This window comes from Cervus canadensis, chromosome 1 (assembly GCF_019320065.1).
Source record: "Cervus canadensis isolate Bull #8, Minnesota chromosome 1, ASM1932006v1, whole genome shotgun sequence".
In the NCBI taxonomy this organism is placed as follows: domain Eukaryota; kingdom Metazoa; phylum Chordata; class Mammalia; order Artiodactyla; family Cervidae; genus Cervus; species Cervus canadensis.
The window spans coordinates 26316325-26426747 of NC_057386.1; the positions used below are offsets into that span (position 1 = coordinate 26316325).

General features: G+C 57.8%; 4 protein-coding genes across 4 annotated transcripts; all 4 read left to right on the forward strand.

Moving 5' to 3' along the window:
* Positions 1–4331: 4331 nt before the first annotated feature.
* LOC122443943 (glucose-induced degradation protein 4 homolog) lies at positions 4332–18784 on the forward strand. The gene is made up of 6 exons (XM_043472747.1): positions 4332–4825; positions 9178–9237; positions 12919–13026; positions 13102–13203; positions 14017–14147; positions 16069–18784. The coding sequence occupies exons 1-6, from the start codon at positions 4637–4639 to the stop codon at positions 16130–16132; spliced, it is 654 nt and encodes a 217-aa protein (XP_043328682.1). The 5' UTR covers positions 4332–4636; the 3' UTR covers positions 16133–18784.
* Positions 18785–22481: 3697 nt separating this feature from the next.
* Positions 22482–31233, forward strand: DRG2 (developmentally regulated GTP binding protein 2). The gene is made up of 13 exons (XM_043472762.1): positions 22482–22661; positions 23362–23522; positions 25060–25149; positions 25656–25716; positions 25988–26078; positions 26589–26661; positions 26775–26865; positions 26993–27090; positions 27342–27418; positions 28343–28431; positions 29019–29077; positions 30134–30187; positions 30491–31233. Exons 1-13 carry the CDS (start codon positions 22598–22600, stop codon positions 30575–30577), a joined length of 1095 nt encoding a protein of 364 aa, XP_043328697.1. The 5' UTR covers positions 22482–22597; the 3' UTR covers positions 30578–31233.
* Positions 31234–37129: 5896 nt separating this feature from the next.
* Positions 37130–83972, forward strand: MYO15A (myosin XVA). The gene is made up of 65 exons (XM_043474179.1): positions 37130–40684; positions 42601–42683; positions 43222–43285; positions 43880–43989; positions 44310–44384; positions 44511–44601; positions 46765–46770; positions 46941–47044; positions 47131–47194; positions 48117–48230; positions 48726–48887; positions 49867–49980; positions 50478–50536; positions 50611–50734; positions 51639–51734; positions 52159–52290; positions 52802–52927; positions 53619–53696; positions 54173–54321; positions 54421–54466; positions 54634–54758; positions 55234–55351; positions 55654–55829; positions 56286–56370; positions 57183–57236; positions 57334–57415; positions 57492–57622; positions 58044–58139; positions 59245–59480; positions 60748–60911; positions 61152–61224; positions 61414–61602; positions 61768–61955; positions 62036–62124; positions 62309–62429; positions 62620–62687; positions 62774–62851; positions 63007–63187; positions 63272–63404; positions 63718–63823; positions 63925–63997; positions 65042–65163; positions 65275–65334; positions 65758–65833; positions 66114–66229; positions 66330–66448; positions 67798–67939; positions 68402–68513; positions 68602–68676; positions 69078–69256; positions 69778–69893; positions 70129–70201; positions 70484–70556; positions 70777–70850; positions 71054–71136; positions 72822–72952; positions 73942–74036; positions 74178–74255; positions 74566–74662; positions 76253–76413; positions 77407–77540; positions 79547–79680; positions 79965–80098; positions 81243–81383; positions 83421–83972. The coding sequence occupies exons 1-65, from the start codon at positions 37130–37132 to the stop codon at positions 83520–83522; spliced, it is 10545 nt and encodes a 3514-aa protein (XP_043330114.1). The 3' UTR covers positions 83523–83972.
* Positions 83973–89879: 5907 nt separating this feature from the next.
* On the forward strand, positions 89880–107228 carry ALKBH5 (alkB homolog 5, RNA demethylase). The gene is made up of 4 exons (XM_043472772.1): positions 89880–90653; positions 97985–98065; positions 104683–104838; positions 105583–107228. Exons 1-4 carry the CDS (start codon positions 89884–89886, stop codon positions 105758–105760), a joined length of 1185 nt encoding a protein of 394 aa, XP_043328707.1. The 5' UTR covers positions 89880–89883; the 3' UTR covers positions 105761–107228.
* Positions 107229–110423: the final 3195 nt, after the last annotated feature.

Consider the following 110423-nt stretch of genomic DNA (forward strand, 5'->3'; position numbering starts at 1 on the left):
CCCATCAGCAGGAAGTGCCAGCAGTGTTCTACACATGCCAAGGGCTGGAGATAGGTCAAGATACCTGGGGGCTGAGGGGCAGCCGGGAGCAGGGGGGGAGGTTAGAGGCAGAGACGGACAACAGAGCCTGAACTTCACAAAGCTGCCAGGATAGCAAGGTCTCCCTCGAGAGGGTGTTCATCCTCTGCCCACCTCCTCTGCTCTGGCCAGGCCACTTCTGCACCTGATCAGAGATGCCAGCCAGTGGGCTCAGGGCTCTGCTGGGGGGAGGAACAAACTTGCTGAGGACCAGCCCCCTCCCAGCGCAGAACTCAAAAGCCACCCTGCTCGTGAGGTGCATCCTGTCTCATGGGAAGACAGACACTAATCAAGCCGAACAATAAAGCAACCGTGGATGCCAGAGGACCAGACAAACTGCAAATGCGCACTGGGAAGGCTCGTCTCATCTAGGCTAGAGGAAGACCTCTTCACAGCCAGATGGCACCTAAGATCCGCAGGAGAGTGGGCAGGCCCACCTGAACTGGTGGCTTTCCAGGGCGTGGGGGTGGGGAGTTTCCAGGAGAAGGAACAGCTCACAGAAAGGTGCTGGGCCTCAGAGAGCAGTTTCGGAGCTAAAAAGGTGGTGTGCAGGGCAAGCCTGCAGTCACGGGGCAGAGGATGGCTGGAGAGGCCCAGATCTGGGGAGGAGCCTGGCAGCTCACCTCAAGGAGGGCTGGCGGAGTAGGGAGTCACATTGGGGGTTCACACAGGTGCTGAGAACAGGATCCGGAAAACTCAACTGGTGGAATCCACACTCCCCAACTTCAGAAGATGGAGGTTTTCTTCCTGGACCCTCCCAGGTCCTGGGTCTCACGAGACAACTCATAAGACCAGGAACCCGTGAAGCACCCACATGTTCAGTGATGAGAGGGTGAGCTGACAGCAATGGAAACCCTATCCTTGGAGATGGGAGAGACAGGCTAATCACCTTGAACCCTTATTTTGAGCACAAATCACTCCCTTTACAGAATATCTGTTTCTATGATAAAACCACACTCGGTGCCTTTTAAATGGCAATTTTAAGGACTATGTAGATACAAAGAAATGCGAATGTGGAGAAGCACTGAATTTTAAAAGCCGGGCAACAGAAAACTGGCTGTATAGGCAGAGAACGCTAACAAGCAGCTCTTGTGAAGAGAGCGTAAGTGGAAATTGATGTCCACGCGGCCCCTTTTTCCTGTGAGGTTGCTCCAATCCATATAAAGAAACAGGCGATTTTCTGTGTCACCTCCCCCGACACTCCTCGTCCTGTCCCAGGCTCCCCGGGCCAGCTAATGCTCTTTCCATCAGCCTCAATTTCCGGGCAGGCCTTTACTCTGGACAGAACTGCAACCCCCACAATGCACCGCGAGTGGAGGCCGCGCCTCCTCCGAGCGGCGTGACAGTGGTCTCTTTCTAAACAGCGCCACCTGGCGGGCCTTACGCCTCACAGCTACATTTTGACTGCCCACAATCCTGGGGCGGCTCTGGGCGAACTGGGGGGACCAAGTATATAAAAAAACCTCTCAACTCAATAATAAACAGACAAGTAACCCAATTCAGAAATGGTCAAAGCATCTGAATGGATACTTCTCCAAAGAAAATGCACAAGTGTCCAAAAAGATGCACCTAAAAAGATGTTCTTCGACATCATTCATCCTCAGGGAAATTCAAATCACAGTCCTTCACACCAGCTAGGAAGGCTATAGTCAGACGGACAGATGTCGGTAAGGGGTCAGAGAAACTGGGACCCTCACACACTGCTGGAGAAATGTAAAATGGCACGACCACCTTGGAAAGTGGGGTGGCCAATCCTCAGAAAGTTAGTTAGCTACCGGTTGATCCAGCAAGTCTACCCTTGCGTGTGTGCTAAGTTGCTTTAGTTGTGTCCAACTCTTTGTGACCCTATGGACTGCAGTCCACCAGGCTCTTCTGTCCATGGGATTCTCTAGCCAAGAATACTGGAGCGGGTTGCCATTCCCTTCTCCAGGGGATCTTCCTGACCCACAGATCAAAGCCGGGTCTCCTGCCTTGCAGGTGAATTCTTTAACACTGAGCCACTGGGGACGTCCTGTCTGTTAGGTACCTCCTATGAGAAATGAAAACACATTCTCACACAAAAACCTGTATTCAAGTGTTTACAAAGGCATTCAGAACAGTCAAATGATGGAAACCACTCAAATGTTCATCAATGAATGACTGGGTAAATAAGACCTGGTGTGTCCCCAAACTGAATATTACCAGTTATGAAAAAGAATGAAGTACTGACACGTGCTAACCGTAGGATGAACCTTGAAAATACGCTAAATGGAGAAAAGCCAGTCAAAAAAGACCACATTTCATTTATATGAAATGTCCAAAATAGGGAAATCTATAGACAGAGAGTGAAGTAGTGGTTGTCTAGGGATGGAGGAATGGGGCACGGGGGTACTCAGAGTGTGGCAGCTAAAGGGTACAGGGGTCCTTTGGGGTCATAAGAAGGTTCTAGAACTGATGGCTGCAGAACTCTGAGTATACTGTGCTTAGTCGCTCAGTATGTCCGACTCTGCAACCCCATGGACTGTAATCCACCAGGCTCCTCTGCCCACGGGGATTCTCCAGGCAAGAATACTGGAGTGGGTAGCCATGCCTTCCTCCAGGGGATCTTCCCAACCCAGGGATTGAACCCAGGTCTTCCGCAAGGCAGGGGGATTCTTTACCATCTGAGCCAACAGGAACCATTAAACTGTACACTCTAAGTGAGTGAATTCTAAGTGCATCATCTCAGTAAAGCTTTTTATAAATTCTTCAGGGCAAATGTATCTACTACAGCATTACTATAAACGGGCTAGATGACTAAATACTTTCCCCCCAAACCGCTCTAGCATCCACAGCACGGTTGGCAAACATTTTCTGTAAAAAGCCAAAGTGTTTTAAGCGTTGCAGGCCATCCAGTGTCTGGCACAACCAGCCAACTCTGCACCATAGTGAAAACAGCCTTAGGTGTGTGTCAATGAATGAGGGGGGGATGAGTTCCAGGAAAACTATTTACAAAAACAGGTGGCAGGCTGGCCTCCCTATCTACAGCATCTCCCTCCACCCAGCAGAAGCAGTCTCTGAAGACGAGGCAGACACTGAGAAGCTAAACCACTTGTGCAGACGACAGATAACTTGTAAGCAGAGACCCCCAGCTTTGACTTCACCGGTGTACCCCTCAGCTGGACAGGCACGCTCTCTGAAGACCTTTCTTCTTTATGCAGCTGATGGCTGGGACAGTTGGTAGGGAGCTGGAGGCCACACCGGCTTCCTCGGAACAGCTCCAACACCACAGTGACCTTCTTCTTACCCTCGCCTTCAGCACAGTACTAACTGGCTGGCAGGAAAGCGTTACTGTCTTCACTCACAGTCCCACTCTTACCCCAAAATCTCTCCCTGGAAGTAACGAAAGATCCGCTACATAAAGTCTCATCCGAGTCGGAAGTGCAGGAAGAAGGCACGGGGTGTCAACTCCTTAGAAGAGGTGGAAGGTGTTCTGGGAGAGCAGAGGAGGCAGGGACAGGACAGCTGCGGAGCAAGCGGCCAGGATGGAAGACTTAAAGCCCGAGCTTCAGGCCCCTTCAGTACCGGTCGCGGGGACACAAAGCAGCCTAGCAGACTGGCCTTTGCCCCGCAAACCTCTCAGAGTCTGCTTTGCGCCCCTGGCGCAATCCCGACCCAGAAGTCGAATTTCCCCGCCTGAAAACAAGGATGACCTCTGCTTCCCCAGTGAAAGAGAGAAAAATCGCACCTGCCAAAAGGAAACGACGCGCGTGTGCCCTGGAGCGATCCCTGCCCTCGCGGGGAACTTCCCTCCCGACGTGTGACCCTGCAAGGCCGATCCCTCAGCCTGCTCCGCCCTGGCCTCCCTCACCTGCCGGGGGCACGTAGGCTCGGATGGGGGTAGGGGGCTTTGGCCCCAGCCCCTCGGAGGCGGTGAGGCCACCTCGGGGCCGGTTCAGGAGGCGACGCCCCCCGTCCCGCAGCCGAAGGCAGCTCCTCCACATCGCGCGGGGGCCTCAGAGAACGACCGCTCGAGACCAGAGCGCGGGGAACACGGAGCGGAGGGACCACACGCTGCGTCCTCTGACTCCACAAACCTTCTCACCGGTCGCCGGTACCCTCACCCTCTCTGGGCGCCGCCATGTTGCGCACGACACTCGCAGAGCGCCGTCGCCGCGCGCCTCAGCGCACGCCGCAGCCAATCAGCATCACAAACGCCCCGACCCCGCCCCCGCGCCGAGCCTCGGGAAAAAGACTACAAGTCCCAGAGGGCATCGGCGCCCGCCACGTGCTGTCCCCGCCCGCCAATGGGCGGAAGCGCCGAGCCAGCCTGCTCCCGCCCCCCGGCGCGCCCGAGCCAATCGGAAGGGGCGTGTGTGCGAGCGCAGGCGGGGAGGGGGTTCGCTCAGGACCCGGAGGCCCTGCTCGCAGGTCCCGGGGTCCCGGTGGTGGCCGGAGCGCTCGGTCCGCTTGTGGCCGGCGGGTGGACCCCTCCCTCCCTACGCGCGCGCCGGCCTCCCCTCCGTCTGCCCTCCTCGGCTTCCGCGCGGCGGCGGCGGTTCCTCTCCCTCCCCCAGCCCTGGCTCCGGGGGACCCCGCGATGCCGGTCCGCACAGAGTGTCCCCCGCCGGCCGGTGCCTCGGCCGCCTCCGCCGCCTCGCTCATCCCGCCGCCGCCTATCAACACGCAGCAGCCCGGCGTGGCCACCAGCCTGCTCTACAGCGGCTCCAAGTTCCGCGGCCACCAGAAGAGCAAGGGGAACTCGTACGACGTGGAGGTAGTGCTGCAGGTGAGCCGGCGGCCCGACCTCTCGAGACGTCCACGGACCGGGCCGCGCCGCCGCCCCCTCGGGCCCGCGGCCACGGACGGGCCTGCTGCCCGGGCCTGCCGGGGGCCCTCCGGCGCACCCCAACCCTGCGGGCCCGAGCTGGGGACCGGCCGCCTTTGATCCGGCCCTGCCTCCCCGTGGCTTGTCGCCCCAGCAACAGTCCTTCTTCCAGTCCGTCTCGGACCCCGTCCGGGAAACTCTCCAGGGATTCCCTCTGACTCTGGACGCTCCCAGGCCCGAGACGTGCCTGCTGCCTCCCACGTTTTCCTCGGTCCCATGAAGCACAGGCCGTGGGGCCCGCCTCCTCCTCCTGGGGTTTCCTCCTCGGCAGACTTCATCCGCCCTCTCCCTCCATCAGCCTGGGGACCTGAGGGCCCCTATCCCCCCCCCCGACTCCTGCCCCACTCCCTAGCCTGGGCTCTCACATCCTAGGTGGGCTCCTCACAATCTGTTATAAGCTGGTCTCCTAGCCCCCCAACCCATAGTCTTTTCCTGGCCCAGCCTCCTGACACTCCCTACTCCCCACCCTCTAGCCACTTCCAGTCCACTCCTGTTCTCCCCATCTGTCTGCCCAGACCTCCCCATCACCCTGTTCTCCTCCTTCCTGGCTCTAGGGGACCCCCTTACTGTATTTTTAACTTTGATCCACATGTGAGGACTTCCTCCTTAGTCTCTGATACTCGTGCTGGGAAATGTAACTCATCCACTTTTATTTCTCATATGGTATTTCCTCCCCGTGTCCTCCCACCTCCCCCTATTTGACCTGGATTTCTGAGAACCTGCTGCCAGCTCCTAATGGCTTTGGAACTTTAGCTTTACCTGTCCCGGCCCCTTCCTGCACTTCACTCCTGTCATGAGGATGGGAGCACACTTGACATTTCCTCCCAGCCCAAGGAGATCGGCAGTGGTTAATCCTCTTTCTTCTCTGCCTTGCTGGAAAACTGTTCCTCCTGTCTAGCTGCCCAGGCCTGCAGCAGGACCCACTTCCTCCTCCCTTTGCCCCTTTGTCTTCAGTCTGATACCTCACCTCCTAAGCTGTGCCCAAAAACCCCTCCAAACATTGTCCCCTCAAAGGTCTTCCAGAAGCTTTGATATTCTGTGTGAGGACAGAATGTAAGATGTAGATGTAAAATGTAGGGTCCTGTGTGAGGACAGAATTTTTCTTCTGCCCTTTGCTCTTTACTGATTTTAAATCTCAAACAGCCTCTCTTCTCAGCCTCTCTTTCTCCGACCTTAAAGACAACAGGGATATGTTTTGTCTCCACCAACTGCTGATCATTCATCTCCCTTTTTTTTATCTTACTGCTTTGTGGGAGTAAATCGTTTACTTTAGATCAAGAGAACTCCATCTCTGTTAATTGTGTCTCTGGTCTACAAACTGAAATTTCTAATATGAGCTATGATATTTATCGTAATTGAAAAGATGGGCATTACCTGGTGGTCTCATGGTTAGGATTTGGCGCTTTCACTACCGTGGCCCAGGTCCAGTCCTTACTTGGGGAACTGAGATCCTGTGAGCTGTGAGACAAGGCCAGGAAAAGAAAAGGGTCATGACTGAGTTATTTCAGGTCTCACCATTAGACGACCACTGTGGCAATCTTCCTTCTCTTCTGCTCCAAATGTGAGAATTTGAGTAGGAAGATACAGACTCTTTTACATTTTGCAGCTTATCATAAAATTCTAGAAGTGAGATGCCTGGTGTGGGTCATGTTTGGGATGATCTTGAGTTGGGCCCCTTGTTGAGTTTGATGGTGTCTAATGGGGTTGGGAACCAGTGGCGGGGCCGCCTGGTGTCACAGACAAGTCTTGGTTCCTGCAGCAGCTCCCCTCCCTGTCCTCAGTGTGTTGTTTCTGAATTCCTGCTGGTGCCAATTCCCTTGTGAACCGGTGGGAGTAGGGATCGAGTTGGTGCACAACTGGCAGGTCCCAGGGTGGCCAGAGCGACCTGGCCAGTGGCTGGAGGCCACTTGGAGTCAGCCATCTGCTGGCGGGGGTGGTGGTCACACCCAGGAACGCCGCCCTGCACCTGGATGGGTGAGCGTCTCACTGTCGTGGAGATAGTCTGGCCTGTGAGTTGCCCCATCAGCTGGTTTTTCAGCCACAGCTGGGTTCTTGGGCTCTGTCGTCTTAGAAACTTTTGACTTTTGTAACTCCATCTCTTTCCTGCTTTCTGTCTATTTTTCATAGGGGCTTTATTGAGGTATGATTCACCTGTCACACAAGTCACACATGTAAGGTATACAATTCAATTGTTTTTAGTGTGGTTCCAAAGCTGTGTGACTGCCACTGTAGTCTAATTTTAGAACATCTTCATTATCCCCAGAAAGAATCCTTAACTGCCACACCCCTCCAACACTTCTGTTGTTATTCAGTTGCTAAGTCATATTCGACTCTCTGTGACCTCATGGACTGCAGCACGCCAGGCTCCTCTGTCCTTCACTATCTTTCGGAGGTTGCTCAAACTCATGTCCGTTGAGTCAGTGATGTTATCTAACCATCTCATCCTCTGCCGCCCCTTTCTCCTCCTGCCCTCAATCTTTCACAGCATCGGGGTCTTTTCCAAGGAGTCGGCTCTTCGCATCAGGTGGCCAAAGTATTGGAGCTTCATGCAGAATCTAGCTTGTCCCACTGAGCACAGTATTTTGAGGTTCATCCACATCACAGCAGGTGCCAGTGCTCCCTCCCTTTGTATTGTTGTGTCATAGTCCTAGTGACTCTGCAGCATTCTGTTCCTCTGTTGATGCATAGATGGGTGTTTGTGGGTGTTTCCCCTCTGGGGCTGTCATGAACATGCCACTGTGCGCATTCATGTGCAAGTTGTTATGTGGACATTGTCCGCATTTCTCCTGGGTGTCTCCCTACCAGTGGAATACTGGGTTGTATGGTGATTGTCTAACATTTAAGGAGCTGCCAGGCTGATTTCCAAAGTGGCTGCACCATTTTCCATCTCAACCAGCAGTGTCAGAGGCTCCAGTTTCTCCACGTCCCTGTCACACTTGTCACGGTCCCTCTTTTTGATTGTAGCCATCCCACTGGGGGTGAGGTGGCATTTCTTGTGGTTCTGATTGAACTTCTCTGATGACTAACGATGGGCCTCTCTTCATGTACTTCTGGAGTGCTTTCGTTTCCCCTAAAATTCCAATTTAAAGAGTTCCTCAAATCTTTGTAAGGTTCTGACCTGGCGTTTTTTTTTTTTTTTAATGTTACTGTGACTACTCTCTTTCTCCTCTGCCATCCATGAAGCCAAGAGTGAAGTGAGGGCCGGGTCACTGTAGGAGGAATATTAGGAAGAGCAGCTGTTGGACACAGCTGTGCTTAGAGCATCTTCTTGCCGAGCCTTTACCTTGTTCTCTCTCACTGAGATGCTGGCTGATGGCTAGGTTGACCCTCTCTTGGTTCAAAAAGATCAATTTGGGCAGAGAGGGAGAGACACATGGTTGGATGGAGGCCAAACTGAAATTCTGATTCTCAAGCACGTGATAATCCATGCAAAATGTTAGCCAATTTAATTGAGTTTTTAATCTTATTAGCAAGTATCCTTGCCACCTGATACCCTTTCCGGCAGCTGTGAAACCCAAACTGTATTGAATTTGGTGAGAATCGCATGCTTGAAACGGCTTCGGGGTCAAGCCGTGAGTCTTTGAACACAGCTCCCTTGCTGACCCCTGTAAGTTGAGGTTGGCTGCTCCATTTCGTCGGACACCCACGTCAGCAGGTGAGGACGTTTGCAGGGCTGCCATGGTTTTCAGGTGCGGACCTTTGTCCGTTGCACCAGACGATGGGGCCGCTCCAGCTTTGTGAAGCCGAGTGCTTTGCTGCTGACCTCGTCGGGCTGGCCAAGCTCACTGCAGCTTTGAAGCACCACTTTGGTGTTTGACTCATAGTGCATTGGAAGTTATCCGGTCCTCAGATCTGAGGAATGCAACAAACGTTCCTAGTTTTTTTCTTTTTTTAATATGTATCTATTTATGTGGCTACACCTGGTCTTCCTTGCTGGCATGCAGATCTTTAGTTGCAGCATGTGGGATCTAGTTCCCCTAGGAGGGATCAGAGGGATCGAACCTGGGCCCCCTGCATGGGGAGTGTGGCCCCTTGGTCACTGGACCACCAGGGGAGTCCCCCTAGTTTCTTAACATGAGGTCTCACTCAGCATTAAACATTCAGCTTGCTGCAGGACTGGGGAGACCCAGCTGTACCAGCCTCCAGGCTCCCTCACTCCCTGGCCTCCAAGGGGCCTCTGCGTGCCAGACATGCTTCCACTGTCCCCGGTGGACCCTGCATTTGTAACAAGGCTGTGTGTCCTGTCTTTTCAGCACGTGGACACGGGGAACTCTTACCTTTGCGGGTATCTGAAGATCAAAGGCCTTACTGAGGTAAGTGCTCTTCCCACAGGTGGGGGCCTGGTGGGGACAAAACGCTGGGACCCCGGGTGTGAAGGGCCAGTGAGCTCGACTCCTCAGGCCTGACTCAGGAGCCCCATATCTTGAGTGCAGTTATTATAAGGGAGCAGGAGCAGGCAGTGTGGACGTGTGCATTCACAGACATTAAAGTTTATAAACAGGTCACCATGTGACCAGCACTACTGATTTTACTTTAATCCTTTTTGAGGAAAACAAAAATATAATCAGAGTGTCGCTGCCGCCATCGTGGTCAGTTTCAGCTTCTGGAATGAGCAGCACCCCTCCGAGACCGTGGTCCTGGAGGTTCCTCCGGCAGAAGGAGCTGCTCCCTCCCTCAAGGCCAGCTTTTCAACCTTCAGAACTCAGGAATGTTACAGGCGAGAGAGAGCACCCTCTGTGTTCCCACTGGCGAGCAGGAGGGCCTGGCCACGCTGCTCATAGTGAGGGGCTGGTGGATGCCCTCGCCTCCTCCTGCCCCACAACCTTCACCTGTTTGTGTCAGCTGGCTTACCTGAGAGGTGAGGGCTCCAGGTGCCCGCTTCAGGTCCCAAGGGAACGCAGCATCAGTGATCGGGCAGCTCTGGGAGCTGCTGACCCCCAGGCTGGGCCCCCCCGCAGTCGGGAAGCACTGCTTTCCGTCTCCCTGTCCCCCTGGTTCTCCCACTTTCCTGTCAGCTGTCTGAGAGTCTCCTGAGAATTCGGTTGTTGAGACAGACCTCTGGAAACATGTCACGTCAAGTCGAGGCAGCAAATGACAGCATGAAGAAGGACTCTCACCTGGGTCTGTGCTGTAGAAGACCCAGCAACAGAACACGCTCAACTCGCAGGCGGCCATACGTGTGTGTTGAGTGCAGAACAAAAACGTTGAACTTCGTAAGGAAACCAGCAGTCTGTGGTGTGGAATGGGGACCTGATTCCAAATGGTCACAGCGAGCTGCACACAGATGGTGGGCAGGACTAAAATCCCACAGACGGAAAGGCTGCGGATGGCCCCGTGGGGGCAGGTGGCCTGAATGCAGGGTAGCGCCCCAAGCCACCCAACAGCCGTGTTCCCAAGGTGGGGGGGCGGGTCGCTGCCAGCTCTTCCCCACCAGAGCCACCTTCGTCAGAGAGGGCTGTGCTTCCTGAGGGTCTGTCATCCTGCCCGAGTCTTCCAAGTCTTTGAATTCACCTTTTTTAAAACTTTTTAACTGAAATATAGTTCCCATAGCACAGAATTCACCCATTTAAGATGTACAACCTGAGACTTCGCTGGCAGTCCAGTAGTTAGGACACCACGCTTCCACTGCTGGGGCTTGGGTTCCGACCCTGATCAGGGAACTTAGATTCCATGTGCTGCGTGGTGTGGCAAAAAAAAGCAAACAGCTGTTTTTGTTTGCTTTTCCATTTATAGTTGTGGAAATAGCAGATATCTGACTCATTTTAATGTGATTGATCAGTCATGGTCTTCCTCATGTGTATGGAAATAGGGAAAACTAACTTTATGATTGGAAATGACTGGCCTCCTACCTGCCTTGAGTCACAAACATACAGTTTGGGAAGTTTGTTTGCCTTGTGGAAACTGAATCCCAGAATTGTGAAGAATGGGTGTCAAGTGATACTCTCTTTGCAGTCCCAGTCAGCCACCCACAGGGAGAGGGGTGTCTTTGGGGAGCCCAATGTAGGTGTCTGGGAGCCCAGCTGGGGGGTGTCAGAGCCACCACACGCTCCCCAGACAGTGCTGGGCACTCCTGAGGCTGTGCTGGGTTTACTTGGAACACAGGTGGTCACTCCACCAGACCCACAGACTCCTTACTGGTCAATCAAACGTTGATCTTCCAGAAGGTGGGTCTTCACGGAAAGCTGGACTCACCTCCAGGCAGGTGAGCCTAGAGCCATTGAGGGGAGGGGGTCCCAGCACAGTGGGCCCACACCTGGAGATGCTAGCCATGCCTGCCCTCCCTTTGTGACCCCCTTCCTCCTGGCTGTAGTCAGAGCTTGAATGTCCTTGCCCTGCCAGGGGTTTTATCTTTTGGGTTCCTTCTGTTCCTTCCTTCCTTCCTTCATTAGATATTTATTTTATTTAATTCTTAGAGTTTGTGTGTACCTAGTGGTCACCCTGGTAGGCTGCCTGGAACATTTTAGAGAGAGGTCAGTGCAGAATCAGTTGTTTAGGAAAACTCGTGACTTGAACATAAGCTTGTTCTTTATTACATAGTAGGACCACTTGATCATTCATCCTTCTCTCTCTTTGTGGACATCTTGATAAAATACAAAGATTCAAAACTCAGGAAGTCAGTATACTGTATAGCCGTTAATTTAACGTCTCAAGTCAGCTGCCAGCTTACAAAGCATTTTTTCCCTTAGCAGGCCTTTCTCAAATGGATTGCTGTAATTTGGTTTATACCTTTAAAAATCAGGTTTCCACTTAGGCAGTTTTGTCCTCTTTAATTTTTCTGCTCTGTCTGTGTCAGTATGTGTTTGAGGAACGCAGCACCAGCATTGGGGTGAAGGTTTCGGTTTTAGGGGGATGGCAGATCTGTAGTATTTCAAGTTCAGTGCTACGAGGGCAGCCTACCTCGGCGTGTGCAGTAAAGTGGTCGTGGCCTTCCTGGAAGCCTCAGGCCAGTGAGGCTGCGGTACCTGGTGGGGGCGCCCAGCCACCTGGCAGGCAAGCCGGGAGAAGTGGCAAAGCCTTGGGAATGGATTTAAACAGGTAGATGTTTAATGCTGAGCGAGAGGGGCCGATGGGTGTGAGGAAGAGAGCAGGTCTTCTGTGGTCCCAGGACATCAGGATGGTGACCTGTGCTCTGCCAGGTGGGGGTCGTCACCGCACCCCCTGGGAATGACCCAGGCTGGTGGGCAGCGCTGAGGGGCTGCCTGGTGACATTGAGGGGTTGCCTGGTGGGTGGGTGGGAGAGATGGTAAACTTTTTACAGTGGTTACTTGTTCTTCCATTAACTTTTTCTGAGTCTTCTGTGCCTTTGTATGAGCAGAGGGACAAACAGCAGGGTTATTGCGAGTGTTAACATTTCAGGCACCCGGTCAGGATGACCACTCATTTGCTTTTCTGGTGGTTATGGTTTCCCAGGGCAGACATGGTCATCAGTGTTTCCCATCATGTAAGTTGTCTTAGCTCACGTGATAGAATTACACAGGTGCCTCACACATCAGGGTATTCTCCAGCCCCTTCCCTGCCCCTCGAACCTGAAGAGCTGGCACCCCGGGGACAGACTGAGCCAGTCTGAGAAGCGATGACCAGGCTGAGGCATGAAGATGGGGCTGTGATTTCATAGTCTCTCTGGGTGTTTTACTTGGAAAGTAAAACCTACCAAGTTACCATCTGCTCTGTATGCTAGAATATTCAGAAGTAACTTGTCCAAGTTCTTTTCTGAGCCATCAACACATCACAAGCGTGCCAAAGAAGGGTTCTCTGCTTCTGGCAAAGTCCCCAGAATCCAGGAGACACCCCACTCCCACCCCCGGCCCCTCAAGTCAGGCCCCCTCCTCGGCCGTGGGTGCTGCCGCACCTGGTTCTGGTCTGGGTGGTCGCCCATCAGTGTGGTCCTCTTTTCAAAGTTCTGGGGAGAAATTAAAACGAAGTTGGTTCGTTTCTTTGTGAAAAGTTAGAACGCCTGTTGGACATCTTGTTTGATATTTGCATTTTTGCCACAGGAGTACCCGACCCTCACGACCTTCTTCGAAGGAGAGATAATCAGCAGGAAGCACCCTTTCTTAACCCGCAAGTGGGACGCTGACGAGGACGTGGACCGGAAGCACTGGGTGAGTGCCTCGGCCCCGCCCCCGGGCCCGCGGCCCCGCCCAGCCCTCATCCTATGCTCTGCTTTCGGCTTTCAGGGCAAGTTTCTGGCTTTTTATCAGTATGCAAAATCGTTTAACTCAGACGACTTTGATTATGAAGAGCTGAAGAGTGGGGACTATGTCTTCATGAGGTGGAAGGTAAGGGGGCCCGGCCTCACCCTGTCTGGTCTGTGACCCCTCCCCTCACTCTGTGACCCCTCCCCCCGCTCTGTGATCCCCCTCCCCGTGATCCCTCCCCCTGCTCTGTGATCCCTCCCCCTGTTCTGTGACCCCTCCCCCTGTTGTGACCCCCCCCCTCTGATTCCCCCCCCCCGCACCGTGATCCCTCCCCCTGCTCTGTGACCCCGCCTCCCTCTGGCTTCACCTTCCACCCTGCAGGCTGGGTCTTCCTGAGGGTCCCATGGACTTGGGAGACCCCTCTTCTCAGCCCCTAAGTGAAGTGGCCTGCCCGGCCACCCTCTCGCCCGGACTGCGGGCCATCACAGTGCCCCTGGTCCCTCCAGCTCGGGATGGGGTGGGTTTCCATTCCGCCCCTGAGGAGTCTGTCGGATGGGCTCCCTCTGATTCTTCCTGAGCTAGGGCCGCAGGTACCAAGCTCAGGAGGTGAGTTTGTGAGCCTCCACCCACTTCCAAACCCAGGCCCACAGCCTGTGGGAAAAAGCTGTTTATTGTGAAATCTCGCCACTGTTTCTACAGATGAAGCCTGTAGCATCCTCTTTCCCAGGCTCTGTGCTGAAAACCGGGGCCGGGGCTTGGCCCAGACATGAGTCCCACCCCGGAGCCTGCTCCCGGCTCCGACCCTAGCAACCTTGAGATGTGGGGGCCGTGCTTGGTCTAGAACACACAGGTGGCACGCAGTTCACTGTCGCCTAGTGAGCCTGAGAGCCAGCTGCAAGGGGCAGGGAGGCCTGGGGGCCAGAGCCGCGATACTGACCCTCTGTGCACATGCAGGAGCAGTTCCTGGTCCCAGACCACACGATCAAGGACATCAGTGGTGCTTCCTTTGCCGGCTTCTATTACATCTGCTTCCAGAAGTCAGCGGCCTCCATAGAGGGCTACTACTACCACAGGAGCTCAGAGTGGTAAGGACTGAGAGCTTGGCCACACTTCCTGAAGTGCTCACACCGGGGCTCCTTTGCCTCCCCAGAGCGGCGTAAATGGGTGCAAAGGTGAAGTTCTGGGTACAGGGGTTCACTGCTGAATGCTTTCAAGCAGCCCTATTTTCAGCTACGTTTATCTCAGTCTTAGGGGTCCTGTCTTCATTCCTCCCAGACTTAAGAGTGTGAGATCCCATGTGAACTCTGCTGTCAGCGGCCTTTCTGATTTTGTGCTCACCTTCCTGCTCGAAGTCGGTTGGTAACCAGGGCCCGTGGGCCTTATGGGCCTGCCTTCTGCCAAGGTGGTGGCCACGTGCTCCCGGGTGTGGCCTTTGCTGCTGTTGTGGGGCCTCTCATGGCTTTTTGAGCTTCTGTAGGTGCCCTGTCCACCTGAAGGGTGGCTGTGTCCTCAAATACCTGATTTCTTCTGCATGTTGAAGCTCTTTATTTCCTGTCAACTCTTGTATATTTTGAAGGTTCATGAAGGATGCTGCCCAGGGCTGACCAGCAGTGGCCAAGGGCCCAGGAGCTCCGTGCTACCCTGGCTTCTCTGAGAACAGACATTGTTGGGATTTCAACACCTGTTCAGTTTTCAAATGAGTTTTTAAAACTTTTCGTCTTCTCTTAAAATCGCCAGCTTTATTGAGAAGCAGCTCATGTGCCATCTAATCCCCTCATTAAAAGTGTAGAGTCCAGGGGGCCTTCATGTCAGCACGGTTTTGTCACTCGATTTCAGAATGTTTCCATTAGCAGAGAGGAAGCCTAGGAGCCCTAGGAGCTGTCACCCAGCTCCCCGCCCCCACCAGCTGCAGGCACCCCTAATCTGCTCTGAGTATAGGTTTGCCTGTTCTGAGCGCTTTACGAATGTGGGCTCGTGCACTGTTTGCCCTCTGGGTCTAGTCATTGTGTTTTGAAGACCCTGTATTGCCTGTTGAGTACATATCAGTCCTTCGTCTTTATTGTTGAGTGATTTTCCTGTCACGTGAATGGGCCACGTTATCTTCATCTGTTCATCGGTGGATGGACCTATGGCTCAACCCCACCTTCTGGTGCTGTGGATGTGGGTGTGCCCAAACCTGTCTGGGTCCTGCTTTCAGTTCCTTGGGGCACACGGCTGGGGCAGGTTGCTGGGTCATGGGTGAGTCTGCGGTCACTTCTTAGGGAACCGGATCCCACGGCATTTGCAGCTTCCCGCTCCTGCCAGGGATACACACGGTTCTGCTTCTCCTGTGTCCCCACATGCCCCCAGCACTCAGATGTCTTTGTGATGCTGGCTGGCCCGCCAGGAGAGGAGGGCTCTGCTCTGACGGCTAACACGACGTCCTTCCTTCAGGTGTTTGGGGGAGGGATGAGCCACTTTTCCTGTGCTGCACCTCACTCCTCTGTGGACAATTGAGGGAGCTGACAACCACACCATCCATGCTGGGTGTCCCCAAGTGGGGGCTGTCCCTGCCTGTTTCTCCTTCCCCTGTTTGGCTCCTGAGAGCACTCGTTACGGGGTTGTACTCCCCGCAGAGCCCCTGATGCTCTGGAGTCTCACAGCCATGTCCGGGGAGGAGGAAGATGGAGTTGTTGAGGTTGGGGGTGTGGCTGTGATGTCATCATTCCAAGCCCTCCAGATTCCGGGCAGATCAGGACGTGCCTGGGTCCCCTGGGAGCTCTGAGGGTCACACGACTTCGGAGGGAAGCAGGGTGGTGGAGCAGGCAGAGGGCCTGGTCTGCATCCTCCCCCAGAGGACCAGCCTTTCCTTGCCGGAGATAGGCTGTCGCTGGTTCAGTTCCCCTGAGGAAGCTGAGATGAGCTTGCATTTCATCTGGGCATGAGGTCTGCTGGCACCCGCGGGGTGGGTTCCACACTCTGTGTGGTTTTTAGGATGCTCTAACGCCTCCACCTCTCCTCCCGCAGGTATCAGTCCCTAAATCTCACTCACGTTCCAGAACACAGTGCCCCCATCTACGAATTCCGGTGACAGCGGCTCGGAACAATAACCAAACAAACTGAACTTGGCAAAAAAGAACTTTGCCGGGAAAACCGTGTACCTGCCAGAATCGGGAGAACGTGTGTTCCTGTTTCTTCACGAGCAGATTCGCATCGAAAGCATGAATGTCAGCCCGCAGCATCCGAGGAGCGGCCAGCCCGCAGGTGGAGGGCGACCTCGGCTCCTCCTCCCTCCTTGTGAGGTTTGGTCGTGAGCTGTTTCTAGGCTGTCGTCAATGCACTTTTCCTTCCTGCACAGCTAACTTCTGTATCCCTGAGATGCACAGCCCTTGCTCCACCCCTGCCTCCAGCTGCGTAGGTCAACCCCAGCCCCTCTGGGCCTCGGTGCTCAGTGGTCCCCACCCAGGCCCCCTGCCCCCGGCTGCTTAGTCTGGTAAGTCAAGAGAAGGCAGAGCGCAGCTCCCACGTGCCCCTGGAGTTCCGTGCGGGGTGCAGGCCAAGTGGTCAGCGAGGGCGATCGAGCCAAGCTAGCCTATGGCCAGTGGGTCCCCTGGGCCTGCCGTTGGGACCACAGGGTTTGAGGCTTCCGGGTCCCTGGCAGGAACAGACTCCAGTCCTGCTCACTCAGCACGTTTGCTCCAAACTTTTGAACTTGAGGGCAATACTAAACTTTAAAAAAAAGAAAAGTTTTTTTATTACAAAATTATTTTTATGGTTCCTTTAGCAAGGACCCTATGGCAAATGCACAATTATTCAGATTACATTTTATCGTTTTCACATTGAAAACAGCAAATGTTGACTTAGTAATTTTTATATCTATATGTAAATGTATATTTAATCAGCCAGCAGTTTGAAACTGGTCACCTGGTGAGACGTTCTACAGCATTGCATCCATTCTAGTGCTAAACGTGAGGACCATTCTGGGGGCCAGTTTAGCACTTGTTCCTCCTCCTTTCTCTACTCAGAACAGCAGCGCTTCCCAGCAACCTCTCCCATCAGGCAGAAGGGACCGCTGCAGCTCAGCGGTGTTGGGGCACAGGAGAGGCTGAGCTTGAACACCCTCAAGTAACCCGAGGCTCACGTGCCAAAGTATGTGTGTGTGCGTGCACAGGCGTGCGCGGCTGTTTTGTTTTGTTTAAATGTTTAGAGAGCTTCATGTGGCATCTGCTACAGCCCCCATACGCGGCAAGGCCTGGGGGCGCGGTTGGTGACTTCTGGTGATCTATAGACTCACTCGAAACCCGGGGAGGGAAAGCTTTAACTGAGAGGTAGTGTTGTCATAACCCACAGGAGCGGAAGTGGTGCGAGGGACAGGTCCAGGGCGGAGGGAGAAGGCACCAAGCCCTCTGGTCTAGGTGAGCAGGAGGCGGGTCTCTTAGTCTCAGAAACCTTTATCGAAGTACGTGCTGTATGTTGCTGAGATTGCATGTCAGAAGCCTTAAGGAGAAGTGTTGGGAAGGTGGCTGCAGCAGAAGGATGGCTCACGTCCATCTCTAGAGATGAGTCAGAAACATCTTGATTTTAGAGCTGGCTGGCAGCACGGGGGCCGGGTGGCGCAGGCTCCCTTTACCCGCCCCCAAGTTCTCAGCGAGTAACCAGCGCCTGCATTTTGCCAGCTCCTTGAAGGGTTCAGGTACCCCTGAGGGAGAGGTGCCCCATCCCCGCCTCCCGGAGCTGGTCGGGGCCCATGTGTGTGGCTGTGAGTGGGCAGCCGATGGGCTAGACAGGGTGTCGGCATGTTGCTGCTGCTCGGCGGCCTGAGTGGGCCGGGCTCTGCTGTGGGCTGACTTCCTTGCTGAACCAGGGGTCAAATGCAGTGGTGTTTGGGGATGAAGATGTGGTACGTTTGCCAGCTCTTTGGGACACACCTGTGATGAAGGTTGGTTCTCGTAAAATCCCGACTGTCAGGGGTGCAGAACCAGGGGTTTCCATATCCCCCGAGGAACCCCCAGACCCTCCACCCTTAGTTCCCGGGGGAGCTTGGATCGTCACCCCAGCTGTGGTCACTCTTTCCCGAGCCTCCTCAGTAATCCACGCACCTCTGGTTTTACGTGCAATGCTTCTGGTGGACACTTGTTCCATCACAGAGAAACCAGTGCGGGTGCAGGCTCCCCGCCGCCTCCCCTCCCCACTCAGGACCCAGTTCCTGCTCCTCTGCTCTGCTCTGCACGCCCAGCCCGCCTCTGCCCAGAGCCACCCCTCCCACCCATCGCCCTCTCCAGCTCCACGTGTCTCACCTGTGGACGACTGGACTGAGCGGCGCCTCCTGTGCAGTGCTGGTTCCGTGGGTGACGTGCACAGCAGACTCCAGGGGGCAGAGGGGCTTTTCAATGTCTTTTGCTTTCAGAAACAGGGAGTTTATATTCTAAGGCCTTGAAATGATTTTGTTTTTCCTCATAAAATAGTCAGATAAGCTAATTTTTAAAAAATGCCATTGAGTATGTGCATTGTGGTTTAAAATTACTAACGAGTTCTGGGAAAGAAAAGTAATATTTGATTTTGAATCTTAAATGTTTTTAAAAATTAGATTTGAATGGGCAAAAGGATGAGTATTTTGTTTCTCTGGGGAGGATATGTGGAAAGGGTGTGAGGGTTTGGGATGGGAGAAGTATTTTGCAGAGCTATCAATGTCCAAATAATTTTTAAAAAGTAATAAAGGTATTTAAGCTTCGAGTCTGCCCTATTTCTAAATCAAGACAATTCTGGTGGATTTTCTACCTTCCAGTTCAGGAAAGTGCAGGTTCCATCTCTGGTCAGGAACCAAGATCCCCACATGCCTCGGGGCAACTAAGCCTGGGTGCCACAACTGCTGAGCCACAGCAAGGAGCCTGGGCGCTGAAACTAAGACTCAACACAGCCAAAAATAAAATTTTAAAAATAAAAATGGTCCACATCAAAAAATCCTTTAAAAATTTACCATTTTAGCCAATTTGAAGTGTACGATTCAGTGATGTTAAGCACATTCATAGTGTACAAGCTTCACCACCGTCATCTCCAGAACCTTCCCTGCTTCCCAGAGTAGAGCTCAGTCCCCTTTAAACACCAGCTCCTCACCCCCAGCCATTGACACTCACCACTCTACTTTCTGTCTGTATGGATCTGACCACTCCAGGGACTTTGTGTAAGTGGAATCACCAGTATTTGCCCTTTTGTGACTGGCTTGTTTCACTTAACGTGTCTGAGAACTTCCTTTTTAAGGCTGAAAAACAGACCACTGTATAGACCACTTTCGTTTATCTATTCATCCATGAACGAACACTTGCGTTACTCCCACTTCGGGGGCATTGCAAATAATGAACATGGGTGTACAAATTCCTCTTCAAGTCTCTGCTTTCACTTTTGGATATATACTCAGAAGTGGAATTGCTAGATCAGATGGTAGGTCTATTTTTAATTTTTGAGGAACCTCCATACTGTTTTCCACAGTTGGCTGCACCATTTTACATTCCTACCAACAGTGCTGGAGAAGGAAATGGCAACCCGCTCTGGTATTCCTGCCTGGAGAATCCCATGCACGGAAGAGCCTGGTGGGCTACAATCCGTGGGGTTGCAAACAGTCGGACATGACTGAGCGACTAACACACACAGTGCACGAGAGTTCCAATTTCTCCACGGTCTCATCAGCACTTGTTACATGTACGTACATTACACACACATTACACACATCCTAATGGATGTGCGGTGTTATCTCACTGGTTTTGACTTGCATTTCTCTAATGTCTAGTGGTGTGGGCTTCCCTGGTGGCTCAGACGGAAAAAGCCCCTGTTTGCAAGACAGGAGACCCAGGTTTGATCCGTGGGTTGGGAAGATCCCCTGGAGAAGGAAATGGCAACCCACTCCAGTACTCTTGCATGGAAAATTCCATGGATGGAGGAACCTCATAGGCTACAGTCCATGGGGTCGCAAAGAGTCGGACACGACTGAGAGACTTCACTTTCACTTTCACAGTGGTGTGGAGCACCTTTTAACATGTTGGCCATATTAATATGTCTTCTTTGGAGAAATGTCTACTCAAGTCTTTTCTACGTTTTAAAAATCAGGTTGTTGTGTTGCTGTTGGTCAGTGACTTCTTTATATATTCTGGATATTAACCCCTTATCAGGTACCTGGCTGACAGGTATTTTCCCCCACTTCTTGGGTTTACTTTTCACTCTGTTGATATGGTATCCTTTGATGCACAAGTTGAATATTCTCAGAGATCCAGCAGCAGCCTCTCTAGAAGTTTGTCAACTCTCAAAGATTACTCAGGCGAGGGATTTCCCCTGGTGGTTCAGTGGTTAAGAACTCACTGCAATGCAGAGGATGCAGGTTTGATCCCTGGTTGGGGATCTAAGATCCCACATGCTGCACAGCAACTAAGTCCAAGAGGCACAACTAGAGAGTCCATGTGCTGCAACAAAGGATCCCACATGACTCAGCTGAGACCCAACACAGCCAAATAAATACTAAAAAAAAAAATTCCTTGGGTGATGTGAACACATGAGGTTCCTAGTTGGCTTCCCAGGCTTGGGTCTGGAGGACCCAGACCTTCCAAGCAGGAAAGGCCGGTTTGATCTTCAGGTTATCTCTCTTGATCCTGGGAGTGGCCTGATTCCACATTATTTTTTTTTTTTGATTCCACATTATTTATGAAGAAAGAGACCCTTCGGAGATTGTGAGTGAAGCAGACACAACAGCAGAGGTCCCAGGGTTCTTGGAACGTGAGTCACATTTCAGGACATTTCTGTGTCCCTAAGTGTAAGCCGATAGCACACCTCTGTGGGCACAAGTGTGGCAGTGGGAGCCAGGAGCTGCATCTGGGGTCAGAGACCCCCCTCTCCATGGGCCAGGGCTCCACACCTGCCGGTACCCCTCAGTTCCCAAAGGCTCTCCCCTCCCATCCCCTGTGAACCTCACAGAGCCAAACATGTAGGTGTTCTCCCCGCAGTCTACCTGTTACTCTGCAGTCACTGGACTTCACATCTCAGCCCCGCCGTTAACAGCTTGAGCTGCTGGGTCAGGCACTTTGCAGGGCTCTTATCGTGGCTTTGTCAGCAGTGGAGGAGAAGAGCAAGCTGGGCTTACAACACCCCTCTTCAGCCCAGAGCCTTGTGCATAACGGCGTTGGCAAACATGGGCTGAATCTGGGGAAGATTCACGTGGGGAGTCTCCACCACGAAGGAGACTCGACTGACTGGCTCTGGCATTCAAGGAGGACTTATGAGCAAGCAAGTTATTTCACTCTTACAACAACCATTTTATCCCTGTTTTTAGAGTGTAGAAGAGGTTAAGAAATTTAACCAAGCTCACAGTTATGAACCTTGAATTTGAACACAGTATGATTTCCAATATCGTGCTCCCCATTCACAACCTTGTATTAAAAACACACAGAAGGAAAAATAAAAACACACAGAAGGGAATTTCCTGGTGGTTCAGTGGTTAAGACTCCACTTCCACTGCATTGAGCCCAGGTTCAATCCCTGGCTGTAGAACTAAGATCCTGCATGTCTCAAGGCCTGACAAAAAAAAAAAAAAAAAGCATCCTCAAAGAGCTGTGTTTCTGTCTCCCTCCTTTGTCCCAGTGCAGACTCCCAGAAGAAAGGCCACGTAAGGACAGGGCAAGAAGGCAGCAGTCTGTAAGGCAGGAATAGGGCCCTCACCAGAACCCAGCCATGTTGGCACCCGGACCTTGGACTTCCAGCCACGGGGTCATAAAGAGCCAGACACAACTGGACGACTGAACAACAACTGTAATATCTAACATTCTATCCAAAGTCAAAATTTCCCCAATTGTCCTCAGAATGTCTTCTCATAACTCCTTTTGAAAAATTTCAACCAGAATCCAGGCAAAGTTCACACATTATATTTAACATCTTTTAATCTGGTACAATCCTTCCCCCATCCCGTCCACCTATATTACTAACAATTTTGAAGACAGCCCACTTATCCTATAAAACGTACCACTTTCTAGTTTGTCTGATGTTTCCTCAAGTCTAAACTCAGATACAGCATTTTTAGGTAAGGATTGCACTTAGGAGATGCTGTCTCGACTGCATCCTATGAGGAAGCATCTGATTGGCAGGTAGGAAGGCGTAGTTGGGGACACACGTTTAACCTCAACGCAAAAGCCACTAGGCTTTCAGCTCGGCGCCTTTTCTTTACACCAGCAAAGCCGGCTGAGCTGGGGACCCGCAATGCGGAGTCCATCTTCGGAGGGTCTCTCTCTACCTTCCACGCCCCATTCCTGCCCACCTTCGCCTGGCCCCGCCCCGCCGGCCGGGCCCCGCCCCGGTCTGGCCCATCGCGCTTCCCCAGCCCCCGCCAACCTAGCGGGCGGAACCAATATCGCTCCCCTCGACGTCTCACGCCCGGACTCTGAACCCCCGAGCGCCAGGCGCACGGGGACGCCGTTCTCCGTGGGCTTCCGGCGCACGCTGGTCGGCCGTAGCCGACTGTGCCAGAGCTCGGGGTTCCGCTGCCGTCTCTCCAGCCGGTGCACCCAGTTCAGCTGTCGCCATGGGGATCCTGGAGAAGATCTCCGAGATCGAGAAGGAGATAGCCCGCACCCAGAAGAATAAGGGTGAGGCCGGCCCTGCGGGGCTTCTCCGGTCAGGGCGGCGGGCGGGAGCCGTCGGGGCCGGGCGGGATCAGGCCCGGACCTCGGGGCCGAGTGGAGCACCTCAGCTCTCGGAGCAGCGTCCGACCTGGATAGGCAGGGTCGGGGTTCGAACCCGGGTCTCCTGGCGGCTGGGCCTGGGGAGTTGGCGCTCAGTCCATTAGTGGGGGGGCGTCCAGGAGGAGACCCAACAGGTACAGCCTCGCCAGCAGCCTGGAACCGCTAGGTGGAAGCGATCGGGACTTGAGTCTGGCGGACCTCACTTTGGGCCCGGTCTCCAAGCTTGGGAAGTCACCTCACAGTTCTTGGCTCTGCTGCACTTACACTTTGTAGGGCAGCCGGCTTCCTCGGCCGCTGCCTGATGAGTACTGAAGGACTTCATCCTCCCAGTGACAGCAGAAAACACACCCAGAATTCCCCCAGGAGTGGTACCACCCCGACTGAGAACCTCTGACAGTGGGTCTCCAGGTTTCAGTAAGATTTTTGTCCTAAGTGAAGTGAAAAGCCAAGGGCATTGTAACTGAGCGGTGGTTTTCTTCTCCTCTGATCTCCTTGACAATGATTGCTGCCTGGTTCTGGGGCCTCTCGGCCAGTATTCAGAGCGTATGGGTCCCTCCCAGCCCACCATGGACACTTACCTCCCGTCTTGTGCTCTATCTTCTAGCCACCGAGTACCACCTTGGTCTGCTGAAGGCCAAACTTGCCAAGTATCGGGCCCAGCTCCTGGAACCATCCAAATCGTCCTCGTCCAAAGGAGAGGGCTTTGATGTCATGAAGTCAGGCGATGCCCGTGTGGCACTGATCGGATTTCCCTCTGTGGGTAAGGTCAGTGATGGGCAGCGTGGGCCTCAGGAGGAAGGTGGCTTGTCTCTGCTCCCACCCGGGTGCACCTTTTCCCTGCCCCTGAGTCGACTCCACAGACAGAGGAGAGCCAGCCTCTCCGGCGTCAGGCTGCACCCCTTTGTCAGCCATGCAGGGATGTTGTCACCTCCCAGTCAGAGAGGCTCTGCTGGCCTTGGCCTCGGCCTCGTTTATTGAGTGTGCACCACATGCCAGGCACGCTCTGTCCCTGCTCCCTCAGAGCCCCTGAGCTGGAAGGTGGGGGGCAGGAGAGCGGGAAGGGCAGGTTTGGGAGCCGGGGTGACTGCTCTGTGAGCAGGTGTTTGAGCCCTGAGGCGTGGACCTTGAGGTGGAAGGAATAGTAAGCTCACAGGCCCAGGTGGGGCAACAGTGGCAGGAGGGGGAGGATGGGTGGCAATGAGGCCCTAAACTGGCCGGGTGCAACCTTGGTGCCCAGCTGCCCCCAGGCAGGCGGCCAGTGAGCACAGCCAGGCTCCGACTCCTTGAACTTTGCTGGGGACTCATTCATCTTACTCTTTTCCCTCAATCTTATTTTCCAATCTGCAAGGCATTCTCTCCCAGATGAGAAGCCCAGGCTGGAAGGAGCCACTCTAGTGACCAGGGGCTATGCTCTTGGGGTCTGGGCCCTATTGGGAGTCAGATCCGTGAGCACAGGAGAGCCCAGACCCACCCCGCAGGGGTCAGGTGGGTTCAGGGATGTTCCCCAGGTTGGCCTCTGGCAACAGTGACTCTCACGGCTGCCTGCCTGCTCACACCTGTCTACACCACCAGGTTTTCATCTTTCCTGAAGTTTCTAAGAGGCACTCTGTGTGGAGAGTGTGTGACTGTGATTCTTTCACAAGCCCCATTCTGGGGGCCTGAGGGTGTGAGTGAGCTGTGCCCGGCTTCCTGCTGACTAGGATGGAGTTGCCAGGCCAGGTTGCCCTCTTGGCACTTCCCACTGCTTTGCTGGCCTCTGGGCCACAGCGTCTATCACTGGGGTCATCGTGCTCCCCGTTTTATTACCTCCTTCATGAGGTTGGGATCAGGAGGAAGTCCAGGGTCCCACAGCAGAGATGGACTGAAAGCCAGGTCTCTCAGTCCACAGTCAGGGTCCATCCAGACCCTTTCCCGCTCACCCTCCCCCACAGTCAGCTGTCTCAGGCTGGAGGATCCCTCTCTCCTTGCTCTCACTGGAGTAGCAGCTTTGTGCCATGGGGCTGTCACCCAGTTCAAGTCTGCCAGGCCCAGGAGGATCTGGGGGTTCCGTGGAGCTGGGGACGGGCCCTGATACAGAGTGGGAACCCTCTTAGGGACTGTGTCTCTCACTTGAGACAGGCTTGAGGTCTTGGGCACAAAAGGGCCCTTTGATGTCCAACTCCCACTGGGCAGGGCCCGAGGTGACTTTTGCAGCTATTGTCATCACACCCCAGCCAGGGTGATGGGGGGGTGGTCCCCCAGCGCATGGGCTTCTGCAGGAGGCAGGGCACGACTCCCGCTGGAATGGCCTCCTCTCTCCTAGTCCACCTTCTTAAGTCTGATGACCTCCACCGCCAGCGAGGCTGCATCCTATGAATTCACAACCCTGACCTGCATCCCTGGGGTCATTGAAGTAAGTTGGGGATTGCTGGTTCCCAGGAGGCAGGATGAGCTTGTGGGGGGGAGGGGGAGGGGGTTGGGAGGGAGGCTCTTGGCTGAGCTGCCCTGGCCTCAAGCATGGACACCTCTGGGAACTAGGGCTGCCAGGACCCCAGAGATGCCTGGCCCATTGTGCAGTCCAGGCTGGTTCCAAGGGTCTGCCAGTGTGAAGCCCTCCCAGGTTCCCTGAGCCTGGCCAGCCAGGTCCTGTTCTCCGTGAAGCTTTGTAGCTCTGGGCACCCAGGGTCCTGTGGCCTTGGACCTCCCACCTACCCTGTGAGGTGGTTTCTTTGAAGCACTATTACCACCAGCAATGACTGCTGTGGGCCCCTCCCAGGAGGCCTCTCCACTCTCAGGACATGGTCTGCACTGGGCTGGCTGGGGTGGGACAAGGCTCAGACCTAGCCCTGGGGCTGAGCCAGGTTCAGCTGGGCCCTTCCCAGCCCGCCGGCTCCCCCTCACTCCTCTCTTACTTCCTAGTACAAAGGTGCCAACATCCAGCTCCTGGACCTCCCTGGAATCATCGAAGGCGCGGCACAAGGTAGGGGCAGGAGTGGATGGTGGGGGTGGGGGTGGAGGCTCAGCCCTTGGTAGGGGCGCAGTGGGGAGCACTACTCCCCAGGTGCTGATGTTGGCTTCCTCCTAAAACTCACATCTTCTATGAGTAGGACAGGGTTTAAGAGACATGCTTGCTCCAGGGTGACAGATGGCAGAGTCCTTGTGGTCTGTAAGGGAAGGAGTCTGGGCACCCTGGGCTGGGGGTCCCATAGCCCTGCGCTTGTCACTGTAACCAGTCCCCCACTTCTGACCAGGGAAAGGCCGTGGCCGGCAGGTGATCGCTGTGGCCCGCACAGCTGACGTCGTCATCATGATGCTGGACGCCACCAAAGGCGAGGTTCAGAGGTCTGTGGTGGGGCGGGACAGGCTGGCACGCCCAGGGAAGCCCTGGGGTGCGTGGCGGGACGATGGCTGCAGCTCTTGTGTCCCTGAACTCCTGGTGGCTGGTCCAGGGGCACTTGGCCCTGTTACACATGAGAGCAGGGGCAGGGTGGTCCACAGCGGCCCCCAGTGTGGGTGGCCTCCTCCAGAGGCTTGTGTGTGGAGGCTGGGGTTGTGCCATGCCAGCTAGGTGCGCCGAGTGCTGCCCAGAACCCACCAGGAGCCCAGCCCCAAGCAGCAGAGCCTTGCTCACGCCCTGACCGGCTGAGGGCACACCAGCCCGTCTCCCCTTGGACTGGCCAGGGTGTCCAAGGCTCTTCCTCGTTATCTCTGGTGGCTGGAAGCGATGTTTGGGAGCTGGTGGTGTGGGGCGGAAGGCTGGTCTTTGTCCAGGTATGGGGTGGGAGGCTGACTGTGATGTGGAGGCAGTGCAGCCTGCCCAGGATCCCTGTGAAGGCCGTGGGGCTCCACCAGGTCTCTGCTGGAGAAGGAGCTGGAGTCGGTGGGCATCCGCCTCAACAAGCACAAGCCTAACATCTACTTCAAGGTGAGGCCCATCACCTGTCACCTGGGCGCGAGCTGGGGGCTAGGCTACCAGCATGTGGGGTAGGGCAGAGCTGCAGCTGCCCCTCCGTCAGTGGTGCCTCCTCTCTCCTCCAGCCCAAGAAAGGAGGCGGCATCTCCTTCAACTCCACGGTCACGCTGACCCAGTGCTCAGAGAAGCTGGTGCAGTTGATCCTGCATGAATACAGCATCCTCAGAAGGGCAGGGGGCGGGGGCGGGGCGGGGGATGCAGACCGCCTGTTTGGGGCCCTCCTGGTGGGGGTGGGCATGAGGGGCTGCTGGTGCACAGGTCATCCTTAACCTGAGCCCCTCAGAGATCTTCAATGCCGAGGTGCTCTTCCGAGAAGACTGCTCCCCAGACGAGTTCATAGACGTGATTGTGGGCAACCGCGTGTACATGCCGTGCTTGTATGTAAGTGGCGCCAGGTCCTGTGGGAGGAGGAACCCCTGCCCCGGGTGACCTAGCAAGAGCCTCACCCCGGGGGCCGCTGAGTCATGCAGGCACACCCAGCTTGACCCTGGCGTGCAGCCTGGTCTCTAGGGGCCAGACTTCAGGCCCCTTCTGCTGCAACCCCCTCCCCCTCCCTGAGGCAGCAGGTGGGGTCTGGTCCCACACAGCATTGCCCCTCCCCTCCCCAGCACCCTCTGCCTTTCCAACCCTAGGTCTATAACAAGATTGACCAGATCTCGATGGAGGAAGTGGACCGCCTGGCCCGGAAACCCGACAGCGTGGTCATCAGGTGAGGCTGAGCAGAGCCAATGTGTCTGGCCTCTGCGTAGCCCAAGGCAGAAGGCTGTCCTAGGGCTGCTTGTGACCTGAGCTGGGTCCCACGCTGACCAGGTTGGGACAGGGGGTGATGTGGGGTGAGCTCTGGTTCAGGAAACAGAAGGACTTCATCCACCGAGGTCCAGGGTGAGAGTGGTTAGGGCTTCATGGCTTAGTTAACCAGGGAGCCCCAGGCTGTAGCCCGCTGCTGCTGAGGCCCTGAGACACATGGCTTCTGTCATCTCTACCAGAAGGGAGAGGTCGCAACATCCTCAGGTGGGGCTTCTCTGAGGGGTGAGTCCTGGGGGCCAGTTGCGCCCTGGCTTAGCATGGCTGCAGGGGCCTTGTGGGGGCAGCCTGGCCTCGTGCCGCACCCCCTGCCGCCCACTGACTCTACCCATGCTTTCTGTAGCACCACAGTGAGCCTTGGCTCCTGAGGAGTTAAGACCTCGGGGACCAGGAACGTGGTCTGGGCCCACGACCTGGGCATCCCCAGCATCCACAGAGAGCAGCAGGCACAGGGGTCACTCCTCAGGACACCTGCTCCCCTCCTGCTGCCACACCCGGGCCGCCAGCCACCCTGATGTGCTCACTCTCACCTCGGGGGAGGGCAAGACCAAGCCAGGGCCTACCCCACCGCTGAAACCCCTGCTGGGCTGCCGGGGGGTAGGGCTCTGTGCAGTCATCCTCTGCCCCCAGCTGCCCTGGTGGTCACAGGTGCCCTGGGCCCCTTCAACAGCGCCAGAGAGATGGCCGGGCTCTGTGGGCAGGAGCGTGATGGTGACGGGAGGCACGGCGGCTGAAGATCTGTCGGTGCCTTGAGCACCATCAGGGCCATACTAGCCTGGTGCCAGGAGCCCCAGGGCCTCTCTGACCCACCTCTCCTTCCTCCCGGCAGCTGCGGCATGAAGCTGAACCTGGACTATCTGCTGGAGATGCTGTGGGAGTACCTGGCCCTGACCTGCATCTACACCAAGAAGAGAGGCCGTGAGTCCGGCGCAGCCGCCCTCCCCCTTTTGCTGACCCTGGCCTAGCAGGCTCCATGTGAGAGTGTCTCCTGTTTCCAAGTCAGCACCATCCTCTACCTGGGCGCTAGTGGCACAGGAAGCGGAGTTCCAGGGGGTGCTGAGGGGGAGGCTGCCCAGCAGTGACTTCCCCGGCGGTAACAGGCCCCATATCCAAGCTTTAGGGAACCGGTAGCACAGGAGCCTCCCCCAGGTCCCACCCCTGAGCACACGCCTCGCAGCTGAGTCTGGGCAGTTAGCGTCGGCAGAGGGAGATGAGCTGCCCGGCTAGAGCTGGTCCAGCCCAGGTTCTCCTGTGGGTCCCTTTGGCCAGGGCTCTTAACGGCTGACAGTCTTGTAGGGGTCTGCACGGGGACAGCGGTGTGTTTTGCTTTTCCGTGTCGAGTCGAGGCTGTAGAGCCTGCCTAATTGGGACTCTTAGTGAGGGTGTGCCGGAGAGTAGGGGGGCAGTCGGTGGAGAGTAGAAGGGCCCTTGTTCCCTGTAAAGAGGAGCCTTGTGGCATCGCACCCTGATTCTGCTGACTCCCACCCACCCCTCGACCCGTGCAGAGAGGCCGGACTTCACGGACGCCATCATTCTCCGGAAGGGGGCCTCTGTGGAGCATGTGGTGAGTGAGACCTGCCTGGGCCAGGGGTGGGGAGCCCCTCCCATCCCCTCGGGGTCCTGTCTGATGTCCTCAGGGCCCTCGGCCGACCCTCAGCCACGTGCAGTCAGGCACTGGGCATGCATTCCACCACCCTGCTGTAGTCAGGGTCGTGGAGCAGCATCCACAGGTTGGGCATGGGCTTGCTGCCTGGTGCAGGGATGCCCAGGAAGCAGTGTTCGTCACCATCCTGTCACATCAGAGCTGCCAGGTCCTCGGGGCCCTCCAGATGTTCAGTCAGGAAAGCTGCCACCCTGGGCAATTACGGGTGGTTCATTCCAAGTCGTGTACCCCAAATGCTGGCCCTTCCATGTGCCCCCTACCCCAGGGGACTGAGTGTTTCCTGCACCCCCTCACCAGGGAGAGTCTGTGCTGAACAATGGAGCACCACTGCCCGCCAGAATCGGGTCCTTTGTGGTTGGCAGACTCCAGTCCCCCAACCCCAGAGCTAAACAGTCCCACACAGGGGGGACTGCAGTGACCAAGGGGTGGGGCCGAAGCCTGTTGACCCAGGTGCCATTGGGAGTCGGCCCTTCCTGTCGATGCCCCCTGCATCTCCCGTGGGCACAAACCCCAACCCTCTCAGGCCCTCGGCCACCAGCTCCAGAGGTTGTGGGGCTTCAGCCATGCCAGAAAGGAAAGCAGAGAAGCTGGGAGCAGAAGGGTGTTCCAGGCAGTGGGTGGCAGGTGCAGAGGCCCAGAGGCAGGAGCAACCGTGGGGTGTGGGCCGTGTGCTGCCAGCTGGCATGGAGGGCGCAGGGGCGAGGCTTGCTGCAGAGGGGCCTGGGTCTCGGCCCAGGGAGGCCTGCCCCGCAGGGCCTCGCTCCCTGGGATGCTTGCCCATCTGAAGGAGCAGCTGTCAGGGCTGCCGCTCTGGCATGAGGGGCAGAGGGCCTCTTCCGCTAGGACCTGGGTCCTCCTGTGGCCCCACAGCCCGCGGGTGCCCTGGAAGCGGGAACATCCGAGTGGCTGTGAGCTGAGGCTTCATGAGGCTCACTGTCCCACTCTCCCTTCCCCCAGTGCCACCGCATCCACCGGTCACTCGCCAGCCAGTTCAAGTATGCGCTTGTGTGGGTGAGTTTCGGGCAGGGCAGCCCCAGAGTCAGGCAGGCGCCCCCCGTCCTCCCACGTGGGGACCAGGGTGTCAGTCCTGCTGTCCAGATGTACAGCACACATGCTGACCCAGATCAGACACGGGCCTCCTGCTTTGGATCCAGGGCGGTCTGACTCCTGGGAGTCCTGCTGTCGAAGCTGCAGGGTTTGCCTGTGCTGGGACCCCCACTTTAGACCCCAGCACCGCCAAGCCCTCCCCCCGTGCAGCCCCATCAGCCTCGGCCAGGTGCTTCAGAGGCTGACAAGCGCCCCCTCACCCCCCAGGGCACCAGCACCAAGTACAGCCCGCAGCGGGTGGGCCTGACACACACCATGGAGCACGAGGACGTCATCCAGATTGTCAAGAAGTAGCGCCCCCCACCCCCACCCGTGGGACTCACTGGAGCCCAAACCAGCAGAATACACACACCCTGGGAAGGGGGCTCATGTCTGCTGTTTCCGCATTTCTTCAGTGGGCAGATGATAAGGAACTCGCTGGGTGGAGGATGAGGTTGGGTGGACTGGGCCGGGGTGTTTCCTGTGAGATGGGCCCCGAAGGGGTCCTGAATGTGGGTCCCTGGGCCTGTGCCCACCCCACTCCTGGTGCAGAGGGAGGTGGTTGCCCAGCTTCCCCCGCTGGGGCCCGTGCAGAAGCTGGCTCCGTGCTGGTCGGGGACCCAGGCCTGCCTGTGTCCTGGGGGCCTCTCAGCTCCTGCTAGCTTCTCTGGTTCTCAGGGAGGGGGCCGCCCCAGACAAATACCCATCCCTACCGCAAACCCACCCAGGACTGCCCTGTGATAAAAACCAGAGATCTGGGGCTTTAAAGGCCCAGTTCACGCCCTCCGTGGCCTGACCAGTCCAGAAGGGTCACCCCTTCTCAGGGCAGCCCCTGCCCAGCACAAAACCCAGGACCCAGCCTGGTTCATACCCCTAAGGTGGGGAGTTCGGAGTCTGGACTCTTTTCTCTCTGAACCCCATTCCCTCCCCAAATCTTGGCTCTCCTTCCTGAAATAAAAAGGTAACCATGACTCCTGTTTACTAGGACAACGTGTTAAGTTTGCAGAACTCAGTTGCCAGCTGAGAGTCAGGGGCAGCAGTGAGTGGGTGGAGCCTGGGCTTGGGGGAGCTGGGTTGAGGGGGAGTGGGGGCTTCTACAGGGCTGTGCCCCAGGAGGGTGGCCAACACCCCTGGGAGGCTCTGCAGTGAGAGCGGGTTGGCTCCTGCTGCTTCTGCAGGCAGGGTGGAGGGGCCCCTTCCAGGGATGGGGGGGATGGTAACACACTTGGGGGACAGCCCGGTGCTGGCTGGCAGGTAGGGGCAGGGCCCCAGGGGGTCTGGGGAGGGGCTGGAGCGTAGAGCAGGCCCACTGCTCTGCTCTCCCTGCTGTTCTTGGCTCCTCTGTCAGCTGCTCAGGCTCCTTTCCAGTGACAAAACAGGAATAATGGACATTATTAAATATGCATGGGGCCCAGGCGGGCAGCGGGGTGGGCTGGGCTTCTCTCCCAGGACTGCTTTTCCACTGGCGGTCGCACCGTTGGGGCCTGGCCACAGGACCCCCATCAGCCGGCATGTGGGCAGGGAGCGAGCCACAGGACCCAGGTAAGGTGACTTGGCTTGGGCCCTTGGGGTCTGCCCCCAGCCCCCTGCGTGCAGGGGTGGGGGGGGCGCAGTGGCTGAGCTGGGGCCTTGCCCTGACGCACTGTGAGGTCCATCTTGGCCTCGCTTTCTTCATCTGTGAGATGTGCGTGATGCTCAAGGCCAAGTGCAGTTCTCTTGGTGATGGTGGGCTGCTCACTTCAGCCCCCTCCCCTGCCATGAGGTCCCAAGGGAGGGGTTCTGCCCAGGTGATGGTTGCCTCACACGTGGGGATGGGCCCTGGGCTCACAGGGGTCACTTCCAGGCCTTTCTGTTCCACAGTTGGGCTGGGGAAGGATGGGGATGAGGCCAGGAGTCCGGGTGTCCCTGGCCAGTGTCCGGTCAGGAGGCATGACTGGGGCTGTGGTCAGTGGACCCCCACGTCCCTCCACATGGCGGGCTTGTTTCTGGGGCAGTCTGGGTGTCCATGTTGGGTCCTGGGCCTTCTGGATCTGTGGTCAGCAGAGTTATGCTGTCTAGTCTGTGTGAGGCTAGGTCAGCATGACCTGGCCCCTCATAGAGCCTTGTGCTGGGGAGGTGTCCCTGGGGCTGGAGGAGCCCCAACACCCACCTAATCCTCCTCCCTGACTCTCCACCTGGACCCACGTTCACCCCACACCTCTTGCTTCCCAGGCCAGACTTGTCATCTCCCCACACCTCCCACTTCGCCTTGGGCCCCAGGCCAGCTCACACGGCCATCTTCAGGGCTGCCCACTTGACCTGAGCATGTCCCCTACCAGAGCCAACCCAGGCCCAGCCACAGTCCCTGCACCCTGTCTCCACACAGTGGCCCCCGACGCTTGGGGTCCAAAGCTCAGAGACCAAATCTCCCTGAGACCCATTACAGACCTGCATCTACGTGGGGGAGGTGTGAGATGTGGGGTACAGCTCAGCACACTTGGTCACTTCCACTTTGAGAATACAGATACGCTTGCAGCACCCCAACAGCTCAGAGCCTGGCCATGTCCCCCACTGCTGGAGGGCTCACAGTCCCGCCCCAGCCCCCAGCCTCACCCGGCTCCTCCACCTGCCATCCTGGCCACTTCTCACTTGCACTCTACTTCATTCTATCCCTCCTGCAACCTGGTCTCTGCACATGCTATTCCATCTGCCTGAAAATTGTTCCTTCTTCCATCTGAACTGCTCCCTCATCTCACAGATCTTGGTTCAGGGTTAGCAACTCAGGGGGCCCTCCAGGCTTCCCCTGCGGCATCCAACCCCCCACCCCCGCCCCCGGCATCATAGCCTGGCCTTCGCAGCTCTTTCCAAGGCCACAGTCCCTCCTTACTGGTGTGGCTTTCTGCTTAATGTCTGTATACCCCTGACGTTGCGAGCTGTGGGAGGGTGAAGGCTGTGCCTGGTTCTGCTCCACTTTGTGGCCCCTAGTCCCACACGGTGCCTGGCAGGTGGCAGGTGACACGTGAATGAACGAGACTTATTCCCTGACAGCCGCTCTTTAACTGCGGCCAAGGCTGGGGACCCTGAGAGAGAGGCGGGACCCTCAACAGCTAGAAAGCTCCCTTCAGAGGCTATAGGGTGCCACCCCGCCCCCAGCTCCACATGAAATTTGAGGAAACTGAGGTGGGGAAAGGGGCCCAGGGATCCCTCCTGGAGCCACACCTCTGCCTGCCCACGCTGGGTGTCCTTGGCAGCTTGGTGTTTGTCTGGGAGTCCGGCACTGGACTGCGGCCATTGACTTGCCAGGCAGCAGGGAAACTCAGGTAGGCATCCTTGGGCTCCAAAGTCCACTGTCCAGATGAAGAGACTGACGTTCAGAGAGGCCAGCTCAGCCATAGCAGAGCCCGTGTTCTCAGAGAGGGACCCCAGGGGTTCTGGGGATGGCTCAGAGCTTTGGGTCGGTCCCATTCCCATCTTGGGTCTGACACAGTGAGTCACGTGGCCTCTTCCCTGGACCCCTCAACTGTATGTAAGCCTGGGCGCTGGGGCACTGTCCGCTCCCAGAGCTGAGGAACCCTCTGAGTGACGAACACAGAGCCAGGCAGCCTACCACTAGTACCACAAATAAAGTTGCTCCAGGCCACGGCTCCCGTCTGCTCTGAGGGGGTGGCCTGGGTGACACTGATGCAGGGTCTCCCCACACCTCTCTCTGATCTCTGCCACCGGCTCGGTCCCCAGCAGTGCAGCCCCAGGCTCATTGCTGGGGCCTCTCCTCCGCACGCCCCCACCCTAGCGCTGTCTTGCCAAGCTGTGACCTTGGCACCACCCAGACACCACTGACTTGACAGCTGCTGTCAGCTCTGATCCATGCAATTCCTGCCAGCTCCCCAGACAGTGGATGGCCCAGACCTCCATGCGTAGGGCTGACGTCCAGTCCCTGCCTGCTCTGCGCATAGCCTTGTCTGCTGGCCGCCTCCACTCTCCTGCCCGGTTCAGTGAGGAACCCTGGCAGGCACTCTCGGTTCCACCTGCAAACACACTGGCACCCCCCACTCTGTCCTCAGCACCGCCCCAGCCTTGCCCACCTGGACCACTGCGGTGGCTCCCACAGCAGCTTCTGCAGTGGCTGGAGGGACTCTGAAGACCATGGAGGTCCGATTCCACCTCTTCTCTGCCACAGCTCTGGCCAAGTGCTCACCCATGACCTCTGAACCCACCCCCACCTCTGCTCCTCACTGTGCTCTGTCACCCTGGCCCTGCTGCTCCTCCAACAAGTCAGGACCACCGTGCTCCCCCCAGGCCTCCCTCCCTCCCCTCCTGCAGCTCTTGGCCTGGGTATCATTTCTGAGGTCCCTTGCCCAGGCCCCTTTTGGTGCTGCCTCCCTGCATTATTTCAACACCAACACTCACACCATCTGACTGCCTGTATCTTTCACTCACTCACCTTATTTGCTGCCCAGGATGTCAGCTCCATGAGGGCAGATTTCTGTTTTATTAGCTGTGTCCCCAGTGCTTAAATGGCACCTGGTGCAGGACAGGCTTCCAGCAAACACTTCTCAACCAGTGAATGAACAGACAAGCCAGTGTTCACTGTCCCAAGGGACTGGAGCCAGGCTGAGGAGGGGTCCGGGGGAGCAGGGACAGGTCCCAGGCAACTTCCACCGGCACTGGGCCCTCGGCCCCAGACCCGGAAGGCCGGCTGAGCCCCTGCTTCCACCCAGTGTCTGGAGCTTTCCCCCGCCACATGATAGCCTGAGCACCCAAGAGCCCTGAGGCAAGGGTCACCTAGTAAGAAGGGTGATTCTGCACCACCAGACCTGGTCGGAGCCCAGTTCTGCCATCCCTAGCTGGTTGGCCTTGAACAAGTCACTTCACCTCTCTGTTTCCTCATCTGGAGAGTGGAGTGGATGGTCCCCCCACCACAGCCTGTTGTGAGACCCTCATGGGAAAACAGTGGCTAGGGCCTCAGTTGGAAACCACCTCCGGGAGAAGCAGTGGGGGGCAGGGTGTTGGCCTGTCTGGGTTCAAAGTGAACCCCTGCTCCATGTCCCCTCCAGTGGGCAGCAGCCACAGCCCAAAATGAGGTGGGGGGAGACAGCACCAGAGGAGGTGATGGGGGTGGATGCCTCCTTGAGATCCCACCCTGTGGGGGCCCAGTTCCTGCGTGCCCCCCAGGAAGCTGCCTGGCTGCTCTGGTTCCCACTCCCTGGGGCCATCAGCAGCCCCTGGCACAGCCCCCCACACCATCCCCTGAACTGCTGGGCACCAAAGGGCTCTTGGTGAGTCCTGGGGGAGGAAAAACAGAGGCAGAGAAGGAAGCGAGGGGGAAGAGGGAGTCAGAGGAGGGGAGGAAGGGGGCGCATCTGCTCACACACCCACCTCTTGGCTCCTCTCCTGTCTGAGAAGGGCCTCTCTGTCCGCATTTCATAGCTGAGCAAACTGAGGCTCTGAAGGGTCGGCAAGTGGTAGGCCCAGGGCCAGAGCGCCTCTGCCCCAGGGTCTCTAAGGAAAATCTTAAGACGATCAAAGAGTTGGCTGTGGGGCCTGAGGACTAAACGGAAGTCCAATGAGTGGAGAGCCTGACGTTAGCTGGAAACCTGTCCTCAGTTCCCCAGGCCCTGATCCTCGATTCCTGGGCAGAGGTGGGGGAGGGAAGAGACAGTACCCAGGCCTTGGGTCCCAGAGGTGCGGCCCCTAAGTTCTCTCCCGGCCCCCTTCATCTAACAAGCTTCCGCCCCTGACTCTCATAGTAAGGGTTTTTAAGGGGACTGGTCACTGGCCAGACAATGGGCACATGGCTTTGGGTCAAGTGGCCACCTTGGAGGAATCAGCTATACCTGGAGAGGGACCACAGGGCTGTCTCAGCAGCGGCAGAAACTGGGAGGAGTGGCAGGGCCAGGAAGGGGCCTGGGACACGGGCCACATGCATGGTGCCCCCGGTCAGGGATGCTGCCCAGCAGCTCCGTCACATCTTGTTTCCTCCATGTGAAGAAGACAGGGTGGGGTCATCACTCATTTCAGAGGAGGAAACAGGCCCAGGGAAGACAGGGCTCTCCCGAAACCACACAGCCCGTTGGCGGCAGAGCTGGGGCCAGAGCCAGGCCCCACCCACCCTCTGCTTTTGCTCCTCTGCACCCCTTGCCCTGGCCAGGCATGTGGCCCCACCAAGCCCTGCTGGAACTGAGATGCCCCCTTCTTGCCCTGCCTTCTGAGCCAGCAGCCTGGTTCTCCCCCAATAAATTATTCACACTACTGAGAGCTGGCCAGCTCTGGTTACACTGACAGCAGTCCTGGGCACCTGCCTTGCCCACCATCCCTCTCCCTTACCTAGGACCTGGAGGGTCCCAGCTTCCCCTCCAGGGTTACTTGCTGGCCTTTAAATGTCTGTCTCTGGCTCAGGAAATGGGGCTCCATTTGTGGCCCAGAACAGAGTTGCTGTGTGGTTTAGGGCAGGAGGCTCCCCCTCTCTGGGGCCCAGCTGACCCAAGCGCTCACTTCTGTGGGTGGGTCGGCAGAGGCTTGGGGAGGGCTCAACTGGGGTCAGCACGGTTGTCCCTGTGGAGATTGTAGGGCCAAGTTGTTGCCCCAGCATGGGCCTGCCAGGCCTCCCCTGCTTCCAGTAAACAACACCCAGGCACTTTCCACCAGCCTTGAGGGTGAAACTCTAGGAGGAGCCCGGAGGAGATGAATTATGGATGTGCCCCCTTGAAATCCTGGTCCTGGCCAGAAGGAGCTTGACTGAACCTTCCCAGGCCACAGGACCAGTCCCAGCTGCTCTGAGTCAAAGGAGGCTGCATGTCCAGCCACAGGCAGGACACTTGGCAGGTCCCCGTGTCCCCAAGTTCTTGAGCTTTTGACACCAGACGATCTGGGAGGGAGCAGGTGACCACCATGGCAAAGGAAGACGAGGATGAGAAGAAAGCCAAGAAAGGGAAGAAGGGGAAGAAGGCACCGGAGCCGGAGAAGCCCAAGCGGAGCCTGAAGGGGACCTCGCGGCTGTTTATGGGATTCCGAGACCGCACGCCCAAGATCTCCAAGAAGGGCCAGTTCCGGAGCGCCTCAGCCTTCTTCTGGGGCCTCCACACAGGGCCCCAGAAGACCAAACGCAAGAAGAAGGCGCGCACCGTGCTCAAATCCACTTCGAAGCTCATGACGCAGATGCGCGTGGGCAAGAAGAAGCGCGCCATGAAGGGTAAGAAGCCGTCTTTCATGGTGATCCGCTTCCCCGGACGGCGGGGCTATGGCCGCCTGCGCCCGCGCGCCCAGTCGCTCAGCAAGGCGTCCACGGCCATCAACTGGCTCACTAAGAAGTTCCTCATCAAGAAGGCCGAGGAGTCAGGCAGCACGCAGGCCACGCTAGACGCCTGGCTGGACCGCTCTGGCTCCCGCGTGGGCTCGCGCAAGCTGCCCTTCCCGTCGGGCGCTGAGATCTTGCGGCCGGGAGGCCGCCTGCGCCGGTTCCCGCGCGCCCACAGCATCTACGCGTCGGGAGAGCCCGTGGGCTTCCTGCCCTTTGAGGACGAGGCCCCGTTCCGGCACTCGGGCTCCCGCAGGTCGCTGTACGGGCTTGAGGGCTTCCAGGACTTGGGCGAATACTACGACTACCACCGCGAGGGCGATGACTACTACGACCAGCAGTCGCTGTACCGGTACGAGGAGGACCAGGAGCCCCTCCAGGGCGCCTATGGCCCCCACGGCCCAGCCTGGCCGCCCTACGACTACGCGCACCGGTACGTGCCCGAGGACCCTTACGACTACTACGGCCCCGACTACTACGGCGGCTCCTTCTACCCCGACTACACCTTCAGCTACGGCTACGGCTACGACGACTACGAGCCCCCCTACGCGCCCCCGTCGACGTTCGCGTCTCCCTACGGCTACTACGACGCCTATGCGGGCGAGGTGCACCCGCATAGCTACTACCCGGAGACCTACGCCCCGCCCGAGGCGCTCTATCCACCGTACCCACCCTACGACCTGGCCTACGAACTCCCGTATGCTGCGCCCCACGTGAATCCCTATGGGGTGCCCCACCTGGATCCCTACGCGCAGCCCTACAGTGTCCCCTTCGCAGAAGGCACCTACGGTGGGGCCCAGGCAATCTATCCCCCCGAAGAGCCCTATCTTCCGCCCCAGCAGTCAGCCTTCGCGTACCCGTGGGTGCCTCCACCCATTCTGTCACCCCACAACCCATACGCCCACCCGATGGATGACATAGCGGAGCTGGAGGAGCCCGAGGAGGCAGGCAGAGAACAGCCGGGCACCTCCTTCCGCCTGCCCAGCGCCGCCTTCTTCGAGCAGCAGGGCATGGACAAACCTGCCAGGTCCAAGCTGTCCCTCATCCGCAGGTTCCGCCTCTTCCCGCGGCCCCAAGTGAAGCTGTTCGGGAAGGAGAAGTTGGAGGTGCCCCTGCCGCCCTCCCTGGACATCCCTCTGCCCCTGGGGGATGCAGATGAAGACGAGGAAGAGGACGAAATGCCGCCGCTGTCCCCGGTGCCCTACGGCCACCCCTTCTGGGGCTTCCTCACGTCGCGCCAGCGCCACCTCCAGCGCGCCCTTTCGGCCTTCGGCGGCCCCCGGGGCCTGGGCTTCAGCCCGGACTTCGGCCGCCCCGCACCACGCCCGGCCACCTCGCTGGCGCGGTTCCTCAAAAACACCCTGTCAGAAAAGGAGCCCATCCCGCGGCTCAGGGGCAGCCAGAAGGCCCGGACGCGAGGCCCGGCGGTCAGGGAGGCAGCTTACAAGCGCTTCGGCTACAAGCTGGCGGGCATGGACTCCGAGCGGCCCAGCACGCCCATCGTGCTGCGTAGGGTGCAAGCACGCGCGCGCAACAACAACAACTCCCACCGCCCTGCGACCCCGCCGCGCACCCCACGTCTGGGCCCCAGCCCCGGCCCCGGCCCAGCGCCCACTCCAACCTTCGCCCCGCCCCTCGGCCTGGCCCCAGGCCTGCCCCCGCCCGTCTCGCCTTACAGCTCCCTCCGCCTGCACCCGCCACCCTGGGCCGCCCCGGCTCACGTGCCCCTCGCACCCCAGGCCAGTTGGTGGGCCTTGGCAGAGCCCCCACCCCTGATCCCCGAGGGGCTCCCCGACCCACTGGCCTTCCCCGGACCGCGGCCGTCTTTCAGGGGCTCGCGCCGCCGGGGGGCTGCCTTCGGCTTCCCTGGACCCTCGCCCCGACCCTCACTGAGGAGCCGGCCTGGCTTGGGCTACTGCTCGCCCCTGGGGCCCCTGTCCCCACAGCCCTCCATCCATGCCGTCCCCTTCCGGCCGCCCTTCTCGCCACCACCCCGCCGTCCCCGCTCGCTGCGGGAGCCCCCATCCCCATGTCGAGCCTCGCCACGCCCTGGCGCACTCCGCTCACCTTTGCTGGGCCCCCCGCCGCCGCCCTCGCCGCCCCCTCTGTTGGGTCCCCGCCCGCGGCACCGCTCGCTCAACCTACCCTCGCGCCTCCCGCGCACGTGGCGCCGCCTCAGTGAGCCGCCCACCAGGGCAGTAAAGCCCCGGCCCCGCCAGCCCTTCCTGCTGCAGCAGGGGCCTGGGTCTTGGCAGGCGGCTGCTGCTGCTGCCCCTGAGCACCCAGAGAGCCAGGGCGAGACCGAGGACTCAGAGACACCCTGGACCGTGCCCCCGCTGGCCCCGAGCTGGGATGTGGACATGCCTGCCACCCAGCGCCCACCCTCGCCCTGGCCCAGAGGCCCTGGCAATCTCCGTGGCTTCTCCAGGCCACCCCCTGTGCCCTCAAGCTCCTTACTCCAGCACGGGGGCCCAGTGCCCTCCCCTGCTCTCCAGGCTGAAGACCCAGTCTCTGACTCAACCCGCGTCTTCCTGGGGAGACACCAGGACCCAGGGCCTGGACAGCTGACCGAATCAGCCAGCCCTAGCCCCAAGAAGCCTGAAGAAGAGGCCTGCCCAGGGGATGCCCAGGCACCAACAGAGCCTGAGCCCCCAGCCCCAACACCCTCCAAGGATGCCCCCTCAGATCAGAAAGCACTGAGGCTCAGTCTCTCCAACCCACTGGCTGCTTCTGACCAGATGAGAGCCACATGGCCACCATGGCGCCGGTGGAGGACGCTGCCCAATGCCCCAGCACCCTTGGCGCCCACGGTGGCCCTGGAACCCCTGCCCAAGGCAGGTGAACGGCTCCAGGCAAGTCCTGGGCGTTTTGCAGTGGTCATGCCTCGTGTACAGAAGCTGAGTTCCTTCCAGCGAGCTGGTCCTGCCCCTCTGCAGCCCCCTGTCCAGCTGACCCAGGAGCCAGAGCCCATCCCCAGGCCAAGAGCCTGGAGTCTGCTCTGGTGCCGCCTCTGGCTGCCTGTGGAGGCCCACCAACCCCAGCGGCAAGTACCCACCTGCTCCCTGTCCTGTCGCCTGGTCCCTGGAGCTGCCGGCCTGCCCCATGGGGGCCCCTCGGAAGAGGTTGGCACCAAAGGCTGGTGGAGCAAGGTATGGGGGCACAGGTGAGAGGGAGGGCTTGGGGTTCCTTCCTGGGAAACAGGGCAGGAGGCATTCTCAGGACCTTGGAGAGCGGCTGTCTGCTTGGGCCTCAGTCTTCCCATCTGTAGCTTGGGGAGAACAGCCTCTTGGAGCTTCTGGAGGGTTGAATGAGGGGCTGGATGCCCGGCACAGGCAAGCAGAGGACAGAGACGCCAGAAACTCCTTGCAGGTCACATGGAGGAAGGGATCTTGTCCATCCTGGGCTTCAAGCAGCCCTGTCCCTGTCCGACCTGGATGGCACATCCACCTCCAGCTCCCTGCAGAGATCTTGGCTGAGCATAAAACTACAGACCCTGCCTGCCACCCTGTCCCACCCCCATTCACATACATGCTGTTCCTCTTGCCAAACTGGGGTCTTTCCTCTCCTGGGGGCTCCTGCTTAAAGGCAGTCTCCTGGGCTGCAGGGCTCTGGACTGTCTCAGTGTGAGGGCTTAGGACCCAGGCTTCCAGCCTCTTTACTGCACGGGGCAGGCAGGTACCAAGACCCAGGGGTCACATAGTGTTTCACGCTGAGCCAGGAGTCTGTCTAGGCCCCTGTAGGGTGTGGGGCAGGCAGTCTGTCTGAGGGGTGCCAAGTCCGTGCTTGGCTGCCACGCTTGAGGCGGAACGCGAGCTCCTGCTGACAGCCTTCAGTGGAGGGGGGCGGTCACTGGAGCCTCCCCCGGGAACGCCTGGGGTGGGCGGGGCATGCAGGGGCCGCGTGTATCTCAGCCTCCGCAGACGGGGCCTGGTGGAGTGGGCGGCCAGTGGCCTAGCCATGGCGACTGGGGCGGCTTGGCTGCTGGGGGGGCCCTGGCCCCGGCGGCGGGTGCCCCGTGCCGTGTGGGCCGCGGCATTGCGGGAGCAGGGCACGAGGTGCCCAGGGGTCAGGGGCAAGGATGCCTGGGCCCTCCTCACCCTGGAATATGTGAGTGGCCGGCGCACCTGGGCAGGTGGGTGGGCGGGAGGCCAGGGCCTCTGGGGTGATACCTAGTGTGCCCTACTTAGCACGAGGGCTGCCTCCAGTGTCCCCTTTCCTCGCCTCAGGGGTGGAGGGGTGCAGGCTGGATTCAAGAGGCAGGAGAGGCAGGTGCCCAGCTGTGCTGTCAGTTACGCGGGTCACGTGCAGGCCTGGGACAAGTGCTCAGGCACAGCACAGCCAAGCATGGAGAGCACATGAGTGCATGTGCCATGGCCCAGGCAGACGTGGCATCCTCAGGCCCAGTGTGCACACTAGATGTGCACAGAGGAGGCCCTGCTGCCCAGAGGGGGCATTTGGACTTTTGTTTTGAGACCCCCAGATGCGGGGACATGGCACACAGGAGAAACTATCAAATGGAGGTTAAGAGTGTATGCTGCACATGTGTGCCCCCATCTATGGACCACAGGCCGGCGTGCATGTCCACAGGCACCCTGCAAGACTGCGGGGGCTGGGGGAGAGCCTGAGTGGCAGGCAGTACCGAGCCTGGGTCTGTGTGTGTGGATCTGAGTGCTCAGCGCTGGTCATGGGGTGCGGTGTCAAATGGGAAAGTCCTGGTCCTTCGAAGGGCCCCAGGCAGCAGACATGGATGTTTATCTAGTCATCACATAAGCCGACTTGGGCATCACCCTGGAGAAGAGGATCAGCCGCAGAAGCATGTGAGACAGGAGGCCTTGCTCCTATAGGCATGTGCTCACCTCCTGGGCAGGACCCTTGGGAACATGTGGGAGCAGTGACGCTGGACGTGGGTCCCTGGACTAAGGGTTGCATTCCGAGGCAGGGGTCCCGCAGGACCCACCCAACCTGGCCTCAGGGTTCCCTCTCCTGAAACGTGAGTGGGTCCTGGTCGTGTCCAGGCCATGGGGGCCAGGGGGCATGCACAGCTGACCACTGGTGTCTCCTCCAGATGCACTCCATCCGCAACCTGCCGTCCACACAGCTCCGCGAGCAGCAGCAGGAGGACGGTGTGGAGGACATGACACAGCTCGAGTGAGTGCTCACCCTGGTCACCATGCTCCCAGCCAGACCACTGCCTCTTGCCCAGGCACCCCTCACCTCCTGGAACATATCCTCCTCTGCAAAGCGAGGGGCAGGCAGTGTCACAAAAACCCGATAATTTGGAGGGACTGTGTCCAGACCCCAGCCCTGGCCTTTACTGGCTGGGCCCAGGTGGTTACTCAGCCTCTCTGCCGTGGTTTCTCACCCGCAGGATGTGGGGAGGCTGTTGTGGGGTTCTGGCACAGTGGAGATGCCTGAGATGTGAAGGCTGTGCTGGTCAATATCATTATCCAACCATGGGGACAGTCCTTACGTCTGCTACCTGAGAGCATCCCCACCTCAGAGATGTGGGGACAGTGACTGTCATGCCCATTGGACAGATGGAAAAACTGAGGCGCAGAGAGGTTAAATAACTTGCCCAAGGCATCATGGTTAGTGTCAGAGATGGGACTTGAACTCTAACCTCTCTGACGAAGGCCCTGCCCCTAGGGGAAAGTGGGCCCTGACTGCCCCCTCCATGCCTTCGCAGAGACCTCCAGGAGACCACCGTGCTGGCCAATCTCAAGACCAGATTTGAACGGAACCTCATCTATGTAAGGCCTGGGGCTGGCCCCTCCCTGGGCTGGGATCTGAGGGCCGTGGCTCCCCTGCCTCCTGGGGCTGCAGTGGACAGCATGGATTTCTCCTGCCCACCCCAGATTGGAGTTTCTACTATTTAGGCATAGCATGCAACAGCTGGGAGCTCTAGCATCTAAAGTCCTAGAATACAGAGTCTGAAAATAGTGGGTGCCAGGAGCAGAGACCTGGAGACAGGGAACCCAGAAGTGTGTGACCCCCCGCTGACTAGGGGTCCAATGGATTAAAGCTTCCAGAGACCCAGGTCCCATGAGAGGCAGTCAGGGGGCAACTCCAACTGTGAATGAATGAAGCAGGCAGCAGCCGTCATGGCCATCCTTGCAGCATTGTGGCTGTGGGGCTTTGCTTGCTCTAGCCTTCTCTGGCCTCAGTCTGGACAGTGCCCAACACTCCACCACCAGAGCAGATGGCCCATCAGACTGTCAGGGGCTAAGGTGTAGGCACCAGGGCCAGGCAGCCAGGTGTCTATCCCCACAAAACAGGGATCCCAACTCCAGGAGTAGGGGAGGGAGGGATGCGGACAGGTGCTGAGGCCACTGTCTGCCCAGCAGACGTACATTGGCAGCATCCTGGTGTCAGTGAACCCATACCGGATGTTTGGAATTTATGGGCCAGAGCAGGTGCAGCAGTACAGCGGGCGGGCCCTGGCCGAGAACCCCCCGTGAGTGTCTCTGGGGCTGGGAGAGGGGATAGCCTGGGGTCTCGGGCCCTGTCTGAGCTGGGGGTTGGGGCAGGTGGTGGTGGGCAGCCCAACAGCTTCTCCCCAAGCCTGGCCATAGCCCCTTCTGGGCTGCAGGCCACTGTTCTGCAGAACTGCAGGCTCAGTTCTGGACAGGGAGCCTTGCGGGAACATTCCCCTAGGGGTGGGTGTGAAGCAGGACTCGCCACTCGACTGGGCAGAGGTGCCTCCTGCCTGCCCACTGGGAGGTTTGGGAGCACGGGGCAAGGCCTGCCCAGGAACCCTCTGGCCTGTCTCTCCAGCCACCTCTTTGCAATTGCAAATCTCGCCTTCGCCAAAATGCTCGATGCCAAACAGAACCAATGCATAATTATCAGGTGAGCAGGGGTGGGGCTGGGGATCGGCCTCCTATCTGTGTCCTCCTGTGTCACGGCGGGGTCAGGGGAGCCCCGGGGGCGGGGCGTGAGCAGGGGGCAGCTCACTCTGCCCCTTTGCCCGGGCAGCGGAGAGAGCGGCTCGGGAAAAACCGAGGCCACAAAGCTGATTCTGCGCTACCTGGCAGCCATGAGTCAGAAGCGGGGCGTCACACGGCAGGTGCGTCCATCTCTCAGCTGCGTGGTCTATCCATCTCTCCCAGCCCAGCGCCCAGGGATGCACAGGGAGGGCTCTTATGACTGGGAACTCTTTTCTGCCTGCCCTCCCTGGAAGTTCCTTCCTGCTCATGTCCCCCTGTGTGAGCTCTACGTTCCAGCTTCCTGGAGCGCCCCAAATAGAGGCTGCGTGGGCCAGGGGCGCCATCCACACCTCCCGCCTGGCCTCAGCTGCATGGTCGTGAAGGAGGCAGGACTGGCCCGAATGTGGGGATTACAGGCAGGAGGTGCTGGGACACTTGAGAAGGCCTGGCCAGGGTCTGCAGGATGGGAGGTCTGCTCAAAGCTAGGTTCCCTGAACTGAGAATGCTAGAACCTTGGTAAAGGCTTCCCAAGGACCTACTGTGTGCCAGGCCCAGGCTAGGCTCTGGGAGCAGGCCACAGCACCTGTTAAGCCTGCTCCTGCAGTAGGGCCATCTGTGTCTGTTTCGGGCATGGCTGGGGCTAGGGTCTTAAACACTGTCTCTTGTCTTGCCCACTCCTGCCACGCTTGACCGTCATCCTCATCTGTCTCCTCATCCACTGCAGCACCATGGCCCAGGGGCCAGCACGTCTCAGGGCTCCTCCTGTTGGACTGGTTTCCGTCATGAGTCCTTGTGGAACCCAGTTGTGCCTTGATCAACCGATGTTTGGGCCACAGGCTCCATGTCTGGGCTGAGATGTGACAAGGGTCCCTGGGGTGGGGTCTTGGGAGCGCGCTGAATGTTTCCCAGCCCAAACACAGCACCACCACACCTGTGGGCCAGGCTGGACGGCCCCAGGGCCCTGATGGTCCCACCCCGGGCTGCATGCCTGCCTCATGCCAGGCACCAGGGGGAGAACTCACCCCAGATGCCCTCAAGGGGCACCCAGACTAAGGGATAGTACAGGTCAAAGGCAGGTGTATCCTGACTCCTGGAGCACCCCCACGCTGGCCCCCAGGCCTCTCTGGGCCTCAGTCCACTCCTCTGTGCAGTGGGCAATATTTCTGGGACCAAGCTAGACTGTGCATGACCAAGATGCAGGGAACTGGCCCGGTCGCCGGGGTAACAGGTGTCACTTCTGTGTACCCTGGGCCCTCCTGCTTCACCTGAGAGTTCATCCCGAGGAAACAGTGCAGCCAGAGAAAACGCTGCCTACACCACTGAGCTCGGGCTGTGGGCCCTCGCTCTTCTGACTCTAGAGTACTGGGCACACGGCCACACCTCTCCCAGCCTCAGCTCCCTGATCTGTAAATGGCTGATACTGGCATCTACCTTGTAGGAACATTAACGATGCTGTAATTGGGACGAAGGGTCTGGCATGCAGTAGGTGCTTACTAAGTGGGCACTGTAATTCACTATGCCCTGGTGGCTCTGCTGTTTAACCCCTATTTCATCCATTCAGCAGATTCTTTTTTCTTTTTTTTTTTGACTGCAATGTGTGGCACACGGGAATCTTAGTTCCCCAACCAGGGATTGAATCCGTGCCCTTTTCAGTGGAAGCCTAACTACTGGACCTCCAGGGAAGCCCCCTTGCAGATGTTTGTAGAGGGCCTCCTAAGGACCAGGTCTCGGGTGGATGCTGGGCACCAGGCCCGTGCAGACAGATTTCTGCCTGTGGGGCTGATGTTCCAGCAGGAGACAGGGGCCGAGTGAAGGGCTGAGGACTGCAGGGGAACAGAACTCTAACACCCAGAGGCCGGCGCAGACACAGTCAGGGGGGCTGCAGTGTTGGGCAGATCCAGGGAGGGGACAGGAGATGAGGCGGGGCTGTGCCAGGCCTTCCAGCCCAAGGGGTGGGAGCTGTGGGGGGCGGGGGCAAGACCTCACTCAGGTTGCAGAGGACCCCAGGTGGGATCTAGGCAGGGCGGGAAGGAGGCCCTTCCAGGACTCTGGAGCACAAGGACATCCTCAGGGCCCCCAGCCTGGAGCCACACCTTGGTCCCTGAGCCCAGACACCTGGGTCTGCGAGGCTCAGGGGTCTGCTCTCACCTGGCGACTCTCCTGCCCTCCAAGGGCTTGGAGGGCTTGGCCAGTTCCTCTGTGATTCGAGGCCCCCCGCATCCTGGGGGAGCTGTTCAGTACTGTAGGTGACCCACTTCTGTTCTTGTTCCTCTCCTCCTCCTCGGTCCTGGTGGCTCCTGAAGATAAAGGTACTGGGTGTGTGTGCACACGCATGTATGGTGGAGTGGGGCAGCAGGAGGCAGGGCAGGGGGCCTGGGCGGCCTCGGGGGTCTGCAGCGAACCCACCGCCCTCACGAAGTGGAACCTGGGCTGGCCCCACGTGCTCCCCACAATGCCCACGTTGTCCTCTGGCGCTCAGATCCTGGAGGCCACACCCCTCCTGGAGTCCTTTGGTAATGCCAAAACCGTCAGGAATGACAACTCCAGCCGCTTCGGGAAGTTTGTGGAGATCTTTCTGGAAGGGTGAGTGGGCTGGTAAAGGAACCCACAGGGTCTGTGTGCACTGTGCCAGGCACAGCCCCGACCCCTAACTGTGCCCGCCCACCCAGGGGCGTGATCTCTGGTGCCATAACCTCCCAGTACCTGCTCGAGAAATCCAGGATCGTGTTTCAGGTGGGCTGGCTCTCCAGGCCTTGTGTGTCCAGGTGGGGGGCATGCAGACCCTCGGAGCCTGGCACCTGGCTGAGCAGTGTGTGTATGTGTCTGTGTGTGTGTGAGCCTGTGGCCCATCTCCTTGCGTGTGTGTATGTACACCTGTAGATGTCCATGTGTGTGTATATGTGTGCATGTATGTATCTCTGCGGGTGCATTTGTGCATGTGTGTATGTGTGCATGTATGCATGTATATGCATGTGTGTATCTGTGTGTATGTGTATGTGTGTGTCTATCTGTGTGTGTGTGTATATCTCTGTGTGTATCTGTGTATGTATGTGTGTGTATCTGTATCTGTGTGTGTGTGTGTGTGTGAGCCTTTGGCCCGTCTCCTTGTCACGGAAGCACACTGGGCACCATCCTGCTGTAGGGCCTTTGCACAGCTGTTCTTTGTAACTGGAGCACTCGCCCCCAGACACCTGCCAGGTCAAGCCCCTCACCTTCTCCGAGTCCTCCCCAGTATGCCACCTGCTCGGGGAAGGTCCCCCAGTAAAGATGCAGCCTCTCCACCCACCAGACATGCCTACCCACTGCTGCAGCATTTCCGTGCAGAGCACTTCTCCCCACTCACAGTGGTCTGCCAGGAGTCTGTCTCCCCACCAGCAGGTGGGCTCCACAAGGCTCCTGGGGCTCCTTCCACCTTGTGCTTATTTCTCCAAGTTAAACCCTGCTCAGAGCTCCTTCCCACCAGCACGCCAGGTCCCCCCACCCCCGCCAGTGCCAGGCTGGGGTACCTCGACACAGAGGCGCCAGTCTCACCTGAGGCCCGTGTGTGTGTGTGTGTGTGTGTGTGTATTTGTGGGTACACCTGGGCTTGTATGTGTGTCTGGGGGGTCACCGGGGTGGGTGGCTCCCCTCTGTGCACCCACCCACCGCTCCTTAGGCCAGAAACGAGAGGAACTACCATATCTTCTATGAGCTCCTGGCTGGGCTGCCTGCCCAGCTCCGGCAGGCCTTCAGCCTTCAGGAGGCCGAGACCTACTACTACCTGAACCAGGTGAGAGCCAGCAGGTGTCTGAGGGCCCCTGGCCAGGTGCTCCCACCCATCATGCTGTGTGGGCCCAGAGAGCCATGTCCTGATGGACAGTGAAGGTGTTGGGGTTTTGGGGGGTGAGTTCCTTTGCAGTGCCTCATCATGGCAAGGGGGACAGGTGTCACTAGGGTCCAAAACCAAGGTGGGGGTGGCCTATGTGATTGTTTTTCTGGAGCCTAGAACAGAACTCAGCGGCCTGGAGTGTCCACACTTCCCTCCAGAGCCTCACTTTCCTGTCTGTAAAATGGGAACAGAATAGTTCTGCTTGCAGGGCATGTGAGGGTTAGGTGAAGGAAATGTACTCAGAGCCTTCAGCACGGGACTTGGGCCGCTCGGAGCCCCTTGCCCTCGGGAGTGAATTGAGAGCTGAGAGCCCCAGGCCAGGCTGCAGGCCAGGCCAGAGCAGGGACCCCGAGGCCCCCACCCAGGGTCCTAGACCCCTACTCTGACCCTGCCCAGGGTGGGAACTGCGGGATCTCAGGGAAGAGCGACGCGGACGACTTCCGCCGGCTGCTGGCTGCCATGGAGGTGCTGGGCTTCAGCACGGAAGACCAGGACAGCATCTTTCGCATCCTGGCCTCCATCTTGCACCTGGGCAACGTCTACTTTGAGAAGGATGAGGTGAGGGCTCCGGGCCACAGGACAGCTTCCTCGGGACATGGGCTTCCCCCCCGAGGCTGAGAGCTGCCAGCTCACAGCTGGAAGCGCTTGGTCCACAATTTGGGGTTGTTCATCTTTTTCTCATTGGTATATAGAGCTCTTTATGTGTGTTAAGGAAATCTGTAGGATTTGCAGATATGTTTTCTGGTTTACATTTATGTTTTGACTTTATTTACAGGTTTTTTGGTGTTTGGGATTTTTTTTTTTTTTTTGCTAAAGAGATTTTAAGGATTATTTTCAGAAATTTCATTTATCAGGTTTTTTTTATACAAATTTTAAGACTTCATCATTTTTAGAGACTAATCTCTCTATAATTATAAAAACCTTTTCCTGTAATTTTTTCAAGATCTCTTAGGGTTTCTGTTTGATTTTTTAAAAACATTTAAATCTCTGGTTCATCAGAAACTTACCCTAGTAAGGTACAAGGTAGGGATCCCAGGTGGTTGTTTTTTTTTTTTAAATGGTCACTCAGTCTCCCAACTTGAGAGATACTTATTTATCATATGCTCAATTCCTGTGTCCTTTTGTATCCAATTCCACACTTTTTATTGTGCTTCATTGATTTGTTTATGAACTATGTATCTGATCCCACAGTGTTTTAATTATTCTAACTCTATGTTTTACTATCTCACGGAGTCCCTGGAATTCCTACTTGAGAATTTTCCTGGCTGTTCTCACTTGTTTCCAAATTTGTATGTTGTTGTTCAGTCGCTTGTGTCTGACTCTTTGTGACCCCATGGACTGCAGCACGCCAGGCTCCTCTGTCCTCCACAATCTCCTGGAGCTTGTACAAACTCATGTCCATTGAGTCGGTGATGCCATCCAACCATCTCGTCCCCTGTCATCCCCTTCTCCTGCCTTCCATTTTTCCCTTTTTTTGTATGAATTTTATATAAAGAGCTCATCTAGCTCAGCAGGCCCTCCTGTGGGTGTTTTGCAGACGGACGCGCAGGAGGTAGCCTCAGTGGTGAGCGCCCGGGAGATCCAGGCCGTTGCTGAGCTTCTGCAGGTCTCCCCCGAGGGCCTGCAGAAGGCCATCACCTTCAAAGTTACCGTGAGTCCCTGGTGGCTGGGGCTGCTTCATGCCCCACGCTGTATGGGCCCCCTGCCCCTCTCCCCCGCCTCCCCCTCCTGTCCATCTCTGGGTTGGGCCCAGAGTTGGGTACCTCAGACCCCAAAGGCGTTACAGCCCCCAGACCTTTGCATAGCTGTTCCCGTTTTCACACCCACTCAACCTTCCGGACCCAACACAGACATCGCCCGCTCCAGAGAGCCACGCTTGAGCCCTGGCTGGGCCTGTCCCTCCCGCAGCCCCTGCCCTTCCTCCCTTCCCAAGGCTGACATCACTGCTGTGTCTGCTTATACAAGCTCCTGTCTCCCAGCAGAGGGGTGAGGGTATGCGTCCTGCCCCCTGACTGACTTTGTGCCTGAGACCAGTCACACCAGCTCCACAATCCCCGCCCCATGCCTCGCCTCCCAGTTCTCTGGGGACTGCCCTGAGGTGGTGGCCAGCACACTGCCCCTCAGAGCCCACCTCCCCCCGCACTGCAGGAGACCATGAGAGAGAAGATCTTCACCCCCCTGACGGTGGAGAGCGCCGTGGACGCCAGGTGAGGCCGCAGCCCCACCTGAGGCCCCCGCACCTCCTCACTGTGCCTGCCCCCTCAACACCTCTCTGCTCCAGGGACGCCATCGCCAAGGTCCTGTACGCATTGCTGTTCAGCTGGCTCATCGCCAGGGTCAACGCGCTGGTGTCCCCACAGAAGGATGCGCAGTCCATTGCTGTCCTGGACATCTATGGCTTCGAGGTGGGGCTCCGGGGGAAGGCTCGAGTGCCATCAACTGTTCAGGGCCCTCCCCCATTATTATCTCCCTCCATTCACCCACAAGCACTTCCTGGGGCTTCTGGGTGCCAGGCTCTGTGGGTGACACCAGGGTCCCCAGAAAGGACCAGACCTGGACGCTACCCTTGGGGTGCTTCCACGAGGGACTGGGTGGGGTTTCAGTGGACAGATGTGGACAAACACATGTGGTCAGAACCATAAACAGAGGCAGCCTGGTGCTGGGGGAGCCTGGAGAAGATCCCTAACTGGGCAGGCATCAGGGAAGTCTTCCTGGAGATGTCCTAAGCTGATTCCTTAAGAGCCAGTCAAGGCATTTGAGGTGGAGAGAACAGTCGTGCAAAGGCTCAGGGGTGTGGGGAGCTGGAAATCATTTGGGGGGGTCAGAGTGGGGGACGTGAGAAAGACAGGCAAGATCAGAACAGCAGAAGTGGCCGCTGAGGTTCCCATGGCACCTGTTATGTGCTGGTTGCTGTTTTGAGCTCTCGGCTTGTTACTTAATCCTGACAGTTGCCTGGGAGGTGGGCACTGTCATCCCCATTTTACAGATGGGGAAGCTGAGGCACTTGGGGTAGAAAGTGGCAGACCGAGGGTTGGAACCCAGGTATAAGGTTCCAGGGCCTGGGCCTCAGCCACTACCTGGGCCACCTCCCATGGTTCCCGAACCACTGGGCTCTCACCTGTGCCCAGAGGGAGCCCCTGAGGGGTCTGAGCAGAGGGTCTGTGCGCAGGGCTCCAGCTTGCTGAAGTTGTGGTTGTGGAAGGCGGGGATAAGCCTGCATGGGGAAGGGGGGTGGGCAGGCCCTGGTTGGGGACAGATGGGCTGCTGGCCACGAAAGTGCAGGGCCCAGCCTCTCTGCCCATCTGGCAGGACCTAAGCTTCAACAGCTTCGAGCAGCTGTGTATAAACTATGCAAACGAGAGCCTCCAGTACCTCTTCAACAAGATTGTCTTCCAGGAGGAGCAGGTGAGAAGCCTCTGTCCACTCTTGGTCCTGTCCTGCCAGCCGCTAGGCCTTCTCGGAGGCAGACAGGCTGCGCTGGCTCTTTGAGGACAAATGAGAGGTCATCTATAGGCCCAGTGGAGGGCAAGGCGCTCTGAGCTAAGGATCAGCATGTGCATAGGCCCTGCTCTGGAGGGGCAGGTGCAAGGGTGCTGAGCCCAGAGAAGAGCCCTCCTGTGGTCCTCCTCACCCTCGCAGGGCCGTCCAGGCCGGGGACAAGCAGGGCCCAGGGGTGGCTCGTGTTGTGCTGCCCTGCTGGGAGTGAGCTTCCTGTGCTGGGATGGGTGCAGGCGGAGGTACCCCGGCTGGGACCCTCTGGATTGTGTCCACCTGGGGGACAGGGTGGAGGCACTGGGCAGGGCTGGAGGCTGCGGACTGCTGTCCACAGGAGGAGTACATACGCGAACAGATCGACTGGCAGGAGGTCACCTTCGCCGACAACCAGCCCTGCATCAACCTCCTTTCACTGAAGCCCTACGGCATCCTGCGCATCCTCGATGACCAGTGCTGCTTCCCCCAGGTGTGCGCTGAGTACGCTGCTTGGGGCACACGGCACTCTGAGCCCGCGTCCCCACTGGGCCCGAGTCCTGCACTCCACTCTGCTCTGGCCTTGAGTCGGGGGCTCAGGACACCCAACCTGGGGTTTTAAACCTGGGGTGACTGAGGCTGGATGGGGGCTCTGGAGGAGGGGCTTCGCCAGTCTGTGAAGTCACAGAAGGCTTCCTGGAGGAGGTGATCTTGGGGTTGGGCCTCAGATTCTGATTGGAAAACACGAGAGTGGTGTGGGTGCTCCGGTCAGTGGGACTAGAGAAAGCAGAGACAGGTGGGCTGGAGGGAAGGCAGCTGGCAGCCCATCCTTCCACAGGGTCCATTCAGGCCGTCCATACTAAGCAGCGGGCAGCCAGAGGAGCAGGGACTTGCTCCTCCTCCCTGTGGCTTGAGGGGGACCAGTCAGGGCTGGAGAATTTGCCACTAGGCCAGCTACTGGATGCCTGGGCCCTGCCCACTCGCTGACCCCTGCCTGCCCCCAGGCCACAGACCACACGTTTCTGCAGAAGTGCCATTACCACCACGGCGCCAACCCACTCTACTCCAAGCCCAAGATGCCACTGCCCGAGTTCACCATCAAGCACTATGCGGGCAAAGTCACCTACCAGGTGAGATCCCGAATGGCCCACACAGCCTTCAGTCCCAGTCTCCACGCCAGAGACACCCAGACCTGTTGCAGTCTGGCCCTGCTGATCCTCAGCTGTGTGATCATGGCCAAGTCCCTCTACCTCTCTGAGCCTCAGCTTTCTCATCGAAAGTGTGGGAACAATAGTGCCCATCTCCCGGGGTGAGTGAAGAAGTCCAGCGCTCGGCGGGCATGGTGAAGAGGAGCGCCCATCAGTAGTGTTCGCTGTTACTGCTGTCATCTTGGCTCTTTCCTGCCCTGAGGTCTCAGACCAGGATTCTAACCCTCTGTCCCCACTGGGCCTCATTTTCCTCATCTCTAGAATGGGTACAGGACAGAGTCACTGAGGATGGGCCATGACGTGGACTGGGCATGTGGCTACTGCCCCCTCTCCCCCTCCCCAGGGAGTGGAGAGGACCGTGGGACAGGAAAGGGGGAACCATAGCAGGCGGAGGGGCCCGTCCCTCTCAGGACAGACAGGGAGACTGAGGCCTAGGGGGGCAGGGCCAGGGTCACCTGGTGCCGTGAGCCCCTGACCCCCTGTAAGGAGGACGGAAGAGGAGGGGAGCAGGCAGTGCACACACCCTGGGATGGGTTAGCCTTCTGCCCTGTCTCCCAGGCCGGTGGGGTATGGTGGGGTCCACACTGAACTGCCCCTCCCCTCCCCGCTCCAGGTGCACAAGTTCCTGGACAAGAACCATGACCAGGTGCGCCAAGATGTGCTCGACCTGTTTGTGCGGAGCCGGACTCGGGTGAGCAAGCCTCGCCGCCCCGGTCCCCCGGAGCACCCAGTCCACCGTCAGACCCCTTTTCCAGCTTGATCCCGCCTCTGGCTCACCCCAGCCTATCCCTCACTGAGTGGTTCTCCTACCCCCACCTCCTCTCGGCCTCCACATCCCCCCAGGTCGTTGCCAGAGTTCATGGCCAGGTGTGTCACAGGCCCCCTCGGGGCCAGGCACAGAGACAGTGCCCCATGTTCCCCAACAGGCGGGCCATTTGGAAGGTACTGAGCATGCTGACTTGAGTAGAATGCCAGCCGGGACGGCATGGCCTTCAGTCAGGGCAGGGGTCCAGCGGTCACTTTCTGATCCCCAGGTCCAGAGACCGATGCCTTTTGTTCTTCCCCTTTCTCTTTCTCTCTGTCCATTTCCCTCCTTGTTTCTGCCTCTGGGCCCTTCCCCCTTCTGTCTCCTGGCTCCTGGCACCTTGACCTTGACCACTGGCGCAGGTGGTAGCACACCTCTTCTCCAGCCACGCCCCACAGGCTGCCCCTCAGCGCCTGGGCAAGAGTAGCTCCGTCTCCCGGCTCTACAAGGCGCACACAGTGGCTGCCAAGTTCCAGCAGTCACTTCTGGACCTGGTGGAAAAGATGGAGAGGTGGGTGTGGCAGGGTGTGGGCACCCAACCTGTGACCCTGGGGGCAAGCACCTTCCTTCCCCAGGGCCTCACGGCTGCCCTCCTCTCGACTCTGCCCAGGTGTAACCCCTTGTTCGTCCGGTGCCTGAAGCCCAACCACAAGAAGGTATGTGATGGCAGGGGCCCCTGGGGGAGCCAAGTCCTCTCCCCATGCTGTGTGACCTTGGGCAAGTGGCTTTGCCTCTCTGGACCGCCTATCTGCCCAGCCCACCGTGGAGACCACTGCACATGTTTGGGCCAATATTCAGGCTTCCTCTCTGGGCCCTCCCCCAGGAGCCAGGCCTCTTTGAGTGTGATGTGGTGACAGCCCAGTTACGCTATTCAGGGCTGCTGGAGACTGTGCGGATTCGGAAGGAGGGCTTTCCAGTGCGGCTGCCCTTCCAGGTGTTCATTGACAGGTACCTTGGTCTGGTGCTTCCTGAGCTCTGCAGACCCCTACCCAGCCCCCCATGGCCCCAGGAATTCACAACCCAGGCAGAATAGGGCTGGCCATGCACAGTTGCTCAGGTTGTGCACTACACAAGACTACCACATACTAGCTGTTACATGGCAGACATATTTACTACTTAGCATTTTTTATAGTTTTATTATGTATGTGTTGATTCCAAAGAGGAGTGATTTTAATAGTTATTACTAATATGACAAGTTTCCAGCAGATGGCGTTAAAGCATTTTCTTCTACTGAAACCATTTATTATCATTTAATGCTTTTTAAGAAGCCTTGGGACAGAAAGCCCTTTTCTGTTTAGAAGAGACTGAGTAAAGGATCTGCTGGGATCCAGGCCTCCCGGAGACAGGGGTTGGGTGGTGACCCTGAGGTCTAGCAGGCAGCCGGATGGGTCCAATAGCCCCGTGCTGGGTTTGGGGCCTGCAGGTACCGCTGTCTAGTGGCCCTCCAGCACAACCTGCCAGCCAGTGGGGACATGTGTGTGTCGGTGCTGAGCCGCCTATGCATGGTCACACCAAACATGTATTGTGTTGGTGTCAGCAAGGTGAGTCCTACCCACATTCAGCCCCTGGGTGCCCTATGGCTAGAAACTGTGGGCTCAGAAGTGCCCAGGCCAGAGGCCATCCAGCCGAGCTGGGGCAAGGTTGCTGATCCCACCTCCAGACTCTGCCTGGTCGCTCTCCCTGTCCAATTCACCCACCATCCTGCCTTCCCCACCTCTCCAGACTTAGCCATCCTCCCTCCGATCCGGGGCTGGCCTGTCCTCTGTCTTCAGGGTCTCCTCGGGAGGGTGGGCCCAGGCAGTGCCCAGGGCTCTCAGCCTCAGCGCTCGCCTGCTGCCCTCAGCTCTTCCTGAAGGAGCACTTGCACCAGCTGCTAGAGGGCATGCGGGACCACGTCCTGAGCCTGGCGGCCCTCACGCTACAGCGCTGCCTGCGCGGCTTCTTTGTCCAGCGCCGTTTCCGCTCCCTACGCCGCAAGATCATCCTGCTGCAGAGCCGGGCCCGTGGCTTCCTGGCCAGGTGCAGGCCCAGAGTGGGCAAGGCTCCCTGGGTTTCTGTGGCCAGGCCCCGGGAAGGCCGAGCCTGAACTTGGGTAGTGAGTTCCCCATTCCCAAAGGCATGCAAGCTGAGAGTAGGGGCCTTTGTGGGAAGGGTGATAAGATTCTGTGTGTCTTTCCCTCCCACCCCCTGGTCCTTGTGACTGGTGGTTAGAAATCCATCCCACCAAGAGGGGCCCCACCCTGCATCTCCCATACCCTGGGACAGCCAACAGGCCCTGCCACTCCATTTGCCATGTGACCTTGGCCAAGTCACTGCCCCTCTCTGAGTTTATTTCCCTTTTTGCATTGGGTCCCAGAGTGAAGTGTGGACACTGACACCCCAGCAAGGCGGGTGGGCATCTCTTCCCCTTGGCCACCCATGACCCCTGCCCTCTGGCCCTCCTACTCAAAACCCCTTCTCTTCTCTCTGCCCCAGACAGCGGTATCAGCAGATGAGGAGGCGTCTGGTGAAGTTCCAGGCCCTGGTGCACATGTACACAAGCCACCGGCGTTACCTCAAGGTGCTGCAGGCTGGGCTTTTGTCCATCCCCCCAGAACCAGGCCTGTCCCGTCAGGGTCCATGGGGAGGCAGGGACGGGGAGGAGGCATTTGGCCTGGACAGGCTTGGGTTCGATCCCCGCTTGTCCCTCTCTAGCCCTTGGGGTGTGCAGGGCTTGAATGAGAGGCTGCGGGGAGGGTGTGGCCCGGCACAGGGCTCACAGCAGGGCCCAGTAACCGGGCATGATTAGAATTAGGCGACCCCAGCAGCACTCGCTCTGGTTTTGCCCTTGTCTCCGTGCCGGTATCGGCCTGTTGTCACATTTCCACAGCCAGATGGACAAATGTAGCCCCAAGGAGCTATGAGCCCTTGCTGGAGTTTTGTGGGGCACCTGGGAGGTGCTTCCCTGGTAGCCCTGGGACGGTAGAGAATCCACCTGCAATGTGGGAGACCCGGGTTCGATCCCTGAGTCAGGAAGATCCCCTGGAGAAGGAATTGGCAACCCACTCCAGTATTCTTGCCTGGGGAATCCCCGGAGGGCGGACCCTGGTGGGCTACAGTCCATGGGGTGTCGCAAAGGGTTGGACACCACTTAACGACTAACACTTTCCAGGGAGGGGCCCCAAAACGCACCTCTCTGCTGCTCTCTGACATCCTGTGCGTCTTTCCTTCCCCAAAGCATCACTGCTCTGCCCTCTGCCTCAGTCTCTTGCTCTCTTCCTCCCACACCCGTTTCTCTGGCCACACCACTGCCTCCCCCGTCTGTGAGGTGGGCCTGGGGCTGCCGTCCCCTCTGCCCGCCGCTGCCCGCCTTGACCGTCTGCTCTCCTGCAGCTGAGGGCGGAGCGGAGGCTCCGGGTGGAGGAGGCATGGCTGCGGGAGCAGGAGGTGGGTGTGGGGTCCAGGCGGCTGCGGGGGACAGGAAGGGAGGCCGGCAGGTGGGGGTGTGGCAGACCTGTCCCCTCACCCTGTGCTGACCCCCCAGGAGCTGAGCAAGCGGCAGGTGGTGGCTGTGGGGCACCTGGAGGTCCCGGTGGAGCTGGCTGGGCTCTTGCGGGCCGTGGCGGGTACGTCAGCGCTGGGTGATGTTGGAGGGCGGGCTGGCCAGGGGGCCAAGGCCGCTCAGGCCTCCTCTGTCCACAGGCCTCAAGACAGCCCAGGGGCCCCGGGTGGCCCTTGTACGGACTCCCCGGCTTCGGGCTGAGCCCCGGGTCACGCTGCCCCTGGACATCAACAACTACCCCATGGCCAAGTTTGTCCGGTGCCACTTCAAGGTAAGAGCTGGAAGAGACACAGTGACAGCTGGCATTGTCCTCAGATACGGCCGACTCGTGGCCACGCCCCTTGAGAACAGTCCCGAGCCCTCCAGTTGCTGGGTCATGAGGAGTCTGGGGGCTCTGGGGGCCTGTATGGTGGTGGGGGGCCCTCAAGGGCTCAGGCAGTGGCTGTTTGGAAACATTTCAGAAACCTGACAAGCAGTGAGTGGACCCACAGCATATCACCCCCGCCGCTCATCTCCTGCCCTCCAGGGGCGTCTCAGGGGGCCTCTGCCCTGATTCACTGCATCTCCGTCTGCATGCTGGGGACCAGAGCCCAGGCGCCTCAGGCTCGTGTGCCCCCACCCGGCCTAGAGCAGTGGGTCCGGAGGTGCCCCTGCCTCCTGGCTCTGTGCCCAGGTGCCTGCTCTGTGCCCAGGAGCCTGCCTTCGGGATGCTGACCGTGCCCCTGAGGACACCCCTCACGCGGCTGCCGGCGGAATACCATGTGGAGGCCGTGGGCATCTTCAAGCTGGTACGAGTCTGCACAGATCACCTTCCAAATCACAGCCCCAGCCCTGAGGCCAGACAGGAGACCCCCGTGCTTCTCCCCTGGACCCTCCACCAGCCCAGGCCCTGAGCCCTTGGAGGAGGGACTTCTGGGAGGCAGTGTCTGTCCTCTCTGGGGTAGGGTCTGGGGATGGGGGCCTGTCTTCTCGCAGTCATCTTGGCAACATGGCTGCCTCCCAGCCTCTCTGGAGCTTCCAGAGTAGAGCCTTGTCTGAAAGGGGAGGCAGAGCAGACCTAACGAGTGACCCACTCCTGTGGACAGAGTGGGGGATGGGGGTCGGAGAGCCCAGACAAGGCCCCTCATGCAGCCCTGGGCAGAGTCAGGGAAGGCTTCCTGGAGGAGGGGGCATTTGAACTGGAGAGGAAGGTGGCGGCAGAGTCTCCCAGCCAGGGCAAGTGGAGGGGTAGAGGGGAGAGAAGTTGCCATGGTCAGAACAGAGACTCAGGAGAGTAAGGCCAGAGGGGCAGAAGGCCTTGACCAACAAGCCCAGAGCTGAGGTTGGGCCCCCAGGGGCCCAAGGGAGCCATGGACGGTGCTTCTATGGGAGGATGTGGTTGGGTACGCATGCTAGAAAGTGCCCTCTGGGCCCTGGATAGAGCCGGAGGTGAGGCCAGGGTGTGGGGAGGGGCTGGGGCTGCAGAAGTTTCATGAGCAGGAGAATATTGACTTTCCCCAAGCCCTGGTCACTTGGCCCAGCATAAACCAGGCTGGCTTTCCAGGTGGTGCTAGTGGTAAAGAACTTGCCTACCAATGCAGGAGATGTAAGAGACGCGGGTTCGATCTCGGGGTTGGGAAGATCCCCTAGAGGAGGGCATGGCAACCCACTCAAGTATTTTTTGCCTGGAGAATCCCATGGACAGAGAAGTCTGGGGGGCTACAGCCCATAGAGTCATAAGAGTGGGACACCATTGAAGCGACTTAGCATGCACGAGCCTGTTACAGTTTTACTGTGGGGAACTTTTATATGGGCAGGAGGACTTGGGAAGGACATGTGAGGGATGCATATGAGGGGGTGGGGACTGGTGGGAACAGCCCTCCGAGAGACCCAGGAGAATCTGCTTGTGGCCAGATCCTACGTTTCATGGGAGACCCCCAGCTGCACGGCACCCGGGACCATGTCTTCGGGAGCTACATCGTGCAGAAGGGACTGGCAGTGCCTGAGCTGCGGGACGAGATCCTGGCGCAACTGGCCAACCAGGTGTGGCGCAACCCCAGCGCCCACAACGCTGAGCGGGGCTGGCTCCTGCTGGCTGCCTGCCTCGGCAGCTTCGCACCGTCCCCACGCCTGGACAAGTACCTGCTCAAGTGAGTGGAGCTGGGGGGCCAGGGCCCGGGGCAGATGCCAGGCCAGGCAGGAGGGAGGCTCTGTGCCTGGAAGCTCAGGCTCAGGGGCTGGCCCAGGGCTTCCCATCAGAGGGCAGGGGTCAGACAAGGCTCGATACAGGGCTTCTAGAACTCAGCGGTGGCTGGACCAGGGTGTAGGGAATCTGGAAGAAAGGTGCTGACCTCTCACGTGGTGGGCAGTGGGTTGCAGCAGGGTCGTTAGGCGTGTCGGTTCCAACAGTCTGTGTTCAAATCCCAGTTCAGCCACATAGCTGTGTGACCTTGGGCAATTTAAATAACCTCTCTGAGCCTGTTTCCTCACCTATAAAATGAGGGTGGGAAGAGTACCTACATCAGGCTGTGTGAGGATTAACTGTGCAAACACATGTGAAACACCGAGAGGACAGGCTGGTGGTACGCGCTGTGTAAGCGTGGCTGTCGTCAGCATCCTGATCATGTTAAGGTGATGGTGATGTCCCCCTCCTTGGTGACAAGGTTGATTTGCATGGGAAAGAGCTCAAGCAGGCCCTTGGTGCAAAACCTAGCTCTGACTTTCCTGCTGTGTGACCTGGGGCAACTCACTGCCTCTCTCTGAGCCTCTTTCCTGACCTGGGAATTGGGGATAGTAACAGGACCCAACCTGTGAGCTGCAGAGCATGCAGAGCCTTCCCGAGCTCAGCGCAGTAGGGGCAGCTCCCTGGGACCCTACTGGGGGCAGGGCCACTACCTGCCTGCTGGGCTTCCCGTGGGCATGGCTCTAGCTTCCCCATGGTAGCCACAGGCCACCAGCAACGGGGAGGGGCCGGGAGCCAGGCACAAGGAGTGCCCACCCCTGGCAGGGAGCAGGCTGATTGACCCTGGGTCAGCTGGAACCCCCATAGCATCTGTGAACTCGGTGGCAGGCTCAGAGAGGACTGATGACTACCGGATGGCCTGGTAAAATGGAGGAAGTCCCCGGAGGCCAGGTCTTTGCTCACACCTCCTGTAGGCCCTATCCTGGCAATGACATTTTGCTCCGTTGAGATTAGTTGGGCCTGCCTAGAACCTTTTTGGCATCCTTAGACTCCTGCTGGCTTGAGGTGCCCCTGGCTGGCCTAGATGCTTTCAGCTTAGCCTGGGAGCTCCAAGCTGCCCTAATCATTGGCAGCCCAACCTCGGAGCTCTGGGCTGGCCTGGGCATCCCTGACCAGTCTCAGGGTTTCCTCCACATCTGGCTAGCCTCATCCTTGCTCCAATTCCTACCCGTCAGGTTTGTGTCTGATCACGGGCGGGGTGGCTTCCAGGCCGTGTGTCAGCATCGCCTCATGCAGGCCATGGTCTCTGGGGCTGCCCGCACCTTCCCTCCGACTCAGCTTGAGTGGACAGCCACCCAGGAGAAGGCCGGCATGGCACTGGATGTGGGCTGCTTCAATGGTGAGCTGCCCTACCCTGCCTCCCATGGAGGGGCAGCAGAGCCTGGGGTTAGGAGAAGCTGGGTGGCCCTGCTGTGAGCAGCCTGGAGAGAGGTCAGAGTGGGGGCGAGGGGTCAGGACCTGGACCGGGGCTGGGAGCAGGGCCGTGAGGATGCACAGTCAGGGCCCAGGACGAGAGTGGGGAGGTGGCAGGACCGGCCGCAGATGCTTGGGGCTGAGCCCCACACTCATTGCTGCCCAGGTGACCAGTTCTCCTGCCCGGTGCACTCCTGGAGTACAGGGGAGGAGGTGGCCGGAGACATTCTGAGGCACAGGTTGGCTCCTGGGATGCCCTGCCCAGCACACCCTTGCACATCCGGGAGGGAGGAGGTGGGAGCGGGAGGCCAGGTCCCCCAATCCCAGAGGGTCTGCTCCAGTCGTGTGTCTGGCTCCATCCAGGGTCTCCCCGGGCGGTACCTCTTGGCGCCATCCCTCATTCCCATCCCTCCACATGCTATTACCAGGGGGCTGGTCGACGGCTGGAGAGGCTGGACGGTGGCCATGAAGAACGGGGTCCAGTGGGCAGAGCTGGCCGGCCATGACTACGTGCTGGACCTGGTGTCAGACCTCGAGCTGCTCAGGGAGTTCCCTCGACGGAAAGCCTACTTCCTCGTGGGTGCAGAGGGGCCCCCGGCCTGCAGGGGAGGCCTCAGGTAGAGGTGGTCTCTCCCAGCCTGAGGCCCCCTTCCTGCATGTGGCTGTGAGCTGAACTTGAACTTCGAGGTCTTCAGGGAGGGGGCCTACCTTCAAAGGGAGAACTCCGGGGCACAGAGGAGGGTCTGCCGGGGGGCTCAGCTACTGTGTGCCCCATCCCCCAGGGTGTTCGGGAACAGCTGGGACTCAGACGATGACGCACCCACCAGGCCCCAGCACCAGGGGCTCATGCCTGTCGTGGCTGACTCCGATGGGTACTGCAGCCACAATGAGAACGGTACAAATGGGGAGACTGAGCCTCAGAGAGGGACAGTGACCCTCCAAGATCCACCAGCAGTGGCCGCTGTCTCTGGTGGGGAGGGAGCCTGGGGGTGGGAGGGGTGATCAGCAGGAGGAAAGAACTTGACTTTCTCCCAACCCCACCAGACTCAGACAGCCTTGGAGAGCCTGCTGTGCCCCACAAGGGGCTGGACTGCTACCTGGACAGCCTCTTCGACCCCGTGCTGTCCTACGGGGACGCGGTAGGGACGCAGGGGGCCTTTGAAGGCCACAGCAGGGCGCGTGCACAGGAGCCTCTTGCAGCCGGGCCCTGGGGTGGCTGGAGGGGGGCCCCTGGGAGGAGGTGGTGGTGGTGTCAGGTGCCCGTTGCCTTGGAGTCTGGGGAGCATGGCATTGGGGCAGTCACTTGAGCCATCTGCCCCCCAGGACCTGGAGAAGCCAACAGCCATTGCCTACCGCATGAAAGGGGGAGGCCAGCCTGGTGGAGATGGCAGCAGCAGCACTGAAGGCCCCCCCAGGAGACCCCCAGAGCCAAAGCCAAAGCCAAGTCAGTGCCTACTCCAGGTCGGGTTCAGGGTTGGGCTCAGCGGGTCCCCACGGCGCTCAGGGCAGCTTCAGCCCTAGAAGAGAGGCAGCCTCAGGCTTGGGGGGTGAGCTGGCAGGGCAGGCAGGGTAGGGAATTCCCACCCCTACCGCCCTCATCTCTGGATCTGTGCCCCCTGACCTGGTCACCCCAGTTCCAGGCCTGGACGCCTCCACGTTGGCCCTGCAGCAAGCCTTCATCCACAAGCAGGCCGTGCTGCTGGTGAGTGCCAGGGGACTGGGATATCCTGCTGGGGGGCCTTGTGGGGCCCAAGCCTGGGCCTACCCACTCACCCCAACTCTCCGCAGGCCCGGGAGATGACCCTGCAGGCCATGGCGCTCCAGCAGCAGCCCCTGAGTCCCACCCCGAGACCCTTTCCCCCAGAGGTGAGCCTGGGCCCCCATGAGTACTATGTTGACCCAGGGCATCGCTGCACCTCTCTGAACCAGGAGCCCCTTCCGCCTCTCCTGGGCCAACGTGGGGTTCCTGAGAGCAGACTGATGTGACCTAGGAAGCCCTCCTCACACTTTGCTCTCTACAGAAACCCTTAGCGCCAGAGGCCCGGCCAAAGTTCATAGGCACTGGACCCCCGGCCAAGCCCGTGCTCCTGCGCTCTGCTCCGAAGCCTGCGGCCCCCGCCCCTCTGGCCAAGGCCCCGAGGCCTCCCACCAAGCCCGTGGCTGCCCCCATTCTGCCTCAGGGCTGGGCTTCTCCAGAAAGCAGTGAGTGTCCTGTTGCAACAGGAGCTTCCCAAGATGGGACGGGAGGGTGGATTCACCTGTCCCCTATACCATGCCCCGCCACAGCCTCGCCCTGCCTGGAGCCGGTCCGGTCCTCGACCCTCAACTCGGAGCACTTCCCACAACCCACGCAGCAGATCAAGGACATCGTCAGGCAGCACCAGCAGCTGCCGCGGGGGGGCCGGCCCGAGGCCCTCAGGTCAGCCCACCCACCCAGCCCTCTGGCCTTCTTGTGTGGCTGCCGCCCCCCGCCACCCCCCGCTGTGTGCCCGTCTGCTGGGCTCACCGCACTCTGCCCAGCAGCCTTTAGGGAGTATCTGTTCACCCAGGTAGTCCAGATGAGACCCCCCCCCAGAGCAGAGGGAGGCCAGGACCGCTCTCTAGGAGTTGTGTGTGACCCCCTGCCTGTCTCTGGTCCTCTTGGGGTTATCATGTACAGTGATGGGGGGAGAGGAAGTTCCTGGGTGGGACTGTGTGGCTGTGAAGAGGAGGCTCAGCGTCCCGCTCCCCAGGAAGGACGGCGGGAGGGTGTTTGTAAAGCGGCCCGATCCCCATGAGGAGGCCCTGACGATCCTGAGGGGGCAGATGGGCCCCCCAGCGGCAGCACCTGGCACCCAGGTGAGGGGCTGGGGCTGGCGGGGCCCAGGCAGAACAGAAGACAAAGGGGGGCCTCTGGGGGAGCCTCTGTGTACTGTGGTGGGCCGTCTTTGTGGGGACAGGTCCCCAGAGAGGCCGTGGCCTTGGTGAAGCCAGTGACCAGCACACAGCGGCCATCCGTGGGACCCACTCCAGGTGAGGGCCAGGAGGGAGATAGAGGCCGGAGGGCAGGTGTCTGAATGCAGGAGTTAGTCAGTGTGAGCACAGGTGAGTCTTGGTCTGCATGATGTGGTGGTGTGTGTGTGTCCATGTCCCTGGGCCTGTGTGGACACACTGTGGATGTTTGTGCAATTGTATCAGCATTTTCATGGCAGTGATTTCAGGCCAGGCCCACTCTAAATCCTCACTCAGACTCTCCAACACAGTACTGTCTGTGCCCGTAGACATTACAGATGAGAATACAGACACAGAGAGGTTAAGTGACTCACTCAAGATCACACAGCTCTTAAGTGTCAGACCAGGGACAGAATCCCAGGCCTCCTGACATCACAGCTAGAGTCGTAACCTCTGCATCTCCTGCCTTATGGTGGCCACAGTGATCGTAACAGATCAGTCAGTTCCCATCCACCCGCCAATGACATTCCAGCAGCCCCTGGGATGAGCCCCAGGCTCTTCACTGTGGCCCACCCCCAGCCTCACCTCCTCCTGCTCCCTGCCCCGGGGCTCTCTGCTCCTCACTGTTTCTGGGTTTGCCAGAATTCAGTCCTGCCGCAGGGCCTTCATCCTTGCTGTTCCCCCTGCTGAGAATGCTCTTCTCAGAAGATCCTTGCATGCCCGGCCCCTTCTCATCATGAAGTCTCAAATCTCACCTCCTCAGGGAGGTCTGCCCGACTGCCAAGATCATAGGCCCCTCACAGACCAGCCCCCAGATTTTCCCAGGTCGCCATTTGATTTCTGCCCCAGCTTCCAGCACCGAGAGCTCTGTCCTTTCCGAACTGTCTGTTTCGCCCACCTTACCAGGGCCTTCCTCCGGGCAGCGCCTGGTCTCTGCTGCTCCGGGTTCCCCCGGCCCCTACCCCCACCCCCACTGCATTAGGACTGCAGAGCTGGGTCTCTGTGGGAGGAAGGCAGGGCTGAGAGAGTGTGCCCATGTGCCTGCGTGATCAGGTGTGTCTACCCACGAGGCAGGAGGAGGCCCCTCTGCTCCAACCTCGCCCTCCCTGGGCCCTGCCTCCCCAGCGCTGCCCTCGCGGTCGCTGGAGCCTCCTGAGGATCCCGTGCAGACACAGCTGCACCGCCTCCCGAACCCCGACTTCTATGGCTACCGGGACGCCCCCTGGCAGATCTTCCTGCGCAAAGAGGTGCTGGGGCCCTATCAGGGCTGGAGGGGGCGCAGGGCCTGACGGGCAGGGGAGCGGGTCACAGCGCAGCTGATGAGGAGCGCGGAGCCTCATGGCAGCCCCGCGCTGCAGGTGTTCTACCCCAAGGACGACCACAGCCACCCCGTGCAGCTGGACCTCCTGTTCCGCCAGGTGAGGGCCTGTCTCGCCTCCCAGCCTCTAGTGGCAGCACGGCCAGCAGGCGTGTGGATCAGCCATCTGCCAAGCCTCCTACTTGGGTTTGGGGTCCTTGCCAGCAGTGAGGACAGGGAGCTGGTCTGCTGCACCCCCTGCTGTGGATGGGCTTGGAGAGCCCCCATCCCATCTAAGCAGGCTCACGGCTGGTCTGAGCTCATGGGGCCCAGGGACCACCCCAAGATCCCCTGTGTGGATCAGGAGACTAGGGCCTGAGGAAGGTAGAGATGAGACGGGTGAGGGTCCTCAGAAGTGGGGTCTGATTTACAAGGTGCCCTCACTGCGTGGAAAGCCCCCCATCCCCAGTCATCCTGACACAGTCCAGCCTGGGCTCCAGGTTCAGGGCACCCCGCAGCATCCCGCCTTACGCCCCTCCTGCAGGTCCTGCACGACACACTGTCCGAGGCCTGCCTACGCATCTCCGCGGAGGAGCGGCTCCAGATGAAAGCCCTGTTTGGTACTGCGGGGTGTGGGGAGGGAGGGGCAGCCTGCTGGAGCCCCTGCCACCCTCTCTGCTCTGCTCCTGGCCTCTCCCCGGGGCCCGGCTGCAGGTCTGGGTTGGGCTATACTGGCCCGGCTGCAGTCCCCACTGTCCTGTCTGTGGATATCAATTTCCCAGTATGGATGCTAGGAACGCAGTGGTCTGACACCTCCTTGCTGAGGGTCAGCCTCCCCTCCATGCACTGCGGGTCAGCAGGGTAGCGGGCCCCGGTCCTGACCCGACCTGTGTCCCTTAGCCCAGAACCAGCTGGACACGCAGCGGCCCTTGGTGACAGAGAGCGTGAAGCGGGCCGTGGTCAGCACTGCCCGGGACAGCTGGGAGGTCTACTTCTCCCGCCTCTTTCCTGCCACTGTAAGATCCCCCTGCCTGTCCCCCTGCCCACCCTCTGCCTGCCCAGGGGCTCCGGGAATGAGCCTGTAAGACCCTCACGTGCCCCTTGTCCCCTCCCCAGGGCAGCGTGGGCACCGGGGTGCAGATGCTGGCTGTGTCCCACACGGGCATCAAGCTCCTGCGTGTGGTCAAGGGCAGCCACGAGGCGAGTGGGCAGCTGCAGGTCCTGCGCACCTACAGGTGAGCGGCAGGCCGGGGGGAGGGGTGACGCAGGGTGTGGGCGGGGCGAGGGCTGGCAGGACTCAGGGCGGGGGCTGGCACCAGCACTTCCTCCACATACCAACTCGCTCAATGGCCAGTGGCTGAGTACAGTCAGCTCTCTGTTCACAGGCTTCACATCTGCGGATTCAACCAATGGTGGATGGGAAATGCTCAGAAAAAAAAATTCCAGAAAGTTCCAAAAAGCAGAACAAATTTTTCACTCACTGGCAACTATTCCCATAATATCTATCTTGCTTTTATAACTATCTATACAGCGTTTACACTGAATTCCCTGATAGCTCAGTTGGTAAAGAACCCACCTGCAATGCAGGAAACCCTGGTTTGGTTTCTGGGTTGGGGAGATCCCCTGGAGAAGGATAGGCTACCCACCCCAGTATTCTTGGGCTTCCCCTGTGGCTCATCTGGTAAAGAATCTGCCTGCAGTGTGGGAGATCTGGGTTTGATCCCTGAGTTGGGAAGATCCCCTGGAGAAGGGAACGGCTACCCACTCCAGTATTCCGGCCTGGAGAATTCCATGGACTACAGTCCATGGGGTCACAAAGAGTCGGACACGACTGAGCGACTTTCACTCCACTTCACTTCAAGTGTTAAGAGTAATCTAAATGGGATGTGTGTAGGTTATATGTAAATACCAGGTCATCTTATGGGAGGGACTTGAGCATCCATGGATTTGGTTGCCCTCCAAGGGTCCTGGAGCCAGTCCCCCACAGATACCAAGGGATGACTCTACCTACCAAGTGCCTGGTTCTATGCCAAACCCTTTAATCAAGGAAACAGGCTCAGAGAGAGATGTTGCTTGTCTTAGGTCACACAGCCAGGCAGTGGTGAGCTGGGAGCCAGTACCCCATCCCCAGCTTGGACACTCCCGAAGTCCCACCCCAGAGCCTACTGAGGGCAGGGCTACCGTATGTGAACAGCCAAGTGCAGATGCTTGAGTGTGAAACCTTCCTGCATCCTCTGACCCCTCCCTCCCAGCAGCCCACAGTCCCTTATGCCACACAGCACGGGGAGTCTCAGGCATCAATGAGGTGCAGGCTCCTTCCTTCCAGAGAATGAGCATTTGCTTAGTGAAAGAGATTTGTGGGTAAAATCTTGGGGGGTTTTACCCAGATCAAGAGGCAGAAAAATAAATAAAAGACAAAGTGTGGGGCTGCTGGGAGGTTGTGGGTTCACAGAGTGATGGGCAGGGCGCTGGAGCCGCGGGCAGGAGGGGAGGGGAGGCAGGCAGGGGCCAGAGGTGCAGACTGTGGTGGGGGGCGTCCCTCTGGCCGTGGTGTCCTGCCTCATGCCACCTCCTCCTCCTCCAGCTTTGCGGACATCCTGTTTGTGACCATCCCCTCCCAGAACATGCTGGAGTTCAACTTGGCCAGTGAGAAGGTCATTCTCTTCTCAGCCCGAGCTCACCAGGTCAAGACCCTGGTGGATGACTTCATCCTGGAGCTGAAGAAGGTCAGGGCCTTCCTGCAGATGCCTGCAGCAGGCTGAGGGCCCAAATGTACCAGTCACGCCCATCTGGGAGGCGTGGATGCACCTGTGTGTCTGCGACTGTGTCTGCAGGCTCTTGCTCGAGCTCTGCCTTCCAACCTGGGGCCTGTGCCCCTGCTGCCGGCCTCTCCAGGGTCCTTCACTTAGGCCTCTGGACTCCGCAGCAGCCGCGTTCCTCCCCTCCTGCAGGGGCTGCACTGCCCATCACTGACCGCCCCGTGACCACATCCAGCCCCACGCTTCCTCCAGACTGGGCAGTCCCCAGGCCTGGCACCTGGCCTCAGCGCTGAGGCTGTGGGAGGGGTAGGGGTGGGTCAGGCCTGTGACCCTGCTCTTACAGCCTGTGTGTGGGGCAGGGGAATGGGCCCTGGCCTCTGGGAGGAGGGCATGGGCCCACAGCTCTCACCCAGCCCCTGGCTGATGCAGGACTCGGACTACGTGGTCGCTGTGAGGAACTTCCTGCCTGAGGACCCTGCGCTGCTGGCCTTCCACAAGGGCGACATCATCCACCTGCAGCCCCTGGAGCCGCCTCGACTGGGTCAGTGCCAGGGTGGGACGGGGTGTGAGCACGGGGGTGGCGGGGTGGGGGCCTCCCCGGCGGGTACTGACACGGGCCCAGCTTGCAGGCTACAGTGCGGGCTGTGTGGTTGGCAAGAAGGTGGTGTACCTGGAGGAGCTGCGGCGCCGGGGCCCTGACTTCGGTGGGTACCCTGGGACCCCCGTTCAGCTGTCCAAGCTGCCAGACCTGGACACCCCAAACAGAGCAGATGTGCCATGCGGGTCCTGAGATCCCCAAGGGTCTTGCCAGGTTGTAGCTGTTATGACGGCCATGCAGCCCAGCCCCTGTCCACACATCGGGCTGACGGGTTTCTGTGGACATTACTGCCTCTGTGTCGTGGCCCAAAGGTCCACAGGCGCTGCGTTCTCCTCTCTGCAGACCCCTACTCCAGCCCGCCACTGAGAGGCCGCCTCCCCTTCCCTGAGCCAGTGTCCTTCTGTCCTCCTCCGTAACTGGCCCCATGGCATACCTCCCTCCCTGGCTCTGTACCCCCCTGTTCCCCAGATGAGACCCTCTCACTGCTCAGACCCTATCCGCCCCTAGGCTGGCGGTTTGGGACCATCCACGGCCGCGTGGGCCGCTTCCCTTCTGACCTGGTGCAGCCCGCGGCTGCCCCTGACTTCCTACAGCTGCCTGCCGAGCCAGGCCGGGGCCGCGCTGCCGCCGTGGCCGCCGCCGTGGCCTCCACTGCTGCTGCACGGGAGGTGGGCCGCAGGAGGGAGGTGAGAACGTGGTGCTGGTCAGAGGAGCGGACACAGCAGTGGGGTTGGCCTGACTGTCGAGGTGGAGGGGAGTGGGGTCAACCAAGGGCAGGCCATCCTGGGACTGGGCAGCCTGGTAGGGCCAGCCAGACGTGTGACCTGAGGGATGTGAGCCGCCAGATGTGACCGGAGGTGGCTGGAGGTGTGGCCAGTCAGGTAGGATGGATGGGGTCAGTGGAAGAGTTAAGTGACCAGGCCAATGGGGCAGGACCAGCCTGGGGTGGCCAGATGGTGAATCCACTTTCAACGGGGCAGGGCCTGGTGAGTGGACCAGGATGGGTCCTATGGTGGCACAGAGCTCGCTAGGGTGAAGGGAGATAAAGTGGGAGGGATAAGGTCAGCTGGACCAGGCCATTGGGGAAGCAGTGAGGCCACATGGGGCAAGGCGGGTGGGGGCAGGCGGAGAGGGTCTGTGCACAGTCAGCCTGGGCTGGCGTTGGGCGGGCTCTGACCAGTGGGAGTAGCAGACAGCCTTCTTACAGGGCCCCCCAGTCAGAGCTGGCTCCATGGACCGTGGGGAGGATGGCCTGGCTCTTCTACCATACACAATGCTCGAGTTTGCCCAGAAGTACTTCCGAGACCCTCAGAGGAGACCCCAGTGAGTGGTGGCCCGCCCTGAGGAGGGTCCTTCTGGGGTGGCGCTTTTCCCAGCCCCCCAAGCAGGAGGCCTCAGATCTGGGAGGGAATGAGAAACCCCGGGAGGCAGGCTTGTCTGCAGCCTCTGCCTCAGGGGCCTTGCTGCCAGGTGGGCTGATGCTGGGTCCAGCACACTTCGTGTGGGAGAGGCTGTCTCAGAGGCAAGACTGATCAGTAGCATCCACTTCCCCTTGCAGGGATGGCCTCAGGCTGAAATCCAAGGAGGGTCGGGAGTCCAGAACCTTGGAGGACATGCTTTGCTTTACGAAGGTGCCCAGCCCCAGGTCCCTCTGAAATGGCCATACAAGAGTGCATCCCAGGTCCATGGGTCAAACAGCCTTGTCCTCAGTGGGACCCCCGCCACTGGGTACCCCCCGAAGGCCTGGGTTCCTCCGAAAGGAAGTGTCTCATCTTCTCAAGGGTCCACCCGCCGCCTTCTGTGGTGTGGACCCTTCTGTTGTTAAGATAGGACCTTCCCCCTCCCCTTTCCTCCCCTCCCCCTCTCCTCCCCTCTGCTTTCCTCCTGCCATGACCCAATTCCTCTCCCCACAGACCCCGCTCCAGGACTCCCTCATTGAGCTCAGTGACAGCAGCCTCAACAAGATGGCCACAGACATGTTTCTAGGTGTGGGGATGGGACAGCGGCCAGGGCCCCGGGCAAGGAGGGATGCCGCACTGTGACCCCTGGTGACCACCACCCCTTCCCTCGGATGTGGGAGGAGAGGAGGAGCCCCCTTCCCCCTACCTGCCCTAGCCATAGCCTCTGGGGGAGGGGTCCAACCCGGGGTTCCTGGTGGGCGGGCAGCTGGGAGGCCGGTGGCTGAGTGGGACAGTGTTTCCTGCAGCTGTGATGCGATTCATGGGGGATGCCCCACTGAAGGGCCAGAGTGAACTGGACGTGCTGTGCACCCTCCTGAAGGTCAGTCCAGCCCCTACAGGAGCTCCCTTGCCTGCCCATCTGTCAGCCGGGGCTGCAGCCTTTGGGGTGGGAACCATGTGGCCCAACGAGGAGTGCATCCCGCTGGTGGGGAGGGTTCTGGGGAGGGGACGCCAGGTCTGTCTTCAGGAGCCCACTGTGTTCCTGTGGGCATGTGACCTGTGACCTGGCCCGCCCTCCCACAGCTGTGCAGGGACCATGAGGTCATGCGGGACGAGTGTTACTGCCAGGTCGTGAAGCAGATCACAGACAACACCAGCACCAAGCAGTGAGTGTCCTCCCCTCCCCACCATTTCCTGCTCTGGAGGGGCCAGGTCAGCCTCCCATCTCCCAGCCTCTGCCCTCCCGACTCTCTCCTCGCCTCGTCCTCCCCTCACGCCAGAGACAGAGCACATATGTTTGAAATTGCTTGGTTTGGGACAAGCCCTTTCTGGTCTCTGAGCTTCAGTCTCCTCATCTGTCAAATGCACTGATAATGGGTGAGTCCAGGTTCTTGGTTGCAAGTGACAGGAACCCAGTAAAGTCGGGTTTAAGTAAAAGAGGGTTCAGGTAACTGAAAAGTCTAACAGAGGACTTTAGGCATAGCTGGATCTAGGTGTCATCAGGAAGCAGTCTTTCTCTGTACCCTGGACTTGTTTTTCTATGTGTTGATATTACTCCCAAGCAATATATCTTATAGACTGGCAAGATGATAGCTCTGGGGGGGCATTCCCCAGCTCAGCAATCAATCCCAGGCAAAGAAAGACTGATTCAATATTTGTAGCAAAAATCCCCAAATCCAGCCTTATTGGCCTGTCTTGGTCCCATGGGCATCCCTGAGCCAACCACAGTGGCTGGAGGATACAGAGCTCTGATTGGCTAGACCTGGGTCATGTGCCTGTTCCCAGACCAATCACCACAGCCAGAGGGAGGATGAACTCTAACTGGCCAAGCCTGGCTCCCATTTTTTATTGTTGTTCAGTTGCCAAGTCATGTCTGACTCTTTGCAACCCCATGGACTGTAGCAGGTCAGGCTTCCCTGTCCTTCACCATCTCCCAGGGTTTGCCCAAGTTCATGTCCACTGACATGAACCAGTCACTTTAGCCAGGGGCTTCAGGGTTCTAACTGGCCAGTCCTGGCTCTCATGGGTACATATGTGCATGCTAAAGTCACGTCAGTCGTGTCTGACTCTTTGTGACCCCATGGACTGTATAGCCCGCCAGGCTCCTCTGTCCATGGGATTTTCCAGGCAAGAATACTGGAGTGGGTTGCCATGCCCTCCTGCAGGGGATCTTCCGACCCAGGGATTGAACCTGCGACTCATGTCTACTGTACTGGCAGGCGGGTTCTTTACCGCTAGAGCCACCTGGGAAGTCCCCTGGCCCTCATACCCACAGGGACCTGGGGAGGGGTGGTTGGTTTCCCAAAGGAAGCCCAAGTGCTGCCCCTGGACACCAGAGGTTCCCACAAGTGAAACCCTGGAGCCAGGGCAGCATAAAGGTAAGCGTCCGTGTCTCGCACATGACTAGCACATGGCGGGGCCCAAAGCCTGTACTGCTCTTGTTAGCAGTGGGCCACCCTCCTGTCCACCTGCTCGTGTCCCCCAGGAATTTCAGAACCACTCAGCGCGTCCTCCTGCCCCTCCCACCCAGTCTTACTTGCCTCCAGCTCTGCACAGGGTCCCTGGCCCCCCTTCAGGGACCATTGCCCAGAGAGATGCCCCCCCCAGGAAGACTTGTTCTCTGTGCACATTGGGTATGTCAGGGGTTTCACCCCCTCCCTTCCCTCCCACCCTCCCTCCCACCCAGAATCCCCAACAGAATGCACCTTTGGTGTGACTCTGTGCCCACCGGCCCTGCTCTCACTGGGCAGGGGCAGGGGGCATCCTCAGGAGACGAGCCTGGCGGGTGGGGAGACTCCTGGTGTGGCTGCAGAGCAGTGGCCACTGCGATGGAGCCCGTGTGTTCTCGCAGGGACAGCTGCCAGCGAGGCTGGAGGCTGCTGTACATCGTGGCCGCCTACCACAGCTGCTCTGAGGTCCTCCAGCCGCACCTCACCCACTTCCTCCAAGACGTGAGCCGGACCCCGGGCCTGCCCTTCCAGGGTGAGGGGCGAGCAAGTGGGGACCCAGGGCCAGGGGCTTGTCTGCACCATACAACGACTGGCTGGGCAGCCAGCGGGAGGGCCTAGCCCTTCTTGCCCAGGCAGTGCTTATTAATATCAATCCTGTCCCCAAATGTTGGCGGAGGTCCCACAGGGGCTGATGCCATGGGTTGTCTGATATGATGGGGAGGATGGCATATCAGGGATGGCTTCCCGGAGGAAGTGTTGCTCTGGGTAGTGAGCACAGAGGAGGGATTTCTAGATGAGCTGAGTAGCAGGCATAAAGACCGGAGATGATGTGTGGCATGTGGAAGAGGAGGAGGAGGCGGCATGGCCCTTTCTCTGGTCTTTCAGAATCAACAAGGGTCTTGAGAGGGTGCCAAGGCTGGTGGCAGGGTCTTGGCCTTTTCTCCATGGAATTTAGAGGAAAGGGGCTGCTCCTCAGCCTCACCCAAAGTCTAGCTTCCAGAGGAACCCCTGGGTCCCCCTAGGAGAGAGGTCAGGGCCCCTGTGGTTACCGTGGCGCCATGGAGGAAATATGAGACCTCACCCTCTCTGCCTCTGAAGCCTCCTCTTTGAGTCAGTCAACAAACACCCCCGCATCAGCTCCAGGGAAGGGGGTTGAATGTGCCCCCAAACTCTTGACTTGGCCCCTCCACAGAGCGGGGCGAGGGCACTGCTTAACCAGAGAAATGGAGAAGCAGACGATGGGGTCTCTTGCATGGGGACTCGGCACAGCTGCCGGGGACGAGTCCCCAGCACCAGCTGTCTCCGGGGGCTCATGGATAACCGAGGCATGCGGGCCTCCGATGGGATGTGGGTTCGAATCCAGCTCTTGTACTCTGGCTCTTAACCTTGGGTCAGTCACTGCCCTCTGAATGGTCTCTGTGGCCTCTGGAGGGAGAGCAGCACCCCCCACAGGGGGCTTGGGGCTGGGGCCAGAGGAGCTCTTCTGCCGTGCCCCGGCCCCTCTGACCCCTGTTTCTGCAGGGATCGCCAAGGCCTGTGAGCAGAACCTGAAAAAGACGCTGCGCTTCGGCGGCCGCCTGGAGCTCCCGGGCAGCATGGAGCTGCAGGCCATGTTGGTGAGCATAGGTGGGACTTGGGGAGGGGGACGGCCTACCCAGAGACCCCTGTCCCGGCCCAGGCATGCCCATGGAGGGGACTGGGGCTAGGTGAGACCCTGGTGAGATCCCAGCCTCTCCTCTCTCCGCACCCTCCCCTAGGCTGGCCGCAGTTCCAAGAGGCAGCTCTTTCTTCTCCCCGGGGGCCTGGAGCGCCACCTTAAGATCAAGACATGCACTGTGAGTGAGGGGGTGTCTGGGGGGTGGGACCCCAAGGGTGCTGAGCCACCCCCTACCTCCCCCATGAGGCAGGACTTAGCTCTCTGTTGCAGCCCAAGCCGGAGCCTAGGGGAGGTGGGTGGCCTTCAGCTCAGAGTCAGGCTGCAAATGAGAGATGGGCCGACTCAGGACCCACAACTCCAGAAGCTGCGTCCTTCCCTGTGTGGGACTGACCCAGGGCGCGGGGAGCCTTGCCTCTGCAGTGGTGCCAGGGCGGGCTCAGGGCAGAGGTCACCTGGCTGGCCCAGCCTCTCACTTCCCCCATCCACAGGTGGCCCTGGACGTAGTGGAAGAACTTTGCGCTGAGATGGCTCTGACCCGCCCTGAGGCCTTTGACGAGTATGTCATCTTTGTTGTCACCAACCGAGGTGAGCAGCCAGAGGATGAGGCAGTCTGGGCCCACAACCCCCATCCTGACTGTGAGGCCCCGATTAGACGCTGCTTCCTCCAGGAAGCCCCCCGCCCGGGTGGAGGAGCCTCTGCACGGAGCACCCCCAGCCCTGCATCTCCCTCCCGCCACCCCACTTCGATCTGTGTGAGCTCATCTGGTCTGTCAGGCCGCGAGATGGCAGAAGACAGGGCTCCCCCAGGCCTCCATCTGCACCCCAGGGTACTCAGTAGGCCCTGCCCTCTGGGAGGGCAGGACTTAACAGGATGTGGCTCCTGAAACCCACACGTGCAAATACTTTTTCCTGCCTCCACTGTCCTCATAGCAGCCGAGAGAGCCCCACCCTCAGCCTCACCTGGCCCTTCTCCATGAGGCCAAATCCTTTCCCCCTGCAGCCCACCTGCTCTAGGCCATGGCTGAGCTTCTGCCACCAGCCGGTCAGTCCCACCCAACTCCAGCTAACTCTCGGGCTGCTCAGCTCTGAACCACACGTCATCAGCCCTGCCTGAGTCCAGCACAACATAGGCGGTGGAGAAGGCAGTAACAAAATAATCTTAGTAAGGGAGTTCACGAAGCAGGGGTGACAGCTGAAAGCACTTAATCCTATAAACGATCCCACCAGGACCCCATAAAATGAAATGTGTTGTCCTTCCCATTTACAGATGGGAAAACCAAGGCCCAGGGAGCCTGTGTTAGTCTCTTGTTGCTGCCATAACAAATCTCTCGGTGACTTCAAATAGCACATGTGTATGACCTTATGGTTCTGCAAGTCAGAATGCTGAGTCCTTCTGAGACTCTAGGAGCCTGTTTCTTCCTTTTTCCAGCTTCTGGAGGCACCCAAGTCCCTTGGCTCATGGCCCCTTCCTCCATCTTCAAAGCTCGCAGCGTAGCCTCTTCCAGTCTCTTCCTGTGACCCTCCTGCCTCCTTCTCATAGGCCCCTCGAGACTATGCTGGGTCCACTTGGGTCCCTGTGATTATCTCCCCTCTCAAGACCCTTAATCACACTCCACGTCTCCTCTCCATGAAGATGTGCATTCACAGAAGGTGGGGATTAGGAGGGGAGCATTTTGAGGTCAGGCTGTTTCTCAGCCTGCCACGGAGCCCAAGGGACTTGCCCAAGGTCAGAGCCAGAACTTTATCATCATGCCACACCCCTCTTTTCAGTGAAATTTTTCAAAGGTGTGGGACAGGGAACAGAAATGTCACTTCAAGAAATAAAAACTTGAGGCCGAGACCCACTCAGTGCCAGACCCCCATCTTCCCCTCACCCCCGGGAGCCCAGCAGGGATCTCCCCATAGGAGTCCTACAGAAAGGTGCCCACAGGACCTGAGGCCTCTTGTGCTTCTCCGGGTGCAGCCTCCTCTGCAGAGGGGAGAGAGGCTGGGTGTTCTCTGAGCAGCACCTGGGCGGGGCACCTCCCTAGGCCCAGGTGAGCTGAGCTTTGAGTCGGCGTTATTTCCACCTGGGAGCACAACTTCCACAAATCAGGGCCCCCCATCCTGTTCACCAAGGATACTGTGCCCCCGAGCAGAGAGGGGGCTCGCCACGTCTGCCCCCGCTCCCTGCAGGCCAGCACGTGTGTCCGCTCAGCCGGCGCGCCTACATCCTGGACGTGGCCTCGGAGATGGCACAGGTGGACGGCGGCTACGCACTGTGGTTCCGGCGTGTGCTCTGGGACCAGCCGCTCAAATTCGACAACGAGCTCTATGTGACCATGCACTACAACCAGGTCTGCACGTGTGGCCGCTCTGAGGCTCCGGAACCTCTGGGCTCCCCCGGGCTTGGCATCTGAGGCCTTCATGATTCCAGCCCTGAGGCCTCTGGTTCCCATGTGGGCGTGTCCGTGTCACCCTCACTTCCTAATTCGCAGGCCTCTGTCACCCGGGCCAGCCCGCTCTTCCTGTGTCGCTGCTGGTCCAGGCCCCTCCAGCCAGGCTGCTCAGACAACACGTTTTCAGGCCGTTCTGACCTCTTTCCTCCTGCTCTCCTCCAGCGCTGAGTGCCTCACCTGTCCCGTGCTCAGTAGCATTGTTTTTTGTTTTTTAATATTTATTTATTTGACTATGTCGGGTCTTAGTTTCAGCCTGCAGGCTTAGTTCTGATGAGGCATGTGGGATCTTAACTCCCCGACCAGGGATTGAACCTGTGTCTCCCGACTTGGAAGGCAGATTCTTAAACACTAGACCAGAAGGGAAGTCCCCTGCTATGAAGCTTTGCCCGGCCTTTTCACATTAGGGTGCTGTCACTCCCCTTTTGGACTAGGTCATCTCAGTCAGGGTGATGGTCCTGACAAAGTCGGGGTCTCCCTCGTATGCGGACCCTTGCAGACGCGCTGGGTAGAGACAGCGTGCTTCTCAGAAGCTGGGGCCCCTTTGGGCCCAGCTGTGGCCATTCTGTGTCCAAGGCCTGTCACTGGGCTCTTGTGTCTGTGGGCCAGCCAGCAGCACCCCTGGGACTTGTGGAAACATGACCCGTGGGTCCTGCACTCTGCAGAGCAGGGGCCAGTGCTTCCCCAGTTCCTGTGGCTTCCAAGCCACGGTCCTCCCCGCTCATCATCCAGGTGCTTCTGTCACTGCTCCCCGAAGCCCAGGAAAGTGACCGCCAACCCCGCCCAGAAGTGAGACCCTGGCATGGCTCAGCATCTGTGTCCAGACCTCCCCGGTTGTGTGCCTGGCGCCTGGCCTCCTGCAGCCCCTCACCTACATTCTTCCCGCCCCTGTAGGTGCTGCCTGACTACCTGAAGGGCCTTTTCAGCACCGTGCCGGCTGGCCAGCCCAGCGAGCAGCAGCTGCAGCAGGTGTCCAAGCTGGCTGCGCTGCAGCACCGGGCCAAGGACCACTTCTACCTGCCCAGCGTGTGAGCACACACCCAGCCCTGCCCCACCCCTGAGCTGCCCACCCCCCCTCAGCCCAGCCCGTCCATCTAGGACCCTGCCTCCCAGCAGGACAGGTCACTTCCAACTGGTATTAATAGCTCAGAGAAAACGAATGATAAAATGCATTCAGGATACACAAACTGTGGCCCAGGAAGTATACATGGCCCTGCAGAGAGCGTTGGCCACAGGAATGTCCACTGTGATGGCATCGACAATCTCCAACAGCAGAGGATTCCTTAAATTGTGGGGTGTCAGGTGGCCTTTAAACTGATGTTCTCGAAGTGATGGGACTTCGGTTGTCCCTACACTCTCCAACTTTCTCCTCTTGAAACTCGGGCCCCAAAGAGCTTCTGTGTCTGTGGGTCGTATCTATCGATATATTTACACTATTTGAAATGAAACCAGAAAGAACTTAAAATACTGATTTATTAATGAAAAACAAGGACACTACATATTAATGTTAAGATAAATGTGGACATATGATAATTATAATACAAATAGTGTAAGGTAACATTACGTGTTAATATAAATAAGTCATGAAAACACAAGTGTATTTTCCCAAGAGCTCCAGTGAGAGCAGCTGTACTGCTTCTCCCTTTGCAAATCTCTGTACCATCTGGCTTAATAGCTGACAGCTGGATGCCCATCCCTGCTTCTCGGTCAGTCTGTTGTGACTGCACAGGTCATGCGGTCTCTGCACCTGCACTTGTGAGAGAACGAGGGGGAGGCAGATGACCGCTCAGATTGTTACGGAAGTGACTTTGCCCTCCCAGCCCCTCGACCACACTTTGAGAGCCCCTGCTGTGAATAACCGGAGAAGGCAATGGCACCCCACTCCAGTACTCTTGCCTGGAAAATACCAGGGACGGAGAAGCCTGGTAGGCTGCAGTCCATGGGGTCACTAAGAGTCGGGCACAACTGAGTGACTTCACTTTCACTTTTCACTTTCATGCATTGGAGAAGGAAATGGCAACCCACTCCAGTATTCTTGCCTAGAGAATCCCAGGGACAGAGGAGCCTGGTGGGCTGCCGTCTATGAGGTCGCACAGAGTCGGACACGACTGAAGCGACTTAGCAGCAGCTGTGAATAACTGTAAGAAAGGCAAGTGTGTGGACAGGGTTTGTCCCACTGTAAGGGTGCAACACTTACACCCTTCTGATGCTATGATGTAAGGGAAAGTGGAGGAAGCACATACAGGTGTCACCCAGGCCGGGATGGAGACAGCTGTGGCGCCCTTACTCTTTCTGTGGCATCTGCACATGTCGCCTCTGCAGATGCCCCAAACTGCACTCTAATGTCCCCTCTTGCAGATGAGCAAACTGAGCCCCAGAGACAGGATATGGCTTCCCTAGGCTGGGGCAACCAGGATTCAGACCTGGGGAGGCTGGGTCCAGAGGCCAGGCTCTTACCCAGCAGTGCAGAGAAGGAAAGATGTAGCCCAGAGAGTCTTTTAGGGGTTCCCCTGACATCCCTCCCGTCCCCAGTGTGCAGCCCAGACTGGTACTTGTTGGTATTTTTCAGATGTCCTGAGGCCAGGGCTGCCTTAGGGCAGCCAGCATATGGTCAGGGGAGGCCTGGACAGGTGGGAGTTGAGGGTCCTGGGGGCCATCTGGAGCCCACTGCTCTGCTCTGCTGATCATTGCTGGGGGTTGCTTTGCTGTCCTGATGTTTCCCCCACCCTGTGCTCCCTTCTCACCCCTCTGACCTGGGCTATTCCCCAGGGGGTGGGGGCTACAAAGGACGAACCCATGAGGGGTCACTGTATGACCTTGGATGAGCTGGTGAACTCCTCAGAGCCTGCGTTCCCTTGTCAGCAAACAAGGAGCCCGCTGGTGTTGGCCAGCGGTTACTGAGCACGTGCTGTGTGCCCAGCCCCGCTTGTACCACCGTCTGTCCCCACCCTGTCGTCCGCATTCCCCCAGCGTTCAGCCGTAAGGAGGTTTGGTGGAACCCCTGATGGTCAGCCGGCTTTTCCCTGCCTGCCAGGCGGGAGGCCCAGGGGTACATTCCGGCCCAGCTGTACCGCACCGAGGCCAGCTCGACGTGGCTCCGCCTGCTTGGCCAGCACCGGCAGCAGGTGCAGGCGCTCAGCCCCCACCAGGCCCGTGCCCAGTTTCTGGGTGAGAAGGAGTTGGGCTGGGGAGGGAGTCGTGGGGGCCTGGCTGAGGAGGGTGGTGAGGAGGCCTTTTCCTTTGTACAAAAGTATCTTTGGTGTCAGGTTTCTAAAGGCCTTCCAAGGCCCCACCTAGACTGGGGGGCCCAGCGGGGATGGAGGGAGGTCCAGGGTGGGCAGCAGCACTGGCAGGAGGAGCACCGGGCTGGGGGTTCCTGTGCTGGATGGGCTGTGGAGGGAGGGGTGGGCTAATGCACTGATGAGCCCTGGTCGCCTGACCACCACCCCCAGGCCTCCTCAGCGCCTCGCCCATGTTCGGCTCCTCCTTCTTCCTGGTCCAGAGCTGTAGCACCGCGGCTGTGCCAGCCCCCTGCATCCTCGCTGTCAACCAGAACGGCCTCAACTTCCTCAGCACTGAGACCCACGTGAGTGGCTCAGCCCAGCCCCGCCCCGCCCCGCCCCCCAGGGACATCCAGCTCCACTGCTCACACCTGCGTGACCTTGGGCGAGGCTCCGCCCCCTTCTTCCTCACCTGGGACGATGACGCAGGCTGTTGTCCTGGCGAAACAGGTGAAGCACACCGACCCGAAAAGCCTGTGTGGCTCTACTGGAGCCTCAGCCAAGAAACCATTTCCATGGGTCTGGCCGCCGGATGACCAAGATCAAGGTGCCGGCAGGGTTGGCTTCCTCTGAGACCTCCCTCCTTGCTTGTAGATGGCCATCCTGGCTGAGCCCTCATATGGCACTTTCTCTGGGGTCCGTGAATCCCAAGGTCCTCTTCTCATAAGGACTGGTGGGATGGGAGCCCACCATAGCCTGACTCCCCTCTTCAAAGACCTGTCTCCAGGTTCTGAGGGGGTGGGTCAGGATTTGGGGACACAATGCAGTCCAGACCAAAAGGGACCTGCTACCCCCATTCTTAGTTCTTCTTCAGGGATTGGACCTTGACATGAGGGCTCCAGGGCAAGTGGCTTGTATGGAAACAGTGGAGCGAGGAAGGGAGACCAGGAGGAGGTCACAGCCCAGGGGACACAGCCGGGGTGGGGCCTGTGAGAGCATTTAGGTTCCCACTGTGGGCACGGGGACTCAGTCCAGCGGGGAGCACCAGTCTCAGAGGACGCTCTGTTCTGTGGGTGGGAATGCTGGGGTGTCTGTCTGCTGTGTCCATCTGTCACAAGGGGCCGCTGGCTCTCATCGCTCTGGTTTCTCCTGGGGTGAGCCAGGGAAGCTCTGCATTAGCTCCTGGGGCCAGAAAGAATGCTCCTGGCCAGAGGGGTGGGTGTGAAGGGGTGGGAAGGTCAGGGTACACCGGCATTACCTGGAGCTCAAGCATTTAGAGTGGTGCCTGGTATGCTGCACACGTGTGCGTCATTGTTGAAGTAATGTCACAGATGAGACACTGAGGTCCAGAGAGGTAAAGCTGCTTGCCCTGGGTCACACAGCCAGTCACTGGGGGACGAGTACTTGAACCGGGGTGTCGTGCCCCCTGCGTATCTGTCCCTTAGGGCAGGGGTACCAGTAGGTGAGACTGTCCCACCCCCAAGCCCGTCTGCTCCCCATCCCCCCCAGGAGCTGATGGTGAAGTTCCCCCTGAAGGAGATCCAGTCGACGCGGACCCAGCGGCCCACAGCCGGCTCCAGCTGCCCCTATGTGGAGGTCGCACTCGGGGACGTCACTGCCCAGCACACTGTGCAGCTGCAGCTGGAGCAGGTGGGCCCCCGGGGGGTTGCCCAGCCCCCCACTCCCGAATTCTGCACACTAGGCTCTCCTCGGCCCAGCCAAGTTCTGGGGAGCATCCAGCCCAGCGCAGGGGACAGAGCTAAGCCCATACTACACAGACCTGCCGGTTTCAAGGTGGTCTTGGAGAGGCATCTTGATGGTGGGATCCTAGAAATGAGGGCCCAGATTGTTTGCAGAAGAATAAGGTGTTCGATGGGAAACTGGGGAGGTCCTAACTGTCCTTGAATATAAAGCTGAGAACCTGGGCCCTCCTCCCGAGGGCACTTGGGAGCCATAGAAGGTTGCTAGGAGGGCAGGGACATGGGCAGTTCACCTGGGCTAAGGCTTGGAGGCTGGACTGTGGGGCCGGGGCTTGACAGATGGAGAGTGGGGTTTCCCTGTCCTGGGCCTTCTCCCTTTGCAGCACCCGTGGGTGCTCCTCAAAAGCCAAGTCCTCTATGTCAGCCAGTTCCACGTCCCATAGCCCCCAGGGTAGGGCCAGACCAGTGTTCTCACCTGCTGGAGAGGGGGCTGAGGTCCAGAGAAGGGGCTGAATGGGGCTCGGCCCACCTGTCTGTCCTTGCCAGCCCACTGCACCCCTCAAGATGTGGGCCCAGAACTCCCCCACCCCAAGCCAGGGCCTGCATTAGTTGGGCTGCTTTCCAGGGCACGAGACAGGGGCTCCCACCACCCTAGCCCTGCCCCTGAGGGTCAAGGCCAGAGCATGACCCCTTGCCACCCCCCACCACCCCTGCCATGTTCCTTGGGGAGCCTGTGACTGGGGATCAGTCTGCTTCCCACCACCCCCCAGTCCCGTTCCCGCTGAGGTCACCCTGATCCTGGCCTCACCTGGACTCAGCCTGTTTCCTGGACTCCCCCAGAGACCCCACCTCTTCGGACCTGCCCATCTGTTGCTTTCTGGGCCCTTTATGGAGCCCCCTCCCCTGGACGACCTCTTAACTGGTGCAAGGCCGGGACCTCCCCCCAGGACCCCTCTGCCCTAAGGCTTCCACAGCTGCTCTGCAAGACAGCCTCCTATTTCTCTCTCCCTCAGTGTCATTCTTGGAGGCCAATAGGCCTCTGCCCTCACCTCCAACCCTCGCAGACCCTTGGGCCCCAACCCAGCAGTCCTTCTCGTCCCTACCCCCTCCTCTTTTTACCTCTGTGATCTCAGCTCCCCTGACCCCTTGTCCCCTCCCTGCCCCAGAACACCCTCCCATTGCACTCGCTGTCCCCTCTGCCTGGGACACGCTCCCCCTGTATCACAGGGCTTCTTCCCTCCCTTTATTCCAGTTTCAGCACAAACATCACCTCCTAGAAGCCTCCCCTGATCCTCCTGATAATTCACTCTCTCTGCCTCAGTAGGTCTCATATGGCTTGGAAGTCACTTTATTATTGGTTCTCAGGTTGTCCATCTCCCCATTAGAACGTGAGCCCCAAGAGGGCCAGGCTGTGTCCACATGGTGTCCATAGCACAGCGCCCAGTGTGTAGTGGATGCTTAGGAAGTGGCTGGATGGAGGAGGAGGAGGAGGAAGAGGCAGTCTTTCTGGCTTCTCCACTTGGTTGCAGCATCCCCCTCCCCCTGCCCACGGGAGCCCTGAGGCTGGGGCCCAGTTCATTCTAGGCCGTGGGTACCAGGTGTTAACCGTGGCAGCTCATTTATTGACAGGGCTAATAGTTTTTAAATGTGAAGGATTTACATATCGTGAAGTCTCATGTCATCCTCACCACGGCCCTGTGAGGCAGGCCCTGGGAAACCGAGACCCCAGGGGCAAGGCCGCTGAGGGTGATGGAGGTGCAATAAGTGGCCCAGGTTACATGCAGCAGAGCTGGTGAATGCATGGGTCTCCACCTGGCTCATCCCTTCCCACCTGCAGCTCAGAATTCCTTTCCAGCTGCCAGAGCTTTTCCTGGGGCCCTGAGGAGGTGGGGATGAGGGTGGGGCCCCAGTACTGGGAGAGTCTGGCCTCCACCTCTCTCCCAGCCATGGGAGAGCTGGGGAGTGCTGACTCACGTCTGTCCTGCAGGGCCTGGAGCTGTGTCGAGTGGTGGCCGTACATGTGGAGAACCTGCTCAGTGCCCGCGAGAAGCGGCTCACGCTGCCCCCCAGCGAGATCACATTACTCTGATCCAACCCCCAGGCCCCCTCTGGCAGGAGGCTGGCTGTGTGGTCCCAGGGGAGCTATCGGGTCAGAACCTTAGGGGAGACCAAGAGGCAGGAGGTGGAGAAGCCCAAGTCCCCAGGAACCTGAGAAGACCAACTGAGAGTTGGGATGGAGTTACAGCATGCAAACCTGGGGTCAGATAGCCGGAGGAACCTCCAAAGACTGACCAATGGGCCCTCCTGCCACCTATCACTGTGGCCCTGCCCTGACCCCTGCTGCGGCATGGTAGCCCCACACCAGAAGCCTAGGCAAACTGAACCTGCTTTTGCTTCTCCTGGGGTCTGATGTTCAAATCTGCTCCATCTCCCTGTCCTAGCCCCTCATTTGTCCTCCCCCCCATCCCAGGTGCCCTCTGTACTGCTGCTGAGCTTGGATTCATGGCTCTTGGTCATTTCAGTGCAAATAAAAGGTTCATCTGGCAGCCTTTTCTCATATAGTTGTTGTTGTTCAGTCACTCAGTCATGTTTGACTCTTTGCGACCCCATGGACTGCAGCATGCCAGGCTTCCCTATCCATTACCAACTCCCGGAGCTTACTCAAACTCATGTCCATTGAGTCAGTGATACCATCCAACCATCTCATCCTCTGTTGTCCCCTTCTCCTCCCGCCTTCAATCTTTCCAAGCATCAGGGTCTTTTCCAGTGAGTCAGTTCTTTGCATCAGATGGCCAAAGGATTAGAGTTTCAGCTTCAGCATCAGTCCTCCCAATGAATATTCAAGACTGATTTCCTTTACGATTGACTGAATGGATCTCCTTGCTGTCCAAGGGGCTCTCAAGAGTCTTCTCCAATACCACAGTTCAAAAGCATCAATTCTTCGGCGCTCAGCTTTCTTTATAGTCCAACTCTCACATCTATACATGACTATTGGAAAAACCATACCTTTGACCAGACAGATCTTGTTGGCAAAGTAATGTCTCTGCTTTTTAATATGCTGTTTAGGTTGGGCTTCCCTTGTGGCTCAGCTGGTAAAGAATCCGCCTGCAACGTGGGAGACCTGGGTTCGATCCCTGGGTTGGGAAGATCCCCTGGAGAAGGGAAAGGCTACCCACTCCAGTATTCTGGCCTGGAGAATTCCATGGACTATACAGTTCATGTGGTCACAAAGAGTTGGACATGACTGAGCAACTTTCACTTCACTTTCTAGGTTGGTCATAGCTTTTCTTCCAAGGAGCAAGCATCTTTTAATTTCATGGCTGCAGTGATGTTGCACCCCGCCAAAATAAAGTCTGTCACTGTTTCCATTGTTTCCCCATCTCTTTGCCATGAAGTGATGGGACTGGATACCATGATCTTAGTTTTCTGAATGAGTTTTAAGCCAACTTTTTCACTCTCCTCTTTCACTTTTATCAAGAGGCTCTTTAGTTCTTCTTCGCTTTCTGCCATAAGGTTAGTGTCATCTGCGTATCTGAGGTTATTGATATTTCTCCTGGCAATCTTGATTCCAGCTTGTGCTTCATCCGGCCTGGCATTTCACGTGATATACTCTGCATATAAGTTAAATAAGCAGAGTGACAATATACAACCTTGACATACTCCCTTCCCAATTTGGAACCAGTCTATTTTTCCATGTCTGGTTCTAACTGTTGCTTCTTGACTTGCATACAGATTTCTCAGGAGGCAGGTCAGGTGGTCTGGTATTCCCATCTCTTGAAGAATTTTCCACAGTTTGTTGTGATCCACACAGTCAGAGGCTTTGGTGTAGTCAATAAAGCAGAAGTAGATGTTTTTCTGGAACTCTCTTGCTTTTTTGATGATCCGACAGATGTTGGCAATTTGATCTCTGGTTCTTCTGCCTTTTCTAAATCCAGCTTGAACGTCTGGAAGTTCTTGGTTCACGTACTGTTGAAGAGTAGCTTGGAGAATTTTGACATTACTTTGCTAGCGTGTGAGATGAGTGTTTCCCCATCTATTTGCCATGAAGTGATGGGACTGATGCCATGATCTTAGTTTTCTGAATGTTGAGTTTTAAGCCAACTTCTTCACTCTTCTCTTTCACATTCATCAAGAGGCTCTTTGGTTTCTCTTTGCTTTCTGCCATAAGGTTGGTGTCATCTGCATATCTGAGGTTATTGATATTTCTCTCCGCAATCTTAATTCCAGCTTGTGCTTCATCCAGCCCAGCTTTTTTTTTTTTTTTTAGTTCTACAAGTTTATTGCTACCAACCCATCTCCCTCCACCCTCGTGCACACATGCTCAGTCATGTAACCCCATGGACTGCAGCCCACCAGGCTCCTCTGTCCATGGACTTTTCCAGTCAAGAATACTGGAGTGGGTTGCCATTTCCTTCTCCACCAGCCCTGCATTTTGCATGATGTACTCTGCACGTAAGTTAAATAAACAGGGTGACAATATACAGCCTTGACATATTCCTTTCCCAATGTGGAACTAGTTCATTGTTCCATGTCCAGTTCTAACTGTTGCTTCTTGACCTGAGTACAGATTTCTCAGGAGGCAGGTAAGGTGTTCTGGTATTGCCATCTCTTGAAGAATTTTCTACAGTTTGTTGTGATCCACACAGTCAAAGGCTTTAGCATAGTCAATAAAGCAAATGTTTTTTTGGAATTCTGTGTATTCTTTTCTGGAATACGGTTGTTGAGTGGAAACTGTTGTTGAGTTGGAAAATGAGCCTGAGGGAGGCGGCAGGAGTCGGAAGCCCAGTTATGCTCCTGAACAGAGCTGTCAGCAGAGACATCCATCCTTACCTCTCCCTGTAGGGCCCTGTCTCCCAACCTTGCCCCACTTTGGGTAGTCCCAACCCCAGGTCCTTGTCATGGGATGGGTCACACAAGACTTGAGAGTGGTATAGTAGAAGGGGAGATGTCCCACATGTCAGTGGCTGAGGAGGCAGAAGTCTGGGAAAAGGCTTCCCAGAGAATGGGATGTTGGGGTTGGGTTTTGAAGGATAAGTAGGAGTTTGCTAGGAATAGATGGAGGAGAGGAAAATGAATATTCTAAACAGAGAAAATAGTGTTTACTCCTTACTGTATCCTTCAAAGCTTAGGACAATGCCTAACACAGAGTAGGTGCTTACAAAATATGTCACATGAATGAAAGAACTGAATGAATGTTGATGGAGAGTGCTAGTGCTTTGAGGAACTTGTTGGGGAGTGGAGCACTAGGCTTGGGAGAGGAAGACTGAAGGGGTGTGTGGGGTCATAATTGGCTGGAGCCATAGTGTCAGAGGAAGGATTTATTTATTCATTCAGTAGCTATTAAGCATCCACTGCATACTAGGCAAATGCCAGGCACTGGGAGTTGGTCACAGTCGCTCATAGTTAGTGGCTCTGCCCAGGTGAAAGGTCTCTTGGGTTGTAGAATGCAAGCATGCCATGTGAGTGAGGCCCCAGCTGAAGTGCATGGAACAGGGAGGAGCCTCCGGGCCCATCCCAGGGCACACTGCAGATTCATGTGCTGGGTGGTCACAGGTCTGAGTTGTGAGAGGTTTGTCACACAGAATCAGATAACCAGAACACCGGAGCTTTGGAATTTCAGGATATGGGCCTTAAGGGTGAGGCTCCTGTTTTTTCAGCTCTTCTGGTGCTTCCATGGTTGCAGCAGCAGGTCGAGCCCTTGTCAGAGCTAACGACCCCAAGAGGTAGAGTGGGAAAACTCAGGGGTGGCAGGAGAGTCAGACCCCTCTGTGTCCCCCAGACCCAGGAAGACAGGAACTCTAGGAGGTCATGGGGAGAGCAAGAACCGAAGGAATCCAGCCCCGGGTGCCCGGCCTGGTGTGGGATGAGAACAGGAGACACATCTGGGAGGCCTGGGAGCCTGATACTCTGTCCTGTCTTCGTGGGGTAACTGAGACCCCAGAGGTAAAAGGGGCCACCAATTGGCCTGGCCTAGAGGCAAACACCGGAGAAGGCAATGGCAACCCACTCCAGTGTTCTTGCCTGGAGAATCCCAGGGACGGGGAAGCCTGGTGGGCTGCCGTCTATGGGGTCGCACAGAGTCGGACATGACTGAAGCGACTTAGCAGCAGCAGCAGCAGCAGAGGCAAACACAGGGAGTCTCGTTCCAGAGCTTTTCACTTCCCACTGAGGCTCATATGAGAGACAGGAAGGCCCTGGCTGCAGAGCATGGGAAAACCACCCTGAGGGGGTGTCTGGGAGCCCTGGAAGAGGAGGTGACTCCCACGTTTGCCCAGTGAGTGGAGCACTGGGGGGCTCTGGCAGGACTTTCTGAAGACTGAGGTAGTGAACTCCCTACCACCAGGTGTGTGAGCAGAGTCCGATGCCCCCTCTTGGAGGGTGGTTGAGAGGTGGGTGCTGGGCTTCTAAAGGGCCTGAGCCCTTGCAGCCACACTGCCAGTATGCAGGTAAAGGGGCCCTACCCAAGCCATCACCTAGAATGGCCCAGACAGGACTGGAGCCCAAGCCTAGCTCCCTGGCCAGTGGCCTTGCCCACTGGCCACCTTCTCACCACGTGCAGCTACCTTCTTGCCACTATTACAGGCAATGCCCACCAGCTCGGGTCAGAAAAGGGCAGGAGCCATTCCCTACAGGCTCCGTGCCTGTCCTGTCTCCCTTACACCTGCTGCTGCTCGCAAGGGGGTTAGAGCCACAGTCCCAGGTGTCCAGGCCTTCCCATCCCACTGGCCCTGCTGGCCTGGCCTTGCCAAGTTACCCCACGACAGGCCCCACTTCCCAGCAGAGACCGTTAGGCCCTCAGTTTAGGACGTGCAAACAGGCCCAAAATGGAGGCCAGTAGTCCTCTCTGCTTAACGGACAGGATATGGGACTGCATCTCATCCGCGCACCCACCGCACGTGTGGGCACTGATGTCACTCCCGCCTCCAGAGCTTGTCGGGGTCCTAAGCCGGAGGTAATGGTTCAAAAACACTCCTGCCGGGTCGCAGGGTCCTGAGCTCAGGCCCTGACCAGCCGGGGACGGTGGGTGGAGAGGGCGCAGGGACAATGGGGAGGGCGCACAATGGTCAGAAAGGAGAGACTACGAAACCCAAGATGCATTTCATTCAAGAGAAAAATCTGGGGAGGCTGCTAGAAGAGTGAACCAAGCCTCCAAAAACCACAATGAAGGCGCGGGTGGGAGGGACTGGCCCAGGAGCGTGACCACGCGAGCAGGCCTGCGGGTCAGGCGGGGCCTGGAGGGTCTGAACAAAGGGCTAGGCGCCCGGTAGAGCGGCGACTCCCGGGTCCGAGGCCCGCGCTCCAGTCCCGGCTCCCCGCCATCCCCAGGGCACCCTGCCCAGGAGAGCCGCGCACGCGCGGCCGCCTGGACGTGACTCGGGCAACGTCCACGCGGGGAGGGGGCGAGGGGGGTGGCATCTGCGGCGGCAGCCATCGGACAGGGCGCTCGGCCGGGGCTCTCGACCCAGGAATCTTGAGAGTTCCCTTGCGCGCAAACGGCTTCACTTCGGTCGCTTCTCCACTCAGGCACTCATTTAGCCACCCGGTCATCCTTTTAGGGGTCCTTACATCCCGCCCGCGGCGAATTAGGGGGACGGACGCAGTAGCCAAGGCGACCGTCGGATGGACAGGCACGCGCGCCAACCGGCTTCCGGAAGCTGCCGTCTGGTCCCGCCCGGCCTGTGGCGGGTGGCCCAATGACAGAATCGGAAGCGCCAAAGGGGCGGTGCCCGGGGAGCCTTGCTTGTGGCGGTTCCCCGGTGATTGCGTGCTGTGGGCTGAGGCGATTTTGGGCGTTCGGATGATGCCGTGACGCAGCGTGGCGACAGCGTTGGTGGCGTGAGCGCATTCCTGTGGAGGGAGCCCTTCGGCCGCGTGGGTGGCGGGGCGAGGAGGCAGGCTGCTGTTTGGGGCGCTCGCGGACCCCTTCAGTGGGTGGGGGAGGGGCGGCGGACGGCGAGCGGTCTTCGTCTGCGCGTGCGCGTACTTCTCCGCTGACCCGGCTGCACGCACGCGCATGCTCTGTGCGCGCGGAGCCGCGGTGGCCGGCTGTACTGCGCGTGCGCTTGGAGCAGCCCGCTGAGGAGCGGCGCTGGCGGACGTCGGGCGGGCGGCCGTGACGTCGTGAGGAGCGCTTTAAAGTGCGGGCCGGGCCGGGCGTCTGAGGGTCCGGCCGGGAGTCGGGCCGAGCCTCCGCGGCCGCCCTGCGCGGCATGAGGCCCTGCCGGCGCTCCTGCCCCCCCGGACGCGGAGGAGGAGGGAGCCCCGTCGCCCCCGCCGCCGCATGACCCGCAGCCCCTGAGGCCGCCCCTCGACGCCCCAGCCGGGCCGCGCGGCCTCGCTCGCGGGCCTGGCGCTGAGGGCCCCTGCGGCCAGGGGCCCGGGCGCGTCCCCCAGAGCCATGCCCGGCCGCCCCGCCCGCAGCGGAGGGCCCTAGAGCTGCGGCGCGGGCCATGGCGGCCGCCAGCGGCTACACGGACCTGCGGGAGAAGCTCAAGTCCATGACGTCCCGGGACAACTACAAGGCGGGCAGCCGAGAGGCCGCGGCGGCCGCTGCCGCCGCCGTGGCTGCTGCCGCCGCCGCCGCCGCCGCGGCCGAGCCCTACACGGCGTCCGGGGCCAAGCGCAAGTACCCCGAGGACTCGGACCCCGAGCGCAGCGATTTCGAGGAGCAGCAGCTGCAGAAGGAGGAGGAGGCACGCAAGGTGAAGAGCGGCATCCGTCAGATGCGCCTGTTCAGCCAGGACGAGTGCGCCAAGATCGAGGCCCGCATCGACGAGGTGGTGTCCCGCGCAGAGAAGGGCCTGTACAACGAGCACACTGTGGACCGGGCTCCGCTGCGCAACAAGTACTTCTTCGGCGAGGGCTACACGTACGGCGCGCAGCTGCAGAAGCGCGGGCCCGGCCAGGAGCGCCTCTACCCGCCCGGCGACGTGGACGAGATCCCCGAGTGGGTGCACCAGCTGGTCATCCAGAAGCTGGTGGAGCACCGCGTCATCCCCGAGGGCTTCGTCAACAGCGCCGTCATCAACGACTACCAGCCCGGCGGCTGCATCGTGTCCCACGTGGACCCCATCCACATCTTTGAGCGCCCCATCGTGTCCGTGTCCTTCTTCAGCGACTCCGCGCTCTGCTTCGGCTGCAAGTTCCAGTTCAAGCCTATCCGGGTGTCGGAGCCCGTGCTTTCCCTACCGGTGCGCAGGGGGAGCGTGACTGTGCTCAGGTAACCGCCTGGGAAGAGGGGGCGGCCACGGGAGCCTGAGCTTTCCGTCTCTGACCCCGGCTTTTGTGTGCGGGGCGGGGGTGGAGGCGGGGAAACGGGGCCTGCGTATAAAATGCGGGCGGTAAGAGCTGCGGAGCTAGAAAACTATCTCCAGGGCACCTTTGTTGAGTCGAGGAGTTGACCCGAGAACTAGTCTAAAGGTATTTTTCCAGAAGGCTAATTTTAAGAGTCTCTTAACGTTCTTGATTTGAACAAGTCACTTTTCCATTTGGGGTCTCCAGCTCCAAGTGTGTGTGTTTTTAAGAAAATCAGTTGGAATTACTGCCTAACAGTCATCCCAAACTTGCAGTTTCTGGTCTGCTTAACCAGAGGATTTGTAACAGAGGAGATCCTCACAGAGGAAGGCCCCAGGAGAATTTAACTGATGGTGCTCTCCATTCCCAGGAGGGGGAGTGGCTGCCCTGGAGCTGAACACATCAGTTGTTGGGCCAGGAGAACAGACTTAAAACGCAGCCCCGTTTGGCTGCAGGAGAGCCCACTGCTGCTTTGTAAGATGTGGTGCCTGTAATCAGGACCAGATGAAACACAGTAAAGCTTGTCTTTTTACCTGGTGTTGGGCTGTGTAGTTGTGTCAGCACAACTTGGGCTCTTGGCCTGTTTTCAGTCCAGGATCCTGCTGAGAATTACCTCAGTTCCCCTGTCCCCTGGAGGAGATTGCCTTCTGGAACACCTTTGCTGTTTCTATGAAGCAGAAAATGTATTTGAAAGCTGCCTCTTTCCGGTTCTGAAACAAGCACATCTAGCAATGTACTTAAGTAATCCCCAAAACCTCTTAGGAGATCTAGATTGCAGCTATTCACAGCGGCTTGGTTGACCACCAGATTCTAGTGCAGGATCAGGACACACTGTGGTTTTGTTGTGAGCCGCTTTACCTCTGAAGTTCAGTCAGTGCCATAGGCCCACGGTCATGGGTAGAAACAGGGTTGCTGGAGTCCTCTTAAAGGCAAGTCTTCTGTGTTCATTCAGGGGAGCAGCAGAGGCTGCTTCCCATTCTAGGAATGGCGGCAGAGCTGGGTGATACCAAGGTCTTCCCATGGGAAAGTTAGTAGCAGCGGAAGCAGTGCTTTGGCTCCATTGTACATCAAAAGATAAGAGGGCCACTTACCTCTCAGGTGCCCACTTGTCCCCTGGACCCTCAGCTTCTCTGTGTGGTGCTTGCAGATTGAAGTCTTAGTGGAGCCCTGTAGGATGGGATTTCCAGGGCAGACTCTCCCAGGTGGCCTGCTGTGTGAGGCAGTTTGGTGTCTGACTTCACTGAAGGGCTCTCTGTCCTAAAAGGGTTTCACTCAAGGGCCATTTGGTCTCTTAATGGTATACTAGTGTCCCACATAATCACAGAATCTCTGGGTTATCAGCTCAAGGTCTCACAGTGGTCTGATGTGTAAAATGTGGGGGCATAAGAGGCAGTTTGTGACTTTTGAGAGTCTCCCTTCCTCCCACACACGCACTCCCTGTATTGAAGAAAAGTTTCAAGTTCTTAAAGTGCAGGTCTGTTAGTGATCAGCAGCAGGATTGCATCACCAGGAAAATTTTCTTCATCTTTTCCTTAGAAGAGTATACAGTCCTGAGGCTTTCCCAGTCCCTTCCTCCTGGGTTCTGACTTGGCTGAGGAGTCAGTGTGGGAGGCTCAGCCCTGTCCTGAAAAGTGCTGCCCCAGGGCTTTGAACCCAGCTGTCCTCTCATTTGCTTTGGCATCTTGTGGGCGTTCTCTGAGCCGGCTTTTACGCCTGTAAGTGGGGTTGATGCCAACTTCCAAGGCCTGTTAGAACTAAATCTGGTGATTTAGTGTCTCCAACAGGGCCCGGCACTAGGTGGGCCCTTACCCGGGTGCTTTCATACACAGGATGACAAGTGTTCCCCTGCTTCTTGTGGGAGAACCTTAAACCGCTCTTGGCCCAGGGGAGGCCACAGACGGTTAGTGACAGCCTAGGAAGGTAACTGCAGGAATCCACTCTGGAGGGTGAAAGCTTTCAGGAGGAAGTCAACAGCAGCTTGAACAGTGACTTGGAGGTGACTGCGAGTAAGCCAGGCAGAGAAGGTGTGGGCGGAGGGAGCGCTTGGGAAGTGGCTGTAGGTCAGGGGCTATGGCTTGAGGCTGACTAGGGGCAGATGGCGCTCATTATAGTCCTCAGAGCCAACCTGGACCTGAGGGTGAGGGCTCTGGTGCGGCTGCCTCGATGAAGCTCTAGGTCCGAGCTTCTCAGCAGCAGTGCTGTTGGCATCTGGGCCGGTTCATTACCTGTTGATGGGGGCTGTCTTGTGTGGAATGTTTAGCAGGATCCCTGCCTTCTGTCTACTGGTGCCGGAAGCACCTTCTGTGACAGTGAAGAACATCTCTAGGTGTTGCCCTATATCTCCCGTGGGTGGAATGTTCCCCAGTGGAGAGCCACTACTCTTGGGCTCTAGACACCCCCACTAATTTAAGTTCTCCAGCACCTGCTCGCTTAGCTTTCTCAGCTTGCTTGCTGTGCAGGTGGGTGAACACCTGCCTGTTGGTAGTGACTCTTCAAGTCCTGCTTGGGCTCTTCCCCAGGTTGGTGGGAGGGGAGCTTGCATGCACTTCCCAGTGTGTATCCCAGCCCAGAGCTGTGAGCTGCCCATAGGAAGGGGCTGGTGAAGACAGTGGTTCTCTACAGATGCGGAGGGTTTTTGTCACTCTCATCTGACTCAGAATTGTGTTGTTCATGGCAGTGGGGGGGTGTACCTGTCCAAGGCAACATGGCAGGAGTAGTTTTTTATTTAGCAGCAGTCGGCATGGATTTCAGTGTGTGGCAAACATTGATTCAGCAGTGTCCAAAAGTGGGCATTTAGAGCAAGGCCTCACAGACCCTTCTGGAAGTGCTTTTGTAACCTTTCCATGTTGGGCCTCAATAGGTCCTCTCTTAATGTGGTTCTCTAGGGAAATAAATATCTTTTATCTCTTCTTTATGTATCAGTTTATCCCATATTCCTTCTCCTGTTCTCTGTACAGTAAATGAGAGATTAAGACAGATTTCATTTGGATTAACTGGAATAATTACAAGGCTAATTGCTTACTTGCGCTATTTTTAATCACTGCTTCTTGGGTTGTGGTTGTGGTGGCCACATGCCGGAAGACCCAGGCCTGTCTGAGATGGCAGGGTCGCCCAGCCACAAGACATGCTGCGGTGAGCACAGCCTGTGACCTCCAGATAACAGTTGATGTTGGGTGGAGTGGGCACCCTGTCAGTTCTGGGCAGAGGACTGATTTTGTTCAGCTGGTTGAAAGCAAAATTTAGCTTTCTGGCTTAAAATAGTCGGGAATGTAGGGCAGATAGGTCTGGGCCACATCTCTTGTGTGGAGTCTTCTGATTCCATGAGAGGGGGAGGGACCTCAGGAGGAAGTCAGGGCTGTTTATTCTCAGGAGGAGTTCTGGACCAGGGGTGTTGGCTGGCTTTGGTTGTCCCAGGCTTGACTAGAAGGCAGAGGGCAGCAAAGGGAAGGAAGCAGGCGGGCTGGTGACAGTCTCAGTCATGAAGCTTAGCGGAAACTCTAGAGAGCCGTTTTCAGCTGGGCAGTTGGTATGTGGCCGTTGCTGGGATCTGATGCTAGCTACTCAGAGGCAGAGGTTCACCTTTGAAGACTTCTCTGGGAGTGGTGGGAACACCTGTATCCTTTGCTGAGGTCAGTGAGGCCCCCCAGACAGACTGGGAAACACAGATGGGCTTTTCTTCCTCTCCCTCCCCACCACGCTCCACCCAAAAAGCAAAAACCAGTGTAGTGGTGACACTGAAACGAGTTTGATTAGAGTTCCAGTGCCACCACTTTAGCTGTTTGCCTTTGGGCAGATTGCTTAATCTCTCTGGCCCTTAGTTTGCCTCTGCATTGTAGGGCTCTTGACATCCTAGAGCTGTTATGGAAGATTGACTCTCTTTCACACCACTGAAGCTTGAGGTTTTGGTGGAGTGTCTGAAGATGAGCTGCTTCTGTGCTCAGCTATGTTCTATTTATACCTTGATGTATACAGAACTGGGACTTGGAGCGGGTTGACTGCTTTCGTTCTGGGTTCAGAAAGCCCCAGGACTGCTTCATCATACTGGCTATGTGTCTTCTAGGGGGTTCACATGTGGTTATAACTTGAACCTGAGCTCACAGTTCTGCTCCTGTGCCCAGGAGGCTGGCCTGCTGCCCCTCCCTTCCCCCCGCCCCAAGCCTCAGGGGTTTCTTCTAGACCTCTCACAGGTGAGGCAGGTTCATGAGGACTGCCAAAACAGCTAGCCCCCATTGGAGGGAGGCTGTCATCAGGCAGTCCCTCCATCTCTGGTTCTGTCTGCCCTGGGCAAAACACATAGGAGATGGGGAATGGCAGCCTCCTTGGAACTGTGCCTTAATAATTCTGTGTGCAGGGCTGTCCCCTTGAGGAGAGGTATGCAGTCCTGCACAGTCCCTTATAAAGAGTCTTCCAGACTCCTCCTTTGACCTGCACCTAATCCTCTGAGGACGGACTGACTTACCGCAGTCTCTGAGTCTCCAAAGCAATAGAAACGTTGAGCTCAACACAGATATCATTTAGTATCTGCTGCATGTAGAGATGTGGAAGGCCTTTGCAGAGCTTTGTCTTGTAGGGAAGACAGTTGCCACAGCCTGAACAGTAGTAGTCAAGAGATTTGGGTGAGCGGTTTGGGGAAACCCAGCCTAGAGAGTTGAGCAGAGCTTCCCAAGGGAGGAGAGGCTCTTGAAGAATCACTCTAAGGTGCAGCGTGGTGGGTGGCAGCCAGGCTCTGGCTCTGTGTGCTGGTGGTGCACTGGTCACTGCTGCGTAGAGAGGGCCGTGAGGGGCCCTGTCCAGGCGCATACCATCCCGAGGTGCTTTCTCCTCTCCCTTCCCCGTGAAAACAAAAGGGTGGGAGGTGCCAGCACTTTTCTTCATGCCAAGGGTAGGACTGGACCCAGGGCATATTAAATTTCAAGTTGGCGGAATGGGACTTTCAAACAGTTTCTCTTGTAGCAGATAGGTTCCTTGGCAGTAAATAACCTTCCGTGGTCTCTGCTGAAATTCAGACTGAAGAGCTTCCATAGATCAGGACTATGAGCCTCCCACTTCCAGTGCAGCCTGATACTGAGGAGGGGTCAGTAGGTTGTGTCATAGCTGCCAGAAGTTCTGAAAAACCACTGCTAGTGAGCTGTTGAGGTGGAGTCCGTGCAGTCCCACCTCTGTCGTAGTTCTGAGGTTGGGCTGGGTGGCAGGAACCTGGCCTGGCTTGCTCTTCTTTCTGAAGCCTTTGGGAGGTGGGGACAGGTAAAATTTGATCAGCTTCTGTGTTATGGAATGCAATTCCTTGTTGAAAATGAGAAGTCGGGGCCCTTGGCAGCTCCTATAGCCAAGTCAGACAGGTTAGTAACACTAACCTGTTAACACAGGTTAAGTCTTCCTGTTAACACAAGGAAGGTTGTCTGCAGCCTGTACTGCAGATCTTGGCCATAGAGATGTGCCTTGGATTGCTTTTGGGAAAGTCCTGGATTTACATGGGACTGTCTCACAGACTGTACCTGTGCTTCCGCAAAGTGGAGTGACAAGAGAGTACAGGATGAGGTCTAGAGCTCCCAGCTCTGGGAGTGGGCCCAGGAGGCCTCTGCTGCAGGCAGAGTCTGGATCTAGGTGGTCCAGGGCCCCTGGCTTGTGTCAGCTGTTTGGTAAATGTGGACGCCAGGCACCCCACATTGTCTAACTGAATTCTCACAGTCATCTTGCTGGTGGGCCTCCCACTACTCCTCTCCAGGGTGCCAACCAGGAAGACCTAGGACATAATTCTGCTGGATGAGAGGAGGCACTGACCTCTTTTTAAAATCTTATCATGAGTCACCACTAAGGAGTCATAAGTCACAGAACACAACCACACCAGCACCTGAGAACCTACTGCTGTCCCTGCACATGGAGGCACTGAGGGTTCAACCCAGCATGCAGCTCAATTGAGGTGACAGAGCTCAGGTTCTTCTTGGGTCTCTTCAGCTTCTCCATCCTGTGTGGCATTTCTCTCTGGGCCTCCAGATATTAATAGGTGTTATTTGAGAGAATGTTCTTTGGTCAGTGCTCAGTTAGACGAAGTCAGCAGATTCTTTTTGCGGTAGTAATTCTCAGATCCTTTAACGTACCAATGCTTTTTTAAACTCATCAGTGTTTTCAGATTGATTTGACTGTGGATACTTGTCTGTAGTTTCTTGTGGGACTGTTATTTACAGAGAAAATTGAAAAACTGGCTGAGGAGCAGCTCAGAGGGGAAAATTCCTAACATAAGGGTCCTTTCCTCTGCCTTCCACATGGCTTCATATCAGATCTTCGTATCAGGCGTGGTTCTTTCTTGGACTTCATTTGCTCTTGCATCCAGTTCTTGCCCAAGTGGGGGTAACCTGGCCATTTTGAGAAGTCCTTCAGAGGCCTGCTGTGTTTCTGACAGCTGAGAAGGAGCTGACTGGCTGCTGAACACAGGATGGTGGGGGGCAGCCAGGGGCCCCTGAGTAGGAGGAGGCGGCCTGGGGCTGGGTGTCTTTCTGGGTGTGGCGCTCCCTGTGCTCAGTTGGGTAACTCGGGGTGGGGGTGCCTTTTGGCTGCTAGGCCCCCAGTGAGGGCATGTGCTCAGGGAGCCAAGTTTGCTTCTAGAGTTCCAAGTTGGAGAGACATTAGCTGTGAAGAGGACAGCCATCTACCCACACTCACTGGTCTGAGCAGTTTTTAAAAATCATGTAGCTTGATGAAAATAAATAGATACTTGAGTGTGATGGGAATTCTTAAAACATTCCAAACACAGCTGTCATCAAGATTTTGGATCCCCTAAAAAGAAGGCTATGGAAAGCTTTTTTTCCAAGTAGACAAATTCTCTTTTTGCCGTAGTTCTCTCTGGTGACTCAGTGCTGTCAGCGTCTGTTTTGGTCTCCTCTGCCAGCCCAGGGGTAGGGTGGGGGGAGGGGATGTGGTTCTTCTCCCCATGGTCTAGCCTGAGTCACTCTGCCTGCCTCCAAAGCCACTCAAGGTGTGCCCTCTTGGGGGCCCTTTGAAAGGTCTTCTTGCTTGTGCAAGGAGATTTTCTTCTGGGCTTCTGCTTCAAGACCTACCTTTTACCTCATCCCAGGTTTTCCTCAATGATTTCTGGGTAGAAATATCATGAAACTTAACACGTTATTTCCTTCCATGTAGATCTTTGGACCTCTTAAGTAAGGGGGCGGAGGGTGGCCTTAAGACCAGGACCCTATTTCTGCCCCCTCACCCCTGGGATCTTTGATTGTCCATCCATGCTCATGTGCTGTTTCTTTTCAGTGGATATGCTGCTGATGAAATCACCCACTGCATCCGGCCTCAGGACATCAAGGAGCGCAGAGCGGTCATCATCCTCAGGAAGTGAGTGCCCTGTTGTCTGGCTCCCTCTCTCATTAGCCTTCAGTGTGAGGGCTGAGCAAAAGCACACACTCCCAGGGTTTCTGACCTGGATCTTGAGACAGGGTTTGGGAGTATTCCTCCAGACCCGGCCTCTCCCACCTCTTCCTTTCCCTTCCTCCTTGTTCCGATCTGTTGCGTGTGCATCTCACTGAATATTTTTAGGTGTGCCTCAGCAGCTTGCTGTAAAGTTGCCTGGGTTTTCACTTCTGTGAGGAGCAGGGAGTGAGGAGTGGGGATGAAGGTAAGTGGCTGGCTGTGTGTTCAGCAAGTGCGTGCCTTGTGGCTGTCCCTCCTCTTTGGCCGGGGGTCAGGGAAGCAATGACCAACGTGGCCAATCCTGGCATCTCCAGCACTTTTGTGTGTGTGTGCTCAAGCGGTGCTTGGACTGAGCCGTGCAGACACTGGCTCAAGACAATCGTCCCTGGATGGAGGGTGGTGTCTTGAGAGGCTGGCTGATTGCTCAGGTTGTGTGGAAATCAATGAGCAGGGCGGGGCCAGTGCCTAGACCCAGGCTGGAACAGAATGTCCTATAACTTGCCTTATTTTTTAGAACAGATTTAGATTTACAGAGCCATGCAGACAGCAGAGCGCACCCCATCCCCTCCTGGTAATGTCTCACGTCAGTGTGGCACGTTTATCACGGTCGGGAGACTAGTAATGACCTGGACGATTAACTCAGGTTCATCCTTTATTCACATGTCCCGGTTCCTTCTCACGTCCTCTTCTGTCCCAGAAGGACATTTGGTGGTCATGTCACTTCTGTGTCACGCCTGCTGTGATACCTTTTCAGACTTGCCTTACTCGTAATAACACTGACCTTATTCATGGTAACACTGACCGGCCAGGTATATGGCAGAAGGCCCTCAGCTGGGGAGTATGCAATGTTGCCTCATGGTCACACTAGTTGTGGGTTTGGTGAGGAGGCCACAGAGGGGCAGTGCCCTTCTTGTCACATTACGTCCCGGGCACAGGGCCTTCCATTGTCCACACTGACCTCAAGTGCCTGGCTAAGGTGGCGTTGTCGGGTTTCTGCCTCTAGAGTCACTGCTGCCCCCTGTCCATGCTGTCCTCTCAGCAAAGACGTTGCTATGGGTGGCCCACACTTGAGGAGTAGGGGGTGAGTGCCACCTCCTTGAAGGCCATTTGGGATCTTCTGCGGGAGATTGTTCTGTTCCCTTTGTTTACTTCTTTGTTGTTCTGTTTCCTGATGACAGCATGGACTTGTGGTATCTATTCTATGCTCAACTTGTTTCTGCTTTGGCCATTGGGAGCTCTTTCTTTTTTAAAGTACATTCTCACTTTCTGGCCTACCATCTTTCTGACTTCAGTTTATAACTTCACCGTCTTGGCCCTTTGGGTCCAGAACTCCAGAGTATTGTGATGGTGATGTCTTTTTGGCATGGCTCTGCCACTTTGCCAAATCAGAACATTGAGTCTCTCATCTGTAGAATGGAGTTGTGGACAGTTCTGTGGTGCAGGCAGAGCACTGGGCACCAAGAGGAGCACCAGACAGTGGCCAGCATGGCAGCCTCTCTCCTCTGGCATAAGGATATTCCCAGAATCCATCGGAAGAAAGTTTTTCATCTGTCTTTATGCTTGCGTTTCCTGTGGTTCCCAGCATATTCCAGAATCCATGACCTGAAAGTGAGGCAGCTGAGTGTCGCTCCTCTCTGGCTTTCCTCCCCAGTGATTTCTTGTCAGATGTGCCTGGGACCTCCAAGAGCAGCTGGAGATAGGTTTGGCCTGGGAACCGGGGGTGGAGGGGAGTAGAACCAACATGATGCCTCCTGTTGTCCCTCCCAGCTCCACATGATAAGCCTGTCCAGGGAGATCTTCACTGGAGGTGCAGGTGAAAATGGCCAGAGTCCGAGTCATCCTTCCTCGTGTGGTGGCCCCCATACCTGGCTGCCCAAGTTGTGTGCTCCTTGGTGGACTAGGAATGTGCACTCTTTGACCAGCTGAGCCCTTGCCAGTGTTCTGACCTTGGAGAATGGCTGTTGTGGGTTGACCTTCTGACCTGAGTGGGCCCAGGAGCCAGCCAGGGACTGGGCTGGAGGACAGAAGCACAGACCTTGGAAAGGGGTGGTGGATGTGCGGGGCTGCTGAGGTGTGCAATGCCCAGCTGTAAGCAGCTACCCTGGGGAGCAGAGAAGAGGCAGGGCCGCACTGTCACCTGCCGAGTGAGTCAGCTCCTCTCGGTGTCTTCCCTGTTGTCTGCTCCTCACTGCCATTAAAGGACGCGCAGCTCCAAGGATGGCCTGTGAGCTGCTCCAAGGATGGCCTGTGAGCTGATGTCCCAGGCTCTTGGAGCAGTGACCACTGTTGGGAATACTTTCTCGTCGAACATGTTCACCTTCTGATCCACAGCCACCCCACTCCCCACCCAAATGACCTGTGTCTACACACTGAAAGTTGGTTACTCTAGCTGTCCTTCAGGACTCAAAGGTCAGCCATTTTGATACTGGGAGAGCCCTGGTCATCTGGGCCCTGGCACTGAGGTGGTCCAGAGGAGGACAGCTCTGGCCAGTGAGGAGCAGCACCAGGTGGAAAAGTACAAGCTGGTGACCTGATGGAGAGGGGAGCATCCTGGCTTAGGCACTGCCAGGGGTCACAGATGTGGCCTTGGTGGATGTCCTTGAGTGAGGCCCCCTCGGGTGGGCTCTGAGCCCCACCCTGTTCCCTGTAGGTAGGTGGGGGAACCAGCCCTGCCTTCTCTTGGGTTCGGATAAAGATCACATAGGCTGCTGAGAGTTGGCCTGGGGGCTCTGTCACCACTTCAGGCCGGTCAGCACTAGGGTAGTCTTTCTAAAGGCCTCATGGGGGAGATGGGCAGGCGGTGGCCAGGTGCTTTCTGGTTCAGCAAAACACAGCTCCTTTGCAGGTGAGTGATGCTGAGTCTTCACATAGGACGTGGTGTCGTAGTTTCTTGCCTGGAGGCCGGAACTGACCTTAGGGGAGCCTCCTTGAGTGCGTTCTCAGGCTGCAGTTCAGTGTTGTAATGTGTTGGGATCACAACCAGTAAATAGCTGAGTGCGGCCTTGGACCCTGGTTTCCTGGTGCTGACTCTTGTGGCCGGCGGTGGTTTGCACAGTGGAGCACCCTGAGCCCCACCCTGGGGTGGGTGCTGTGAGTCGAGAGCCCCGAGCCTCACATACAGAAGGGCTTTCTTGCCTCTGTTGTACCAGTAGAGAACTGGGAGCTGAGGGTATTTTAAGTGGCAAGGGGACTGTCCTCCAGGATGTGGGGTGAGGTCGCAGCTGCGGGTCGGTCAGCCCCTCAGTGCCCCCAGCCTCCTGGCATGTTGCTGTCTCCTGGCCTGCCCAGTGCAGGTCTCCCAACTGATGGGTTGGGGTTGTGGTAAGGGCACTGTGCTCAAGTCAGGTGCAGCGGGAGGAGGGAGAGCCCAGGTGCGGGGAGGCCTGTGTCTTGAGGGAGGGGGGCAGGAAGCCCTTACCAGGGCTTCAGCTGGGGGATCCCTGTGCGCCCATCATCTGGGCCCTGTGGTGTGGCTGGGCTCTGTGGAGCCCTGCCTCCTGGGCCTCTGGCTTAAACTGGTGTGGTGTGGCGTGGTGGTAGCCAGGCTGCACGACTGGAGGAAGCTGCCCTCAGGGCCTGGTGGTTCTGTAGGCTTGGGTCTGGGGGGCAGTCTGCTGGAAGCCCAGGACCATGTATGTGCTTGGGCTGCCTCTCTCTTTGGGGAACTGCTTAGGTATTCTTCTGGCCCCCTGACCACAGCAGGCTGCTGCACCTGTCTGAGGACTGCTGGTGGTCCTGCTAGGGGAGGGACAGGGCATGGACTAAATCTGATGCTTAGAGCGGCCAGGGCACTTGAAGATGAGGAGTACTCAGACGCACCTGCCTCGCTACCCCAGTCTCCTTGCTCCCTTGAAAAGGCCAGGCTTTGTGGCACAGGGGCGCTTGGTGGGGGTGGGGCCAGAAGTCACAGGTGGTTGGCAGTGGGGCCTGAAGAGCAGGCTGCTTCCCCGTCTCTAAGAAGTGGTGATCCGCCTCCAGGGACTGCTCTCAGCTCTGCCACAGTGAGGAGAGCCCACCTGGGCCTCAGGGGGCACCAGGGATAGCAGCTGTGGACTGAGTCCACACTGGGTCTCTGATTTTGCATTCTTCCGCAATCTGAGGGCAGTGCCTGGGACAATCAGCCCTCTCCCTTCCTCTCAGGTCATGTGTTAACATATTCTATTAATGTTTGGCCATACTCCCTTGGTTGTGGCTTCCCCTGTACCTACACCCAATTTATGCTTTGTCCTGGGAACTCTCCTGACGTACCTGGGGTGCCTTGCTGTGACCCCTGGACATTGACTCAGATCTTTAAGGAGGGTCTTTGTTTCTGCTACCACTGGAGAAGACCAGACCCTAAACCAGACTGCTAGAACCGGGCTTCCTGCCTCCAAGCTTGTGGCTCTGTCCACTGGACCCTGGCCTGTGCCCTGACCTTGGCTGCCCTTTAAGGGGGTGGGCTCTGAAGGTGCACTGCTGGTGGGTTCTGAGCTGGGGGTCTGGCTCTAGCCTGGCTTCCTGCAGCTTGGTGGATGTTCCTCCATCGGTTGTGAGATGTATTTGTCATAGCCCCTAGGGAGTGTCAGGAGCCCTTCAGGGCCCCAAGCTCATAGATCCCCAGAGTGGGTAGGGAGACTGACTCCTGGTAGAGCCGCCTCTGATCACCCCCTCCCCGTGGGCTGATGTGATGACAGTGGTGGAGTGCGGGTGTGGGAAGCTGCCCTTTTCTCTTCTCTCAGGCAGCTAGAGAGAGACAGAGCTGGCCTGTGGCCCTGATTGGTGTCCACTCAGCTGGTCCCACCTATCTCCCCACAGCCCCAGTGGTCGTGGGCCCATGGTGAAGGCCCCCCACTGTTCAGGCCGCCACCGTAGTCACAGCAGCTCAGGGAGGGTGGGGCCCACAGGCTCAGTGAGCGCCCGCCCTGCCTGCGTGGCTGGGTGTGCCTTCTAGCCCCAGAGGTGTGGGCCAGACTCTTCTCTGGCCGTCCGCGCTCACCTGACGAAACTACCCTGTGGTCCTGGGCCCTCAGTCCTGCCCACACAGGCTTTCCTGCCCACGTGTGTGCTCCCAGCTCCAGCGCGGCAGTGTAGGGGCACGTGTCTCAGAGTTAGCGGTGATTCTGGTTCCCACCCTCAGGTCAGGGGTGCCCAGCACCACTTCTTCCCAGTGCCCCTGGCCTTGAAGGAGGTGGCTTGTCCTGAGTCTCTGGACCCTGAGAACTGAGAGAAGCCTTTGCTCAGAAGGGGCGGGATGTGCCTAGCTTGACTCTGAGGGCAGCCTCAGGGCTGCATCTTTCTCTTGCTACCAGGTCCTGTCTCCCGAGGGTCCCCAGAGGGGAGGCTGAGACTGGTGGGCCAGTCAGTGCAGCCAGGCCCCTCTAGCTTCTCCATTTAAGAGGCCAGAGCAAAGGGACAGGGACACGGGCCCTGCCTGCCTTTCCACCAGTTTGGGTCTGATGATATCAGAATACTGGTGCCCTGCTGCAAAGGCGTCCCCTGCTGGCCTCCAGAGAGTTACCCTAGCCCAGGTTTGGAGCCCTGTGGCTCCTACTTGCCAGGCCTGGAGTCTCACCTAGACTAGCGCTCTCTCAGGACTTCTAGGACACATGACTTCCTTCCTCACTGACCCAGTTTTTCTGTCTATTGTGAGGACTGGATACAGTTGTTCCAAGAACCCAAGGCAGCTCTCACGTTCCCGTCTGCTCTCTAACCCCCAGTGTTCTCAGGAGGCTGTCCTTTGAGCCCTGCCTGGCCACAGCACCTTCTTCTTCAGGACCCAGTTGTCTTTTGTGTCCAGCAGCCCATGGCAAAGGTGCCTTCAGGGCCTCCTGCCAGCTGCGCCCCTGGCTTCTCTTGCCACCTGACTTGCTGGCTGTCTCTGATCACGCAAAAGACCTCGGGCTTCTCGGAGGCTTCCCACACCAGCTTCCTCCTGGCCTGACATCATAAAGAACTCGGATCGCTGTCCTAGGCTACCCCCTACCCACCTTCTCCATCCTTTCTTCTGCGTCCTTGGCTAGGCACTGTGTTCCAGTGCTCGGTGGGGGCTTTGCCTTCAGAAGCCCTCTGGCCTTGGCTTGGAGAGTGTTCAGGAACCAGCAAAGGCTACCAGGTGGCTGTGGTGGGACCAGAGCCAAGCGTGAATGTGGAGGTGGGCCTGGGCCTCCTTGGGCTCTGCCTCTGTTCCCCTCCAGCCCTTCCACACGCTGGATCTGGGGACCTTCCTTTCGGGTCTCCAGGCAGGGGTAGGCATGTCTGGGAGTGTGGAGCCCACTGGTGGGGCCCTCAGTCCTCTGGCAGGTGCAGCTCATGTCCCCAGAGGGTCTCTAGGTCTGAGGGGGGTGAGGTGGGGCCGCCCCGTCCGGCTGAGAGAGCCTTGGGGTCCTTCCCCTGGGGCAGCAGGGTCTTTGCAAGTCAGCCGGACCAGTCCCTAGTTGACCCACGAGGAGACTGGAGCACAGAACAAAGAGTGCTGGCCTCACCTAGCCTGGCCAGAGTTGGTCTGATGGGGCCATACCCTCCCCAGAGGCCCGCGGGTGACCCCACGTGCGTTTCCTTTGCAGGACAAGATTAGATGCACCCCGATTGGAAACCAAGTCCCTGAGCAGCTCTGTGCTGCCACCCAGCTATGCCTCAGATCGTCTGTCGGGAAACAACAGGGACCCTGCTCTGAAACCCAAGCGGTCCCACCGCAAGGCAGACCCTGATGCTGCCCACAGGTACTCAGCTGTGGTTCCTCAATGCAGGCCAGCAGAGCGGTGCCACCGCCTGACTGCAGAGTGAGATGGGTGGGCGGTCGGGTAGGTGGTTCGGAGCCTGCCATCACCCACTTTTTCAGAGCCTTTTGTCTGCTTTGCTGCAGTTGATGGTGTTTTCAGCTAAGCCCTGACTACCTTCCTGTGGGGGTGCTGCAGGCCTCCCCTTGCTCAGGACACACTGAGGTGCTCCTGTGGGTTCTTTGGGAGTTCGAGGGGAAGTGAGGGACTTGGAAGTTTGCGGAGCAGGGTTTCCTCCCAGTAGGGTTCTGAGGAAGCTGTTCACGCCGAGACTGGAGGATGGGATGGTATGTGGGAAGGGCAATTTGGTCAGAAGGTGTCATGTAGGCTGAAATCCCAAGACAGGAAGAGCTTGGTAGCTCTTCAGGTAGTGGGGCTGGTGAGCAGAGAGGGAGGGTGGGCGTTGAGAAGGACTGAGAAGCCAGGGAGGCAGCAGGACCAGGCAGGGTCTCAAGACTGTGATAGGAAGGCCACCTTGTGTCTGGCGACCTTGGCAATGTCCTGGGGTACAGACTCAGAGCCCAGCAGACCTCACAGGGTGATTGGGGAATGTCTCAGAAACCGGGTTTGGGGGCACCGGCACCTCGTGGGACCAGGACATGGGGCAGTGCTTCTGCCAGTGCCGCCCCCACAGAGAACCAGCCAGCTGGGGTGGCTGGGTAATGCTTCCCCCACACTTCCCCACAGGCCTCGGATTCTGGAGATGGACAAGGAGGAGAACCGGCGGTCTGTGCTGTTGCCCGCACACCGGCGGGGGGGCCGCTTCAGCTCCGAGAACTACCGGCGCAAGTCCTACGAGCCCGGGGAGGACTGCTCGGAGGCGGCGGGCAGCCCCGCCCGCAAGGTGAAGATGCGGCGGCACTAAAGCCAGCGCCTCCGGACTCCGTGACCCTCACTAGCTGCCCCTCCTTCTGTTCTGTTCTGAGGGTTTTTTCCTCCCCCCACCCCCACTTTTTTTTTTTTTTTTTATTCTATTTTTTTCTCCTTGGTTTGTTGCCTGTTAAGGCTGAAGAATGGGATTGGCCAGGACCTGGTTTTCTTGTTCTGGGTTTCCTCCTGGATGGAAAGGCTGCTGGCATCTGTAGGCACAGAAGCGCACACTGGAGGGGCCAGTAGAGGTGTGGAGGGCTGGGTCATGCTGGGTTATTTAAAAGCAGCGAAATGTTTTGGTTAAGAAAATTCTTGTTTTGCTTTAAATGTAAATCTTCTCAGTGTTGTAAATGAAGTTCAGTCTCCTCCCTCTCCTCCCACCTATGTCTGCACTGGGGTGAGGTCCTGCTGGTTCTGCAAGGGGCCTGCTGCCTTCCCACCGCTCACCTGCTCTCCAGGCCCAGCAGCTCAGGTGGATAGCCCTCCTGCAGCTGTTGGGGGGATGACGAGCAGAAAGCCTGGACGGTGTCAGCCCCTGCTGCCCTAGAGCTGTTACTGGCTGAAACCTCGGGCTTCCTGCACGCCCTCTGGCCTGCTCTGCCCACGGGTCCCTGGCTGCCAAGGAACCGGCTGCAGTGGTCTTGACCTCTTGCTGGGAGCCCACCTCTTTGCTGGTCGCTCCTTTCAAGCATATGCGTGCGACTGTACGGAATAGTTATAGACTTGCCATGTTGGGCAGTTTTAGGAGTTGTTTCTAGCTGGAGGGATTGGTGTCCTTCCAGGTCTAGCATTTGGGGTATGGAAAATTGTTGTGGTGTGTGGTAGGGTTTTGTTTTCTTTTGTTCTGAGTTTTCATTTTTTTCCTTTGGCCTCCTGGCTTTTTCCTTTCCTTTTCTTTTCTCATCCGTCGACCAGCATGGGCCTTCTCCCTGTGTCATCCCTGTAGGAAGGGCCCTCCTGCAGCATGCATCCAGGGCCAGAGGTTGGGCCTGCAGATGGAGTGGGAGCCTCCTCCACCTCGGGCATCAGACCTGGGGAAGGGGCTTTTAAAAAATAATAACAAAAGGGGAAAAAAGTGAAGTTTTTGGCAGTTTCCACCCACTCATCTTTGAGGGCTTCAAGGTTTTGCTGATTGCGGTTCCTTAGGAATGTCTCCTTGCCAGCAGGCCTAAGACCCAGGCCCACTGAGAGCAGAGCCCCTCCCAGTCCCCAGGCTGCCCCATCCAGGGGCTGGTCCAAGAGGAGGCTGCAGAGAGCTGGGCAGCCACCATCAAGATGCCCCTTTTGGGGCCAGAACTCCTTTGCCAGCGTGGATTCCTCAAGTTGGGACTTCGTAACTAAAGCAGTTGCAGTTTTATTTTTTTTACAGCTTTTTTCCCAAAAATGATTTGTAGTTGTGTGTGCAGCACTTTGCCCTGATATGTGTGCTCTACAATAAAAACCAAATCTAATATATTTTGAAACAGTTGTCTGATGCTGTTGTAAGAGAGGATTTGCCTTTCTTCTTTAATCCCTTTGTTCTGCCCTGAAACCCTGAAGTGGGTGGGAGGGCAGAGTCCCTTGCCCACCAGGGCTCCAGAGGAGGTGAGCAGTTGCTGACCCAGGGCTGAGGACCGGCTCACCCACTGTCTTTCTCGAATTGCAGTGAGGATGGACTTGGTAACCCATGTGTCCAGATGCCTGTCGTGGGCACCATGGGCCCACAGGAGCCAGCATCCTGCACTGCTGAGATGCAGATGCCTGTCTTTTGGAGTGATCAGAGAGACTGCAGGCCAGTGGAGGAGGAATAGCATGAGCACAGGCAGGGAGAGCCTGGCCTTTGTAGCAAACGCACTAGTAGTTTTGAGCGCTCACTGTGGCCCCATGGTGAGCACAGCCCTTCAAGCCCCTGCTTTCAGGGTGAGCGTGTAGAGCTGAGGATGCAGATGCTGGGGCCCAGGGACTTCTAGTCCCTTCAGATCCTGGACCTGGTTTCCAGGTTCTGGCCAGGGCTTTGGTCTAGTCTCCCTCACTCACTCCCAGTGCCCAGAGTCACTCTGCTTGGCTGAATTCTTGCTGTGAAAACCTGGCAAGCCACTTAGTTCCTCATTTAACAGGGAGAGGAGAGTCTATAGGGAGTAAGTGAGTGGCCAGGGCTCAGGCCTGCAGATTGGTGACAGGATGTGAAGTGAAGGTGGGGTCAGCAGGGGTAGCCACTGGGCTGGGCAGATGGGCCCTGGCCGCCCCTGAAAGGAGCTCTGGAGCTGAGAGGAAGGTCATCCAGCCCACATGGCAGGGGCGGCTCCCCGACTCTGCCCAGGCCTGACTCTGGGGTCACAGGGTGGGCGCTTGTGGAGGACTGCGAGGGACTCCCCACTGCCACTGCAACAAAGCCAGACCGGGGTCCTTCCCAGTCCCTGAGTAGTGAGGCCCTTTGCCTTGCAGGACTGAGGGATGAGGCTGGAGAACGGGGTGTCCTGCCCTGCTGTGTCTCTGGCTCTGGTTTCTGTCCGTGTGCAGTGGTTCCATGGCACGCCGTCTCTGAGACTCCCCAGGCAGGTGTGGGGGCGTATATCCGATTCCCTGAATCGGGCTGTCCCCAGCCCTCTGCTGGCGCACCAGTGTCTGAGCCTCTTGCCAAGTCCCATCTCTGCCCCTGCCCAACCCTGCATACAGTAGGTGCTCTGACAACATCTGACTCCAGCCCCTCCCATCTGGGCAGCCCATCCCATTCCCACAATCCTGTTGTGAGGTGGGGGAAACTGAGGCCTGAAGTCACATCCATTCACTCAGAAAACATCTGGGTGTCTGACTGCTTGAGGGTATGAGACCATCTGGTGTGTGTCACATACATGTGAGGTTTCTGTAGGTCATGCCGATAGGTGTGTAGCACCTACATTACCAATAATAGAGTACACAGCACTCGTAAGCTGTTGAGCCAGTTTTTCACAGGATGCTTGTATTTGCTGTTGCAGAATTCTTCCATTTGGAGCTCACCCGTGGTAATTCAGCCACAATATGGTGAATGGAGTTGTACCCTATTTGCCTGCATTGCTTTCCTGTGGCTGCAGGAACAAACGGCCACAAACCTGGTGGCTTAAAACAACAGACATTGATTTCCTCACAGTTTGGAGGTCAGAAACCCAAAATCACTACCCCGGACTAGAATCTGCGCATTCAGATTCAGCTGTTTATGCCTCCGTGGCCACATGGCCACCTCCTCTTCTGTGTCCCACACCTCTTCTGCCTCTGCGTCTCCCTCAGAGCCCATCTGAATAACCAAAAATAATCTCCCCATGGAAAGAGCTGTAATCACATCTGCAAAGTTAAAAGAAATGTAAAACAATTTGCATTCTGGGGATTAAGGTCTGATGACCTTAGGGGGCCATTGTTCAGCCTGCTACACCTCTCTTCCCAATAAGTATGTCACTAAATTTGAAACATGATCTATGACCTCTCATCATTGAACGAACTTATTTGGGTTGAAATGTTTCAGTCTCAACACTACTTTCCAATTTAATCTGCATCATCAGTACCTTCTTCATTTAAGTCTTAAGCTTAAATTTGTGCTGTTTAACATGGCAGCCACTGGACAGCCCGGCTGAAATGTGGCTAGTTTGAACTGAGAGGAACTTGAAATGTCACATATACACCAGAATCTGAAGAGTTGGTGCAAAAAAAGGATGTAAAAAAATATCATTAGTTACTTTCTACTGATTACATTGAAATGATAGTATTTTGGACTCACCTGGGTTAAATAAAATATGCTATTTAATTTTAACCTGTTACTGTTTTAAGTCTGGCTGCTAGGGAATTTAAAATTACATATGTGGCTTGCATTGTGTTTCTATTGAATGGCACTGGTCTAGACAAGGAAAACCAGCCTGACTGGTGGTGGTCTGTTTCTGTGGTGTCACAGTGAAAGTCGCTCAGCCATGTCTAACTCTTTGCAACCCCATGGACTATACAGTCCACAGAATCCTCCAGGCCAGAATACTGGAGTGGGTAGCCTATCCCTTCTCCAGGGGATCTTCCCGACCCAGGAATCGAACCCAGGTCTCCTACATTGCAGGTGGATTCAAACCAGTTGAGCCACCAGGGGGGCTCAAGAACACTGGAGTGGGTAGACTATCCCTTCTCCAGGGGATCTTCCCAACCCAGGAATCGAACCAGGGTCTCCTGCATGGCAGGGGGAATCTGCCAGCTGAGCCACCAGTGCTCCCTTCTAGCGGACTTCCAGCTGTCAACGGGGTGGCTGTGCACAGTACTACAGTGTTCCCATCACACAGATGCAGTTAGTGAAGGAAGGGCAGCAGAGGAGGAAAATTAAGTAAGAAAGGAAGCACTTGGTTCTGATCTTTACCTTTGTTTTTAACTTTTAAGTAACAGCTTTGTTTGACAACTGACTCACAACAATTCCCAAAACATAACAATAGGCTGTTGGGAGCAGCTTCCCATGGGAGGGTTTTGAGCAGAGGAGCACTTGGGCAGATATAGGGTCCTGCGGGCTGCAGGGCTGAGTGGTAAGTAGCAGGGGCGGATTAAGAGATTTCAGAGTCTGGGGCCCTCCAACTGGGTGCTCCCAGGCGCACTTCCCCTGGTGCCCACAGAGCGGCAGCAGAGCCCCAGTGTTGGTGCCTCAAGTGGGTGGGGGTGGGGGGGCAGCCCTCCCTTGGTGT

Bases quoted from the DNA above. Each gene is read 5' to 3' on its own strand.
- LOC122443943 (XM_043472747.1), top strand. From the start codon at position 4,637: ATGCCGGTCCGCACAGAGTGTCCCCCGCCGGCCGGTGCCTCGGCCGCC. The intron at 4,826-9,177 runs GTGAGCCGGCGG...CTGTCTTTTCAG, and splicing joins ACGTGGAGGTAGTGCTGCAG to CACGTGGACACGGGGAACTC. The intron at 13,204-14,016 runs GTAAGGGGGCCC...GTGCACATGCAG, and splicing joins ATGTCTTCATGAGGTGGAAG to GAGCAGTTCCTGGTCCCAGA.
- DRG2 (XM_043472762.1), top strand. From the start codon at position 22,598: ATGGGGATCCTGGAGAAGATCTCCGAGATCGAGAAGGAGATAGCCCGC. The intron at 22,662-23,361 runs GTGAGGCCGGCC...TCTATCTTCTAG, and splicing joins CCGCACCCAGAAGAATAAGG to CCACCGAGTACCACCTTGGT. The intron at 27,419-28,342 runs GTGAGGCTGAGC...TCCTCCCGGCAG, and splicing joins CCCGACAGCGTGGTCATCAG to CTGCGGCATGAAGCTGAACC.
- MYO15A (XM_043474179.1), top strand. From the start codon at position 37,130: ATGGCAAAGGAAGACGAGGATGAGAAGAAAGCCAAGAAAGGGAAGAAG. The intron at 43,286-43,879 runs GTAAGGCCTGGG...TCTGCCCAGCAG, and splicing joins TTGAACGGAACCTCATCTAT to ACGTACATTGGCAGCATCCT. The intron at 77,541-79,546 runs GTGAGCACACAC...CCTGCCTGCCAG, and splicing joins CACTTCTACCTGCCCAGCGT to GCGGGAGGCCCAGGGGTACA.
- ALKBH5 (XM_043472772.1), top strand. From the start codon at position 89,884: ATGGCGGCCGCCAGCGGCTACACGGACCTGCGGGAGAAGCTCAAGTCC. The intron at 90,654-97,984 runs GTAACCGCCTGG...GTTTCTTTTCAG, and splicing joins GGGAGCGTGACTGTGCTCAG to TGGATATGCTGCTGATGAAA. The intron at 98,066-104,682 runs GTGAGTGCCCTG...TTTCCTTTGCAG, and splicing joins GCGGTCATCATCCTCAGGAA to GACAAGATTAGATGCACCCC.